General features: G+C 42.0%; 2 protein-coding genes and 1 long non-coding RNA gene across 8 annotated transcripts; 1 reads left to right on the top strand and 2 right to left on the bottom strand.

Moving 5' to 3' along the window:
- Positions 1–12,862: 12,862 nt before the first annotated feature.
- On the bottom strand, positions 12,863–32,031 carry NCEH1 (neutral cholesterol ester hydrolase 1). Its single transcript, XM_071438063.1, has 5 exons — positions 31,701–32,031; positions 23,001–23,229; positions 21,070–21,139; positions 18,961–19,132; positions 12,863–17,587 (listed from the first exon to the last, which is right to left on the bottom strand). Exons 1-5 carry the CDS (start codon positions 31,836–31,838, stop codon positions 16,970–16,972), a joined length of 1,227 nt encoding a protein of 408 aa, XP_071294164.1. The 5' UTR covers positions 31,839–32,031; the 3' UTR covers positions 12,863–16,969.
- Positions 32,032–32,163: 132 nt separating this feature from the next.
- ECT2 (epithelial cell transforming 2) lies at positions 32,164–63,252 on the top strand. 5 transcript variants are annotated; one of them, XM_071438058.1, is made up of 26 exons: positions 32,164–33,518; positions 34,962–35,133; positions 38,783–38,940; positions 39,931–40,010; positions 40,112–40,204; positions 41,102–41,284; positions 41,844–41,933; positions 42,859–42,966; positions 44,052–44,125; positions 44,249–44,379; positions 44,514–44,629; positions 44,805–44,867; positions 45,265–45,487; positions 46,975–47,111; positions 47,786–47,905; positions 48,940–49,008; positions 49,930–50,040; positions 50,988–51,084; positions 51,786–51,867; positions 52,799–52,877; positions 53,064–53,183; positions 54,448–54,586; positions 55,476–55,630; positions 57,512–57,619; positions 58,200–58,343; positions 61,383–63,252. In XM_071438058.1, exons 3-26 carry the CDS (start codon positions 38,811–38,813, stop codon positions 61,470–61,472), a joined length of 2,742 nt encoding a protein of 913 aa, XP_071294159.1. In that variant the 5' UTR covers positions 32,164–33,518; positions 34,962–35,133; positions 38,783–38,810; the 3' UTR covers positions 61,473–63,252. The 5 variants fall into 5 exon arrangements, with proteins under 5 accessions (XP_071294159.1, XP_071294158.1, XP_071294162.1 ...); XM_071438057.1 differs by having other exon boundaries at positions 34,962–36,193; XM_071438061.1 differs by lacking the exon at positions 40,112–40,204 and having other exon boundaries at positions 34,962–36,193.
- Positions 63,253–85,119: 21,867 nt separating this feature from the next.
- On the bottom strand, positions 85,120–113,030 carry LOC139594704 (uncharacterized). Of its 2 annotated transcripts, none has more exons than XR_011680738.1 (3): positions 112,774–113,030; positions 101,823–101,970; positions 85,120–87,048 (listed from the first exon to the last, which is right to left on the bottom strand). It is a non-coding gene; the product is annotated as an uncharacterized lncRNA (long non-coding RNA). The 2 variants fall into 2 exon arrangements; XR_011680737.1 differs by lacking the exon at positions 85,120–87,048 and adding an exon at positions 97,867–98,534.
- Between the last annotated feature and the right edge of the window lie 1,476 nt (positions 113,031–114,506).

The raw sequence follows: 114,506 nt of genomic DNA, 5'->3' as shown, positions 1-114,506 counted from the left end.
AGATATGTCCTGAATATTTATAGTAGTAATCTGTTTGTTTTCTTGTGCTTGCCTTGCATGGCTACACAGGCATTTATTCTCCAGGGAGCACAATAGCTGCATGGGGATAGCAGAGATTGCTGTGATAATAAGCTTGCAAATCATTAGCAGGACAAAGCACTAAAGCCCTTTGAAGATTCCCACAAAGAATCCAGCATGTCTGAGTTAACCATGTCTGGGGTCTGGGTCTGGGGGAGGGCTGTGGCAGCAGGAGATGGAAGCTGGCAAGAGGAGATTTTTTTGGTATGCAGAAATGTTGGATTATATTGGTTTTGACTTAGAGATGGGTAATTGAGAGGCATTTAAAAAACTTTTATTCTATTTTTAGTCTTATGAGAATGGTGAGACAATACAGATGTTATAATTCACACTATCACAATCAGAGGCTATTTCTTAATTACAATGCACTATAAGTGTTTCTTAATCTATCAGGTTTAGCTACACTATGTTATAAATGCTTTAAAGCTCATCATCTAAAATTACCTCTTGTGGATCCTACTGCAATGTATCTTTCATAGTTCTATTTTTCTATCTTTCATAGTCCATAAAGAAAAGCAGATGTGAACACAGGGTTTGTCCAAACTCCCTTTCCAAGCACTACTTCCAGCCTGCTGAGGAGGCACATTTTTGTTTTGAAAGAGCTGAGCCAAGCCCCAGTATTGCAGAGCTGAAGCTCCTGAGGTGGGTTTTGATGCTGCATCTGCCTAAGCTGACAGAGGAATTCCCTTCTCTCCCCAAACCAGTGCCAGCTTTCCTGCCCCACTGAGTGCTGTGTAGGAACAGGCTCTACCCAAATAGGAGCAGTGCTGGTGCCACCCAAATTCAAGTCTGAGTATGGATCAGCAATGCTCCATCTCTGAGTGTTGCTGATACGTCATATGTCCCTGAGGCTGATATGAGCATATCATATGTCATGATATGACATATGATATGCTCATATGTGCCTGAGGCTGGTCTCTGATTCCCAGCATCAAAAACATTGCAGGAAGAACAAGAGCAGGAGTTGCATGAATCAGGTTGATTCTGTTGCCTTTGGGAATTTTAATGCTGAGTCTGCCACAAGGAAAAACAGCTGGGAGAAGCTGGGTGCAACCACTCAGCAAGTTGCTTTAGATTTTAAGTTTCTTTGTGTTAAAAGTGAGTCGGGTTTCTTCAGCACTGCATCTTTTTGAAGGTTAGAGACAGTGATTCACAGAGCCATCATTGCCTTACTCAGAAAAGAAGCTGTTCCACATCAAAATAGGTTTAATAACCTCTTTCCTCCTCTTGAAGTCTCCCCTTCAATCAGAGAGAGGCAGAATTGCCAGCCAGCTGACCGCCAGGGTATGGTTCTTAAGATGCAATACAGGAAGTTCCCCAAATTTAAAAAATGTTCCAGAGGCAAGATTTGTAGGAAAAACCCAATAACTTCTGCTTCATTTGCAGTTTGCAAACCAAAGGAAGGGCCTGAAGGGTAGGCTGCATTCCTTGCTTGCAATCCTGACTTGCTGTGGGTCTGACTTAGCCTATGTGTGATCCTTGAGGTCACCTAGTGGTTTTAACTCCAGATTTTCATGTGAACAAAGCAGTTCAGTGATGCTCTATGTTTAGGCATGACTTGCAAGCACACAGCAACTGGGGAATGTGTCTGCAATGTGACCCTGCAGCTGCTGCTGCTCTCCTGCGTCCCACCAGATGGAAATTTGTGAGTTATTGGCACTACTCATGCCCCTCCTTAGAGCCAGCCCTGCTGTAACAGCCTTCATGGGCCCAGAGCTCTTCTCTTGTCACTGCTCATGATGGAGTGCATGGAAAGAGAAGAAAATTCCCTCTGACCTCATGATTTCTTGGTAAATCTGGCTGATGGCTGCACCCTCCTCAGAGCAATAGGCTGACAGGTCCCCACAGGTCTGAAGAGAAAACATCTTGTGTTCCTTACCCTTGATTTTGGGTTTTTCTGAGCTCTGAACTTCTTACTGGAGTTCTTAGGGTTGGAAACTTACCTTTGTTTTCTTTAAGAAGCAAACATTTGTGAATCTGTGCTTGATTATTCACCTGTTTCTGAGGAGGTGTTTCTGTAGCCTGCATCAAACAGGTGGAGATGTGAGCCAAGGGGAGATCTGCCAGCTCAGAGCTCCTGGGAGCTAGGCTGGGCTCTTTGCCAGGTTTCCTCTCTGACTTTAGCCACATTATTCAGCTTTTCTTCCATGCTGTGTCCCTGTCTTCAAGGCAACCATCAGGTGGAAGAAATCTCAGAACTCAGTCCCCCACAGAAGGATTGTGAAGATTTCATGCCTGAAGAGCATTTTGTAGGAATTGTCTTTTAAGAGTGAATTATTGAGGCATTGACAAACCTTTGCTTTCTTTTCACAGGGAAGGAATGTAAAGAGAAGCAGACTGGTTAAAAACACTACTAATTAGATAATCCTTGAACTTGGTGCTGCTCCAGACCTGCAGTCTCCCTGTCTCTATGGATGTAGAGGTCCATTCTATTCCATGAATGAATGCACACTCCTACCTAAACCTGCACACAGACATTTAAATGTATATGTATATTACAGATCTAATTCCTCCCAGTGTATGGTAATCCTGGTTTGGTGCATTTAGCAAAACTTTGATTTACTGTGCTTTGAATACTCTGGATGACATTCATCCCCAGATGGAGTTCTGCTATAGTTGAGACAAATATGTGTTTTGCCTGTAGGACACCTGCTATTACATTTTCTTAATGTGGAGAATGTTCATTTTTCAGGCAAATACTGTTCACTGTTTGGTAAGCATGTAGCTCTCCAAAATTCTTGTCAGGTTACTTTCCTGTTTCTGACAGCCTGGAGCAGAGGTGTGGTGTGTGTTTAATGTGTATTTACACTGACCTGGAGAATTTGCAGTTCTTGTAAAACATCTTGTATTTACCTCTTTCTTTTTCTCAGCTTTATGTCAGTAGAAGGTGTAATATCCAACCTGGCTTCCAAAGTTTCTCACCTAAATGTTTCTGCATTTTGGTGCAGTCTCAGCTGTTACAGCTGAGTGCAAAAGACTTGTAAGGGTAAGAGAAAGTGAGCAGTGTGTAAGAGTTGGGGAATCCTAGATATTTATCTAACAAGATACTCATCTTTTGAGCAGAAATGTTCATGTGCAGGAAGCTTTAGCTGAAGTAAATAGAAAGGCTTTAGGCTGTGTTCAAATTAGGACACTATTTCTTCACCCAGCAGTATCAATGCTGACAGAGCTGTGTAGCAACAGAAGGATTTGTGCTTTATCCTGACACAGGCAGCACCAGCAAAAAGGTCAGCCAGTGGTCATATCATGGAGATGAATGCTTCACAGACTGAAACTTTGTGCTCCAAGGAGCACAAAGGCTTTTAAAATATGTGGTATCTACTTTTGAACTCCAGTTTTCAAAAGGCAAAACCCCCCAACATATATAGACACCACACACACACACATATATATATATGTGTGTGTGTGTGTGTGTGTGTGTGTGTGTGTGTTTCTGAAGCATTTCTTCCTAGTCATGGCAGTTTAACCCTGCAGTGGCTCACTTCAGTGCTGTGAGTGTGCTGAGTGGAGGAAACTGAGCTTGGGCTGTGCTGCTGGCAGCTGAGATAATCCAGTCATGACTCGCTATGACTTTCTTGTTTTGAAATCACTGGTACTGGATAAACACATCTGCCTTCCCTCCCTTCTAACACCTCCTTTTTGACTGTAAATAAGGGCTTGGTGTGGCACTGACCTGAACTGAAAATTGTAAGTGTGCAGGTGATGAAGACAGACAGAGACACACACAGAGGTCTGCACTGAGACATCAGGGAGAGGAGTGATCCCTGCAGGAATCCCGGAGGCACAAATTGGTCTGGGGACTCACCCAGCTGATGGGATTACTGGGGGAAAAGTGCCCTTCAGGAATACAGTGAGGGGTCAATAGGAACAAGCTCTGCAATGTTAGGGTGCAGCCTTACCCTGCAGCAAAGCCCAGGAGGTGGCTCGTGGATGCTGCCAGGGGTCTGCTCGGTCACTCTGTCACTCTGTCACTCACTGCTTGCTGCCACTGCCTCCCAGGAAGCTGCATTCACCTGTCCTGCCCTGACCAGCCACAGAGGAAAACAAGAAATGCAAACAGCTCCACGTAAACAGAGAATCATTTCTTTTGGCAGCTTGCTCCCTGACTGGAGTTCCCCCAAATGTTTTGTTTTCACAGCTGATGGTTTTTGGTTTGAAATGTGTGTGAGTGTCTTTGGGACCTTGCACTGGATGTGGGCCTGCCCTGGTTCCAATTCACAGCAAAAGCCTCATGAACTGCAGCAGGAACAGGCTCACTGGATGGCTCACAGCCTGGAAATACTCTTCTCAGCACAGCGTGGCTTTCCAAAACTGGATGTGATCAACAGTATCACTGCAGGGTTTTGGTAGGCTAGATGGCCAAATAATCTGTGAAGAAGCCAAATACAGACATGCTTTCCTTTATAGTAAGTAAAAAAAATGCTTTAAAAAAACCAGGTGAAGAGTTGCCAAGGGTTCCTTGAGTTTTAAGTTTAATGACTATTTGCAGTTTAGAAGTTATTTACTCTGGCTGGATTTGTAGATGAATCAGGAGAAAACCTTCCTTGACTTAAAAGTCAAGGAAAAGTACTTGTCTTTTGACATATTTCACCTTTCAGCTCTGATGGACTTAAAAACAAAGCTCTGGTAATGTGTTTGTGTATTTGTCTAAGCCCATAAAGATAATCTTAGCCCTCAAGGGCTTACAGTCAAAATCATTTCTTTGCAGCTCCTTGGGTACATTAGAACAAGCTGAGCAGCACCGATGGAAGTGCTGAGATAGTTCACCTCCACTGTATTTGCAGGGCTGATGTCTTAAAAAAACCCAGCTGGGCATGGATGATTAAATCTGTTGCTGCTGTCAGGTTGGTAGGAATGCCTTTCTGTTTCAAAAGCCTTTCACCAATTGCACCTGTAATCACAGAAGAATCTCTCAGTAAAGCACCTCAGGCACTCAGGGAATGGGGACCTGCACGCAGCAGCAGGATGCTCTGTCTGACCCTATTTCTCCATAATCCCTCTGCTGACAAAGCCTTCCCACACTTGTGTGAAATGGTGATGTGGGAGGGGGATTCCCTGGTTTCCTGTCCCTCCTGACATTTTCAATGTGTTTCCCAGGCCTGTTTTTCCATCCTGCAGTGTAAAATTAATTTTGATGAAATCTTGAGTGAATTAAACTGCAACACAGCGATCTCCTTTCTCAACTCATATTTGCTGTCTGCCTTATTTATGTGGAGAAGAAGCACTTGGACATGCCAATGATCCTGTCATTTATTTGCCTTTTGCATCGTGCCTTTGGCTACTAGAATTAAACTGGAAAATACAATTAAAAGCATTAGCTGTAGCAGACCTACAAAAAATATCATTACATGCTTGACAATGTTCTCCTTTATATTGTTAATCCCTGCAGATCTACCTGTGCTATTAGATTTCATATACAGGTTTTATTTTTCTCTGAAGACTACATTAATTGGAATGAGCATTCCTGTTTGTATAAGGGAAGAAAAGGAAGATGTCACCATGCTGGAAAGCCTCACCTGACTTTTCTTGGTGAGTGTGGTCTAAACTTGAACTGAGCAAATATTATTCAGGCTTCAAAATGTTTGCAGATAGCTGTACAATATTGTTAGGTAATGTATTTGGCTTGCTGCACCATGGAAAATATTTGTGTTTAAACACAAATTGTTATGTAAACACAAACTTTGACATAAACAAAGTTGGTCTGTGGTGAAAAGCAGAGAGGGAGCTCAGATGGGATCTGGATCTTTCCTCCCTACACACCTCAGCAGGGAGCATGGGCTTGAGAGCCACACTGGTGATATCTTGAAGGACCAAAACTAAGTACTGAGAGCATCAATGTCCCTCACTCTTCATTCCCAAATTAAAATACATGACCAAAGGAAAGCAAAATTCTTACACAGAAAGTAGCTACAGCAAGTTGGAAAGCACTTCTGCTGAGCACAGCACTGAAATTTCTGTAATTCTGTGCCTGTGAAAATATTTTGGGGGAAAAAAGTTTCTGATAAGAAAACCCAAAATGGTATTAACAGTGCAAACCTAGGCTATTTGTTTTATCAGTGAAACTGAGAATCCACAAATGCCTAATACTTGTGCCTCTCAATTCACTTATGGTGAGAATATATTATTAGTCATATGAATAGTTCACAAAACACTTTAAATACATACCTCTTTAACCTCTAGGAGAAACACACCATTGCAAGACTTTATTGCAAAAACCTCACAGAAATCCCTGTCACCCTCAGTCTGAACGTCCTCTCTACCTGTGGCTGCCACGACAAAGGTATTTCCAAAGAAAACAAACGTCTAAGGAAACAAGGGCAGGAGAAATAACAGGGTGAGAAAAAGAAAGAAAGAAAGAAAGAAAAGAAAGAAAAGAAAGAAAGAAAGAAAGAAAGAAAGAAAGAAAGAAAGAAAGAAAGAAAAGACAAATCTGGACAAGTCCAACTAAGTGGTGACATGTCTGCATGACATCTCTCCAGTGAGGTGATGGAACACAGACAGGCTGGCATCTCTGCAGAGTTAAAACAGACCAGGCTGGAGAAAGGAGACCTTTTCTTTCACCCAGGGCCTGCATTTCCAGCCCTGGATCCTGTGCTGCATGCAAGCATGCTAAATACCTGAGACATTAAGTCCCAGCTACAAAACAAAGCTGAGATTACAGGCATTTAGTGGAAGAACAGGATTTTTTTTAAATGGTAGTTGCCAGGAGCAAGATACCTCCGACTGTGTGCTGTTTGCAAGGTTTTATCATTTCTTGTTAGTTCTGATAAAGGCTGTAAAAGAGTATAAACCAGGCAACCTTGCCCAGCTAGACTAGTTTCATTTAATGATTACTGCTCAACGTAGACCAGAGAGAAAACAGAACTGAAACTCTCTACACCCAGGGCAAACAAAACTTCAGATTCATGGGATACTTCAAAGCACGTTAAAGTAGTCTTTTCCTCAATTGTAAGGGCAACAAGGTTTTGCTAAAGGGCAGAACTGTCCTGATTTGCACAATTCCCAAGATTTCCCAACATTTCTCAAGATTTCTGTTCAGTGCTGCTCCCTCCTGGCTCCAGGAGGGCAGGGCTCAGTCAGTAAACAGGGGGTTTTGGCCAGGCTTCTTCCTTATTAGCTGTGAGCAGCAGATTGTTTAATATCTGAAGCACTCTACTGAAACCACACTGGCTCATTTATTTTCAAACATTTAAGGGAAAGGGAAACAAGCTGAGTGGAGGGGTGGAGTAGATAAGCAGCAGTGTTTTTCCCTCCTTGGCTAAGTATTTTCCTGATAATGTGGAAAGCACCGGCTCTGAAAGTTTTGACCTTGCCTTGTGTGTTGCAGTTTGCCTGTTCAGAAAAGCAAGGCAAATTCCCACTTATACCCCATTTGTTTGTGCCAGTCACTCTCTCCTTGCTCTGGTGTCAGGGGGTTCTTCACCAGGATATTAGATGAAGCAGCTGCAAATAAAGTGGGCAAAAGCTTTCTAATCTGAGTTAGGTGTATCCCTATTCAAACCTCACTGACACAGCTTGAGAGATGCTCACAGACCCCTCTGGCTGGGGCAGCAGCTCCTGCTGTTGGGCTCTTGGGGTTCCCTCTCTGCCAGCTGTGGTCCCAGAGCTCCTCAGGACAGTGTCAGTCTCTCTGTTGGATTCAGCAGACTATTGTTAAGGTCCTAAAATGACAATATGTCAGTCATCTCATTTCTTCCTTAATGAATAGCTGTCTCCTCAGCTGTGAGAAATGTAATATTTTCAGAGGACTCTCCATGCTCCCAAGCCTGCAGCAGCTTGGTGCTGTAGGAGCCTTGTCCAAACCTGCTCAGTTAGAGCAGGTGCCAGCCCTGGTGCCAGCCCACTGGCTGCTGCTGTGTTTGTGTTCTAAAATCCTTGCCTGAATAAACACTGCTGACACTGTGGTGAACTGCTGCATTCTGCAATGCCTTGCACAGGAGATAGAGATCCTATGGATTGTGTGCAACCCCTGTGGTTGAGTGCTGGGCTGGTGAATCCAGGACCACAGGGGCTCCCCAGCCTGCCAGCCCATTTCTGGCCAAACTCACAATCTCTTCCTGCAAGCCTCAACTAGGAAACGCCTCCATTGTTTGGCCTGGACGGTTTCTGAAGAGCTGGCCCATGTCCAGGCATTGGGGAAGTGACAGCGACACAAGGGGTGGAATTTCCCTGCCCCACCTGCACCCAACAGCCACCCCTACCCATGGGAGATCTCCTGCTCCCAGGCCTCGTGGGGCACAAAAGTTTAACCCAGCTGATCTTCAGCCCTTGCTGGCTTGGTTGCTTTTTAAACTCTCCTCTCCCCAAGCTTGATGCCCTCCTTCCCACCCAATAAAGATCCCCTGGTTCTTGAGACAGCCCTTTGGGCAAGGATGAAGTATTAACAGGAAATTCACATTCTGCTTTAACTTGTTATTCATCTGGAAAATAAATGACTTCAGCATTTCATTATGGGTCCTGGCACAGATTAGCTTTTAACGATTCCTATGCCCTGATTGATTTGGAAGGGGAAAGATACTTGGTTTTGCTCCCAGCTACAGCTCTGGGAACTGAGTCTGGGTCAAGGGGGGTTGTTGGATGTTTACAAGAGCAGTGTGGTGACTGCTCTCAGCTGGGACAAAGAGGTGCTGAGTTAACCCTGCTGCCCTTAACCCACTGCAGCTGCAGCTTAGCAAACCAGCCTGTTGAGGAAGTTTTAGGGGGAAGAGCACCCAGCTGGGTTGGCTCTCCTGCATTAACATGCAAACAGCAAACGGCTCTTGGCTCAGGAGATAATGGTGTGAGCAGGAGAGGTGACATGATAGGCTATTCAAGCTGAAGGTGCATTTCAAAGCAACACTAAAGAGTAAGTTGGAATTGGGATTTGCATTTTGGAATGAAGGTCCAAAGAGATTGCATGAGTGGCTGATGAAGTAAATGTTTGAATCTGAAGGTCAGAGCTCAGCAGACTTGTTTAGATCTTGCTTAAGCTTGGATACTCCCTTGGAAACTCAAGCGAGAAAATCACCAGCCCAAGAGGCCAAGATGATGACACTTAAAAAAATAAAAGGCTTGAGCCCAAATTCATGCCAATATCATCATTTTAGCCTGACTAAAATGACCACTGTAAATCTAGAGCCAGCTATAATCCTTAATAAAGTGGTTCTAGGTTTGTACTATGGCAATTTAAACGTGTATGTGTGTGTGTGTGTGTGTGTATATATGCACAAGTATAATTTATAGCAAGTAGTTTCAGAGAGTGTGCCGAAAAATATACCTTGGCTCAGGCTGAAAGCTCTGTTTCGCCAGCTTAACTCATGGTGAGACATGTAATTCCACAGACCTTTCTCACATTGGTACCCCTCTCTTTGAATTTTCATAATTCTACTGTGGAGTTGGCCAACACCCAGATAAATCTGTGTATGTGTCCAAAGAGGCTCCCTGCATTCCAGATGTCCTGTCTGTATTTCATGTCAACCCACTCTGGGGTTGAACATGAAATACAAATGTACAATATCTGATCTCTGATTTAACCACCTGGTATTTCAGCAGATCATGAACTAAACAACTAAAACTAAGTTGGTTCTTTGTGCTCAAATCCAGGCTGTGACTGTGAAATAACAAGGGGCATCTTCCCTCCCTTGTCTGTCCACACAGACCACCAGAACCAGGATTTGCAATGGTATGGTATTTAGAAAGGCTGGGAAGTTCTGTTGCACTTGTGCAGGGGAACTGGTGATGAAAAATAGGAATGCAAAAGGAAATTGGGAGTTTTGGAGGGGTTTTTTTGCATTTTTTTTTTCAGGGGTTTTTAGAGCCCCAGTGCTGGGTGCAGGCCCTGAGCCCTCAGGCTGAGCCTCTCCAGCTGCACAGGGAGATGAGGAGGCATGTCTGACTCCTGCCTTTGCATGCTCCTCAGCATAGGGTTTTTTTGGGGAGGAAAAAACTCCTTACAAATGGCTAGAGCCTTACTAAGTGTGCACAGCTGCTTTGCTGAGCTGTTCTGGCCGGGCAGTGCTCCCTCACCCACAGCGCATTTGTGGCACAGCTGCCATGGCTGCTGAGGCAGTGTGGAGCACGTGCATGGGCTGGGTGTGAGGAACACCAAATGTAACTCACCTGATAGCCCAATAATCCCAAATAACTCCAATAACCCACACCCAGCTGCTGGCTGTGCTGTGGAACCCTGGCTCCCACAGGCCCCAGAGCAGAGTGCTGCCAGTGGGGCTCTTGGAAAGGTCCTCTCCTCCCAGCATCAGGAGCAGGACTGTAAAAATTGCCCTTTTTCTTTCAGTGAGTTGCCTTTTGCACCATTAAAAGAGCAGAGATGCCATAGCACAAGGGCAGAAATAGCCCTACTTCTTCAGGTATTACCCTGCACTATTTTCGGGGGGACTCACAGCTCTCTGTAGGTTTTTGGAGATGCTGCTTATGCCTCCATGCAGCCCTCAGTGGCACAGACAGAGGGCTGAGCAGGCAATGGAGACAGCCCTGAAAATCCAGCTCTCCATGGGCATGGCCCTGGGCACAGAGCAGAGATTTCCCCTGGGTGCTCTCCCTCACCTTGTGGCCCTGCAGACATGCTCGGGCAGCTGCAGCCATCCCGGGTCACTGCACACACCCAGCGGGTGCCAGGGTCTGAAATAACGGCCAGGTCACCTGAAAAACACCCTCAGAGCCTGCCAAGGGCTCAGTGAATCACGCTGAGGAACCGCAGAATGTTTGGGTTAAAGCTCATCTCGTTCCACCCCCTGCCATTCCCACCCTCCACTGGATCAGGTTTCTCAAAGCCATGTCCAGCCTGGCCGGGGACACTTCCAGGGATGGGGTGTCCCTGGGATGGAATGGTTATGAGGTGCTTGTTTGTTTGGGGTTTAGGTTTTTTTGGGGGGTTGTTTTTGGTTTGTTTTTATTTTGTGGTTTGTTTGGGTGTTTTTTTTTGTTGTTGTTTTTTTTTGGGGTTTTTTTTTGTTTTTTTTTTTTTTGCAAGAACTCTCAGTAATTCATTCCCCCTTGGCGTGACTCTCCTGCCTTGTCTCTGCATGAATTCACAAGTCACGGCTGGGCTGCCCCAAACGTTCTGGTGCAGTTCCCACAACAACACTGCCCCTTTGTCAGTGTGGTTTTAGAAATTTCTGCACCAGACTTTGCTTTAAACGCTCCCTCTGCTGGCTGTACTGCAAATGATTGTCTTTGAACTAAAAACCTCAGAGTGGAATTACATTGTGGTGAAATTACTAGATTAAGAGGAAGAATTCCCTTTATTCCTTCACCACACCCCAAATCCCAGCTCTCAATAGCACTGAGTGTACTGCACCTGTCCTGACATTGGCCCAGCATTTGTGGGAGAGGGATTTTTCTATAACACTGATTATTGTTGCTGATTTAGGTCTCTTAATATAAAATTTATCCTCTCCTTTAACAAATTTTGCCTCTCCTATACCCCAAGACCGTCTTATGATGGAAGTTTTGGGGCTTGAGATTCTGCTTCAGAAATGAATAGCTGTTTTAATGGAAGTATTTAGTGTTCTCTACATTTTATAAAATCAGAAAAAGTTATTTAAAATATTCTTTCTGTAAAAGCAGCTTCAAAGTAGCCATTGCAGTGTTCCTTTCCTTGGTTTTATTTTGCCTGTGTTCCTGCTGAATAGGTGATAAACACTTTAAAATTCTGTAGAAAATAATTTGGAAAAAGTATTAGATTTACATTCAGCATGAATTCAGTCTCATATTAATGATGTGCTGCCAGCTATGCAGATGACATTTATAAAAGAAGTAAATGCCATTGGCTTAGTGCCAGAAAAACTGGAAGTAAGAGCGAGGAGAAAATGTGTGTCTCCCCTGAGGAGTAACAAAATAAAACATGGCTCAGCTCCAAAGAGGTTTCAAAGTGTGAGGCAAGGAGGAGAACCCAGGCAGGGGGGATGCAGGAGAAGGATTTTGGGACCCAGCTGTGTCAGGCACACCTGGATCAGGCACAGCCCCATGGGGCACTCACTGCTGCTCCAGCTGAGGCTGGGAGGTGGGAAATGGGGCACAGGGACAAGCAGGGGATGTGGTCACAGCCTCACTCAGCTGAGAGAGGCACTGCCTTGCCTTGCCAAGCCCTGCACAGATGTTTTATGACATCTGAGAAAACATTGCTGGAAAAAAAAAATGTTTTATGTGGCCCAGACTGTTTTTAATGCATTCAATTTCATGCAAGGAGGAGTATGACTCTTGCTAGCTTAAAAAATAGGGTTGCAAGCCCCTTGAAGCATTTTTTCCCCACCACTTTTTTTTTTTTTTCATCAGAAGAAAGGCTTTGTATTCTGTGAAAGGCACAGGAGCCTGCTGGACAAAATGGAAAACTCCCCACATTAGGATATTTCAAAAGCAATGCTGCAATGATCAATAAATGAGAGAACTGGGGCAGAAAATGGATTGCAGGTCAGCAAAAAAAGAATGTGAAAGGAAGGCAAACAGGAATAAAAAAGGAACCTGGACTTTTGCTGGTTAAACCAAATTTCAAACATACATATAACCTATAAACACATAAAAATGTGTTTATACATCAGAATGGAGAATGTGACTTCTGCTGTTTATCTTGAAGAAGAACAGCAGCAGCAGTGCAGGTTTGTCCATTCTTCAGCACCAGCAGATGTGGTCACCATTAATCATCTGGCAGAAATGAAGTACAAGGAGGTGACCCTCACAGCCCACAGACACACAGAAGTCTCCTGCCTTAAAAACAATCAAAAATCAGACTGGAAATGCTCAGAAATACAAAACCAGTGGTCCTGGGAAAAATAAAATAAATCACAGGTATATTTCACTTTATTTATTTGTTCTTCATTTTGATAGCACATCTCAAATTACACTTGGTAATGAGATCTTACAAATCTTTCCCCTGCTCTGGGACAAAAAGCAAAAACCACTCATGCATAAGGTATTGAATGCATTCACATCAAGTATGTTGTATGTTGGGCTTTTGAACATCATAAATATGAGAACATTAAACCAACTGGTATTGGAATTTTTTAACAATATCATTGTTACAGATCATAGCAGCTTAAAAGGTTTAACTCAAGTTTACCTGCTTCCAGTATTTTTATTTTAAAAGTTTCTACTACAGTTTGGTAAGAGATTAAAAAATATAGAGGCCCAAATATTACAAAATAATGTTTTAAAGAGGAAATATTTCTATTTAGTTTGTAAGTGTTAAAACTCACAAGGGCCTTTCTGCTTTGACTGGGAATGCAGTTCTGAAATTACTTAGATGAAGGTTATGAAATTCTTATTTGTGATTTTTATGCATCATGAAACCTCTTGAAAGAGGCCGGGGCTTCCAGAAATGTTGAACACCCATCCTTTAAGAGGTCCTCAGCCAAGGAGACACAATCTCCATCTATTCCTGCAAATATTAGCCAAAATACGGGGGACTCACTAATATAGTTCTCAAGTCTATGAAAGCAGGATAAGAATGAGTATAGATTCTGTTATGCAAGTTGATTTTGCTTTTTTTTTTTTAAAGCTGTCTTCTGAATGCTTTGATAGCCATCAGGAACAAGATATTTTTCCAATAAAGGAATAGGGTCGAATTGTAGAAGGGGAAGAAAAGCTACCTACAAAAGCCAAGATCATGATAAGAAAACAAATTTATTGAACATCTTCTCTGAAAAGTCTCTACCATGCACAGGTGAAATATTGCTACAAACACTTGCTCTGATCCTACATCATGTCCTAAACTGCTTTGTGAAATAACCAAGGGATGAAGGTGCAAGATGAATGCAAGGAAACACCTGGGCATGTGCGAAAACACAAGAACAAATCCAGGTGTTGTAACACGGATTAATCTTAATCCCTTGCTACCAGGGATCTGCCTTCTGTAACCCTGAGTCAGCTCCTAGGAGTTTGTAGCAACACAGCTGGAAACAACCCTAAACTTTCAATTTGGGACTTGGGGACTGCGTGCAAAGGAGACCAAAGCACAGGAGGAGGAAAGCTGGGCTGGGACTACCTCAGTTCAAGGGTTACACTGAATTTTAAAAGACAGCTCTCTGGCTTTCCAGAGCTGGAACTCAGACCTCTTTTTTTCCATGTTGTAGGATCCCTCAGGTATCTCTGCAGCTCTCAGGTATTAAACCACATGGCTGCAAGATCAAAGTAGTCCAGATGCTTTGACAGAAGTAGTTAACAGTGGGCATCACATCCACGTGGTGCTGAGATCCCGGCCATCGCACCAGGCTGCTGACGGCTTCGTAAACACGTTCACTCCAGTTATAAACTTACTTATTTCTTGTGCCAAGACTTCAGTGTGCATCAGTGCATGAAGGAAATTTACAACCCCACTCCAGGAATATATATATATGTGTGTATATATATTCCAGCTCTCCCTTTCAATTTAGTTAAAAAAAAAAACAGCAGCAATTATATTTTAGATTCGTAACAGATATGTATAACTTAGGTATAAACAAACATTGAGCTAAAGCTTTGCAGAAAACTCTCAGGAAAACTAAATATTGTAAGATTTTTAGGAATATTAACCATTTTATTCCAGTACCACAGTTATACTATGATATATAATCATAGTATATCTACATATTATAATAATGACAGTGAGCAGATATAAATTTTATCTTTTCTGACATGGATTTACTCTTTAAGCAGTAAATTCAGGAAGAAGCCTGTTATAACTCAGTACAGTGATTTTTTTTTTTTTTACTATTTTAGTCATAGTTTAAAGTCAGGTAAATGTAGTAGCTGTCTCCATATAAAGGGAAAGGACTCTGGGGCAGAGTAGTAACTTGTCTTTTGAATGGATATAACTTTGGTTGCTGTCTCTTCAAAGCACACAATCTATGAAGTTGTATTTATGGGGAAAAGGAGGAAAGGGTTTAAATCCAGATAAAAAGTTTTAATTCCTCTGCAGTGTTAATTGGGTTTCTTGATCAAAATCTATTCTGATTCAGATTGTCATTTGGTTGCTCTAATTCCACCAAGTCTTTGTAAATGCTAAATGGAAGAAGAATCTGGGCCACTGCTGAAAAAGCTTTGCCTTGTGATCTCCGTGTGAACTATGCTGAGAATGAGTTTTGGCCTGCATGACTGAGCTGACATCCAGGCCTTGTCTCGTTAATGGTTTTTCTTAAAACACACAACCACGTTAAAACCTGGTGTTTCCAGGAAGCAGTGATTCAGCAAAGCCATTCTCCTATTTAATTTAAATCCCAGTGAAAGGGGACTGCTCTGTATATGTTTTAAATGTCAGAAGGCAGTTTGATCTTTCAGAACCTGATGGGGTTTTTTGAAGATCTTTTCAGAATCCTGCTGTAAGGAATGCTTTAATGAAATAGCCTTTGTCATGATCTCCAAGGGCTAAGAAGCCTCACCTTAGGGTTCCTGAACCAGGACAGAGGGGAGCAAACTGCTCAGCAGGACCCAAGCCCAGCAGCATCCCTGATGTGGGACAGGCTGCTCTGAGCCAGCTCTGGGAGAAGGATGGAAAGTCAAAAGCCACGGGAGCTGCTGAGTGCCTGCAGTCACATTCCCATCGTGTGCTACACCTATGCTTGAGAATTCAGCTTCACAGCTCCATTGTGAGGTAGGAAATTACTGCCTCCCTTGCAGAAGTGGGGTGTAAGGAGATGACCCTGTTCTCCTGGGGATCCACAGGAAGTCTGTGGTAAAGCTGAGGATGAATTTAATCTCCCACTCTCTCCTCTGATCCTATGGGCTTTTGACACCACCTTCATTTCAGCAAGCTGTGAGCAGCCTGGACAACAGACAGTCACAAAGTAGTTTCTCTCCCCTGTCCTGCCTGTCTGAACTTTACAGACTGGCTCAAACTGCACAGACTTGCTGCCCAGTAGTGAGATCATCTTACCTAGAGCAGTCTACAAGACAGACAAAGCTCAGCTGCAAAGCTCAGAATTAAATCTTCTGTATAGACTGGAGCCCACTTGTATTTGCTTGCCTTCCTCCTTTCACGAAGCAGGAAATACAATAAAAACTATAAACACAAAAGAAAAGTTAATGAACAAAAACTTCTACTATTAATTACAAACATTAGTGCAAACCACACAGCAGACTATTTGTAGTTAGGTCAGTATTTTCTGTAAGTAGATCATACAACTGAGGCTTTAAACACAGGTGAAGTCACATTCTTCAGCCAAATAAGTAGTCAGCTTTGAAGGTCACTCACACAGGAAACCGGGATTCTGCTGCTGCACATAATATTTTATCTTATCTATTTGTGTGTATGCTATCATACTTTATATTGAAAATATCTTTAGTCCTGTACCTTTTAAAAATATATTTATTAAAAGGTAGTAAATACCAAATTCCAAAGCTGAATTACAGGTTTAGCTAAGACTCATCTAGCATTATTTTAACTGCCTAGAAGAGCTTTTTCAAAAAATATTTTTAAAAATTTAAATGAGCTGTTTGTCTATGGCAAAAAGCCAACACCTAAATCCATGCTTGTCATTCAAATTCATGGCCCTGCTGCCCAAGGCTATCACTGTGACATCAGATGCTTAACACTGCTGTAAACTAGCTCACGTTTTTTACATATTCAGAAGTAGATGTAGATCTTAGGATTTATCTCACATCACTTCAAAGCCAGGGCCTTTGTACCTAATTTAGAGTCAAAGCTTGAAAGTTGCAGCCAGGCAAAAATCTTGCAGGAATCCTGATCTCCCTTCTCAACACGTGTTCATGTTTGGCAGTAGTCATCTGGGACAAAGTGGAAAAAAGAGTGGTTTGGAAAAAAAATACTGCTCGAAATTCTTTACTGGGCAAGGCCAATGGAGCTAGAAAATGCTGCAGTTAGTGGTCTGCAGCTGAAGAGTGAAGTCAGAATTCAGGAAAGTGCACTTTTTGATTGTTTACTCTTCCGCCAGAACAGCCACCGCAGCCACGCGCCCACCCTTCACAGGTTCTCATCCAGCCACTTGATGTAGCTGTTCCTGGTCTGCACGCCGGCCGAGAAATCCGTGGGCCACACGGTGAAGATCATGCAGCCGTGGAAGCAGTCGTGGAAGTGGTCGAGGGTGACGGGCACGCCGGCGCGCTCCAGGCGCGCGGCGTACATGGCGCCGTCGTCGCGCAGCACGTCGTTCTCGCAGGTCAGCATGTAGGTGCGCGGCTGCCGCGCCAGCGTGGCGTCATCCGCCAGCAGCGGCACCGCCCGCACGTCCAGCAGCGCCGGCAGCCGCTCCACAATGGCCGCCGTGCCCATGCTCTGCACCACGGGCTTGTAGTTCTTCTTGAAGGAGGGAGGCAGCAGGGAGGTCCAGTTGAGGCGCGCGCGGAAGGACAGGGCCCGGCCCACGTTGAGCGCGGTGTGGTTGTTGATGAGCAGCTCGTGAGCCAGGTCGTAGTTGCCGTTGATGTAATCGATCCAGTAGTTGATCATGACGTAGCGAGGGAGCACGGGCATGTTCATGTTCTGCTGGTAGGAGGGCGTGTTGAAGTCAAAGGCCTGGAGGACTGGGTAAATCAAGGCCTGCAGTTTCGGTCTGACAGGCAAATCCTCATCTTTGCTAAGCTGTGCGAAAAACACAGGATGGAATTAAGGTTATGAAGAAGGTAAACATGTATCAATGTGGAACTTTAGGAGAGCAAACATTCATTTGACAGTTTTAGAGTGAATTCTGCTCTTATATAGGTAATGTGGTTGTTTTGTCTGAAGTATATTCCTGATCTTTTTCTCCTCTCGTAAGGTGGCCATTCAGGCAGATCCAGCATCCTGTTCCCACCAGAAACCAGTGACACGAGTTTATTGAAGGAGTAAGAAGAAAAAAATGTGTAAAGTGGCATTTCTCTAACACAGTGCCCAGCTGAACAGCAGGATTTCCTGAATCAAAGGAGCTACTCTTGCTTTTAAGAGCTTTTAATGGATTTTTCTTCCATGAATTGATCTAATTGTGTTTTTTTCAGCCAATGCAGATTGCTGGCATCCACAATTTCTTCTACAAAGACTCACCTGGTGCAGAAGCACCTCCCTGAGTCTGACTTCACCTGCATTTGATTTAAGTCTACCAATTACAAATTTAGTGCCTCCTGATTGCCTTACTGGAATAGTCAGCAAACTCTTTGTTTCATCTCCTACACAAGATACCCAGTGCCCCATCATGTCTCATCTGGTTTAAAAAGAATTATGCATCAGGAAATCGAATTAGGAATGCTCTTTCCAAAACGTGGTGCTATCATCTTTATCAGTCCTCAATATTGAAGTTTTTATTGTAATTGTCTCTTATTAATTTTTCCACCCTAATTCAATATTGCAAGGTTGTTATGATAATTAGTTGTCTGGACATAGTATCTGCTTTCTTATCACTAATGGTTATGGAAATATGTTAGTAATAATAATATTTCATTCAACTGTGAAAAATATTACTTGCCTCAGGTCTCCTTTAAACTCTTTACTAGATCAAATTCAGATTACATTTAAACTGCAGACACACAAAAGAAATTTCCTTAAAAGTGCAAAATGCTACAAGAAAACAATTTAACAGAAGAATTAAGCTCCATTTACTGTATATTATGTCCTTCATTTGTATTTGAAAGAAATAAAAGCATATTCCCAGAGACAATTATCTAAAAATAGGTAACTGTATTAAGAAATTATGACTACTTGGAAAAACAAGGAGTTCACCAGCAAAATAGGTTAAAAAAAGGTCATTTATCTACTTGCTCTTAAACTCTCATAACAACTTGTGACTGTAACAACACATCACAACCTATGTGATTCATACAGTGACTGAGTCACTTTACAGAAGGAAAATGAACAGATGCTGGCTTTCTACCATTCTGTTTTCAGGCGTGGCACATCACCTTGTGATGGTGCACCACAAGCACCAACAGCCTCTCTGGGCTGGACTGCAGAAGTGCAACACACAACACTCAGTGGATGTTTACCTGCTGGCACACAGCAGCTGCCAAATTCCCTCCTGCACTGTCCCCAGAGATTGCAATTCTACTGGGGTCCACTGAATACTCAGCCAAGACATCAGGCTGCAGGAAATGCTTTGTTGCACGAAGAGCATCGTGGTACTGCTCGGGGAAGCACACCTCGGGCACCAGCCTGTATCTGCACAAGGAAAGGGATGAGAAACAATTCTTACCTCTGCCTTATTGTACTGGTGTTATTGTACCTCTCCTTTAGGATTTACAGGTGATACCAGATAACCCTTACTGGAAATAAGTATTTCATTAGGACAAATAGGACAGAAGAAGTAGGAGGTGTGTAATACATATGTAAGACCTAATCTTATAATTAATGTTCTAATTTGGAAAACTTAAAATGAACCTACTAAATGTGAATAATACCAAGATAGTATAAAATTGTGCAGCACTTTCCTAGAATTTACAATGGAGGATTTCATCATGCATTGTAAAAATCAATAGTTAAGACACCCTTGGCAAGAGAGTCATTCCACCCTGCCTGGTTTTGATCCAAATTCCCACCTTAACAAGGATGAGGGTGAGTAAATCATAGATACCCAACACATTCCTGTTTGGCTGAGCCAAATGCCTAAGCACTTCTGCTTCTCAAATTTTTACTGATGTCAGGAGAGAATAAACCTTGCTATCCCTCTGTGCCATGAAATGAACAATAGCCAAGAAATTAAGCAATGCCAATTTTCTCCAGTGCAACAGATGCCATAATTCCTTTCCTGTATCAAGGAGAGGAACAGAAATACACCCATTGGGCAGGTGGGGGATGGAGGCACAGAGAGCAAACAGCTGCCAGGAAGATGCAGCAGCTGAATCCCACACATGATGCTTCCTCAGCTTCTAAATAACAGGAGAAATCTGTTTGTATTTACTGAATAATCTGATATCCAAGAGTTGTTACTGGGCCTTATGGTACAAAGCAAAGTTTTCAGCTTTTCAAACTACAGATTTTACACTTTCTCAGCAGAGCCTAGCCAACCAAAATTCAGTCTCTGACTCAAAACATCTTTAGAGTGTAAGCTAAAGAAGTTTCATATGCAGAATAAATTTTAAACTTAAGATTTCAACTTTCAAACTCCAATTTTGACCTGATGTCAGAAAGCAATCTGTATCTTGTATATACAGGAATCTGAGGGTGTCCTTTGGGAGCTTCTTGCAAAACAGTAAACTAGATTAACAGTAAAATAGATTGTGAAAGTGAGATGTGCAATCAGACCAACAAGGCATCCAATTAGACTTGGCTAATTGAATACACACCCCTTGACTGAAGGATGTAATGATTAAGGAAAAGAGGTAATAGTGACTCAGAGCAATAGACAGAATGACACCAGCATAAATCAGAAAAGGAATAATAAGAAACTTTTCAATATTGTGATTGCTGCTTGTCTGGAATAACCAACAGCTGCTTTTGTAGTTTTCCTTGTTTCTAATAACAAAAAAACAAAACAGTAAGAAAAAATAAACCCACCCCCCCAATCCTTTAAAGTACACTATAATAAGCATTAAATGAGTAACATCAACTCCATATAATTAAGTTGCAATTAGATCCCAAAGCTTGGTATGTAATGAACTGCAGGTGGGAAACTTGAGTAATTTTATCAAGTGTTTGGGTTTAAAAAAGAAAATATTGAAGCTGACAATAAAGATGGGAACAGTACCAATCAAGCTGGAGTCATCAAGGTAATGTATTTAGCTAATCAAGAGGTTTGTTTGCCTTGGAATTGTTCAACATGTTAAAAAAGCAGCCCTGCTTCTCTATTGTCTGGCAGTCTTCTGCTCTTGAAGGAAGCACAAGGCTTAAAAGAGAGGACTGGAACAGTGGGAGATTGCAAGAGCAGCAGGAAACTGCCAGACCTCACAGTGTATTCTAAAATAATTAGAAAACAAATGAATTTCTGATACTACTCCAATTTGTTTTAATTTTAAAAGAATAAAGGTATCAGGCTAGTATAGAAAATTACTGTCCAAGTTACAGCCTTATAGAGAAGCCACTACGGAAGGAGAAGCTAAAGAACTATGTTACAGATTTCTAATACCTTAAAACCACTTGATCAGTTTTAGATTACTCACTCAACAGAGACAACAACAGCATTCAGAGATTCAGCCATGATTCTGCAGAGATTGTTATAAAGGCTTGTTCCTGGAAGAGAAGGACATGGTGTTAGGGACAGTGAGTCAATAGTCACAAAGCTGTCATTAAGCTTTCTCAGAAAACAAACAGCTATCACACACCATCAGATTTTACTACCAAATTAAATGATAAATGAGATCAGCCCACAGCTGCTCAAGTACCAAATCCATACTCCTTCCAGCAGAAGGAAGGTAATTCATCACAATTTCAGAATCCTGCAGTCTAATGTCTTTCCTCATCTATTTGTTGGTGACTTCAGACACGTCATTTCACCCACCTATCACAATTTTCTCAGTTGGCCAAAACCTAAGGCACATAGTGGTCTGGGGGCATTTACATCCAGAGAGGGTTACTGCTGTGAGTCACTCTCTGGTTCATTTTATTATAGCAAGCATTGCTTTAATTCAAATGAGTTGCCCTATTAATGTCAGCTGAGCTACTCATTTAAGGGAGGATTAATCACAGCTATCCTATTTATGAGAGGACTGATTATCTTTAATTTTGTTCCTTTCTGGTTACTTAATTGTTGGTTCCCAGTACTATAAAATATACTAGGACATGAAACGTTTTCTAAAGTATCCAATCTTAGAAATTAACATTTAGGTGTAGCAATTGTGTCATTAACTTCTGCACCTTGGACTCAGGAATACATCTGACAAACCCAGCTATAATCATCCTAACAAAGTGCAGCAATTTAATATAAACTTTTGCACCACAAGAATCATATGCAAACTATTACAGAATAAATGATACAGGCAGGAGGTTAACAAATATCCTTTAGGCAGGTCTAAGAAAATCCATCTCAAAGCAGAATTCCTCTGTAGGAAGAGGAGTAAATGTTTACTGCTACAGGACAAAGAGACTGGAATTTCCAAAGGCATGTGAAGGCCACATTTTAAAGTTATTTAGGAACCTAAATCATAGTCTAAATGACTTGTACATCCAGAGCCCAAATGCAATCAGTACAGTCTGTGTTTTGTATCATTTGGTAAAAGTCCACTGATGTTCTTTGTCTGTAGAGGAAGCTGCAGAATCAGGGCTTTATGGACTACAGGATGTCATGGGAACAATGGAGAAGGAAAAGGGAGATCTGGATCTCAGAGCAGTCACAGGAGCCACAAACCCTTTGTGTCCCAAGGCTGTTTTCCTCCTGTACAACGTAGAAGCAATCAGTGGTTACCTTATCAGTGCCTATAGCTGTACCTCACTTCCCCCATCATGCTTGTGGCTTCCAGGTTAATGGAGTAAACAGCATTGTACATTTCAAGGTAATTATGCTAGTGGTGCTGTAGTCCCTATGGAAGAACCCAAAGAGGAACAAACCTCTGCCTGTTTCCCTCACACTCCTCCTGTCTGTGCTCAGCAGTGTGTATTCCCAGGTAGGTGTTATTTAAGAACCAAACATTAGCAAGGCTGTTGCATGCAGTGTAGATCAGCTCCGTCTTCTGCTAATTATTCTCTGAAAATGGGACAAACCCATGTAATTTCCTTCTATGTAGCCACTGGAACCTGATCACCAAGAACTGATTTTTGCACATTACCTCAGAAAGTGAGGGACTGGCCTAAGCAGCCCATCCAGGCATCACAGAAATTTAATCAATAAGCTATTTTTCCCTCTTAGGATGTAAAAAAATTACCCTTTTAGTCCTTTTACAGCTCACATGCAGATAAGAGATGCACTTCTGCTGTGTGTTCATGATATTTTTCTGTCTCTCTCCTTAGACTTGATCCATGAGAGTGGAGACAGTCACTACTGAATTCAGGTACATCTTAGCAAAACTGCCATTCCTGGCAGGAAAACGAGCTTGTGGCTTTTCCTGCTAGGAGAAAAGCAGACTGAAATGCTATTTAATTACTGTCAGACACCTACTTGCACTTGCCAAGGCCCAGCCCCCTCCGTGGATGTAAACAACGCTGCGCTTGAGGCTTTCATCTCCCTTGGCAGGAGGTTCAAACACTCTCACTTCCACGCCATCAAAAACTGCATCCGTGATTTTAATGTCTTCAGAGGAGACAGACTTCAGCTTGTCAAAGGTGCAAATCAAATAATTCAGAACTATCAGGTGATGGCTGAGTCTCAGATAGTGAATCAGGTGACACTAGTGGGGGGAAAAGAAGAAAGGAAATTTCTGTTACTTCAGAGCATATCATACTCTACCCACCTTGATGTGTAATACAACCACATTCAAAGGGCAGGTCCTACATGATTCTTCTACAATATTCACTGGAAAATGAAATTTTATCAAGAACTTCTAATGTTTTTAAAGCTGTATTAAAACAAAAAGCTGCCCATAGAAGATTTTCTGTGGAAAAATAAAATTAAACTATAAGCACTTCGTGGACCACAGCCATGAACAAACACTCGGATCCTCTCAAAGACACCTTGGAAGGGAACAACCCTCATGTTCCACTAGGGGGGACCTACGAAGCTCCTCAGACTGGTGCCACCAGAGGGCAATACTACACAGGCAATGCTTTTTGGTGGAAAAGTATCAAAAATGCAGATTATTTCTCTTGTTCCACTGCAAAGCATAAGTCTTTCTACTTCCAAATTAAGAAAAGTTCCCAAGGGCTGCAATGAAATTTGGAAACGGGAATCGTCTTAAAGGAATATAATGGTGTTTTTTGGCTTGTGCTGTGTTTACCTGCAGAACTGGGAAGGATCTGAAACACCAGTCAAGAACAACAGTAGGTTAATGACACCTTTTTCCAACCCCAGAGACTCAAGTGTGTTACTTTTTTACGTGACTAAAACACTATGAAATTGAAGAGTGATCTGATCTTTCTGTCTCCTTATGGTAAAAGGAGACAGATTTTATCCCCTTCAGCTATCCAGGACTTTTATTTCAGTTTATTTAAAAAATTTTGCCCTGACTCAATTAGAAACTTGTTTCTCTCAGCAAACACTACTGGGATTCAAGGCACTCCTCCACTTTGAAATGGTCATGACCTGCTCTCCACACATGACCTGCTCACTATGTGTACTGCATACCTGTTCCCATGCCCTGGATGGTGCACAGGGGTGGCAAAAGGGCAGCCAAATGACCACAGGGACTACAGTGCCCATTGAGTGACCATTTGAAAGGAAAAAGTAGTGGAGGTCTTTCCCCTCTGAGCTCAGAAACTGGATAACCAGTGAGGCCTTTTGTACAACTTTCTCAGGCAAGGCAATGGAGTTGGGAGGTAAAATTAACACATATATTTAACATATATCTGTGGGAACACTGCCACTAGGAAAACTGTCAGCTGGGACCTTTATTTTACATCCAGGTACCAAATACTTGGAACAAGAAGAGGTGTCCTGTTGTACAGGGCTTTTCTACACATGCCCACTTTGCAGTGTGAATTCTGCCAGTCCCACTAGTGCAGTGTAATCTGCTACAAAGAATTCAAGGTGCTGACACAGAGTGAGCAGGGTCACCCAGGTACTGGTTGAACCACTTTCACCTGCTGAAGAACAGATAGTTGCCAGTTTAATCTGAACAAAATCTGCACACACACCCCTCTCCAGAATAAAAGCAAGCTTTGAAGCACTCAGCATTCTCTCTTCCAAAGAAGATCTTACAGCCACAATCTCTTACATGTAATTTTTTTCTCTGTCCTAATTAGTTTGAATGTTAAAAAAATTGAAGTATTTGCTTTCATCCAGGTTCTGTACAGGAAAAGCCCTGCACAGCTCTCACTGCAGACTGCTGTAGAAAAAAAGACAAATTTGGTATTTAAACCCCTCCAAACTTTACACCAAATACAATGGGCTATTATGTGACCTGGGAGAGAAATACATTTCCAAAACAAGAATTAAAAAAAAGTACTTTATTTTCTTGCTTTAACCTGTGCTAACATCACCCTGCTGAGATGGTTTGGTAGGAATCCAAATTTTAAACTGTTTGCTGGTTTTTGGATGGGACAAATTTCTTCAAACTGCAAATCTTTTTCTCTGGGAGAAGAAACACAAAATATCCACCTGGCAGGAAGAAATGCTGAATTCTCAAGGCTATTTGCATCTCCGAGTTTCAGCCCATGTTTTTCTCCCACCATTACTTAAAATTCCCACAGGAGACCCCAGGACTAGTTTAAAATCTGAAGAGCAATACATCTATTAATAATCTGGCACACAACTTGTTTGGCTGCCACTGATGTAACCACATGAAGGTCTGATCCTCTCTGGGCCCTGTGGAAGTTCCCAGGGGAGGTAAGCACTGCGAAGCAGTCTTAAAAATACTGCTCAAGAAAAGAATGGTTTTGTAGATTTTATTTAGCCTGGCTGTGCTGCAATAGCCATCTCGTTTTTGTTTTCTCCCACTTTAGTTTGCATTCTCTGTAGACAAGATTACCACATGTTCCCTGCAGTCAGGAATGTTTTGTTTTCGAGGCTAGTTAGGGGTATTTACCAAGAAGTGTTTTGCCCAGTTCTTCAAACCACAAAGAACCCTGCCCATCTGCAGCCTACCATGCCCTTTTTCATGCCTATTGCTCCTAGAATAGACCACGCTTTCCAAGAATCCAGAAACCTGGAAGAGATGCTTTCCACATCAGCACACAGAGGCAACAGTCCTAATTATTTGTCAGGCACAGGTAGTTTTTCTGCCAAGCATTTATCAGATAGATTCTTTGTTAGTCAATCTGCCTAATCAGCCTATTGGCTGGTTATTTACAAGGCATCAGGATTGCACTTTTTGCTGGCAAAGAGCCAGTCTTGTCCAAAGTTCTCACAAATAAATTTCTTCTCATCTTCTCTCTAAATATTTAAAAAATACCTATCATATCTTAGCAATTTGTACTAATACTCCTGGCAGAAGATGTGGTTGGCCAACTCTCTTCTAGGAGTACCTTGCCACTCAAAGGACAGCCCTGCCCATCCTGATGCCCGTTCTTCCCTAGCAGCTTTCTTGTGGTGCCCCCGGAAGCCTCGGAGCATGATCTTGCTGCACCAGTTAAATACAAACACAGCAGAGCCAGAGGAACACCAAACTTCAGTCATGTCACCTTCCTGATAGCCCAAGGCAGGAAGGAGGAGCAGGAGAAAGGATGCCAGCTCTTTTGGCAGCAGCTGGATCACCCTGAATCTGGGATAAACCTGGAACAGCTTGTCTTATGTGAGCAATACTGGGTTTGATCTTTGCTGGTAGCTGTGGTTTTTACCTCCCTCCCAGTTACAACCTGCAGGGCTGCTGCAGGTTATAAAATGTAACACTTCAAAATATTTGGGGATTATGTGTATGTGTGGATGAGAAAGAGAAGAGAAGAGAAGAGAAGAGAAGAGAAGAGAAGAGAAGAGAAGAGAAGAGAAGAGAAGAGAAGAGAAGAGAATGTTCTCTGCTTGAAAGGGAGAGCAGACAGTGCTGCAATACTAAAAGCTAGCGGAAAGGAAGAGAAAGCATAAGGAAAAGGGGGAAGAGTAAAGAGACTACAGGGAAGAAAGAGGAGATAGTATAAAAATAAAAAGCCCGTGGGCAACTGGCCCAGAACTGCCATGCTAGCTACAGGCATAAGCACATTGCTCGCTCTGGGTCATAGCTGCAAGTTTTTCCACTGCAGCAAAATCTCCTTTTATTTTGCCAGGACATTCCCATGACTGAAATTTTAAGGTAAGGACCATGAAGGCACTCCCAAGGGACTGAACTGTTCAAGACTGGCACTTTCCTTCTGGTAAACTCTTTGATGTGGGGTACCAAGTACTGAAAGATTTCATTGATGTAGGAGAAATTTTTCAGTAAATCAAGAAAGGAGTCAGGGCAGAATGAACAAAGTACTGCACCAGTGAGGCACCATTACTTCACCTTTAACCACCAATATCTGTCCCTGAATTACATGGATTCTTCTACCGGCTCCTCAGCTGATAATGTAATGAAGAAACTCACATCCCTCAAGGACTTGAATTCCATTCTCATCATCTGCTCTCTATTGCAAAAAAGTAACCCAAAAGTTTTTGTTGCAAATGTCCAGTAACCTCTAACTGCACTCAGCACACTGGGACTCTCTGTCCTCAGATGACTTCCTGGGCTAAGCCTGGCTCTGCCCTTTAGCACGGAATGATTGCGACAGGTCAGGAGGCAGAAAGGCACAAAGGCACCACCCTCCAGAGGCATCAGCTGCTGCCTCCAGTGCCCTCCCAGAGGGCACAACCAAGGTCCTGCACCGACCTTTCACACTCTGGGGGCACCAGGAACTGGGCAAGCAGCTAAGGCTCTTTTCACATCCAGCACTACTTGGGAGCCAGCCAAATCTCACTCATGACTCAACTGAGTAACGATGCTGGAACTGCCAGGCTGAACTGTCTAAAACTCAACTTCCTACCTTAAAAGACACAGACACTATAGTCAGTTCTGGCATTGCTTTGAAAAGGACACTTTCTATAAACATTACAAGCCAAAGTGCCAACGAGAATGTCTGTAGTCTGTAACAAATTAGTGAAAAATAAACATGATCATTTTCACATTTAGCTGTATGTGGAACAGATTGTTTTGGGTGCATCTTGGGCAATTTAGCCTGCTTAAGGGTGATTTTACAAAAAGATTTCTCAATGCAAGTGTCTTGTTGCCCAGTAAAGAACATGTCTTTTTAATACTATTAGATAAGACAATTTTCAAAGACAAGTGCTCTTAGTTTTATGAATTTACTTTAGAAATAAAAAGAAACCAGGAAGACTGCTTTTTCAGTTTATTAATTAGAAACAAAATCTAATTATGTTTTAATGTAAGATTTTGCTCATGTACCTATTCAATCATGATGATCTGCTTTTATAGCAACATAAGTTACCTGCTCCTGCAAGCAGGACTTACAGTGTGGCTCAGTTTCTGCTCAGGTGCCAGTGCTGTGTGACCTACCTTCCATAACTAAAAACCTGTTTTACTGTAAATCAATTCTAAGACTGTTCTTCCATCCAGAACCATCAACAACTTACTGCACTGCCTACAACTATGACTTACATCTGTCCAGAAGTTACACACTCTGAAATATGTGGGTAGAGAGAAATTAAAATGTTAGAAAGAATGTCTTTACTCCTGAATGTTGATATCCCATGGTTCATTTTATTCCAGAAGTGAGTGGAGAAGAAGCACAAAGGAAACACTTGGCTGATGAGAAGTTTTCTGCCCTGTACAGCTGCCTGCCTTCTTCCATATACATCTATCTTATGGCCCCTATGCCAACCTATTTATCCTTCCAAACCTTTGCTAACAGCTGTCCCAATTCCAAAAAAATTCCTCTTTCCTTGCCATGCACCAGAATAGCAAGTGTCTTGATAGTGGTGTTCAGAAATAACTTATTTCAAAGGACTTGAATAAACATGTGCTGCTCTCTTTCCTCTTCTGAGGGAGAGTGGTTAGAGGAAGAAGTCAAAATGCCTGTTATCAATACTGCTGTTACAGCAGAATTATGAATTGTTGCTTTAGACACTTGTAAACAGTGAAAAAATGATGTTAAATCTATGGCTCAATCCTGTAATTAACTTTCTGTGCCTTCCCAAATTTCAGTGAAGCTGAGTTCTGATGTACCTGTATATATATATGTACGTATACAAGTTTTTAATTTCTAATCTCAAATTGTGTTATATCAGTTTCGTGTAAAAATGTTACCATGCTCCATTTTGAGACAGGTGATGTGCAAATTACCCTTTCTTAGGTAAGCATTTTCACATCAATTCATTAATATCATTAAAGTCTCAGTTTCTCTGTTTTCTTTCCAGAGCAGCACAGGGCATTAGAGAGGGCACAGCAACAAGGCTCTGGAAAGTCATCTCAGTTTTCAGCTCCTCCACTGGAATTTTTGTGACCTCAGATAAGCACTCCAGCTCTCCCTACCTCTGTTCCTCCCAGTTTAAGACTTAAACTGATACTTTAATAGTATCAGTTCCCTTCTGTAGTACGTTTTGAAACCTGCTTAAAGAAACTGCCCTATAAACGCTACACACGTTTTAAACCACCTGATTATGTGTGAGTGTTGGATTCTCACACTGAGCCAGGGACTGACTCAGTCCCAAGCTTGTAAAGAAATTTATAGCTGCATGGGACAAAACTCTACATGCAAATGTAAAAACCTTATCATTAGTACACTGGAAGCCAGTGACAGCCCTATTGTGTTTTATTAACAGTGATTATTAATGCACTGAGCAAATAAACACATTATCCCTAATAAGAAATGGTCACACTTAATCATCAGAATCTTAACAAATCCATTTCAAAATAAGCAAAAGACAATTAATTTATTTGAAGCACATTAAGTTTGTGAGGAAAAAATACATTTCAGAGATTTTAAAATTAGAAAGGTATTTCTGTCAGCTATCAGACCTATAAAGCAAAGTAATAAACAGCAAGCTGAAATACATTCAGAAGTGGGTGAAAGTTCAGCAGTCCCACCGAGAGAAATGTTAAACCATTTGGCCTTGAAATAGCTGATAGAGAAAGAAAGAGGAAGCTGACCTCTGGAAAAGGACATACACTTTATTTTACATATATATATATATATATATATATATATATATATATATATATATATACACAAAAGCTGCCTAACAAAGTAAATACACAAGCTTAACTTTTACAATTCTACCTTTGGTTCACAAGAGTTCCTTCCTAATGACAGTCCTTTATTCCCAACTGTGCTGCCTCAGTGTTAGAAAGGCTTCTGAACCTTTGGAAAGCACCTTCTCTTTCTCTCCAGCAACCAGCGCCCCAAGGCTCACCTGTTGTATGGCTGGGGCCCCTCTAACAACTCACCTCCTTCATGCTTCTGGGTAAAACTCACTTGTCCCTTTGTTTTTTGCAAGTGATGTTACAGGGACTGTTACTTGCTTAGTGGTTTTTCTCACTACTGAAGTTTTTATTTCTAAGGCCAGAGATGTATACAACTAAGAAATGCCCACTTTCCCCTAACAAAGTCTTCCCTGCCTCAGAGAGTGGGGCAGATGTGGGCACCTCAGTCCTGCCACTAGCCTGCTCCAGCTGGCACCCACCAGGCTTGGTCCTGCCAGCTCCTCCTGGGATTATGACCTCTAGAATATCTCAAAAAGAGATACTCCTCAGCCTCCAAGCTAGAGGCACCAGAATACATCTACAACCCAACGGACCACATAAACAAACTGAATGTATAGCTGAGGCAGCAGCAATATACATATACACAGCCACAGTCATACCATTTTCTAAAGTTAGGTCTCCTTGAGCCAGCAGTTCTGGCCTTGATTCAGGTGATCCTGGACAAACCATGACACTGTGTTTTGCAGGCACCATGGCCCTTCTGTTCCTACCTACCAATGAATTTGGGCGAGCTGAGCACCTGCAGTTCAGTCATTTGAGTTAAAACATGGAGCAAGTGAATGTCAGGCCATAGATTTTCCTGCAGAATTTAAACTATTGCATAATTTTCCTCTCATACAGGAGGACATGCAAGTGACCAGGTTTTATCTGTACAGCAAACAGGTTTTATCATTTCAACCTAGAGGCACGCCTTGATTCAGCTATACAATTGGAGCATAAGATGTCCCAGGGAATCAGATGAGTGATCCATTTAGTCCCAGGCTCTGTCTCCAAAGGTGACAACCAGAGAAGCTATTCAGACAGAATATAAAAGTTTGGACACTGTATGGGGTTCACTGTCCTCATGCTTCCCACTACTCACCATTACTGCATTAAGAATGTAGCAGGTACATTCCCACCTAGTCCATTTATGAGCCCTCTGTCCACTAACTCATTAAATCCCTTTTTGAAGGGATCATCATCTGCTCAAAATACAAGCTTTTGCACATTTCAAAACAATCCAGTAAACTGAAATTTAAATCAAAACAACTTTCAATTTTCACATACACTCTGCCTTACATCAGTCCTGTCTATAACTGATCAGTCCTTGTGAAAGACTGGATAATATTAGAAGAAAACAAACTTCAGAGATGAAGTCATTATCAGAAAATTTGCCATCTCTTTTCTGTTTCATGTCAGCACAAAAACGCTGGCAGAAAATAAGGGAGAAATCATTAAGTGACAACTGCTCTGTGACAAAAAACAAACATCCAGAGAGTTTTCTTTAGTAACAAGACTCCAATTCAAGACAGTTTAACATTTGAAAGAGCTTCCAATGTCCTCTTTCCCTAAGGCACAGGGATCAGATTAAACCCACTCATTCTTTTTTCCTGACCAAGAGCCGGCAATTCGCACACCAGTGAGGCTGTGCCGGGAGCCCCGGGCAGCGCTGGCAGCCGGCGGCTCCGAGCGGCGCTCGCCGGACGGACGGACGGACGGACGGACGGACAGAGGCGACACCCGGGGCTGTCCTGCGCGGCGCTGCCGCTGTCGCAGTCACAGAGGGACATGAGCCCGCTTCCCCTCCTGCATGCGGGATCACCCGGTGCTGCGGGACCGGCCCAGCTCCGGCCCGCCGCACACGCGATGTCACCGACCCGGGCGCTCCCCAGCCACAAGGCAGCGCGGGGGGCCGGGCCGGGAGGGCTGTGCGGGGGCCGCTCCCGCTGCGCCGATGCCCCGGGCCGGCACCGTTACCGCGCTTCCGACCGCCTCCGGTGCCGGCGCGGGGGCTGTCCGCCAGCCTCCCCAGCGCCGGGGTGCCGGGGCCGCCTTACCGTCTGCTGCACCGCCCGGAAGGTGGCATCCAGCAGCATCAGCTTCCAGGGGTCGGACACGGAGCCGGGCAGCGGCAGGTACACATAGTAGGCGGACAGGGCGGCCAGCGCCGGCAGCAGCAGCCAGGCGGCCCGCATCGCCTCCTCCGCGCCTTGTGCGGCCGCCTCGCCGCGCTCCCCGCGGGGCGCGCACCGCCCCCGGGCCGGCCTCCCCCGGAGGAAGTCCCGGCGCTTCCTCCCGGGCCGCCGGCCGTGTGCCCGGCCCGAGCCGAGCCCAGAGCCCGCCCGGCGCCGCCCCGCGGAGCCGCCGCGCCCGCCCCGCGGCCGGGCGTGCTCGGGGACCGCCGCCCCGGAGCGTCGCACCCGCCCGGGGCTGCCCGGGCCGGGCGCGGGGCCGCGGGGGAAGGGGCTGTACGGACACACGAGGCGCGGGATGACGGAGCTCCTCCATCGCGCTCTCGGCCAACAAAGGCATCCACATCTGCCGTGCTGCCTCCTGGCACCCCGTACCCACTGGTGGCACCCCGTACCCACTGCTGACACCCCACACCCGCTGCTGGCACCCCATACCCACTGGTGGCACCCCATACCCACTGCTGACACCCCACACCCACTGCTGGCACCCCGTGCCTACACCTGACCCCTGTACCCACACCCAAACGTTTTGCCCACCTCAGGCTGAGTGGTTCTGTGGGGCTGACCTGGCAGCAGCCAGCCCGACCCACAACCAAACCCCACCAGTTTCACGGAATTGCTGAATGGTTTGTGTTGCAAGGACCTTTAAGACCATCTCATTCCAAACTCCCTGCCATGGACAGGGACACTTTCCACTAGACCAAGCTGCTCCAGGGCCTGTCAGAGCTGGCCTTGATTTTCATATTTAGGGTTGCAGCAGCAGCAGGTGCATGCGGTGGCAGCTCTTTGCCAGCAGAGAACAGGAATATCAATGTTCAGGTAGGGTTGGCCCTTCTCCAATGAGCCCAGAGGCTGAAGAGGTGAGATGAAGGTTGCAACAATGAAGGTTGGATCAATTCAAGTCAGTTAGAGAGGATCTCAGATTCAAGGTGTTTCCAGAAACTCAGGGAAACCCTTATTTTACCTGAAGAAACCATACTGCTTCCCATTTAGCACATCACAAAATGATTCCAGAGATATTATTTGTTTAAGGTACGTTTATTTTGTAATTTTGTTTTGGACTGGGAGTTTGTTGGGGTTTTCATTTTTTTACCGTGGGTCAGTAACAAATTTTGGTTTAACACAGAAATATTTCTTGTGCCTAAGACAGGAAAAGAATTTAAATAGATTTTTTAAATCAGACTCTAAAGAGTTCAGCCTTTACACAAGTAATTACTTAGTCACAGTCCTATCGTCAGCAAATTAAAATATTTATTTAAATAGCCAGATTTGCGTACATGATGAATCCAATGCAGAAAAAAAAAAAAAGAATGAGCACCAAACTTAACACTGACTATAATTAAAAAGGAATTCATAATACTAAAAATCACATGGAAATATAAATAGAGTCCTGGAAAGCACAACTTTCCTTTAAAAGTTGACATGAAAACGTAATATAAAAAAATTACGTTTCTACAAATGAAAAGGTCAGTTTTTAGTCAAGCTTTCCTGGAACTGAAGTACCACCTTGCTGATTCTAAAGGTTGCAGAAGAATGTTTCTGGAATAAGCAAGAGAGTCAGCCCCTCAAGCATCTTTAACCTTTTCTAATAACAACAGCAGATGGATTTTCTGTGGTTTTCACAGTCCATTTGGGTAGACTACAGAAGGGAAGAAACAAGCTTTGCCAAGAAAGCAGCACAGGGTAAGTCCCCAAGGTTTCCAGATTTTTATACAAAGTTGTGCCTTTCTGTGTTATTTTGTGCTCACACCTTCTCCTTCACCTTGTGCCCTGCTCCCCTGCCTCCCTTGCTCTGCATACCCTGTTCCTTTGCTTTCCCTGCCCCTGCCCCTGAATCCCCCACCCAGCATCCTGATTGTAATAATTGGTACCCATCTCTTCAACAAAACTCACTGTTCCCAAACCTCCAGCAAAACTGAGCCCCACTCCTCTCTCAGCTACTTATCTCCACAAAGTAGGGATAAAAAAGGTTGGATGGGATTTTTCTGAGGTTTCTCATGCTTCCACTGATCCCCCACATACATCTGGTGCTTGATCTCTCCCCTTCCTCATGTTTTCAAAACTGCTGCTCTGGCTAAACTGAATGGCTCAGTTGATTGAAAAGAAAATTCAGTTGATTTTCACTTGATTGAAAAAAAAACAAACCAAACCAACAACAAACCACTGTGGTTTGAGACAGATTACTTTGTTTAAAAAAATGTAAAAGAGATAAATGAAACCCCAGGATGCTTGCAAGACATCTCAGGGCCAGCAGTTTACCTCTGTAAACTCACACCCTGACGCCAAGGAAGAGGTGCTGGACCCCAAATTCCTGGGAAAATAGGGCACCAAGGGGGCACCAAGGTCTCCTTGGGCCTCCTGGGGTTCCATCAGCTTTTCCAGTGTGGCCTCCTTGTCCTTTGCCACTGGTATGAGATCCCTGCTCTCACCCAGGCGGCGTGTCAGGATTTATTTAATGATTTAATCTCCTGAAACTCTCTCCCTGTGGGTGTCACTGCTTGAAGAAGGTATTTGACTATAAAATAAATGTTATGCTCCTGGATTACTGATGCCTACTTAACTGGAAGGAAGGGCAGGTTTCAGCTGCATGTTGCATTTTACAGAACACAAAATAATGGGTGTTTCTATTTCAGAGGCTTTTATAAGAAAAGCACTTTGATGTTTAAATGTCAGACAGCTGAAGAATAGTAATTATTTTGTCATCAGTCCTGTATTAATCTTTAGAGAGGATAAGTGCACTTCTTTACCAAAAACCCCACAATTTAACCATTATCACCTAAAATCTGTCTACATTCTGTTCCTGGGACTCCAGATTCACCAGAATAACCAAACTGCTTTATCAGCTTGTAATTCTGGATTTGCAAGTACATTGTAAAAATGGCTAATACAAGTCACTCCCAAATGCACAGGGACCCTCTATTTATGACTGAATGTTTGGGTATTGATTATATTATTTTTAAAACCTCTATCGGATAAGTGATGCCTCTTATTACCTCTTAATCCCCTGTCCAAATAAATATGGCTCTCCTGTCTTTGCAAGCACAACATTTTATACAGACTTTATTATTTTTTTAAGATTTTGATGTTAAGTGAAAATCAATGTGCAATCACCAATATCTTTTCCAGAAACAAGTACTATTGACTCCTGTACTGCAGAACTTGTTGCAAAGCTAGGAGAAACCTGGCCCATGGTTCCAGGTGTGGGGGAACCTGGCTGAACAGGACTTTTATTTAAGAGTGTGCAGTGGAAAATCCAATGAAAGTTGGCCTGGCCTAGAACTGCAAAACGATGGCCCAGGTGGGTACTTGAGGGTGACAAAAGGACCTCAGGTAAGGGTGGATTTTGACTGTAAGTTATCATTCAAATTAATCAATATGAAATAAAGTAATTGTAGGGCTTGTGTAATTGTGTAATAATTGGACACAAGTGTCAACATTGAAGTGACCTCCTTGTTTTCCAGGCTGTTATTCTGAAATATTTTCCTCAGGAAAATAGTCCTAATTTCTGTGTACCTCATCAACAAATCTAAATCCATATAAACAACACCCATTATCATTTTCCTATGCTTTTCCTATTTCGTTTTTCTTTCAAACCATAAAACATCAATGGGCTTTTACAGCTGCTGGATCAGTCTTGAAAAAGCCTAAACTGGAAAAAAATTGTTGCATAAAAAAAATTCGGACAATCTAAGAACTCAATTTGGCAGATATCAGAACATTCTAGAAATAGAAAATATATCTCTGTTTTTACATTGGGAGTTTATATCTGCAGTGAAACATTGTGCTAAATGAGGTTCCAGGATGCTGAGCCCCTAAGACAGAATTCCTTTCCGTACCGGTAAGCTTTAATATCAGGGAAAATTAAAAATAAAAGGACAGTTTAAACATTTGGCATAATTTATTTCGGGGCTGCTGCCGTGGAGTCAGCTACTTGATTTTCACCTTGACCAGTCGTATTTTCCCGGCAGCTCCTGTTTCTGACGAATTGATTATTCTGAAACTCACTACAAGAGACGCACACCGATATTCTTTTTTTACTTATTAGCAGCATAAATGTTTTTGCGGTAACCACAGCAGTTTTCTCCAGGTCCCCTGGGTTGCTATGGAGGGCGGCTGCACCCGGGGCCGTGAGGGCAGCGCCCCGCCCGCTCCATCCGGGTCCCTGGGCGCGGCCGTTGCGAGCGTTCAAACCCCGCGGCAGCCAATCAGCGCAGAGCATGCCCCTCCTGAGAGCCAATCAGCGCAGAGTTCCTCCCCCCGCCCACTCAGCGACCTGCGCTCGGTACCGCAACAAGCGCTGTGCGTCTGCCCAGGAAACATCTCACAGCCAATGGGAGCGCTCTCCGTCTGAGTGGCAGGTGCATTGACCAATCCGAAAGGGACAAAGGCGCAGTGCTGCCGAAAAGGAAGGGCAAGTGGGCGGGGCATCTCGCGACCGTGGCGAATGAGGGGGCGACTTACAGCGGGGCGGTGGGGTCGGCAGCCAATGGGCGGCGGTGTGGGTGCGGCGGCTCGCTTTTTGAATTGGCGGCGGCCGCTGATGGCGGATGGCGGCGGGCGGCACCGGCGGTGAGGGGGCACCGGGGCTGGGGGTACGGGCGGCTCGCCCGGTGCGGAGCCGGTGTGTCGGGCTCCTGTGGGGGCTCCGGGCCCTGGCGCTGTCCTGGGGCTCCTGAGGCCGCCGACCGCGCTCCTTGGGCAGGGCGGAGCCCCGGGCCCGGCAGCACCTGCTGGCTCGTGAGGCGGCGGCGGCCCCTCGTCCTGTCCTGTCCTGTCCTGTCCTGTCCTGGGCCACCTCCCTGCAGAGCGCTCGGGAGCCTTCCTGGGTGGTTCCTCGGGAGGGACATGGAAGCGTGGGAGGTGTTTACTGTCCTTTCCTTGCTTTACCAAACCTATTTTGGTTTGTGGGTAGTTTGTGTCCATCAGGCTTTTCACAAATTATTGGGAGGTCATTTCTGAGTGATGCTATGGGGGCATTGCCTCTGCCTGAAGCCTGTAGTGATGGTCTTCTGACTTTTGCTCTTTATGTGAGGGAAAACTGTTGTGTTTGTGTCTGTGTGTGCAGTTTGTTCTCCTCTGTATCCTGGCACTTACAGTGCATAAGTTTAGTGACAAATATTGTTGTTATTATATGGTTATTAAAACAAGGAATATTTTTAAACACACCCAGGATGGAACCTCAGAAATAAACAAATTATAAAAATCCATAAAGAAAATCAATGCCCAGACCAAAGTCTGGGCTTCTTCAGAATGAAGTTCTTAGTGAGTTCATGTACGTTTTACTTGGTATAATAATAACTGTACTGATGTCTCAGACTTCTAGGAAATAATCTCTAGGATTTAAGTTTAGTTGTGCCTCTAACTGGAGGGCTTGTTTTTCTCTGTATTTACATTGTAATTGTCCTTGTGGTAATCATTATTAACAATATGGTTTGAGTCTGCCAAGATTATACTTCCCTCCACCGCTGCCAAAGGAATTGGTAACTGTATTACAGCTCCTGGTGGTGACATTGTAACTTTCTGGTCAGGGGATTCCCCAAAGACTCTTCCTGATTGAGGTCACTCTCTCCTCTTGCTCGGAGAAAAATGAGATGGGTGACTGGGACATAGGTCTAGGAAACTCAACTCCATGGACCTGCACAGCTGTGTGTGATCTGGAAATTGAAACTAAGGTGGCAAGTCTGGGAGCTGAATATGTCTAGAATAACGATAGATTTGTGGTGTTGATTACTGCTCATCACTGCATTAGGAATTTGTGTATTATGAAGATTTGAATCCCTTCCACGAGTCCCAGTCTTTTCTGTATTGCTGGTATGACAAAAGCCCATTGCTTTTTGTCTTCTGACTTGCTTTGCTGTAATGGGATGGTCATTACCCAATTTGAAAAATAGTATGTGCTGTTCTCTAGGGGTTTTACTGCCTCAAGAGCCCTCTTTCAGACTGTGCTCTAGTGCATTATTTGAGCAGCTGCTGTTTTCAAAGGGCACATGCAGCCACAAGAACAATTTCAGTTCAAGTGCTACAAAGCATTATTATCCAACAGCAGTTCAGCTGTAGTTGCTGCTCTGGGCAACTCCTGATCTCACTGTGCAAACATTGAAACCTGGGTGTGTGATGAGTCACAGGAACTCGCCCTGCCTGCCTCATGTGTGACAGAGAATGGGCTGTGTGTTGGGCACGTGTCTGAGAACAATCTTTGTGCTGCAGGATTTGGGTAGGTAGCTCCCAGAAAATGAGAGGGTTGAAGGTTCTGCCTTTCCTGTAGGTGACAAGGCTGATGGGCAGGGAGAGCACAGATCCATGGTGTTTGAGAGGAGAGAAGGCCTCTTTATCTGAGGATGAAAGGCTACTTCTACTGTGTCATAGTTAATGCAGGACAGCAGAGCAGACCATACAGCTAGACATATATGTGCATATCAGCTTTGCAGAGACTCTCAAGCTTTTTTAATTTTTCTAAGAGTAAATAGTCCTGGCTCTACTCTCTGGGTGCTCATTTCTACCCACAGTACCTCTAGGCAGTTCACCTGAAAAGTCAGATTTTAGCAAGATGTTATGCTTACCCCAATTCTTCTGCTAATGTTTCAAATCAACAATGCTAATTTTAGTCTCAGCTGTAGCTTATAGTTTGTCACTGAAAGAAACAAGTGCTTTTAGTTGGGTGCTTTGTGGTTAAGGTTTTTTAAATAAGCACTTGAGTTTGTGCTTGCCTGTGCTCAGAGCTGACGTTCCCTCTGTGCAAATGAATTACAGAACCATTTCTGTAACAGCTTTGTTGTCAGTCTTTTCTATCAGTTGTGTTTCTCTTGATGCTCTATCAGTGTGAGTGGGAGTTCAGTAACAGCCTAAATGTTTTGTTTTCTGAAGTCACTTCTGACAGCCTTGGTCACAGGCCTCTTATGAATGAGCTCTTGGCACGTGTAACTGAGCTTGGCCCCTCCACCTTGCAGCTGTTGAAGAAAGAAACAAAGCATAATCATGGCTGACAGCAGCACTCTGGTGTCTGAAACTGGGAGGAGCCTCTTGGCTGATTCTTCTGTTCTTGATTCAAAAATTATAGAAACCTCCAAAGAGAATGTGTTCCGTGCAACTGTTCTGGATGTTGAAGGTAATGGGGGAAGTTTATTTTAAGACTGCTTGGTTTTTGCAATGACTGATTACTTTGTTGGTATTTAGTAGTTTTGAAAAACCAAAAGTACTTTGAACTCCAGAATGTACATAGGGGAGGGAAAAGGGTGTTGATCTGGAATCCTTTCATTGAGAACATTTGGAGTTACAGCCCAAATGGAATGAATTTTGTGGCTGTTGTACAGAAAGCTGTCAGTTCCATTTGATGTCTCTTCTGTGGAGTAAATCACTCCAGGTGACATTTTGACACCAGTGTTTGGAAACTGCAGCTGCTCTGTTATGTACAGGTGGACAGATTAATAGCTATAAGGTAGAGAGATGAAAAGATTAATAGTCTTAAGCCCAAAATTAATTCAAGAAGAAATCTTGAAATTAAAAAACAACCACCAGTGTTTTCCTCCAAGGTAGTAGCCAAAGTCTGCTGGTGGTCTGTTGATGTAAATGACGTGGAGGCAACACTTGTTCTTCCTCCTAATATTTTGAAGGCTTATTAATGCATGAAAGTATCAGTTTCAGTTCTGATATTCCTGGTAACTGCTCAGTCACCAAGAAAGTAATGAACTTGTCACCAGGATCACAGAAACTAGAAAAGATACCAGCTGTCTATTTTCTAGCAGATCTTGGTATCTAGTTCTGCTAGAAGCATTAAGCCTGTAATTTTTTGGGGTTTTCATTTGCTTGTTGTCTTTCCTCCTCCTTACCCCTTGATTTACGTTTTTGTTTTGACTGGTCATGAATTGCAGATTCTTGTTTCACCTCATACTTGAAAGTTTGGGCCCTAAGTCATTTGGTATGCCTTAATTAAAGAACACCCTTTTTAAAGTAACATTAATTTTCAGCATTGCTCCTGATAAGGAATTTTGAAAGGCTTCTGTCTGCCTGTATTCTTCTATACATCATTGCTTGATTTAGACATAACAGAGATTTTTCTGCTAAAATACAAATATTATCCTTGCTTCTCTCTGAGCAGAAGAAATGCCTCAAATAGAAACAAGAGTGGTTTTGGTTCAGGAAGCAGGGAAACGTGAAGAGCTTCTGAAAGCCTTGGAGGTATGTGGGCCTGAGATAAAACAGTCACTGGAAGGACATGTTATGCCTTCAGACTTGTAGTAACCAATTTGCTTCTGTACTAAAATTCTCCTCTTCCACAGACCATTAAGATAATGGAAGTACCTGTAATAAAGATAAAGGAAAGTAGCCCTGATAAATCAGAAGAAAAACTAATAAAAAGTATTATTCATATGGTATGTCATGCAATTCAGCACATGTAATTGCATGCAGCATGTTACACTTCACTGGGACTGAAATGTGCACATGCTTTAATTTGGATTAATTGGGCATAATGGTCATAATATATGCTAATGGTTCTGATGGTGTCACAGCTCATCAAATTAGCACTTTTTTTAAAATATGGAGTAATACTTGTAGCTCTTTTCTAGTGGTGTTTTCTAACAGGGGCATCATAATATCCATGGGGATAATCCAACTGCATGCTTGTGTTCAGTCACACATAAGTTTGTGCTATGAACTGGCTTTGTAATTGTCAATGGACTTCTCTTTCAATTGAAAGCTGCATTCAAACTGAAGTGCAAGAAATGCTTTTCCATTTCTTGATGTGAAAGGCATAAGAGATAAAGTTTGGAACTAGTGTTTGAAAATGGAATGGACAAATTTTTTTAACCACTTAAAAATATCAAGCAATGAACAAAACCTATTGCTGTTCTGTAGGTGTTTTGCAGTGTGGAGCTTGCTACTAAAAAGCAGCATCCCACAGTACCCTAAGCTGTTCTGACAGCCTGAAATTTCATTTATCTTTTGAGCTTAGGGTATTTTTTCTATCTAGCTCCTTCCAGTGCTACATTATCGGTGTGAACTGATACATAAACTGCTTAAGCATCCAGAATTCTGATTCTTCAAAAGCAGGAATTACTTTAACATTCAGTCTTAAAGCATGCAGCAGTTCATAGCTATTCTTATGCTAGAGACCAGTGCATTGCATTCAGCTTTCACAAATCCTAACTCTGTCTCTGAAATATGAATCACACATTTTTCTAATGGTCCAAAATAAACATCAGTTGAATTTTACACTTGTGCAAGTATGTTACCTGAGTAATGCTTTCCTTTGACCCCTGTGCATCAAGGAAATTAAAATGCCCTACATAAAGACAGACACGATGGAAGAGCTGGGAGATGCTGATTGCCCAGAGTTTGAGACGATCTTCGTTGTGTCAGACTTCCAAGCTCCCATCCTTAGCAACCTCTGCAAGGCAGACTGCAGAGTCATCGGGCCGCCGGTCGTGCTGCACTGTGCACAGAAAGGAGAGGTGGGTGCTTCCTGCTGAAATCAGATCAGTAGCTCCACACTGCACTGAGTTCTAAGAGTTCACAGTAAAATCCCTCTTGCTCTTCCAGTTATAAACGTTCCTAGAGAATTTTAAGAAAAGCAAGTTTCTGAGGCTGTGTTAGAATATCGCACGTAGTGAGAGAGTGCAGGCAGACAGGGGTAAGGCTACAACTGCTGCTGTAGTTGTGGGAGCTGTTGATCTCCAGCTGGGATTGTGCCATTGGGAAAGGCAGCATACAAATGATTCTCCAGTAATCACTTTATATTTCCAAAGTTGAAGTGTAGAGCAGATGGATTGGGGAGGAAATAAACAGGATGGAGTGCTACCTGTAGAACTTGGGGATGCTCTAGTTACTTTATCAGCAGGCCTGGAGCTAAGGTATAACTGAATACGTAGACCTGGACTAGTGTCTGATGCATTTTTAATACTAGAAATAACTAGTATTGTTATTACATACCAGTAATGTTATTAAAGGTAATGTGAAAACTTTAATGGGTGCAGCATGCTGTTGACTCATGAGCTTTCCTCTTGTTTTCAGCCTTTACCTTTCTCCTGCCGTCCACTGTACTGTACAAGTATGTTGAACTTGGTACTGTGCTTTACAGGATTCAGAAAGAAAGATGAATTAGTAAGTAATTTATTCTTCTTTGGAGTGGTAAAACCATGTTAAGTATATTTTCAAGAGACTCTTCTGTTCCATCACCCATAGGGTTTAACCACGACTCAGACTTGTATGGGAAGAATGAATTGTTTGTTCTTTTGGTTTTTTGCAAGTCCAGAGGCAGTGATATTTGAGGATGGGAACAAAATTTTGTTCAAGTCATTTTGTCTGTGTTGTTTTTGGTCGCTTTTGTGTTGAGTGACATTAAGCTGCTCTAATTCAATAAGGCTTAAGGGGTTGTAGGTTGAGGCTTCAGGTAAGATGTTTACCCAGTAGTGTCCTCTTTTTTTGTACAGGTAGTAGAATAAGCAAGTAAATCTTTGTAGCTCCGTTCAGAGCATTTGCAGGCATGTTATCTTGTCATATTGTGCTATCAGGACTTTACTCTTTGTTTGATAGTCTAGCACATGGCTTTTCCATTTCAGCAGGCAGTTGCCATCTAATTTCCCTACTGGACACCTGGGAATCGACAATATGGCTCCACATCTTCATCTGGAAAAAACCAAACCCAAACCAAAAGCCTTTGCCTGGTGTTGGGGTTAGTTAGGTTTGATCTACAATTGACTAAATCAGCAAGGAAAATGTCAAATCTAACATGTGGGAAAAGGTGAAGGCATTATGTATGATGATCATGAGAGTACTGGTAGCTTGGACAGTCTTCAGGCTACACAGCAAGGCTGTATTAAATGTTGAAATAAAAATAAATCTTAATAGCTCTTTTGATGTATAAGCTGTATCTTCTGTCAATGGGAACAAGTGGTTTTAAGAACAGATCAGAGTATTTCTATTTCTAGGCATTTAATGTAACCTTCTGTAACTTGCTTTGTAAACCACTTTTGTACTGAACTTGCTCTTCAAAAGATACTGAAAACTTTTCATCTTCATTTTTCAGGTTAAACTTGTGACCTTGGTTCATCACATGGGTGGAATTATTAGAAGGGACTTCAGCTCAAAAGTTACTCATCTGGTGGCAAACTCAACACATGGAGACAAATTCAGAGTATGTAAGCTTGAGTTGGTGTTTCATAGAAACCTTTGGAATTTGGCTTTTGTAGACTGTTTTTTATACTTCAGCTCAGAAGCTGCTGTTTTTTCCTGTACTAACAGCAATAACTTGTGATGGTGAATTCATCTCAGTCTGGTGTTTAGCTTTGGCATGATTTTGTCTCTGTGGGAGATCTAAATAACATAAATTTGAAACATACAAGTATAGTAAATAACAAGATTTGCTACCAGTAGTAAAGACAGTGATGAACAAATGCCTGCTTCTGTCTGGCCAAACAATAAACTTTGAGGTAACTAGTAAAAAACTTCATTCCTTAATTGGTGCATGTCTTCTAAAAATTATTTTAAACTTGTTATGGGTGAGGATTCAAATATACCTTTATGCATAAATAGACATGAGTGTGCTTTTTCTTTTCTGATTCTAAAAGGGAATCACTTGGGACACTTATCTTCATTCTAGAAGTAAATAACAGATTATAGATTTTTGTACTACTTAATATGATGTAGCAATGTCTATGCCCCTTGACTCTCCTTGATTTGACTTGTTGGTAGGATGTTGCTTTTTTCTTTCCTTGATTGTCTTTAATCTTGCAGTTGGAAGAGAAGTCCTACTTTCTGTTCAAACGCTCCTTTCTGCCAAATCAAAGGAGAAAATGTAGGAAAACTGTACAGTCTCTCAAACAGTCATGGCAGTTACCTTTCAAATAGTCACTTTTTCTTTGATAAAAGCAGGATGGGGTATTTTTCTTCATACAAAGTATCAAAAGCAGAAAAAAGATCCCATATTCCACTGGAACAGAGATTTGATTTTGTGTTTTTGTGAGTGATGAAGGATATCAGACTAACAAAATGGTGCACTTTTGAGGAAATGTCAAAATAGCTATTGATCTGATTTCCCAGTCAGTGAATTCGTACATTCTAACTCTGGGGAGCTGCAGTTGGATATGACTTTTGAAGGAATATATGCACTTTTTGCAGTATCTGTCTTGAAATGTAAAAGGAAGGTTACAAATTTTTCTTGATGTGGGAAAGATTTAAATGGAACTATTTGGTATAACTTATGCTTTTCCTGTTTTGTAGATTGCTGTAAGTCTTGGTATTCCTATTGTGAAAGCTGAGTGGATTTATAAGGCATGGGAGAAAAGGAATGAAATGTAGGTGTTTATTTTCCTTCAGCCTTCACTTTGCATCCTGTTCACCTGAAATGTTGTGAGCTTCTGCTTAAATATTGACATAAGTCACTTAAGTGACTTTTTTGTGCATCTTCTTTCTTTCAGTGATTTCTGTGCAGCTGATGATGATTTTAGAAACCAGTTCAAGGTTCCTCCCTTTCAGGATTGCATGTTAAGCTTCCTGGGATTCTCTGATGATGAGAAAGCTAACATGGAAGAAATGACAGAAATGCAAGGTGATTTTTTATGAAAACGTCTGGGAAGAATGGGATGGAGTTTATAATGATAGGTGCCACAGAACTGTTAAGTGATATACTAATTTCTAACAAGAATATTCTTCCTGATTATTTGCCTTTTTTTTTTTATCTAGGAGGACATTATTTACCAGTTGGTGATGAGAGGTGTACGCACTTGGTGGTTGAAGAAAGTACAGTAAAAGATCTTCCATTTGAACCTTTAAAAAAACTTTATGTTGTAAAGCAAGAGGTTAGTGCTGAAAATTCTTTAGAGAATGTGCTATATAGAACTGTGTGTTCTTATTCTGAAAAAATATCTTCCATGCCAACTGTGTAACTATTATAGGTTATTTTGAACATTTTTAACTTTGGGTGAATCTCTGTAATGTGTTTATAATGTGTGTTTTCATTTTTCCTTTTCCTAGTGGTTTTGGGGAAGTATTCAAATGGATGCCAGAGCTGGAGAGTCCATGTATTTATTTGAGAAGGTATGTTGAACACTCACACAATGCACAGCATCTTTTGGTGGTAAAATCAGCATGCAACATAGTGTGCATGGGGCCAGAGATCAGATGTTTTAAAGCAGCATTTAAGTTCTAGGTAATCCATTATAAATTTTATACATAGAGTACTAATTTGGAATATACATAGGGTACTAATTTGGAATAGAAATTTCTTTCTGCTTCCCAAAGATTTTACTTTTAGTCAAACAAAACACCACTGTGGCTTTTATTTTAGAAAGGGAAACAAAAAGCTTCACCCATTTTCCCTTGGCTTCCCTAAGAAGTTTCCTTCTGTGTTGTGTGTGGATCTCTGTGAATCTCTGCACTGAGTTGCACTGGACACAGAGGATAAAGCCCTGAATGAAGTTTTCTTTCCCTGCAGTCGGAGAGCCCCGATTTCAAGAAGTCGGTGTCGCTGCTTTCCCTGAGCACGCCCAACAGCAACCGCAAACGGCGCCGCTTGAAAGAGACTCTGGCCCAGCTGACCAGGGAAACAGACATGTCCCCCTTCCCTCCTCGGAAACGCCCCTCAGCTGAGCATTCCCTCTCCATTGGGTCCTTGCTGGATATTTCCAACACTCCAGAGTCAAGCACTGCCAATGGAGGTAGAGCTAAAACTTTCCATTCAGCCACATTTAGTGGTTAGCAGCTCTTGCATGCAAGTGGAAATGGTGGTGGTAGAGAAATCTTACAGGTTCTGCTACAGATTTGCAGTGTAATTTCAGGCTTTTCCCTTTTCAAAGTGTGGAGGAAAAAGTTGGAGTGAAGAGTTGAGACACAGGCCAAGCTGCCTCTTGTCATCACAGTAAGCATGTTAGTATCTGAAGGAATAGATGTGGAGGTGATAAATAGGGAGTACAGTTGAGTGTTAATCCACAATGCTTGAAATACTCTGCTGGAAGTCTGTAGCAAATTAGCAGCATAGTCAACAGTAAATCATCTAAAATACTCTCCATAGGATACTTGGGAGAAAGAGGACAAAGATTCTTTTCTAGAGGAGTTAAAAGGGAAAGTTCCTGCAGGGCCCACTCTTAGGTCTTTGAAATGTTCTGTTGAGGCAACACTCTTTGTGCCAGCAAACTGTCATGTCTAAAACTTCACAAGAATATAAATCATCAATTGGTTTTGAGTCAATGGACAGAGTTTTAAATATCTCTGCACATGGCTCTTGTGAAGAGAAGAACTGCAAAATTTTGGGTTAGTTAAAAGCTGATACCCCAAGTGTTTTTTAAAAGGTCTGGTTCCATCGTACAGAGGAGGTATCTGGAGCTGCTACTGCTTCAAAAAGGCAAACTCAAATCACATAAGGGCTCCCAAAGAGGCACAACCTCTAAGTGATAATTCAGAAGGAATTGAGGGAAGATCAGCCTTCTTAGGTAATGCTAGTGCTCTTGTTACCCCTGGTAGGGAATTTTCTTCTAATCCAACAGCAGCAATTAGTCTCAAAACTTGCTATTTTGGAAACAACAGATAAGGTACTTATTTTATTGTTAACTATGGTATTAGTGAGCTTTGATATAAAAAAAAAGACATAGGTCTCTGAGATCCAATACATGAGCAAATATTTAAAACTCATGAACTGTTCCAGGTCCACCTTGGCTTTAGTTTTAAGAGAAATGACTTTCTTGAACCTTTCTCCTTCCCTCTATAGGATGAAATGTAAGTGGTATGTGGAAGGGCTGATTTTAGTAAATGGTTTTGAGCTATACACTTAATGCAAGGATGGCAGGAAGTAGAAAAGCACTTTTGTACTAGTGTATAAATAAGTAATGTTCAGCACCTGATCCTTGCTTCCTGCTAAAAAAGGAACTAATAATAGGGTCAAGTCATTGACCTGCCCATGAATGGCTTATTAGTTTCAGTCTAATTTTGAGGAATAATGTGTTACTGTTTTTCCATAAGTAGGCTGTAATAAAGAGCCATTTTCTTGGAAAAGCCCTGATAACTCTAGAATATAGCCTTTAAAAAAAACCCCAAACTTATCTTCACTTAAAAATTCTGCAGTTTTTTCTTTTGTCTTTGAAGATGAGCTTTTTTTAGGGACTCTATTGTAATAAAGCTCTGTTTCCTTTTGGGAATATCTCTTCATCAGAAACACCGAAATCCTGTGCAAGACCTTCCAAAAACTCCACTCCTCTTCCTCTCAAGCAGTCTGCAAGATGGCAGGTTGCAAAAGAATTGTATCAGACAGAAAGTAACTATGTTGATATTCTGACAACAATTATTCAGGTAAGATGGCTTTAAAGCCAGTCCAGGTCAAATGTAATAAGATAGCCAATGTTTATATCAATTAATATTTTCCATCTGTGATCTCCAGGCTTTTGAGGGCTTGGGTGCATCAGAGCTTCACAGGAAAATGACAATATAAACAGTCTCATGTAATTTTACTGACATATAGAAATACTCAGGTTCAGGTTGGAAAATACAATTTCTAGTCTGGGATCTGCAGTGGTAATGCAATATATATGGAAATTGGAAGTGTCAGGAAAATAAGATCTTCTTGAGTAATATTTTAGATATTAGTGAATAAAGAGAGATGGCAGAGGGGAAAAATATTTTTTTTTTTTGTTATCCCAAGAAGAGCAGAACAGCAAACGACTTCAGGAAGAGCTTAATTTCTTGCAAGTTTATTTCTATTGCAGCTGATTATCTACTTAAAGAATGAGCCAAGATGTGTGTGAGTAGAAAGAGATGAGAGGAGGTTATGCTGTAGAGATGTATCAAACTAAGTGTTTGTATCTTCAAACCACTCTCCAAAACCCACTCTTGCTGAATGGAGACATCTCAAGACTGTGACTGCAGGAAATTATGATTCAGAAGGAAAACACTGTTGCTTTCATAGCTATTTCCAACACAATGTTGGCAGTTGGGAGGGCATTAACTTTTTTTTCTTAATTCATCAGTTGTTTCAAGTTCCTTTGGAGAAGGAAGGACAACTTGGGGGACCAATCCTTGCACAGGAAGAGATCAAGACCATATTTGGCAGCATTCCAGATATTCTTGATGTGCACACTAAGATCAAGGCAAGCTGCACCTTCTCCCCTGCAGGGGAAGCTTTTGTAGAGGCTTTGAATCTTTTCTGCATGTTTTCATTGTGCCTGCTGGATAGGTATAAACTCTTCCTGGTGCTGTTACACTCTTTCAAATAGTGGCATCTGCCTATTCCTGCAGAATTTCTCTGTAGGCTTTTAAAGTAGAGAGACTTGTAGGCTACCTTCAGCTTGGTGATTTGTTTGTACAGGTTTTGTTGTTTTTTTTCCAACCAGTGGGGTCCAGTCTGGTTAACCACACCAGCTATTGATGTGTGCCCACTGAGACAGAGATGAAAGTAGAGCTGTGTGTCCGTGTGGCAAATTGAAGTCGCTTGCAGCAGAGAGTTTCTTTGATGTAGTTGTTGTGTTTTCCTTCATCTTTGGTGTTACAAAGATATGAGCAGTGGCAGCAACAAACCAATATTAGTGATAAATCCTTTTCACTGAAGGTGAATCCTTAACCTTCAGCTGTGCCCTCCTGTCCCTCTTATTATCTGATGGTGATTGAGCTTGATCCTTATCAAGCTCATATAGGCTTAACAGGCTTGGTCTCACTTTCCTTGACACCCTGGTGTAGCAAGTAAGTGGAATCTATCCTAGTTCTATTTCAATCCTGTCTTATAGACTTAAGTCCTAGATAAGTTGTGCAGTCTTAATTAGAATTGGTTCCACTGTCTTCTGTGTATCCTTTCTCAGTATTCCTTTGGGATGTGTTGTGTGTTGTGCTGGATGCAGCAGTGTCATCTTGCTGCAGAGTTGGCTAGTCCTGACGTGCTGCCAAGCTGTCTTGCACTGATTTACAGCTATATATTCATATTCAGTAACCCAGACATCTCTTGTTTTCAGCCCTCAGTAGGCTGGAGGGGCTGAATGTGAAATTGTACAGCTTTTAGGATTGCCTGTTTTGTCAGCACAAAAACACACCTAATGATGTGTGTTTGGCAAAATAGTGATCCCATTTAATGGCTTTATGCACTTTATGCTCAAAAGCTTGTTTTCTCCCCCCATCCCTGCATGTATTCTAGGAAGACCTGGAAGATCTTATGATAAACTGGACTGAAAGCAAAAGCATTGGTGACATCATTCTCAAATATGTAAGTTCCTGTTTCTTTCTTTATGCTTACAACTCTTATCTTGCCTTATGAACAATCCACTTCTAAGATCTAGCAAACACAAACCAAGCACTGCTGAGAAAGAGCTTCAACTTGTATCATTGTCTTTTTTATTTAGACTTTTCAGTCGAGTTAGGTCATACAATCCATGTCAAGTTTTAGTGTGTCTGTCTGTTCACAGGTATGAAGGATTATAACTACAAATAGCTACAGTTTGAGAACTGTAATTTGCAATGCTACAGACATGCTTTTTATTCAGACATTAAAAGCCACTTCCCAGCCCCTTAGCCATCTGCTGCCTCTGATCAATAGTAAAGAACTAAGAAAATAACTTTTCACAAACTTATGTTCTTTCTTCAAGACTTGAAACATATAAATGAATAAGGAGTCCTGTGTAGAGCAGGAAGGCTAAGTCTGGGACTGCAAAGAATTCTAACATAAATAGGTTGCTAGGTATCTTGTGATTATTTTGCTGATCTGCTGATTTTGAGAGAAATAGTGCTTGTCATTCAAAAGTTTTCAGTCTAAGGTATTGCTTCTGGTGGTTTAAAAGGTGACTGCAGTAACTGGTGAAAGTACCTGTCTGAAATTTCCAAAATTCTCACCAAAAGCCTCTTGCTAGGTGACAACCTGCCTCCCACTTGAGCTGCTCAGCAGCTTTTAAGATTGCCATGTTTGCTTGATGCTGGTGAGAGCAGCCTGCGTTTAATCAGCAGCATCAATCTGGGGCATCTGGCATGCAAAAATGTCTTGTTCTGAGAACACGTATGGGTTTACAACACATTTTTTATTATTCTTTATTGCAATGTGCCTTTGAGCAGCTTTGTATGGCTCAGGGCATATGAACATATGTACAAGGATACGTAATATGTAAAGCAGAGCCCTAACAGTTGTTTCTTTCAGTCAAAAGACTTGTTGAAAACATACCCTCCATTTGTGAATTTCTTTGAAATGAGCAAGGAGATGATTACAAGATGTGAAAAGCAGAAACCAAGGTTTCATGCCTTCCTAAAGGTGAGTGTCTGCAGAACTAACTCTGTGAGTAGAACATGGAGGCTGTTACCATGTTCTACTGAATGCAGTAGATGGAAGAATATTAAATTTTGAAAGCTTGAAGAAATGCAAACACCTCTTGGTGAGACAGAAATAGGAAGGATTTGAACTTCAATCCCTCAAGCTCCTCATAAGACCCTTTCAGAAAAAGTCTGAGTTCCTTCTCTATTAAACAGCTTTCAAGGTGGTTTGATTATATGCATTTGTTGCTGGAAAAAAGTTCCTCCCAAATACATCTCTTCTCTTTCTGTAAAGATAACTGGAGCTGCTGCTTTGGCTGGTCCCTTCCCTGTGAGACTTGTATTTCTGAAACAGCTTTTAACTTTCCTTGGGCAGCTGTGAAGCTCCAGGGAGGTACGATTTCTCAGCATTCTTGTGTCTAATGAATAGGAGCCTAACAGTGGAGATCTAACAGGAAGGTGATCTTCAAAGAAAGTTTTCTGAAGATGAGCCTTAAGACTCTTGATCTCTTCAGATATGTGTGTACTGTTAATAGTGCAGTGTAGCTTTAACTCCTATATCAAAATAGTCAAGTGTCAAACACTGACAGTTTCAGCTTGTGTTTTCTAGGAACTAGGAATTACATCCAAGTATTGATATCTAAAAGATGGGGAACAAATAAGAGACTGAGGTCATCCTCAGTCTCACTCCACATTAGCAGCTGGAACAAGAGCTGAAGGATTGATATGGACCCTTTAAACTAGACATTCTGAGAATATAAATCACTGTGTTCTTTTGAATAGAATGTGGTTTTTAACATGCTCTTTTAATGACTGTGGTAAACAATTCTCACACTTGTATAGCAATGCTAATTTCAAGGAAGGGAATTTTTCTCTGATCTTGTGCTTCTCTTGTGTATGTGTGTAAAAAAAAAAAAAAAAAGGTAAACATAATTTCCTTTTCCCCAGATAAATCAAGCTAAACCAGAATGTGGCCGCCAAAGCCTCGCCGAGCTCCTTATCCGTCCTGTTCAAAGGCTGCCCAGCGTTGCCCTACTACTGAATGGTAACCTAGAGATGTAATTTTTAATAGTTTGTCTGTGAAAGTATTAAAACCACAAGATGATGTCTACCTTTTGTCATCATTAGAAACAGCTTTTCTCATCTAAAACAAGCCTGATTATGTGAGTTAACCATGACTCCTGGCAGTCAGTGAGACCCACTACATAAGAAAGCATAAATTCTGTCTAAATTCCACTTGTTCATACATTTGTATGCAGGATACAGATAGAGGAACAGTTTGCTCTGACAATTCTGTCTCTTCAAACAAGAATATAATTGAGATTCAAATGAAACTAACATAAACTAGAGAGCAATTCATATTGACAAGGCTCACAGTTTCATGTGTTCCACCTGGTATCAACCACTTGCTGTAATAATGCTTTTGTTAATAAAGATAATAAAAAATCCACATCACCCTTTGCTTCAGGTGGAAAAAGACTTCTGCGCTTGTCTCTGCACCTCAATTTAATTTTTTTTAATAGTTTAAGGGTTTGGTTTCTGTATTGTATGTGGTTTTTATTTCTTAATGAGATGTCTGGACAGCTTCTGTTCCCCACTCAATCAGTGCTACTTGGACTCCAGGGTAGATTTGATGTCTTCAGTCAGCTTATCTTAACTCAGTTTAAGTTTGAGTTTTTCATGTTTCTTTTCAGGCACTTGTAATATGTATGGAGTTTTTATTTCTTTATATTTTTTTAATTGTAGATATTAAGAAGCATACAGCAGAAGAGAACCCAGATAAAATAACTCTAGAGAGAGCTATTGAATCATTAAAGGAGGTGATGACGTAAGTCATGTTGATTCTATGGAACATACTGTTAAACATACTGCAGTTACATCCCTCTGTTCCTCCTAAATTGTCAGTGTTATGTTGTCACAAGGAACAGTAAGTAAACATAACTGTAGGTGTTCTTCAGCCTCCTTTTGGCTGCTGTTGTCACTTTGGTGTTCTGTGCCAGAGCTCTGAAGGAGTCTGTGACATTTCCCAGCACTTGTACCTGAACCTCTGCTGACCCCCTGCCTCAGCAGGGACTGTCCCCAGTCCTCTCTTCTGTTCCAGCTCTTATTTCTATCTTTTCCCTCTGGAATGGAAGAGATGGGTTTTTGTCTTTAAATCTTACTTCTATGCATTATATCTACTGAAAGGACAGACATTTGGTGGGAGACTAGTTTTTCTTCTGGTCCTGTATTAGCTCTTCTTGGCACTGTTCCATGAGTTAATTAGCTGAAAGCTGAAGTTGTTTAGATTGGAAGTCTCACCTCTTTTGAAGTGTAGCGTATGTCTCCAGCAACAAGAACTCCTGCATTAATTGGATAAATGTTTGTCCAGTTTTAACAACAACTTTTAAATTGTAATTATTCTTGCATCTGCTCCTTGGTGAGCTGCAGTCCTGATTTGGAGGAGACAAAATGCAGGCTGTAAAGAACTGAGTTGTCTCTGGTTCTAAATGTTGCAGGGCAGGGGAGGGGAATCATGTTTTAACTGATGGGTGTGTCAAGTGCTGGTAACGTGACAAGAATAGTGTTCTAGAGCTGGAGTTTCTGATGTGATTTCATGTGGTGTTTGGTTATTTCTTCAGGCAAATGTGGCAAGTGCTGCTGTGTAAATTCTATCCCTGAATGTTTAGCTTTATTATTTTTGTATGTCTTAAATGCAGTGCATCCATTTACTGTTGCTTGCTATTGAAGATTAATATTATATGCTTTGCTCTCCTTAGACACATAAATGAGGACAAAAGAAAAACAGAGGCACAAAGGCAGTTCTTTGATGTTGTCTATGAAGTGGATGGATGTCCAGTAAGTGATTTCTCCAAAGCTGCAGATCTCTTAAATGCCTGCAGTACTTTGTTCCCTTTGCAAAAATGTGTGAGGCTACAATGCAATGGTGCTGGTTTAAACAGATTGCCAGTGTTAAGCTGTAAGCAAGCAGTAATCCACCCCTTGAACTAAATGCTTAATGAGCTTTTTGCTTTTGTCATTTAGGCCAATCTCCTGTCCTCCCACCGCAGCTTGGTGCAGCGTCTGGAAACTGTGGCACTTGGGGATGACCTCTGTGACAGGGGAGAGCAGGTCACACTCTTTCTGTTCAATGATTGCCTAGAGGTAAGGTGGCTATACCAGCACATCTCATGAACTGAATTGTAAAAGGCTTGACACTACACATGAATATAAATAAGTGTTATTTAAGACCTTTTGAGGCAGAATTCTAAGTCACAGATTGCTGATAGGTCAACACATGCTGATATTTCTGTTCCATTAACTACTGTATAAGCCTCTCATGGCTGAGAGGTGTTAATGTAGCCTTTTATGCCTTGCAGCCAGAGTAAAAACATAAAAGCAGCTTAATATGTTAAAAAATGTTTATCTGAATAGCACTTTGAGTAGCACCAATGGATGAAAAAGTGCTGGAGTCTTTGGCTCATCAGGTTGTTTTTCCTTTTAAAGTTTAGTTGTATATAATGGGAGTGAATGGCCTTGGTAGACCTGTCTGTTCTTAGGCTACCAAAAAACCAAGGTTGTAATATATGCCTTAAACCAAGAATATGTTAGGAAGAACTAGAGGGGAAGAATAATCTGAGTTTTGGAGACTAATGTGGAAGAACTGAATTTATAAAAGACATTTTCATAAAGTACTTGTTGCTGTCTGCAGCAGTGAAGAACACCGTCTTCATAGAAGACCAACTCTAAAGTAATTCAAAATTAGTGCTGTCCTAAGCAGCACTTAGAGACAAAATCCTGTTCTTGTGACTAGTGATGAACTCTCCCTGTTGAGTTGACTCAGTTTCATCACTTCTCATAAAGGAAGGAAAGGAAAATAAAACCACTTTAATTAAAGCTTTTTGGCTTGTCTCTTGGACAAGAGACAAACAACAAGATGCATTACTTTAGCACACAAGTGCCTTACATGTTTTTATGCAGAGCCTGCTCAGTGGCTGCATGCATAAGCAACAGCAAGTGATATTTCTAGGACATAACACACCACACCTTATGTTGGATCATGCATATAGATGTTGTCTTTTCTGTTTAAATCTAGGCTACCTTGTGGTAGATTTCAAAGGACCCTTGTTTGTTATGCAGGGTAGAATTGAGATCTGTAATGCAAAACTACTTCCTCTCTAGGTATTTTTTAAAAATTTATTGTATTTTTCAGCTGAGTGTTTTGATGCCAAGTAACAAATATTGTTGAGCCACTTGGGTTCTAGGCAGTGAAGAGTGAAACAAGTGAACTCCTTTAAGATTTATGTGGTAGAGTAGCAACATTTTCTGTGTCTGGTGTAACAGGCAAAAAAGGTAAAAAATATAGAAAGGAAAGGAAATAATGTCAAGAGCTCTTCCAACTGACCCTTTCTATTCTATTTAACCACAGATTGCAAGGAAACGGCATAAAGTTATTGGAGCTTTCAAGAGTCCCCATGGCCACACAAGGCCTCCTGCATCTCTCAAGCATGTTGTTCTCATGCCTCTCTCCCAGATCAAGAAAGTCTTGGACATCAGGGAGACAGAAGGTCTGTGTGCTTTGAATGCTGTGCTAGCTAATTAAACTGTTTCAGGGTGTGACAGAGGAAGCTCTGCTGTTGTGGGATGGAATGCTAAGGTGTATTTATTGTATGGTATGTTAGGTATGTGATTTTAGTAAAAGCTTCTGTTTGAATCTCTGTATGAGCTTGAGAATTCCTTGTACTGATGCCCTTTTGGCTTTTTAAGAATTGCTGCAGGATGCTGAATTTGGCAGAACTGATGGCATTAGCATAAGCCAACCAATTGGCAGTGTGAAATAAACAGAGTTAAACACTTGACAGCTCTGGATTTACAAAATAAAACCAAACCTCAAACTTCAGCCCAGAGCATTAGACTGGCCAGAGAAAAGTGCTGTTGGTGTGAAACCAAATTTTCTTCTAACTGGTGATGGTGCTAATGCTCAGGAGAAGCTGTGCTTGGCATCTTAAAAGATGACTTAATTTCTGTCTGCTTTGCCATACTGCTCCAGCATTGATAGTGACTTATAAAGAATCTAGTCACACCAGTTTCCTCTCCTGGCAAGATTTGGTGTTTCACTGTAAGTGATGATATGCACATCATGTGTTCTGCTTTATGTACTCTGAAGCACCTGAACACAGAAACCCCATTAAGAAGAGAAATGGCAAAGAGGGTAGGTGAGGCTGACTGCTCTGCAGATTATTTGGTTGATGAGCTATTGCCTGAATAGATGATTGCAGCCTCTTGATGATGGCTGTGGACAGAACTCTGCTCTTGCAAGTGATACAAGAGCTAGTGTGTAAATAAAGACAAAATCATCACAGCAAATCATGTTGTCTCTAGTTCCCTCTGAATTATATGAAAAAATTATTATTCTTTTTATTAACTCCTTGCCTTTTTTTTTTTAACGAAATGTAGATTGTCAGAAAGCTTTTGCCTTAGTTGTGAGGCCACCTACAGAACTCAACAACAAGCTGCTCAGTTTCCAGATGACAACTGAAGACCCTTGCAAGGAGGACTGGCTGAAGATGCTGTGTCGGCACGTGGCCAACACTATTTGTAAAGCAGATGCAGTAAGTACTCTGGAACCATGCTGCTGATTGAGACTTCTCCCTCTTTTTGGCTTTAAGCACCTGAAGTAAAAGAAGTTAATAGTGGACATGCCTGAGGTAAAGTAGAGCAGAAAACATTTGTGCTAGCATGCCTGCAAGTGAGTGTTAAAAGGTAGAAAAGGAAACAGGCTGGAAGTTAGTTTGTGCAGAAGCTAAGTAGTGCTTAAAAATCAAAAATTATTTATAATTAATTTGTGATGGTAAAAGGGTATGATTCAACTCTGCACTGTAGTTCCAAGAAGAATTGGATTTAGCTTGCTTCTTTCACAGCTCTCTTTGAATTTACAATCCCAGTGTTGTTGATCATTTGTGTTGGATTTACTCTGTTAGTTTGAGTTCTTTGCTCCACACCTTACCTCCACTATAATGCAAGAGAAGTGAAGCATCTTCCTCACAGAGACAGAAATCTACAACCTTAAAACAAGGAAATAAAAAAAACAGTGAAATAAAGGAGGCACTGGCCTTGTCACATTTCTAGAAATTCAGCGTGTGGGCTTTCTATAGGCAGAAAACCACTAATCTGAGGAGTAGATCCTCTCCAATTACAGCAAGAGGCTTTCAGCTGATGTTTTAATTATGTAAAAGTCTATGCATATCAGTCATCTCAATTTGCTGAAAATACGTGCAATACATACAGCTGAAGCTACTTGGTGTAAACTGGAAATGCTTTATGTTCTGCAGTGCAATATTTGGTTGTGATTTTTAAAGGCATGCTTGTTACAGGAGAAGTAATTAAGTAATGAAAACAGCATCTTAGTTTTATTTTGTGTGTCTTGTGGTCTAGGGACTTAGGAATAAGACTTGGGCTTGGTGGTTTCCCTTCCCTTCTAGGTACTATGTATGAAAAGTGTTGATGTGGAAGTGTTAATTTTCTTTACTCTGAGTTGCCTATCTTCAGTATTTTGTATGACATATAACTTGGATTTTTAATAGAAATTAAACCTTTGTGTAATAAATGTATAGTTCCCTCTTGTCCCCAGACAATCATATACTGACAAATTGTAACCTACTTTGCTGAATCCCATTAGTTATAATTTCTGTATGAACTATATAATACTTCTTTCTTGCTTATTTAAATGTCAAATTGAGCTTCAATTTAAGCACTTTTGCCTGGTTTTATACTTCTAGAGCATCATGTGAATGGAGATAACATTGACTTTGCCACCTGGTGGCAGCAAAGGCTTTGGCTACTCTTCCTTAGGCCCTAGGAATGGCAATAAAGCTGCTGACTGGCGTCCTTCTATTTTTTTTTTTAAGTGTAAAATGTGTTTTCTCAAAATGCAGACAACAAACAGCAAGAATCATCCCAGCAACTTCCCATGTGTGCCCCCTCTATCCCCCACGTTTTGTAAGTAGGTAGCCAGAGATTGCTTTGCAATGCTGGAGTTAAAGAATGAGGCATGAGAAAACCCAAAAACTCCTGGCTATTCTGCAACATGTATTGCACTTAAGCTGAAAGGCTTTAGTCTTAATGTTTGACAGCTGGAGCTCTCAAGATTTCACTTCAGAAATGTGCTAGATGTGTCAGTGGAATAAAGCAATGTTTATCTTGGAAACTCTCTGGGGATGCCTCAGAACTACTGCCTTTAATTTGGTCAGCCCTGGACTTGAAACTGAATCAGACAAACTGAATGTGAAACTACTGATGAAGTGGTTTCACAAACTGATTGCACCAGCTGTTGATCTAACAGAATGGCTTGAAAACAAATAGCTGCTGGAATGTGTAAAGAATAAATATGAAATATGGCTATTAAACCCTCTAAATCTGACCTAATGCACTAGAAAACTATATTTTGGCAAGTGCTGATATTTGACCGCTATTAAGACTATTTTTGTCTGCAGGAAAATCTCATTTATGTTGCTGATCCTGATTCAGTTGAAGTAAACACTAAAGATATGGACAGTACTTTAAGCAGAGCATCCAGGGCAATAAAGAAAACATCAAAAAAGGTAAGATAGTGCTTTTTATCCAGAGAATTGTGCTGGGATTCCTCTTTTGGTTTGTAGTATTTACAGTAGTGACAGGAGAAACTTAATCTGAACTAAAACTCTTAAATATAATCTCCTTAAAGAAAGAAGGTGAGGGGTGTTTTAAGGTTTTGGAATATCTGTATATATAGTCTTCAGTATTACAGTCATAAGTATTATGTAGTTATTTTTCAGTCTGTTATGGAACTTAGGCTGTTTAATACTTTGAGTCTTTTAAATATAATGCAAAATTGAGAAGCAACTTAAGAAAGGAGGGGAGGCCTGACTCTGCTGGACTGAGGGATGTGGGGAGATTCTCCCTGAATCTGTGCCCTCCTCTCTCCTTCCTATGTTGTCCTCATATTTGGACAGAATGAGAAGAGCAAGGATGATGGGAAGCCTTTAAAAGTCAGATCACTTTAGGTGTGGGTGTTTGGCTGGTTGTGATCCAACCACCAACACTTGATGCACATCCCAGAGATTTTCAGAATGGTAGCCTGTATAATAGCAGTTATTACAGCCTGGTTTTAGTCAGTGTTTAACCACTTGTCACCCTCCTCAGGTCACAAGAGCCTTTTCTTTCTCCAAAACGCCCAAGCGAGCTCTGCGCAGGGCTCTGATGTCTCACAGCGCCACGGAAGGGCGGAGCCCCAGCTCCAGCGAGAGTTACCTCGGCAGCCGCCTGACCAGCACCTCCTCCCTGGCGGTGAGTGAGCCGTGCCCCCAGGGCAGGCACCTTCTCAGCATCGCCCTCCTTTCGTGCCTGCTGCTGCTGCTCTCACTTTAGCAATTCCAACATCCACAGTGGGGAAAAAATATTCTTAACTGCTTTCATAGAGATATTATTTTCAAGAGCTGTTTAATGAGAAGCCTTGCTTCTTAAAAATGCATAAAAATCTTGATGCACTAGAAACTGGGGGTTGACTTACACATTTAAGTTGAAAAATCTCACCAATCTTTTTTGCTCAGGATGGAATGTTTCCTCTTCTGAGAGAGTGAGAAAGTTTCAACACAAGTCTTATATTGGTTCATGCTTTTGATTTTGAACACTAAGTAGAAATGTGGTGTACAACCCTGAATAGTGTGGTGAATGATTTAGTCAAAGTAGTGAGAGACAGACATCCTGTGAAACAAACTGGGAAGGAAGGGTAGAGAAACATAGATGCTGCAGTCTGCAAGTTTGTAAACAACAAGGGAATTATCTCCTCGTGAATGTTTAAGAAAACTTGGTAAAATAAAATATTGTTCTACGTATTGCAACTCTTCTGCAATGCCTTGGCTGCTTGTTACAGCTTTCTCCTGCTACATTAGGCCAAACTCAATTTCCTAATACAGTCTAGTAAAGCAGACTAGATTTGGAGGAATCTTTTTATCATCTTTGCTTTTTATTATAGTGTATTAGTAAATTTGTTGAGTGAACACTTACTGTCTAGTCTGTAGTATGTGGGACAGAAGGCCAAGAAAAGGGAATCCTTTTCATCTTTCTATTACTGACTGATGTGTCAGTACTTCAATATTGAGGTAATTCACTATGTTTGAGTGGCCATTAAATTGTACAACATAAAGATATAGCCCTGCTCTCCCACATGAGAAAATATGAAGCAGTAAGGGAGGAAGTATCACAGCAGACTCCCTTGCTTTAGAGGAGATAAAAAAAAATCTACCAATGGGGCTCTAGCCTAATTTCCTGCAGAGGGACTTTCTTCCTTCTCTTATGATTATGGCAACAATTGTTTTTGCATTCTAATTTGTCTTCATTTTGATACAGCACTGTATCTCATTTCTCATGAACTTGCAAGTTATGTACTTTTCATTTTGTGCATATCTACCCCAGACAAAAATACATGTTTTCCACAAAATCTTAGAAACTTGCAAAACCGTGTTCCTGTTCCAGATTCTTCCCAGACCTCTTGCACCTGTGGTAATAAGCTGCAGCTTGGCAGCAGATGATGTGTTGTGATTTTTTAACCAATGCCACACACCACTGAACTTGAATAAAACTTTTTTGGTTCAATTGTAAGGTTGAGGGGAAAAGAGGTTTGGATTCCAGCCCCTCAAGTTGGAATACCAGTGTAGTTGTTGATAGGAAACTAAAACTGCAGGAAACCTGTCTGAGTCCATTAAGAGTCAAAGCTGTTATTGTTGTAGTTAAATTAAATCTTGGCCTACACTTATGTAGGAATTTCTGGTGCAGAAAAAAACCATAGAGTAAAAATATCAATAAAGCTTGGATACTTGAGGGTTTTTTCCTTGTTTGAACTAACTCTTAAATCCCTCCTAATTGTAGATTGCTCGTTCCTCTTCTATGTGCAGCCTAAGTGGATCTGCCAAATGTGCTGTTAATGTCCATCACTCCAGTTCTGTTGATTGGAGTTCTCAAAGCTCCAAGCCTCGACCTGTGCTGTGTCCTGGCTCTCCAAATACTCATCTTCCAAATGCTCTAGAAGCAAAAGCCTCTTCCAACTTGGAAAGCTTAAATGGTCATGCCTTGGACAGACCATGTGCTTTCCCTGTTGTTACTGCCACTTGTGCTGATGCTGGAGCTGATAACCAGCGTGGTGCTGGGAAATTCTGTGCATCAGATCCTGACTGAAGTGAGCAAGAAATCCTGAGTGCTGTAAGCTAAGAGAGCATGGTACAGCTCTAATGCACAAAGGGCTTCAAGTGGTGTTGGGCTCTTCTTAACATCCTCTAATGCACAGGGTTGTTTTTTAACATCCTGTAATGCACAGCACTCACATGTGGTTCTGTTTTACCTGTGGGTTTAGTTTTTTATTCTCTATCTGTAAATAAAAAAAAAAAAATCTGGTATAAAATACTGAAGCCTAATAAGAGCTGCTCTATGAAGAGGAGTTTAGGATTAAATTTTCAGATATTGCCAATGACTGCAAATGGAGGACATGCCATAAACAGGCATAGGGCTTGTTCATAGTGAAGTGTGTATTCCCTTACTTGCCCAAAATATCCCTATTTAAAAGATTCTTGAAGCATGCAGGTGCATCAGCTGCCCAACTACCATGACCTGTTGATGTGCTGAGAAGCTTGGCTGGCTGTTTAAGAGCAACAGAGGATTGCTTGTGCAAGTATCTTGAGGTCTAATGTGAAAAGAATATAAAATCTCAGCTAATCCAAAGAGGTTTACTTTTAGTGCTACATATTGATGTGTTGGTTTCACAGTAATTAAGTCTCAGAAGCAGCTTATTCTCCAAGCATCAGAAAAGTCAGCTTCTTGCCTAGTGTGTGCCCATCCAGGCACAGCTAAAGCAAGCTCTGACAAATCATTGGGATGTCTGTTGCCTCCTGCAGCCAAGGAGACATGTGTTCAGCATCTCATTTGGGGCTCAGAGCTGATGATTATACAGAAAGTTGCAGGATTGGAGGGGGAGCTCTGTTTCTCTAAGAGATTATTGTAGTGTATCTTGCCTTCATTTTGGAGGGAGATTACTGCAAAAAGTGATGCAGGATGTATACTAATACTTGTTAACAGCCACTGTTCAAAAACATGTTCTTGCATTCCAAATCTCTCAAGGCTGGTAACAAGGAAAAAAAAAATCTATCTTCTGTAGTTTTTAAAATGTGTTAAGTTCAAACTCTAGAAATGCTGAATCATTAATTTCAACAGCTGCCAGTCTTTGAGATCTGCACTCATGCATTCCTTGTATGATATGTGAAGGCTGAGAAATGTCTGCTGAACTATTGAGATTGGCTCATATATGATCAATAACATTTTTTTTTTGTCCAACAGGGTGTTCCTTCTCCTTCCTTGGTCAGCCTTCCCTCGATCTTTGAGAAGAGGAGTCACACATTAAGCCGATCCACAACCCACTTGGTGTGAGGCAGGTGGGGCAGACTCTGCTCTGTGGCAGTGACTGACAGGCAGGAGGCTGGGCAGTGACTCTGACTGACATTTATGGTACCTTAGTCATTAGCACTTAGCCATGATTAGCAAAATGTTAGATGACACTAAGTTAATCACAAGGGGGGTTTAGTTGTGTTGAAGCAGACCAGCCAATCAGTGGAATAAGTGACTTGGCCTTCATTTGAACACAGCATTCCCTTGTACAGATTTATTTCCTTACCAGCATAACTAAAACATTTTCTTCTATGGAAATTGTCCCCTCCAGGCAATAAACTGGTTTGTCAGATCTTGAAATGAAGAGGATGATCACATAATTTACTGCTAGTTTGGATGACTCTTATGCTTGCCTTACTTCATCTACTGGCAGAGCATTTTAATGTTTGAATTGTGGATTTCTTAAATGGAGATACATTATGAAGTACCTGACCCGTCAAGTATGACAGTTAACCTGTTGTACAGCTGCTTATTCCTGATATTTTATAAATGTAGTTGTTTATAATTAAATAGAATTGAGTTTTGTGATTATGATCTCCTGCAGCCTCACTGTAAACACAGTGGTATGAGGAGCTTTGACCACCAAAAATGATCAATTGAATTCTTTGTCTTGCTTTGAAGTGAAAGTCTGAGGAAAAGAATTACACTCCTCTTTAGCAGGGTTGTTAAAAAAACCAAACCCCCACACATTCCCCATACTTGGTTAACAAATCATTATTTAATGCATAGGATTATTGGTGTGACATTGGAACTTCAGGGTCCAATTTTGGCATGTCAAATTTTGGTGTACAACTCCTAAGGCTTTTAGGTTTTCTCATGTATTTATGTCTTCCTTTAAAACTATGTTCACTTCTGTCATCTCTGAACAGTTTGTACCCTGCAATGCACTCTCACAAACTATCTGAATATGTAAATTTCTGCATTTCATTAACAGTTCAACTGTTGGTATTAGCAGGAGTTCACAACTTCTGGTTTCTTTTTAACCACCTGTGTTTTGTCTTGTATCTATATGTAACTAGTGATGCATTTGAATGTGTCAGACTGCACTGTTTTTTATATCTCTTTGTGTCAATCTGAGCAATGTAAATAAACTGTTTAAAATAACACTGCTTCTGGCTTTGCTAAACACGCTTTTATGAAAGTTTACTTTTTTATGTGGGAAAAAAGGGCATTTTTGGGCTCCAGCCTACAACTGTACTCTGATTATCCATGTAGTTATTCCTAATAAAGTATATCACTTGATAGGCCTGAATCTTTTTTTGTTTCATCTTAATATATTCATGAATCTCCCCTGGATCTATGTATCCAGTCCATGGTTTGGGTTTTCTTTTTTTTTTTTTTTTGGTCCTTGTCCATTCAGAATAACCATCTGAGCTGAATGTGCACAGACAATTCTATCAAAAAGTGGCTCTAGAAAATAAACTATTCAATAAATACTATGCCAAAAATCCAACAACAGTTCTTGTTTCTGTTTCTTTTGTTATTTTTGGAAGGGCATCTTCAGCCTGCTAACTTCTGTACAAACTTGGAGCACTGTCAGCCTGTCACAGTGCTCAGTCCTGCTCTTCAGTTGTTGCAGGTTGTAATGGAGGGAGCAGTTCTGCCCAGACCTGCTAACTCCTGGAGCTTTGGCTGTGACTTTATCCACTCCTACATTGTGGATGCATTATCTTAACCTCTTATGTCAAGTTTCAGCAAGAGCTGCTTCTACTTTTATGAAAAAATAAGTGTACTGTTAACAAATGTTGGCGTCTGCTCAGTATTTCTCTTGATGGGAGAGTGTTTTGCAGCTGAAACAGCGGCAAAATCTTGAGTAAGAGGACAGAACAGGCTGGGAGGTGGAAATGAACTTGCAGAGTTAAAAAGGTAATCCAGAGTAACAGAAACAAGCCAAAATATGGAATTTTTACAAATGAGAAATTTGCCCCACCTTTTCCATTTCCAGTGTTACATGTACTTGTAGCATTGGAATGAGTACATAATTTTGGAGGCTATTTTGGCTGGTGTTCTTTGAAATCTGAAGTGAGACTGCTTCCCCAAACCAGAATTTTAAACAATATTACTTTGACCATCTCATGCCATGGGATGTGACTTATTGGGTAGCAGTAAGCATCTGGTTTTTTAAAACACCTAGCTTCAGTCATGATACAGACAATTCACATCTGAATAATTTTTTAAACTTCAAATTTGGACAGTTTAGTAGAATTCAGTACAATTTCCTCAGTCCTTTTGTTGAGATTTCTGAATTGTAAGACTGTAAGATCTGTTCTGCAACTCTTTTAAGGAAAATAAACTGGGATAAAAAGGACATTTCTTTCTAATATCTCTGTGCTACAGTGTCAGCCAACAGATGTTCAACATACAGAATTTTGTCATTTAGAAAAACTGGAATTCTGAAGAGGATGTCAAAAGATGGCTTTTGTTTAAAACACAACCTTTTTTGTGGGCTGTACAAAAACAGTTTAATGAGCTGCTCTCAATGCTGCAAGAATCCTCTTAACCATTGCTCTAAATTGGTAATTGAAGGACAGCTGCCAAAGGAAAAGGTCGTCTTTTGGGTGGGTGTTTGGTGGCATGATGTTAAAGGAAGCAAGAGCTTGTTTGCTTGCTTAAAAAAATTAGAAGAGCCCCAAGAAGAGACTGGAGGAAGTCTGGAGCCTAGAATTCATAAATGTGCACTCACAAACTATTAAAGCATTAATGGTTAATCCTTTTATAGGTTCTTGTTCAAAGGGAAAAGGTGGAGATCTCACAGCAGCTCGAGAGCATCTGTTTGCAAATTTGTTGTAGATTCAACAGGACAGCTTGACCTGTGCTTTGCAGAGAAGTAGTTGCTGTTTCAAACGCAGAGCTGCAAACTCCTCTGCGAGATGGATGTTTACAGCTCTGAAAGCCAGCCCTCAGAGACAAAGAGGGGCAGCTAGAATGTACTTTAAAACACAAAAGCTTTTGAAAGCTGAAAATGCTGGCTGGGGTGAAGGCAAACTGGTGCCACGTTCTTTGCCTTGGGACCGGTTTTGAGCACAGAGCCAGAAACCCGCCCGCTCGCAGCAGTGAGGAGAGCTGAAATGGAAACGGGAACACCACGAAAACAAACTAATTAAACATGTAGCGAAATAGATGTCACTCTGTCAGATGTTAGGCAAACAACAGCAATGTTTTGTTAAGAACATTACCACTACTGAGGGCAGAATTTTCAGCTGGCACAGAGTATTCTGTCAGCCTCTATAGAAGTGCAACCAGGCCTTTGTCTACTTAATTTAGGCAGTTAGAAGTGTAATTACCACCCTACCTGCAAACTGTAATTAGTTTAAGCTGTGTTGATGCCTTTATCAGCTGATCCATACACTGACAGTGACTTCAAGAACAGAGCCTGACTATTGTGGGAGCTATCCTCTGTTTAGTAAGTTATTACATATAAATATAAAAATATAAATAAATATATATTTTATATATATTTATATATAAAAATATATATTTATATAAATATATTAAATATATATATAAATATATATATATATGTTTGTGTATTTAGATGAACAAAAGATTCCTACAAAGATATATGAAGCAGCCTTTTATTTTTACCCCCTGTAGGGAGGCCTAAAGCATGTACTTTATATGAGTGAAATTAAGGAATTAATGTTCTGATATTTATACTAACATGGGTAAAAAGAGGAGAAGCTCTATACCTCATTCCTCCTCTTCCCCCAGCTCCTCAATTTCTTTAAGGGCTGAAGAAAAAGAGGCTCTTGGCCTAATGCTGGAGTGCTCAGTTTTGCTGCTCAGTCTCAGGAGTGCCAAAGAGCCCATCCTGGCTTGGGGGAAGTAAAATCTTGCACCGACCAAAGCCCATGAGCAGGTTGTGTTCTGCTGCTCCCGCTCAGGTTTCTCTGGCAGCAGCTCTGAAGATCAGTTAAAAGAGGATTTTTACACTTCTCTCACCTCCTTCTCCATCCAAAATGCAACAACCTGGTAAGTACACTATCAAATTTTTAATGGATTCTTTAAAATGGAATTGAGTGGAATATAGAAAGTACTGCTTGAGCTCTTGGAGATTTTGAGTTGTGCACAGTTAACAAAGTTAATGCTTGTTAATGTTTATTTGTCAGTGTCTGGATATGCCAACTGCCTCTTGTCAATATGCAACTTGTGTCTTCACCCAAACCATTAGTGGTGCAGTGGTTGTGTTGGATTGTGAACTCCTACACACTTTTCAGTGGTTTCTCCAGTGTTTCAGCCTGGAGGGAATGTAAATATAAGCATAAATGGTTTTGAAAGTGTGCCTTTTTTCTGTGTTTCAATGGCTCATGCATAAGAGTTGGTATGGCCGACAAATCAGCACTGATTGCTAATTAAAAAGTGGAATATATTAAAGGAGTTGCACACTTCCACTTCTGCCTCCAATTGAAACCCTGGCTGTATGAGTGTGTGCTAGGGAAGCTCTAATGGATACAGTCTAATTACTTGCCATTTTTGCTTTGACTTAACAGTTCATGAATTACAGTAACTCTGACTAACAGATCACTGCTGATTACTAATTAAATGGCAGAATTTGGTTTTATGCACTTCCAGCTATTACGCCCACAAAAAGTGACATTCCCCATCTTAACAAAAAAGCTTTTTCTCTGCTTGTTTGTTGATGTGTAAAAGCTGATATTATTGTCCCTTTGGAAAAGAAAAGTTCTTTGGGCACATTTAACAATAGCAGTTGATAAATACATTTCAAAAGTAAAGTTGCTGCTATGCTGCTATAAATGAGGCTTTGGGGGAAAGTGTTCAAGGCAGCTGTGCTGTTTTTGGCTGGGGCAGGGTTAATTCTTTTCACAGTGGCTGATGTGTGGCTGTGCTTTGGATTTGTGCTGGGAGCACTGTGGATAACTCAGGGATGTTTTGGTTATGGCTGAGCAGGGCTTACACAGAGCCCGCAGAGCTGAGGCCTTTTCTGCTCCTGGCCTCAACCCCACCAGCCGGGGGGATGCACAAGGATTTGGGAGGAGACAGAGCCAGGCTAGCTGGCCCCAATGACCCAAGGGATATTTCAGACTGTGATGCCGTGCTCAGCATAAAACTGGGGAAGAAGAAGGAGTGGCAATGTTCAGAGCAATGGCTTTTGCCTTCCCAAGTCACTGCTGTGTGTGATGGGAAGTCACTGTTATGGCTTTCCCAGGGATGGCTGAACACCTGCCCACCCATGGGAAGTGGGGATTGAATTCCTTGTCTGGCTTTGCTTGTGTGCATGGCTTTTCCTTCCCTTATTAAAGCGTCTTCATCTCAGCCCACAAGTTTTCTCACTTTTTCTTGTCTGATTTGCTCTCCCTCCCACCTGGGAGGGTGAGCGGCTGATGGGGCTGAGTTCAACCATGACAGCAGCACCAGGACTCCGTGGTTCCTGCCACTCCCATCCCTTATGGATCACCTCAGCCCTCCTTAAATGAGCCCACAGAACAGAGTTTTAATCCTTTAGCTACAGGAGGGGATAATTCATTCCTTGCCACAGGGACTCTCCAGGTCACTCAGACAGTTGAACAAATGGATTGACTTCCTTTCTCTTTATTTGCCTTTTCTATTCAACATACCCAGAATTTAATCTGATTCCTGACAAGATCAGTACTCTCCTAATTTGTGATATGTTTTAATTTGTGATAGTGATCTGTAGAGATCAGCTGTTGAGGCTGGCAATTCTTCTCATGATGGTGTCTGCCTGCTGCTGAATGGCAGTGGGTAGAGTAATGGAGAGCCTGTGAATGGCATAACTGCTATAACCCTTGCTGAATGCAGGGAATATTGAACTTGCAGAAATATTCAGTTTTATCCCAGGCAGAGAATTAGACCTCGTTAAAATTGCCACCAATCTTTTCAAATCAAAGACATGGAAGCCTGATAAACTTTTCTTTATGCTGGTTTCACCTTTTACAGAAACACAGCAAAACTTTTATCCTAAAAAAAAAAAAAAAAAAAGACTGCTCTTCTGAAAAGAAATTATGCTTCTCTAATATCTTTCAGTTTGTGAGCAGGCCCCTAAGCATGTGAATATTTCAATATGCAGTTTATAAAAATCCATCAGAGATAGTGCTCAAGAGCAAGGGTCAAAAGAAATGGTATGATACTTGAGATCCCATATATCAAAAAGCTCAGTGTAAGAATCCTTGGCATATAGGTGATCTTAATGGTCCCTTCTGGACTTAAAATGTATTACAGAGAGAAACTATCAAGTCATTTTTATAATTTAAAGTTTTATCTTTTCCTTGTTAGTAATTCTTCTTGTCTGAATATCATTGTTCACCTTAAGCAAAATAGAGAATATATTATTAGTGGAAGGTAATAAAAAGGACTCAGTGTTATTGCGGTCACTACCCGTAATAAATGTAAAATTTGGTGTTCCAAAGGGTGTCAAAAAGGTCCTTTTCTCTTTGTTTCCATCTAAAGTATTTCTTAGCATTGCTAGCAATAGTAACTCAGAGCAACACATTTCTACAAAGACAAGAATATGGTAGTGTCTGAAAAAACAAACTATCCCAGGTCATCATAAACGAACCACTGGAGTGATGGTTAGAAAATCTTTATGAGCAAGAGAAGCCCATGTGAAATTGTGAAATTAGGACTTTTGACTACAAGGCCTCAGAAAACAGTTTCTGATACTTACCTGTAACTCTGTGTTGTTCATAATGGTTTTATCTTTAAAAAAAAAAAAAAAAAAAAGAGATTGGGAGATTTTAAAATGTGTAGCTATCCAGAGAGATGGGGCAGTTGCTTTCAACAGGCATTTTCACTGAGACCTACTGTGCCTCACGTTCTCCATGTGCCTGAACATGTGAGCTCTGCCTGTCCTTGTAGTCTTGGTGAGTACTGAGATGAAGTTTTCTGCTGCTGACAGCCCACAGGATGTAAAAATTCCAGCATTTGCTCTCTTTGAGTAGGAAATCACTGGAATGACTCAGCTTGAGTAGTTAGCGTAGCAAGAGTGACCTTTGGAAGAAGGCTGTCATATGGATCTACTCTGCCACTACTCTCCCCAGTTTGCCTTTACTCAAGAATGGCCAGCTTCAGAGAAAAGGTTCACTACTTTAATTGAATATTCTCCATATTGAGAGGAGTAAAAATAAACATTCTTCTGGGTTTATTCACGCGTACACTGGAATCATCCGAGTGCAACATCTGAGAGGAGCTACATGATTATGATCTGAAACGAGAACAAAGTCCATCTTGTGCGAATTCTTGTTTCTTCCCTGCAGACTTTGAAAGAGGAAAGAGATTGCAGAATCCTAATACCCATTGAAGCTCAAGAGAGCCAAGGCTGTGAGCTCCTGCATTAACCTTTTTAGCATTCTGCTGGCTAATTGTCTGTCCGCTGCACCTTTTCGTCCCAGGTTAATGGGGTGGTTAACAGGGGAGGACAGGAACAGTTGGCCAATCACACCACAAAGCAAACTGAAAAGGTCAAAGCCATGTGCTGTATTATTCATGGACTATGCCTTGCTGAGGTATCTCAGATCTCACGTCTTCTCATGATGAATTACAAGGAGAACAAGAAATGGCCCAATGTGAAATTGGCTCTTGTTACAATAATTGTAGTTCAAATGGAGAAATGTAAAACCGTGGCCTGCTGCTGTTCTGGTTTTTGAGATTGAGGGGTGTGATCACATCTAGCCACTGAGTGAGCAGCAGGTTACATTTGTATGGCCTCTCAGATGGGTTATAAATTTAATACTGGTTCTTCTGATTTCAGCCATCGACTTTGTTGTAGAAATACTGCACCTAATATTCCTCCTATATCTTCTGTGTCTCTAAACTCATGACTAGCTTATAGATATCTTAATATCAGACTCTTTTTCTGTTATGTAGTATTTTGTTTTGAAGTATTAATATGCTAACTGCCAAGAGGCCCTCAGGAGTGGACCATTAGCCAGTCCTTATTCTCAAGAATTTGCCATCTGTAGAGTCAAATTTGAAGCATAGCTTTGTGTAACCATTATATTTTCCTTCATCTTGGATGTGAAACAGAAGGAGATGTGCCTGAGGTGCTTCAAATTGAGTGCAGTCCCTCTCAGTGACCCCACAGAGCTCAGCCACAAGCAGAGCACTGCTTTAATCCCTGCCAGTGGATCTCTTTACTGCATGTCCTTGTTTAGTTCCTACAATTGGATGCCACGAGTTCACCTCATCTTGTTCCTCTGCTGATGTGTTTCATGCAATACTTTAGATGTAGACCCATTTTGAACCATAACCTTGTATTTTTAAAGTGTTTTTACCATACCCCTTTGACAGGAGAGATGTCACAAATATTTTCAAGAGCAACCACTGCCTGGTCTACCTTCTCCAGGTTGTAATTAGTGTGTCACCCAAGAATATACCACACTTAGCACCTGTAGGAGTTGATTTTCCTTGTGTCTCTTGCAGGAAAGACTTTCAAGGCAGTCTTAGAGGAAAGGATATATTCCTTATACCTTTTCTTTTCCTACCCTTTCTTAAAACTGGAAATAGTGTTCTTTGCTTTTCATTGAGTGGTTTCAACTGCCATCAGTTGCCTGGGGGCAGTGAACCTGGCTGTCAACAGATAAATCATTTCTGTGACAAAAAAATTTCTGTGATGGAGGGAAACAAGCCCCCATCATTCATGTGGGAACAGGTCTTTGAAAGAGAAGTGACCTGAAAGTGGAGCTCGTGGGGAGTGGTCTCAGATGTGTCCTTGTGCATGGGACTAAAATAGCCACAGGAACCGTGGGCCAGGCTTTTTAATGTGCCCTTAGCAAAAAAATGAGGATGAGGAATCAAGTCCAGCTTGTAATAATATTTCCTGAATGAGAGAAACTGTGGTTCATGACTTCACCCCATTGAAATTGCCAGCTAGGTGGCCAGAGGATTGTTACAACCCCCTTTATTAAAAAGGAAGTTTATCTACTTCCCCCTCCGCCAACTTCCTCATTGTCCAACCAAAATGTAGTATATCCATGGAATAAATAATTGCCTTTTTTTTTTTTCACAACGTGAATAGTCCTGAGTAAAATCCTATGCACACTGGGGCCTGGGGATTCTGTGCATTACAGATGGGTATTTTTGGAAAACAGCATTGCCCTTCTCCATGACAAGAGGCTTCTTTCATGTTTGTTTGGTGTTGTTTCCTGGCTGACCTCATCTCCTGACAACTACTTTTGTCTGAGGCTCTCAGGGGGCTAAAGGGCACAGCAGCCAGGTGTCGGCCTAGATGTTTGTGACACCTTGCAGATTGATTTGGGCTATGGCCTCTCTCTCCCTCTCTAAGTGATGTATTGATCTGCTGTGTAGGACAGGTTTTCCGCCCTCCTTGATATCTGAAAAGTGAAATGTCACATCTTGCCTGGGATCTGGGTCTCTCACAAAGCTCTGCCATGAGACTGGAACGTTTCTCTCACTGTGCTCGGGTCCCCTTGCTCACGTTGCACACACAACTGTTTTTTCTTGGCAGTGCTGCTTTTTTCTTCCCAAGGATCACCTGCTTTCTGTGCACCTTATTTTTTTTTTTTTTTCAACATTCCGGGTAAAAATACCCGACTTTCATTAAATATCGCAGAATTCTGAGCCAGCTTGAAACACATTAAGAGTATTTATTTAAGAGCCTCATGATTTACCAAAGTGTGTGCTGTGACTCGGTGATCCGTGGAGAGCAGTCTCTCTGATTTAGTGCATGTCTGCTCATCAAAGATGGATGATTGCCACTATGTGTCATAAAACTTCATCTGACAAAACCAACTCCATGGCAAAATAATGCCATCTCCAAAGGGCAATAACTCTTCCTTTCTCTGTCCTACATATTTAAGGAGCTCTGATTTTTCTCAAAAAGATTTCTTTATTCTGTTAACAATGAACAAAGGACCATCAAAGCTTTTGCCAGTGTTTCTTATTTTTCAGAAATCTTTTTTGAGAGCCTGGGAAGGTGATCTCTAGCAGCTAAAAACTTGTAGACCTTAGACTGCTGTCTGTGATAAAGATAATGGGAATTAAATGGCTAAATACCTTTTGAGGTCATAGATTTTTAATTAAATCTGGGGCTGGAGGGCTGGATTTTTCCTTTCTTTCTATGCTTGTTTTAAAATCACCCTTGCATAAGAAAAAGCAGTGAGCTGAATGCTGGTTTTATAAAGGTGAGGTTATTTTCTTATGGAGTACACACAGTGCACTGCCAGCCTTAGCAGAGCCTGTCAACTTCACCTGGGCAAGCATCACCTGCTCAGGTGACCTCTGGTCTGTTGCTGGCTGAGGATCTCTGTTTTCCATGCTGCTTGGGTGAGAAGCCAGCAGGGGTTTATAGTTTGGATGCAGAATATTCTGACAGCAGGAAATTTTTGGCTGGGTGTTACTTACAATTTAAAATGCAATACAATTGAAATTTAATAAAAATTAATGCAATTTAAATTTTAATTAATACAACTTAAAGTTAATTCAATTTAAAATAAGCCTTTCACAGACAGCTCAGAAGTACAGGATAAAATCTTGCTAAAGATAATCTATAGAAAGGGGAAGGATCATTAAGTAGAAAGATGACTTTCGCTGGACTATCTACTCAATACCTATAAAATCTATAAATCTTCTCTTTGGATCTGTGACTAAATATTAGGAACAGAAATGGACAGGTTTGGAGTCAAATTCATGTTTTCCATCTCAGCTGTTCTCATCCTTTTGTTTCTGAAGAAATTATCTTCTGCTGTGTTTAAGTAGTTTTCAATTAGTCCAATATGTAATTACAAAGAAGAATGTCCCTTTCCCTCTATAAAAAAATCTTAAAAACTTTTGTGATGAGTTTATTTCAAAACTAATTGTCATTAGAAAGCAAAACACATTAGGGCAACTCTCGTACACTTGGCTGCTGTAGCAGTACCCAACTTCAAAATTTTATTTTTTTTTCTCTCTTTCTATTTGGATTCAATGACTTTACTGCTGTGGAATAGACTCTTTCATTGAAATCTGTTCATTGAAACCAGGAATTTATCACAACTCTGCCTTTAAATGGCATTGAAAAACAGCCACTTTAAAAGGAAAGGATGATGAGGAAATTAATCTCAGGCAAGTTTTTCTTGATAAAGAAAGAGAACAGAAGCTTCTGGCATTTATATGCCAAAAATCAACACATGGAGAAAAATGAGTATTCCACATTGCTGTGGCAAGAACCATTTTTCTATTAGATCAAAATGAAGTTCTGAATAAATATGTTTTCCTATGAATGTAATTCACTGGAGAATACAGTAAAAGAATAATGACCACAGTATCCCCCCCAAATAAAACAGTAATTAACCTAATAAAGAGCATATTCAGGTATTCATCTTCCTTGCAGGGGTGACTTCCAAAAAGAAAAGAGAGGAACAATAGTACTGTGTACAGATATTCTGTAAATACCAAGCATTCATAATTTTCTCTCTCCCCCTCCCTTACCTTTATCCATTCCCTTTTCCAGCTTTGGCAGCACACAGTATTTCTGGAAGGCAAAGATGAGAATCATCTCCCTTCACACTGAGTTATCCTCTAGACCCAGACCCTATATAATGTGAGGATCTAAAGAATCAATCTTCCAATTGCATTTTAAGCTGAAATAATCTTGAAAACAAACAAACAAAAAAGTCTGAATCCATCATCCTGACAGAGGTCCAGTGGAGCGTTGTTTCTGTAGGCACAACCCAGAGCAACTGACTGGGAATTGATCCCAGTGTGGTTTCCCATTGTGGCTGTTCGTGTGTTGAGTTATTCCCATTGTGTTCGTGTGTTGAGTTATTCCCATTGTGTTCATGTGTTGAGTTATTCCCATTGTGTTCATGTGTTGAGCTATTCCCATTGTGTTCGTGTGTTGAGTTATTCCCATTGTGTTCGTGTGTTGAGTTATTCCCATTGTGTTCGTGTGTTGAGTTATTCCCATTGTGTTCGTGTGTTGAGTTATTCCCATTGTGGTTGTTCATGTGTTGAGTTATTCCCATTGTGGTTGTTCATGTGTTGAGTTATTCCCATTGTGGTTGTTCATGTGTTGAGTTATTCCCATTGTGGTTGTTCATGTGTTGAGTTATTCCCATTGTGGTTGTTCATGTGTTGAGTTATTCCCATTGTGGTTGTTCATGTGTTGAGTTATTCCCATTGTGTTCGTGTGTTGAGTTATTCCCATTGTGTTCGTGTGTTGAGTTATTCCCATTGTGGTTGTTCGTGTGTTGAGTTATTCCCATTGTGGTTGTTCGTGTGTTGAGTTATTCCCATTGTGGTTGTTCGTGTGTTGAGTTATTCCCATTGTGTTCGTGTGTTGAGTTATTCCCATTGTGTTCGTGTGTTGAGTTATTCCCATTGTGTTCGTGTGTTGAGTTATTCCCATTGTGGTTGTTCGTGTGTTGAGTTATTCCCATTGTGGTTGTTCGTGTGTTGAGTTATTCCCATTGTGGTTGTTCATGTGTTGAGTTATTCCCATTGTGGTTGTTCATGTGTTGAGTTATTCCCATTGTGGTTGTTCATGTGTTGAGTTATTCCCATTGTGGTTGTTCATGTGTTGAGTTATTCCCATTGTGGTTGTTCATGTGTTGAGTTATTCCCATTGTGTTCGTGTGTTGAGTTATTCCCATTGTGTTCGTGTGTTGAGTTATTCCCATTGTGTTCGTGTGTTGAGTTATTCCCATTGTGGTTGTTCGTGTGTTGAGTTATTCCCATTGTGGTTGTTCGTGTGTTGAGTTATTCCCATTGTGGTTGTTCGTGTGTTGAGTTATTCCCATTGTGTTCGTGTGTTGAGTTATTCCCATTGTGTTCGTGTGTTGAGTTATTCCCATTGTGGTTGTTCGTGTGTTGAGTTATTCCCATTGTGGTTGTTCATGTGTTGAGTTATTCCCATTGTGGTTGTTCATGTGTTGAGTTATTCCCATTGTGGTTGTTCATGTGTTGAGTTATTCCCATTGTGGTTGTTCATGTGTTGAGTTATTCCCATTGTGGTTGTTCATGTGTTGAGTTATTCCCATTGTGGCTGTTCATGTTGAGCTGTGACCAAAGGGCTCCTCAGCCTGAGCTTGGAGCTGTGCCTGTGCTCTGGCCATGCTTGGTGCTGCTGAGGCTGTGGGTGTGTGAGACAGAGGTCAAGACCAGCAGGAATGTTCATAGATTATTCCTCCTGTCCCCTGGGCTGCTGAGGGCACAAGGAATGCTCTGGGAGAGGAGCTCTGCCTGCTCCATGGAGCATTTCCAGCTGTGCTCAGCACCAAGCATGATGCTAAAGAAAAGAGCTTCTGTTGTGCTGGTGAATCTTGCTGGGCACTTGTGCCTGGGCTTCTGCTCCCTGGTTGCCAACAGATCCATTGGAACAGGAGCACAGAGAGGTTGGGGTTCTCTGAGGAGCCTCAGGGCTGGCTCTGCTGGGGTATGCTCACTGTATAATGGTGTGGAGGATTAGAGGAAGGAATCATTATGCCAGCCTCATTTTTAAGAAGCTGGAAATAAAAGCTTAGGAAATCACTGATCTGGCTGAAAGCACATGGGAAGGCTCAGAAGGACTGACCACTTAGTGCTGGGCTTCAGTCCAGGGGCTCAGCCATATTATAAACAACCACTAAACCCCCAAGGCTCCTCTCCAACAGACCAAATGAAAATATCTGCCTAACTTTCTTCTGCAGCTAAAAGTCACTGCTTCTATTTTGGGGGCAGTTTCTGCATTTGGGTGAGCACAAAGAGTGGAAACAAAACAGGTCCTTAGTGATGGGCAGGGTGTGGGGTGAGGGCAGTGGTGGCACCAGAACAGCAACAGGCTTTACAGCAGCTCCTTTAGGACCATCCATGAGCTCTGGCACTGCTGGTGATGTCACCAGAAGGTCCCAGGGGAATGATGCTCCTACCTGGAGCTGTAGCTCGGCTGCTGTTGTGTGCTTTTCATATTGATAGAATACCTGTCAGCTCCAGCCCCCCAAAATAAGTTCTACTATGGCATATCAGAGGTGGAAATAATAGTGGCTTACATAATTGCAATGTTACTGGCACAGCTGATGAGCTGATGATGTTATTTGCACAGCAGTGATGACATTCAAACCCTTGCCGACTCACAATTACCTGGTGTGTGCTGAGCCCGAGCAGGATTTAAATTACCAGGGGAACACAATGAAAATACAGTCTCTTGACAAGATAAAGGAGGGGGCAGCGGTGGAGAATGGCTTAAAAATCTCTTTTTGGTGGCTGTGGTGTTCGCTAGTGCTAATTCATGGCTTTTTACCTTGCACATTTCATTTTAAGAAAGTAAATTGGAAGCATTACGTTCTGCCTTTTTGCCTTGATTTAAAACCTGCCTGTGCCTGCTCCTCTGCTTCCTGGCTGTGGTGAGGCACCTTTGGGGCTCTCCCTGGGAAATGCAAATTTCTTGAATCAATAGCTTCACTTTTTTCTTTTCTATTTTTCTTCCCCCCTCCCAGTAGAAGTTTAAATAAGAATACATGTGGGTGGGAGTAGGTAGGACACCGTTTGTAGCCAGCCCAAACATGATGAGTGTTAGAACAACAGCTGAAGGAAAGTGGATTTTGGAGAAGATTTATTCCCAGGCAGAGCAATAACTGGCAACAAGACAGGTGCTGAGACAGAATCCCAGGGATCTCTGGCTGAATCCTGCAGCTGCCTTCAGGCCAAAGCAGCACTGAACCCCAGGTGAGGAGCTCTGCTGGGCTTGGCTCACAGCACAGCACTCACTGCTGGTGTTAGCAGTGATGCACATGAGGCTCATTGTGGGCACGATCCCAACCCACACTGAAATCAATAGCACCAGGTCAGCCCTTTGCAGGGTTTGGGTTTGGGTTATGGTGCTCACCAGGTCAGCCCTTTGCAGGGTTTGGGTTTGGGTTATGGTTCTCACCAGGTCAGCCCTTTGCAGGGTTTGGGTTATGGTGCTCACCAGGTCAGCCCTTTGCAGGGTTTGGGTTTGGGTTATGGTGCTCACCAGGTCAGTCCTTTGCAGAGTTTGGGTTATGGTGCTCACCAGGTCAGCCCTTTGCAGGGTTTGGGTTTGGATTGTGGTGCTCACCTGTCCTGCCTCGATCCCCAGGAGTGCCCAGGTGTGCCAAGGCAGTGCTGGGCAGGTGGGCAGAGGATTCACAGCCCATTGCAGGGCTGTGCTCAGCTCCTGTAGCTGAACGTGCTGCCTGACTTCCTCAGAGTGAAGCCCCTTCAATCCTTTCCTCAATGTACAAAAACACACTTTTCCCATCTGCTTTTCCATGGCTTTATGGTATTTTCCTCAAGTGCCTGGTGACCTGAGAACTTCTGAAGACAAACTGGGCTTCACCCATTTTTAATCCTCTTTAATCTTTATTTCAAGATATTCTGAGTATTCCCTCCACCCCAGTTACTCTCAGCATTTCTGCTTTGGATCAGTGTCTGCAGCTGGGGTCCACCTGGAGGCTCCTCAGTGCACAACTGCTCCATCCACTCAAGTTCCTCACATTTCTTCCTCACTAGCTCCTGATTTCAGGCTGCTCCTGTCCCTATTTCTCTCACTGGATTTTTCTCTCTGTCTGTAGTCTGGCTTCTGTGTTCAGCTGGAGGGAGCAGGAAAAGGAAATGAACAGAATGAAGATGAAATGGAAAAAGGGAATAGAGAAATAAAAATAAAAGTTGTCTTTTCAGCTAATTACATGTTTGGTCCACAGCACATCCCGTAGGTGCTTTGGGATCAAGGCAAGCAGAGGAATGTAGGGTTTTGGGGACAGAAATCTGAAAATGAACCAGGTCCTCAGGGTTTATTTTGTGCTCTTTATGTTAATATTGTATTTATTTTACTTTGCCCCCAAATTATTTGTGTTTCAAATTCTTGCCCCAATCCTGTGTCATGGAAGATATCAACGTTGGAAATTGTTGCTTTGGGGAGAGGCAGAACAAAAAGCAAGGGAATTAAAAATCAAAGCACCTGGGCCTTTGCAAGAGCACACATAGATGGTGTTGATGTTTTCAACTCCCTGCCTTCAGCTTAGACCCATGAGTGATCCAGGGGCCCAAGGCTTAGGGGAATTAGGAGAGACAGATCTCCAGGCTGGTGGCTGGGTGAAAATGTGAAACAGGACAAGAAAAGCCAACTTGTCTGGCTCACCTGAAGGAAATTACATTAGGAATTTTTTATGCCAGAGGAAAGCATGGGAAGGACAAGGCCTCTGTGGGTGCCCTTGGAGCCAGCAGCAGTGGCACAGCCATCAGCACAGACCTGCAGCACCGACAAGTTGTGTCTCAAAGGTGTTTCTGCTCTTTTATTCTTGGGGAAAATTGGCTGGATGAGCAAGGTTGTGTCTGCCTCTCCTCAGTGCCACACATCAAGGCGTTTCTATTCTGACATGGAGTGAGAAGGTGAAAAGCATAATTAGTGCACCAGGAGTAGCTGGATGGACTGTAAGTCAATTAGTCTGCTCTGAATCTCACTTCTGAGTTTGCTGAGAGGAGAAAATTATCTGTGTGAATACTGAGCTGATCAGCTCATTCTTTACTGAAATGGTTTTCCATTGGTCTCTAAGGCTGGGCACAATCTGTAAATTCTTCTGGTGTTGGTAGATGTCTAATGCAGTTTCTGTCTGCAGTGAAAACACCAGGGCCCTTTGGGTAGCAGGCACTGCAACAGGATTAGCTGGAGGGATGAACTGCAGAGGGTCTTATCAGGTGAGACAAAATGTGGTGTCCCTTTGGCTTAGGGTTTGATTTGAACCTGCAGGAGTTCTTGAAAATGACATCCTATAGATTCCCACACAGATAGGGATCACACAGGCCTTGTTTGGAGCATATAAAAATCTTTCTGATCCTGCCCTTTTGTAGCTGCTGGCCAGTGATGGATAAAGGGGAGTGCCTGGCTGCTGGGAGTGCTGAGCCCTGCTCTCTGGATGCCATCCTGATTGATTTGCTTGTGCCGTGCAGGGAGGTGGAAGCTGCACTTGCTGGCTGCAGCTGAATTACAATCATGGCAAGCTTTCACTGTAAGGGACTCTGGAGGTCACCTGGACCAGCCTCCTCTCCAAAGCAGGGCTTCATTCTCCATTTCTGAAAAACTCACTGCATTTCTGGTGATGCCTCTATCTGAAATTTTGTGGGTGCTCGTGGTTGTGCCCTGAAACACCCCAGTGCCAGAGCATCCTTCCCTCTTCCTGGGCACTCCTTGGGATAAGACATCATCCCACAGATGGTTGCTAACCCTTGACAGGCACTGACTTGAGCAGGGCAATGCTGTGGGACCATCCATCATCCCACTGCCTTTGTCCAAGTCCTGATGGGCCACAGATGTCACAGAACTTGTCAACCCTGGCTGTGAGGGGCCCTTCCAAGGAACAGATGTCTGTGTTACTGACTGTCCAAAGGAAGCTTTCATCCAAAAATGAGGGAGCTGTTCTCTTCACAAGCTGGCTTGAAAGCACATACAACTTTTAACAGACCAACGTGAATTTATTTGAGTACAAATGCATAATATCAGTTATAGAGTCTGCTAAAGAGTTTGGAATAAAATGAGAAAGAGGCAGAATCCAATAAGGAAGAACTCCTCTAGGGAAATAACTTCATTTAGAACAAAATTTACTTGGATAAGCAGCAAGCAGACCCTGTAAATTGTTATATCATTAAAACGTGTCTCGCATGGCTGCGTGTGAATGCATCCTCTGTGGTGTGGTGCCTGAACATCCAAACTTCCCAAGTCCCAATGCAGCTCTGAGGAGTCATGCTCAAGGAAGAGACAGGTGTTTTTGGAGGTGTCTGCAGGAGCTATAAATAACAGGTAATGGCAAAAAGGATCTCCTGGCATACAGACTCTGTTTTTATTGCTTGGGAGCTTTAAGTAATAGAAGGCAACTGAGCTGCCTTCAAACATGAAACTGCCCTCAGTGTTTTCCTTTGTCTCCCATAGGAACTTGCTGAAGCACTCCTTGGAGTGGCTGTAACCAAAGGAGCAGTACTTGAAGGGTCCATGAGTAAGAAGGGATGGCTGTACAGGGTGTGGAGGGACAGCTTGAGAAAAGCTACTGATCTTTTAATAAAGATTAAATCCCAATCCATACCTTCCATTAAAGTCAATTAGAACAGAGGTTGCTAGGTGTGGGGAGGGAAATAAACTCCTGATTTTCCTGTTTGTGTGCTAAGTGAAGCACATTTGTTCTGTTTTGCAAGGGAGGAGTTCTGGGCAGGGCAAAGCCTCTTCCCTGCCTTTTTGTGAGCACCCAGCTCTCACCTTGGGCCTGCTGCTGGAAGTGCTCATACTCAGATGCAGATGATGCAGATCCCAATCTGCTGTCCCTCTGTCACTCTAGGACACGAAACAACATGAGTGCACACTGCTGCTCTCAAGGTGAAGGAAAAGGGGAAATTTATTTTCTGACTCTAACACTTACAGTTTTCCAAAAGTGACAGTGGATTGGAGGGTGACAGTGCCACCTCTCCAATGACACTGGACAAACCAACAGTCCATCAAATCTCCTCTATAAAAGAATGCAAAACAATAAGTTATTTACAGAAAGCGTGTGAGAAAGTTTGCTACGAGAATGTAAACATCAGAAAGCTTAGAAAACCTTAAAAAATCAGAGTGCCATCCCTCCATTGCTGGTACTCCTTTCCTGTCCTTCCCCACTCCTCGTTTGCATGCACAGCCTTGCTCTGAAGGGGGAATTCTGACAGACAGCTCCAGTGTGCCTTCCCACTGAGCAGGGATGAGCTCAGTGAAACATGGAAACCAGAGTTTGCCTGGAGCTCCTCAGCACAGCAGCAAAGCCCCAGTGCTAAAAGCAGATGGTGGAAAGAGTCTTTGTTGATGAGGAAAGGGAAAAAAGTAACATTGATGCCGCTAATGAATTATGTTTAATAACTAATGACAATCCTTCAGTGCTTCACAAGCTCTCCTGAAACCCCTGTCCAGCACAGTGTTTACTATCAGCAGCCCTGTTGGGTCATACCATTTTTCAGAGCAGTAGCAATTCCTGCTAACAGGAGTTTATAGGGCTGAGACCTTGTGTGGTTGAGGGCAGCAGGTGAGCACGCTGCCGTTTATATCTGACAGCACCATTAGCAAGGGCTGGGGAAATGTTTACCTAAATCCTCGTGTTGGGTCTGGCAATGCCCAGAACTGCCTGTGATTTAACTGCCTGGCAGACACAAGCACCTACATTATTCCAATTTTAGGACACTTACTGCTTAGTTGTCAGATTTGCTGCTATTTAAAATTATTCCGGTGACTTATCACACCTGATAGCTTGGTGGAATGGGCCAAAGGCCTTCTCAGCACAAAACTCCTTCCTGACAGCATTAGCAGTGTTCTGTTGGAGCTGTCATGGCCCTATTATGGATATAGATGATATCTGTTATAGACTGATTGATTTAGCTGGAAAACCCTCTGCTTTTATGTACAGAAATTTCATTTCTTTCTGGTGTGGAGCAGAAAACTTAAAACTTGCCATGTCTCCTTCAGACCTGGATAAAATCTTGTGTGCTCCAAAGGTCCCTGTTAGTAGCTGATGCTCTTACATGGCAGTGCTGGTCTGTCATGAGGCAGAGATGTTTGGTGTCTGACCACTCAAAAGCTCACCTCTATGGGACACTGGTGTCAGGAGGGTGGGAAATGGGCAGGATGCTTCTCTTCTTCCAGAGTAGCCAAAGGCCATGTAGGCATCTTGCTGGGGTCCCTTTTCTTCTCTTGCATGCAAGGCATAAAGAACCAGAGCCTCACTGGGGCAGAAATTGATTTTGGGAACAGGAGTATGGATAGCAGCTGAAATCCCACTGTCACCTCTCTCTTACTCAAGAAGTTCTGTGAATGCTGTTGTGCTTTAATTGTCCCTGTGCTGTGCTGGGGCTGAATTTATTGATAGGACTCTTTGGCTGCCTACAATTCTTTTATATCACCTTAGATTCTATGGGGAAAATCTCATTTTCTGCTCATGAGAACAGAATCCCCACTCCCTCTGCTTGATCTAAAGACTTCACTCAGCATGAGGTTAGAACCTCTGCCACAGTTATTCTCTCTTGAGGCTGTTGCTGATTCAGAGTTAATCCTTTCCAGAATGTCTCAATGTTTTCTGTAATCTTGATATGAAGCCACTCTTCAGTCAACTCCAAGGAAAATCCTTGCATTTTTTACCTGGTTTTCTCTGCTCTTCAGGTTTCCTTCATTCTTATTCTACCTGAACTGGTGCCATTAACATTGTTTTTCTTTTGCATTTGCACTTTTCTGACTTCTATTCCTGTTTCAAAAAATTATCCTTTTCCTACCCTTTCCCACCCTTTGCTTTCCCTTTTCACAGTGAATTCACACATTCATAAAACACACAGCCCCAAAAAGGGAATAAACCAGGAACTGGTTTCCTTCTCTAAATTTGGGAATAGCCAAGTTTGAGCCAAGCAATTTCACTAGAACTCAGTGACTTTTGCAGCCTTTGTGCAGCTCCCAGTGGCTGTGGCCTGGGCTTGGGTGACTTTATCAGGTGTTGCAATGTCACATCCATCAAAAGCTGCTGGAGGAGCCAGCAAATCCTATTCAGCAGCATGGGCACTTCCCATCATCAGCATCCCATGAATCTCCCTCCTTGCTCCTTTGGCTGACTGAGAGCCCAGCAAGGCTGGGGCCCTTTTCCATGGCTTGATTTTCAATTAAGAGATAATGTCAGTGGAAGAGCACAGTTCATCAGGCATTGTTGTTGCAGAAGGCAGAGATGTGGTGAGCAGAGGTCAACTGCTCAAAATCTACGTGCCTGGCTAAAATATTGTGTGATATGTTAGGCTAATTTTACTTCATTTTATATTCACATATATTAGTGCAGCTTTTGTTATATTCTTATCCTTATGTAAGTTACATCTGTTCTTTTATTCACTCACCCATGTTTGCTCTGCTTTCAGATTTATGAAACAGGCATTCCACTGAGCTCAGCAAATGATGGGCATAATAACTTATCTAAATTGCAAAGTATGTGATGCCCTTGAGGTAAACTCAGTTGTGAAGGTTTTATGAAGTGTCTCACATGTGGAAGTGGAGGAAAGTGTTTATTTGCCAACTCCTGTCTCTCCTTTGGCTGCTCAAATGATGTTAAGAGGATCCTGTGAAACTGCTACAAAAGCCTAGGGGCTAAATGGAGGGGAGAAGTAGAGCTGCATTATTATCCTGGTAGAGAAAGCAGAGCCATCCTGGCACTTCCACTTACACAGCTCTTCCCTCTTTGGATGTCAAAAGTTTCTGCTTGGCAGGCTCTGAAGTATCTATTTATTTAATGAAATGCCTCTCACTGTAACAATATTGTGAGGCTTTATTAATGAATTTATGGTTATGAGATAGGAAAGTAATCTCTTTTTTCTTTCTTTCTTTCTTTTTTTTTCTCTTACAGAGGGGCAAAGGCTCTGTAGAGGAAAGGGGGGCTGTTTTATTTACCTGAGATACTCCAACCCCCTCTGCCTGCCTGTGGCTGCTGTAAAGTCCTTCATTGACCATGCAGAGTCCTGATTCCTTGAGTTATTCAGGGCCAAGCTTTACTGCCAGTCCCAGCACTGATGTGCACATCAGATCTCACCAAAGGAGCTCACCAATAATAGCCCCCTCTGCTTAATTCTGTCTCTGGAGTTTTGTGGCACAGAGCTGAGTTAACATCCTAATTTCCCTCAAAATCTCTTGGAGTTTCCTGTTCATTACTGCTGAGCCTCGTGCATCAGAGATCATTGCTTAAACCACTGGGCTAAATAAGTCTTGCTAAAATAATAAATTTAAATATAATTTGAATTAAAAAGAGAATTTACACTTTAAAATCCAGTAAGCAAAACTACATTTCTACCTGTCTGCTGGTGAAGACTTAAGCACCTTTTAGAAAGAGGGTTTGATTCTCTTTTCCTTAATGTTTCCTATTGAAAACTTGAGGTGGGATTCTCATGCATAAAGGGGAGTTTCAGAGAGGTTAATTCTCATGCAGTGCTGAAGTTGTGATTTTTTAATAACTTCAAGGCTCAATTTATAACACATTTTGGACAGAGCCAGTAACCAAAAAAATAGTCCTAAGCCTTGGTATGTTGCCTCAAATCCTCTGTGAGCCCAGTGGTCTGGCCACAAGCAAGCTGAGTTTGGGAATTTCTGACAACTCTAAAAAGAAGGAAGTTGGTAAGTTTTTCTTAGGAATGTCCATATTCCTGGAGTAGAGTTTAACTCAGTCCCTCCATTCACTGCTGGAAAGCTTTGAGGGTGTCTGTTTCCCCAATTGCTGGGGAAATTTTACCCAGGGGCCTGTGAGTAAAAGTGTCAGTAAAACCCTGCAGAATAGGGATGTTGGGAGGCTGAGCAGACCCATCTTCCCTGCCTCTGAGGCACTCCTCAGGGACACCAAGAGGTGGGGAAAGGCTCTGTGGGAGGATGTTTCTCACTCTCCCAAGGCAATCTGGGCTTTCCTGGGCCAGCTCCCCCCGTGGCTGCAGGCACTGCCTGCTGATACTGAGAGAAGCACCTCCCGTGCTCTGATGTTCTATATTTTCCCAGCTAATTATGAAGTAATTTTTCATTTCTTGGTGTTTAAACTCACAAAATAATTAGCCCATTTGATAAATTAGTTGGCTTAAAAACGTAAATCTGTCAGTGAATTGGAGGAGCAGTGCAGCACCCAACCCGCTTGCAGCTACAGATCTATTGGTACTTTGTCAGTCCTGTAAATTCAAAATTGTTCAGATTAATTCCAAACTAATTTCATAAACCCTCCACTATGACAAGAGGAGAAGTGTTTGGGTGTCAGGCTTTGTGCCCTTTGATGTCAGATTTCAGCCTGAGTGAATTTTTTATGGCTGACTCTGGAATATAAAACCCTGAAAACAATGGTTTGTAATGGCAATTCTGACAGACCCTTTAACCATTTGGAAAATAGGCACTGCTATAACCCTGCTGCATTAGAGAAAACTGTTGAGTGCTTTCATTAGGTGCAACAGCTGTTTCTATTGCAAAAGCCAAACTTCACTGGTGGGAGCATAGCTGTCAGCTTTCCAGAGCTTTGCATTTATAGCTGATTGTACAAACTCCTTTATGTTCTGTTTTTTGCTTTCCAATATATGTAAATTAATTCAACAGCAAAAATACAAAGAACTACCTTGAAACTAAATATGTGTGAAGGTTCTTTGTAGGCTCCTACAATCAGTGTCATGTGATGAGTGAGCTGAGAAATTCAGAACTTTTGGGAATGGTTCTAGCTCAAGTGATGTGGTAATCCACACCACAGAAAATTTTAATCGGATTTAATCCTCCTCCTTGGTAATGTGTTCGAGACCTTTAACCTAATGTAAAATTCTTAATTAGAGCTGATTTAAAAAACAACAACCACAAACCACCAAAAAAATCCAACAAACCCCTCTCCTCCGAGCTCCCTGAGTGTTCTCCTGTCTCTTCTGTTTAAACAGAATTTTTTCCTAAGAACATGCTGAATGTGCTGAAATGCATATTTTTTTTTGAAAAAAGTAAAGTTGATGATGCTTTTCATTTCTTTGTTCTGACATAATGCAGAAAAATATTTTAGTGTTATGAAACAAACAGTGAGTTCTGCCTGGAACAAGATGCTTCAAATCAAATAGTTATGTGAGTTGTCAGAAATTAAATGCAAACATATGCTCAGAATGCAAACGAATTTTGAAGCACCAAATTTTGTAATGGCAGGGAGCAGGTTTTAATGCATTCAGTAAATTTCAATCCCAAATATTGAGTTATGCACAGATTTATGTGGCATAATATGAGATACCAGTCCGTTTGTAGACGTAAGCTTGATTTTTGTTAAAATTATACAGAAAGCAAAATTATCCAGAGGTATATAAAGGATGCACATACAGACAAATACACCAAAGAAAATACTTTGTTTTACTAAATTTGCAGTGAGATATTAGTCACTCTGTGTTAAAAAATATAGGAATAAACAAAATTTTGAGGAACCTTTAATAAATATTTAGCTATTTCTGTTCTATCCATTCCCAACAACCTGTGGTCATTCAGAGTTGTGAAAATCAGGCTGGTTATTCAAACACCTCACTGTGGGTTAAAATGCTGACTTTGGGAAAAACTTTGAAAATCTGTCTTTGATATTTAAGTCTACTGTGTAAAATGGGAAGGTTAAGTAATAGAGAAGTACAGGGAATAGGCAATTTGTAGCTATGTCATTTACACTTATCTAGCTAACAGTTTATTATGTAAGGCAGGAAAATATATGTAATTGTATAAGTATATATAATTTATGTCATGCAGCATTTGTGTTGCAAAAGGTTCTCATGATCTGTAGGCAGGTGGGAGAAATTTAGAGACTATCCTGGTGCAATGTCAAAAAAATAGGAATATTTGTCCTTTGTTTTGCCTCACAAGCTTTTGAAAGAGATGGAACCCAGTCTGTCTATAATTTGGGGCATTTAAGATTTGATTAGTTTCTGAAAACATTCTGTTCTTGTAAAACTTTATTAAAAGCCACTGATCTGACAGCTGACTGAGGCAATACACACCTACTCAGGCTTTCTCTAAGGAGAGATAGATGCCTTCTGAAATTGTAATTCAAATAACTTAGGAATAGAATGAATATAATCACATTGAAAACACCTTGACCCTCCATCCCTGTGGTGTCTTTCAGACATCTCTGTCTCGTTTGCTCATCCTGGGTACAGAGGCTGTGCAGGCAGGGTTTGGGGTTCTCAGTGCCTTACCTGAGATCTGTCTGCAAACCCCAAGCCCAAGGAAGGGCAGTCCCAAGTCCTGCCAGTGCAGACATCCAAACCCACATCCATTCCCCAGCCTGTCACTGCATCCACAATGCAGAGTGACCGTGCATCCCTCTGGGGCCCGAGGGAGCTGCAAGAACCATTAATAACATTTTCCCTCTCTGGTGACACGTTCTGTCCTTTTCCTCACAAGGGGCTGAGTGTCTGCGGTGCTCAATGTCGAGCTGCGATTTGCTCTGCTTTGAGAGACTTTGTAGAAATGTAAAACACTCCTCTTACACCCCAGCCCGACCTATTGTTCATTCTGCCGGGTCAGACTCGTCTGTGCTGAGAGGCAGCACAAGGCTCCCTGCATTTTACAAATCCTTTCAGAATTAAATTGACCAGTTGCTGTGCAGGGGCTCCAGAAAGCATTTACATGTCTTTTACCTCTCACATCACCAAAGCCTCATTTGAGCTCCACTAAGAGACCTAATTTGTTGGGCTGAATTTCATTCCCTAACAACTTCCCCCCCACATCCAATTAGCACAGTACCACTTGTGACAAAGATAGAAGAGAATTCTAATTATCAGCCAAAAAGAAGCTATTCAGGTTGGGTTTTTTGTCTTTTTTGTTTTCTTGAGTTAGACAATCCCATGAGACCATTAGCATGGACAAAGTTCAAGCATAGGGGCTAAATCAAGCAATAAACTTGTGTTTGTGGCCAGTGCCTGAGCACTAGCAGAGTTCAGGGGGTGCAGTCAGGTTTCAAATAGCACTTAGATTTTTTTTAATCTTTCAAATAGATACGACTCAGGTGGAATTTTACTCCCCAAGGAGTAATATAGTCTCCTGCCCTTTGCTGCTGCTTTTTACCTTCTCAATTTTAGTCCACACATGTTCTTCACTTCTTCCTTCAAGGATGTCCATGGCATCAGCCATTAGTGACTGCAGCTGTGGTACCGAGATAAAAATTATCAGTGTGGAATTCACACAGAAATAACTTCTCTAAATACACAGATTAAAACCTAATTAAAAAATCATTTGTACGCTGATGATTTTATTACTCATCTTTCACACAATGAGCACTGCCACCTCATCTTTGCTTCAGCCATTACACTGTATTATTGTGGATATAACATACTTCACAATGGGAAAAAAATCCTCTGGAAAATTTGTTCTTAAGCCTATACATTTTAATGCAGTAAATGTTTATATTTAGTAAAGGAAGGCTTGGGTTGTAAAGAATAAAGGCTCCATATTTTATTCTTTAGCTGTCTGAGATATTCCGTGTCATACGTGAATGCTTTTTAGTATTTTCTCCCAAGGCTAATGTATCATCATTTAAAGCAGCATGTAAAACCTTACAAGAGGACAACAATAAAGCTGAGATGCTTTTACTGTAGCTGGAAGTATCTAGCTCATTTTCCCTGCTTTTACTATCCTTTTCCTTTGGCAAACCCTTCCTTCTCCCCATCATTCAGCATAAGAGAGCATAAAACCAAGGCTGACAATTTCTAGTGTAAACTATAAAAAGAAGCTGAGGGAAAATACTTGGTAATCTGTCCTTAGTGTTAGAAGGGAGGCTAAAATTCTAAAATTCCAGGTAGCTGCAGCAGTGCCTCACTGTGGTACCCTGCCAGGTTAGTCACAGCATTGCCTCGCCCTGCCCCTTCCCCAAACACCTGGAAATGTTTCAGCAGCTCTTAGTGCAGTAAGAGAGACACAAAGCTCGGATCCTTGAGCAGACTCCTGTGAGCAGCATCACTATTTAAGGACAAACTGGGAGAAACTGGTATTTAATTCCTGTCACATTGCTGTGCTCTGGTAGGTCTATTCCAAAGCGTTCAGCTGCTTAAAGAGAATGCAAACCACAGTTTTTGGAACCTCTTCCCAAATCCATTGCTCATTACAAGGAATTGGACAATATAAGCATTAGAATTTATGGAGCAGTTGTCTTTTCCCTCAAGAAATTGTCTCTTCCATCTGTACCCAGACAGGCAGCAGTCTAATATGAGAACATAGGTGGTAAAACTTAAAACATCAGCATTTAGGCTCAGCTGTACAAGAGAAAAAGATGCTGCCCTGAGATTCAAGAAGCAGATCTGCATTTCCTCAAGTTACCCTACACATTCAGGTATTTGAAGTTAAAATTATTTATCTGTATCCCAGCACTAGATAAAGGATACAGGAATCTTCTTTTGAATCTCTAAAGAAATTTGTTATGCTCAATCCCAGCCTGTTTTCCCTGTGCTTGTGCAACCATTAAGTTGAATATTGTTGGTCCAAACTTTTTATGAAATCTTTTGGGTATTTTTAAGTTGTGCATCAGCATTGATAAAAAAAAAAAAACAAAAAACCAAAAAAACCAAAACCAAAAGAAACCTATAAATTTCTGCTCTGACTTCAAGAGTTAACCTGTCAGAAATTTTCTATCACCATAATTTATGACACATAATCTCCTTCTATGAATCCAGAATAGACAGAGCCCAGAGATTAAGGGTATTAAGGGCAGAATGGGCAAAGCACAGATCCTGCATCAAACCAGGCAGCAGAGGGACTGGTCAGGAAGGGGAGGATGTTCCCAGTGCTTCCATGGAGTAATTCTCCTGGAGAACTGGCTGGGCAGCACCCACTGGGACAGGGACCAGGACATTGGCCTGTCACCCCTAAGGGGCTGCTCTGGCAGCCCAACCAGGCTGCAAATTTCACTGCTTTGGGCAATAAGTTAAAACAAGAAGTCTTTCCAATTAGTTTCACTGATATTGGTACATGCCAGTGAAAAGTGCCCATTGTGTGGTGTGGTTTTAATTTTTATCACCCGAAGTGTTTCACCAGCTCTGTTGGCAGATGAAATGTGCAGCTACAAAAGTGGGCAGTTGGCAAACCATAGTAATTCTCCCAAAGCTGATCTTTTGTGGAAAATCCCCCCTAAAGAGAAATGTGGCTTTAAAAAAAAAAAAAAAACAAATCCTAATTTGATTTTAAATGAAAATAGATTTTTTATTTTTTACAGCCTTTCATCTTGATTTATGATGTACAAATATGGTGACATTGAAATCATAAACCTTGGAAAGATTTTCTTCAGGGTTTTTTCTCCACCTATATTAATTGTTCAGGCTAACTGAAATCACAGCATCTTTGTTTTCCCAGGTTCTGTGAAAAAATACTGACTTAAAAAGGCTTCAGTTGAGGTTCCCTGTGCCATATCTTAGGACTTTATTTATTTAGTTACAGGAGGACATTTACACAGAAGAGTTTATAACTGAAATGTCTTTGGGATCCTTGTGAGTTGTACTATTATAAATTCAGTGTCTTTTAAACTTTATACAACTTATTCAGTATGTGATAATAAACATTTGGCATCTTTAGCCCTTTCTAACTCACACAGTTTAAATGCCTCCCTTGCTCATAAAGTCTTATCTCAGTTTTTCCAGTGTAAAGTCAGAATGACCTCAGAGGAATTATTTTAAATTTTTATTTGTCCAATGCTCGATTAGAACTTGGCCAGCTCAGTTTCCTTCAAGGAAAAGAAACGAGATCTCTCTCAGAAATGTTGGTGAGGAGTGAGAATTACATGGGGCCAGCCTGGGTGCTGTGGCTCTGACCCCAGGGACACGGGGCTGTGTTAGGGCGTTCACAGGGGTCTCAGGATGAGGGAAGAGATGAGGATTTGACTCCATGTTTCAGAAGGCTTGATTCATTATTTTATGATATATATTACATTAAAACTATACTAAAAGAATAGAAGAAAGGATTTCTTCAGAAGGCTAGCTAAGAATAGAATAGGAAGGAATGATAACAAAGGCTCTGTCTCGGACTCTCTGTCCGAGCCAGCTGGGCTGTGATTGGCCATTAATTAGAAACAACCAACATGGGCCAATCACAGATCCACCTGTTGCATTCCACAGCAGCAGATAATCAATGTTTACATTTTGTTCTTGAGGCCTCAGCTTCTCAAGAGGAAAAATCCTAAGGAAAGGATTTTTCATAAAAGATGTCTGCAACAGGGCTGCCTCTGGAGCGGCCACTGAGAGCTGCTGGATCTCAGCAGGACAGGCCAGTCCTGCAGAGGGTTCATCCTCTGTGGACCCCAGTGAGGTGAGGAGGGGGCAGGAGGATGAGGAGGCGAGGATCTCCCTCTGCCCCTTTCCCTGGATGACTCAGGAGTGCAGCCCCAGCCATGGGCAGCGATGCTCTGTGCTCGATGCAGCTGGGATGTGAGAGGAACCAGCCCCTACTGGCATAGGAGAAGCCTGTGCCATGTGGGCTGGTGTCACCAGGAAAGATAAAGCCCATTAATCACTCCCTGGTGAAGTTATTCTGCAAGTTCTTGCCTGCAGTCTTGTGCCTTCACACTGTGGTGCCTTAACTTTACTGAAATATTCCAGTTTTAAGGCAAACGAGCCTCCATTTGCACACAGAGAATAAAGATATATTTACAGCTGGGTGGCAGAACAAAGAAAAATAGATGAATTCTGAATTAATGCAGTGTAGCTGGTAGAGATTTTCTGTCTTTATGCTTGTAAAAAAGCATTTTTACCTTGTGCTCAATAAACAAAAAATACGTGTTTCATTGAGAGATTTAAAGCTTGTCACTTAAATGCCCCAGCAGGGACCTTTGTCCTGCCCAGTTCTACCCTTAAGAGACTGAAAACCTGTCTTGGGTGGCCTGAAGCCTCTCCAAAAAGCTTTCCAGGGAGGTCAGGTTTATGATTACTGCCTGACAAGATACAGACAAGAGAGTGAGAGCCTGCGCCCGACGTGCGATGTACTGAAAATATTGTGCCCTGGAGAAAAACCTATCACTGAAATATGTACCAATAACTCAAGACCCTTTAGTCAGCCTTGAAATGTGGGCCTGCTGAAGTTTAATACCAGAGAACTTGAATCAAAAGGAGAATGTCTTTTAATAACACAGTTTCTTTGCAATGTCGTTTCCCCTTATCTCCAGCCCAGACTTCAAAGTCTGGCAGCCACCTCCTGCAGTTGCAGGCTGCTGCTTCTCTTCCCTAAAGCAAGCTGCTGTGAAGCTTTAATTCTGCAGAGCTTAGGAGCTTTGCAGGACTGCAAACAAATGGCAAGGGACTGGCTTTGGGAAAACCAAGAGTTTTTAGTTGGATCATCAAAATTGGACTGTATTTAAATGCAAGGGCTGTGGAGGGACTTTTTTTTTCCCCCTAGAATGAAATGCTTAAAATTTACATGCACCTGAGCTCCCTCTTTCCCCCTTCATAAAACCTGACAGCCTCGAGGAAGAATAATCATATGGTACTTTCTGATTGCAGCTTATTGATGTGCTATCAGGCCTTTAATGACTCCAGTCCCAGCCCTGCTGGCATCACTGCCCTCCTCTCACAAAGGGAAAGCAAAGCATGGGTTATTCAGAGACAAGGAGCAAGTCATGGATGGAAGCAGGAAAGGAAACCTTTCCTTCCCTCCTCTGCCCAGCTGTAGCTGGATTGGGCCTGTTTTGCAGCAGGTGGCTTCTGAGGTTAGATAACTTAAAGTAGCACAATCTGAATAATTGCAATCATTTTCCCAGACTGATTTGGGGAGGTTTGGGGGAAAAGAAGAGGTTTTAAAAATATGCCCACAGATGAGTCATGCTGGTTCTATAAAAGTCATCCTTGCAGGTGATCAGCACCTCCTCTGATAAAGCACTGAAGGACGATTTAAAAACTACTTCAGGGCTGCACATTGGAAAAATGAGTTACAGAGCACATTACAGTGCAGAGCTCTGGCCCAGCCCTTCCTTCCCTGGCTCCCTTCTTCTAAAGGCCAAAATAGGTGTTAGAAATAAAACCTGACCAGGTCTGCACCCTCCCAAGAGGCTTCCTGCAGGCAGGGATGGTCACCAGCTCAGCCATCACTTGATTCATCACTTGGGGCTGCTCCTCCTCCCTCTGCCAGAGGCCAAGGAGGTTGGTGAAATGGAACCTCTCCATCACACTGGACACGAGCTGTGCTTGCCCTGTTTTCCCAGCAAAAGCAGGGAAAGGTTAGAGGACAGTTACAGGAAAAAAAATCTTGTCCTTTAAGTCCTGCACCTGGAGGCTTATCAACCCCTATATTTGTGCTATTTTATAAGCAATGTGATATCCAGCACCTTAAAGATAATGCTGCTGACAGTATCTGAAGGGGGGAACAAAAAAAGATGGATTTTCTTGCCACACTCTCTCTAGTAGTAGTAGTAGAAAAATAAATATGCAGTCATAACATATGTGAAGGGGGGACAGCAGATAACAAACTTGAATGCAATTTTATCATTTGGAAATGGCTTTTCCATAATCCCCTGTATTCAATATTTCCTAACTTATATGGAGTGCTTTGAAAGTTTCAGTGAAGAGGTGGAGGAATGTGTGCAGTGTGTCAGCTTATGGTTTGTTTGCAGACTAGGCAAATCCAGAGTTTTCAAATATATAACCTTGAGGGCCCAAAACCTGCAGAGGTGGTCTCTGATCCTCCAGGCAGCCAGGCACATGGTAAATTTTAAGTGTGTGAATACAGAAACTCAGCCAAGTGCTTGCATAAAATCTCAGCACCTGCTGAAGTGTTTGATGGATGGCAGCCTTGCCACCATATTTTCAGAAGTATTCTGATGCCAAAAATGCAAATAAGCACCCTACTGAGATTTTCAAAAGCAATTTGGCCTAGATTCCCGACGAGATGGAGCCATTGCATATCTGAATGCTCAGCCCTTCAGAGTGAAATTTCCATTCATCTAATCAGGGTTTTGAATGCACTTAAGTGCCTGAAATTCCAAGAATTGGCATCAATTTTCAAAACCACTTCCAGTATTTTTAGCAGACCTTTGTTCTGGCAGCTCCATATGGTGGCACCCTGATGCTGCCATTTCCATGCACTTCAGGTAGGTGATTCTAGGTCCAATCATGAATTGAACACAGTGAAAGGAAAGTTTGGAATGACATTTATTTTTTTCAACAAACTCTGTCCTGTTTTTAAATTGAACCTCTCTTCACAAAGAATCTTCCTCATTTGATTTAGTCTTCATCTTGGTTTTGCAGAAATTTGCACTGGGCAACCATCAAGTGTGAACATTGTTCTTTTATCAAGGCTAAGAATTTAATAACAACTCTGATCTTGCTTTCTATACCTCTTACAGGAACAGTAATGGAAAAAAACCTCGGTTTTCTTTAATTTTAAAAAACCACAAATAATCCTGGTACAGTTAATTTTACACCTTTTAATCTAACACCTAAGATAATTGTGAAACAGTGTGAAATAAAAGACTATGGTGCTGGAGACCAGCAGAGTAATGGAGCTGTAATCTGGGAGCTCCAGATGTGAGAGCAACTGGAAAAGAAAGAGCTGAGGCAGTGGACTGGTATTTCCATTAGCTGAAGGAGAGAATCAGGCAGTGCACAGGGAAAAGCAGCTCTGGTCAGCAGTTCTCTGGAGGATTGCTGATAGCTCCACTGATAGCTGTGTTTGGAGAGGTTAATTGAAACCCAGGCATCACAGAGCAGAGAAGCCAGCACGGTAGGAGATACCTCTTTTGAGAGAAGTGTGCTTTGATTAGTCTATTAATGAAAATGCCAAGAGCTTATTATTCTTCTCAATAAACATAATGCAGGGCTGAATTCCAAAGAGAGCAAACAACTGAAAAGGAAAGGAGAGATAAAAGACAATGATAGCAGAAGGACCATTATGTAAAAATAGGTACCAACCAGATAGTTAAGCTTGTGATAATTCAGGTGGAAGGTCTGCAGTGTGTTTCACTCAGAGCAGAAAAGACAGAAAGCCTGACTAGTTCTAAGATGGATTTTACTGGATGTATGAGTGAGATATTTGGTGAAACAAAGGTGTACAACAGCACATGACTTGAGGATGCTGGAGGGTCCTTCCAAACCCATCTTCTCATGAACTGTTATCCCAACTCTCAGAGGGGAGACTGGCACAACCTCCTTACAAACTACATTTATCACTTGAAGAGTCCTTTTCTGAGGACCTGACCTAGCATTACTAGGAGATAACCAGCAAGAAAAGAGTTTCCTGTGCTCTCTGATATGTGAAATTATAACTCTGACCCTACCTAGTTAACATGGTGCTGAAGCAAGGAAGAAAATGGAGCTTGGTCTCCACCCAATCCTGGTTCTCTGAAAGCCCCAGGCAGAGCTGTGTGCATTAAAGGAAGGAGAAGCAATCAGTTAATGAGGAAGAAAGAGAGCTCTTATCAACACCAAATAGTCTCACGACATTTGAGATGCAGCAAATGGTTTTCCCTGCTATTCTTGAAATCCGCCCAAACCCTTTTTGTTCCAGCACTAAGAAATGAGAGTGTTGAGTCATCAGCTCAGAAAGCAGGTAACAATCTTCTCTCATCATGCTGTGTCTGTTGGGGGCTTCTCCAGTGATTAAGAAAGTGAAGGCTAAAAGAAAACAATTTTTTCTCTGCTTGACTCTTCAGAAAAATATAAGGGCAGGTCACGTAGCTCCTGGAAACAAATTTGGCATCTGAGCCAGCACTCACTCTGTGGACACAGCAATGCTGTTTAAATTTAGAGTAGGTTGGAAATAAATAAATAAATGACTGACAAGTAGGGCTTTTTTGTTTTTTTTTTTTTTTTAAGGGATTAGAGGAGGTTGAACATTGTCAGAGGTGGTGTTTCAGTGACGATGAGAAATGCAGAAAGAGAAAGTAAATAACTGCTGCTGGCAGGAAGAAAATTTCCACAGGGAGCTGATCCGCATGATGAGAATTACATGAACTGTAGCAGAATTCAAGGGGCTACTAAGCTGCAGTAAAAAACATGATAAAGTGACCTGGCAATCAGATGAAAGTGAAACCAGCCCAGGTAGCCACAGTGAAGGTCAAGCAAGCAGCAAACTTAAATGGAGACTCAGGGGAAAAGAGGAATTAGGTAGCAAAGGAACCCAAAATGCAGTACATAGAGTAAGAGCTGTATTCTGGTTAGAATACAGACTTCAGTAACATATTCAGATAAGAAACAGGTAAATGATGATGCTGTTACTTTCTGGATGTATCTCGCCCCTGTTGACTAGTATTTCAAGGAGAATTTAAAAGAGAAGGTAAAAATAAGCAATTGATGGATTTTCTGTTGAGGACAGAAATGGGCAGCCTCACAAGAGGGAGCATTCCCTGGAAAACTTTTTGCTGCACAAATTCCCTTTAAACTAAAACCAAAAAAGGAATTTATTCCTGGAGGCTTCTTTGAAGACCTTCCTCTCTGGGAAGAAAGGACAGAATAAGGTCCTGCTGCCCGAGGATCAGCCCTGTGACATCCTCCTTCCTCTGACCTTGGGAATGAAAAAGCACCCACACAAAGCAGATCAGGCTCTGCTGGATGGAGCTTACCTTGGCTCCTGCTAAACTCCCAGCACTAACAGCCAGAACAAAGCTTTCCTTGCAGAAAGGAGCTGCAGAGCATGTGAGAGGAGTGAATCATGTGTCCTTTCATCTATTGAGAACTTCAGCGTGATACCCCCACCTTTTCCTTTTCTCTAGATGCAGGAAAGGAGTCATCCCTTCTGCTACTTCTATTTATAAATAAAGTTAAATTGCTGACTGCTAAAAAAAATATATATTAAAAAAAAAAAATCAAAAGGAAAGCGAAGTTTGGTCAGCCTGGATTTTAAGCAGGATGTGTCATACCCAACACTCAGGGCATGTTTGAGTATCAGCTTAAAGAGCACCACTTTGCAAAAGTCTGGAATGTCCCCCAGGAGTTCTTGTCTATTGTGAAGCCCTTTCAACTGTTTCTCAGCTCAAAAATCTCAATGAAGTTATGCCTTGCAAGCAGCTCTGTAGTGCATTGCAATAACAAGCAGGAAAAAGCCATCATCATGTTTCTTTAATGCCCCTGGTATCCTTCAGGATGTGTTTGTGCTGAAACCTGTCTGTAGTAAATACTTTCCCTCCACTTAAAAAACAGACAACAAAAGAGTGAGATCTGTAAATGCAAGCATCATGCTGTGAATCATGTGGTAGGTTTTGCTCACCTTTCTGGTATTGAGGAGTCTAATAAACCCCTCTGGCCACACTTTCTCCTCTTAAGCAGCATCATGTGCCATCAGCATGGGACTACAGCAAGAGAAAGGCAAACTTGGTGTGCATAAAGCAGCAGAAATTACCCCAGTGAAATCACTGAATAGAAGAACTGCCTGTCAGTGCTGGCAGTCTGGGCTGGGGTCTGAGTAGCTGCAGGTCTGACCAGCAGACATCTTTAAGGCAAATGAAATAACCCTTGTGCCAGGGTACTTCTGGGTAGATGAGGTTTATGGCATTTCCCAGATGAGGGGCAGACTGTGACATTCTTTCTCAAATTGCTTTAAAATACCCAAATGTCCCCTTGATTTAAATGGAACTGGCTGTTCTTTATGAGGAAGGGGGCGGGGCAAGAGAAAATTCTCTGGTTTTTAAACCTCTAACTTCACATCATACCAACACTGGTGTGTGTGTGCATAAAGCACATAATTAACTCCAGGTTGTGTGGCTGCACAACTGAGGTGGCACAATTGCCTTGAATATTAAGTGCTGCCATGGCTTAGTAAGATCTTCTTTAGCCCTGAAATGTTTTTGTCAAAAAAAATCTCATCAGGACAAGAATTTGGATTGCACATTTGCATCCTCAAATGAAAAAGAAGACAGAAAGGAGTGTTGTTGCTATTAAAAAAAACAAAGATATTCTTTTATCTTCTTAAAGTAAATTGTAAAGCTTAAGTGTGCAGCTGAAGTTTGTCTTGCAGAAGTTTTTAATTTAGTTTGCGTGTGACAGAAGTAAGATGGAGTCATATTTCTAGCTTAAAGAAAATTTTGGAATACTTTTAAAGAAGCAAAATTGGCCAAGCCTCTCAGCACCATAGAGATGCTATCCTCAGCAGCAGAGCAGCTCTGGCTCTGTGTCTCTGTAATTCCCTTTGTCTTTTGCTCTTTGGTCTGCTTGAACCACGTGGTCCCGTTCCTCCAAATTCATTTACAGAGTAGGGTAATTTTGGAAAATACAAAAGATACCCTATTTCAAAGTTTCTTCTCTTCCTGATACTCTTTAGAGATGTACAACTGTGACAGAAGAACCTTACCTCTAAAAGCTCTGTGTCATACCCAAAGAGAGAATTGTGGACTCAATTATTCTTTCCAAATTGCACTTTCACTAGGGCTTTTAGAAAGGCCAGGGGTTTATTCTGTAGCCAGTGCCCAACCCCACTGTCTGTTTGCACTTGTAGCTCCCTGAAGTGCCCTGAAGTGCAGTGCCCACAGCAGTAGCAGATATTTCACTTTCCCAGGGATGCCACTGCTATCAGCCCACACATCAATAACTCAGGCTTTTGGTCATCCAAAGCCAACAGCACAAGGCTTCAGGAGAGAAGCAGCTGTGCTTCCCTGGGGATGTCTGACCCTTCTCCTGCCTCCCAGCCATGCAGACACTTTGTGAGCTCCCATTTTGGGAAAGCACTGAGCACCTTCACCTCCCACCAGCCCCGCGGGTTCAGGCGCTCAGCGTTGTTGCAGCAGCTGCTCTCTGGAGCTGAAGGAGATAGAGCTTCCTCAAATATCCAGCTAATGTTTCTTCCTTGCTAGGGGTTGCTAAGTAGCAGTTTTTGTCAACCTCCAATCTAAGAATATAAATCCTGTGATTTGCTAAGACACTCCTGACGAGAAAATGGCTCCGATCCCCTGAGCACAGAGAACTCCAACCCGGTTATTGCTGGGGAAAAAGCATTAACATTAGCATGCACAATCTGGGCAGGAGGAGAGGCTTCTTCCTCATATTTTCAGGAGAATAATTTAGGAATTGCATTAAAACAGTCTAGTCTACATGCAAATTTGATTTTTGACCTTTTGTGCTAATCAACAGCCATGCTGCTAAAAAGCTGTGTACATTATTGCAGAAAGTATGGAGTGGAATTAACTAATATACATTGGATGTGGCTGTGGCAGATTTGAAGGTTATTTCACATACATCCTTACACAGGGATCAGCATCTGAATCATCAGAAATGCTTCAAGGAGCAATTATTAGCTCTTGATGGAGATCCTGGTGGAATGTGTAGTATACTATGGATATTAAATATAGTGGGTAGTTTTGTGGTTATATGGACAAGGGATATGATACATTAGGCCATAAATATTTGAGAAAATTGCATGTTAAATGATTTAAAATTAACTGGGTACTGTTTAATTAGGAATACTTTAAAAAAGTATCTAAACCCCATTTGATCTCAGCTTCTGTCACAGCTCATGGGGTGTTTCTGGACATGGGAGGAGCAGCATGAAGTACCCACCTAAAAGCACAGCATCATTCCCACACAGAGGATTCTGCCACCACACATCACACACCAAAAAGAGGTTTTTATAATGGTGCTTCTTATAAAATCCATGACAATATTTTTTCCCGGTTCTGTCCCCAGATTGTTTTGTTTCTTCTTCCATGGTAGGACTGAGACGTGCCTTCTGGTCTAGGAAATGAAATAAACATACCATAGACTGTGGTTTTTTTCATATTCATTTTCTGTAGAGGAAGGTCAGGTTAGGATAAACTGGAGGAGTGAGGAGGATGGGGAGACTTCTCTGGCCAAAGAGAAAAGGGCCCTGAGAAACTCCCCAACCCTCCTGTTCCAGCAAGGATTGTGGAGATCCCCCTTGAGCTATCCCAGCCTCTAAGCAAGTTCTGCACCTGAAAATATTGGCAGTTTTCTAGTTACAGACCTTTCCAAGTTTTTTTTGTTTCTGAAACCCACAGTCAGTGAGCACTGCTGGGCAGGCAGGCAGAGATTCAGCCATCTCTGGCCATGTGTAAATTCCATGAGGATCTGGAATAGCAAAATGAAGATAATTTCTAGTGTCACATTTCAGATGGAAGAGAAGCTACTTGGTTCTGGGGCAAAAAAATAGGGACTGAAATGGGTTCCAGAAATCTTGCCAGAACTAAAGAGACCAAACCAACCCACCCAGCTCTAACAGAGTTTTGGAAATCCAGACTTTGCAACCTTTTGTATCAACAGCTTAAGGTTTGCTGATGCATAGTATAAAACCTGTTCTTCCCATCCATGCACTTTTCAGTGCTGATCATCCAAAGCATTAAGAACTCCACCCTTCAGAACACGTCATCCAGATCTTCTAGCTGCAAAAGGAGCTGGTGTGTTGTCCCCTGAATTCTTGAGGTTTAATTTCCCACAGATTTGTGCTTTTGCCATCAGCAGCACCAGCACAGCCCCAGGTTTCCTGCTTGTCCTGTCTGATCTGCACGTGCCAGCTGTGTCCAGCTGTGTCCAGCTGTGTCCAGAGCGTGTGAGTGCTGCTGTCACCCCCTGTGTGTCCCTGGCTGGGTCTGCCCCCACCTCAGCAAGGACAGATGCTCAGAGCACTTGCACAAAGCCCCTTTGTGTCGGGAGCTGGACCAGCTCTGCCCTCCCTTCCCTTCCCCTGCAGAAAATAAACCTAGATTGAATGTCAGTGTCACTTCTCACAAAGGAGTGCTCTGTTTGCAGGGAGCTCTGCTTTTAAGATGCCAGGCTGTGTGGTCACAGTGACAAATGGAGAACCCCACTCAGTGCTCTCCAGACTTACCCTGACATAAATCAAAGCAAGTGGACCTGATATTTCCCTTGCAGCATATTCTGCTGCTGATGGATTCCCAATTTCGTGACAAACTGCATTGTACACTTGGATTTCTATGGGTATCTGCTCCTTTTCCTTGGCAATAGGAAAACTTTGAAACCATTTCAGGCCTTACACTCCAGCAGAACTTGGACTAAAATTGGACAGATATTTGTTGCAGAATAGGAAGGGTATTTAAAAGAACATGTTCGTGAGATGCCTGGTATTTCACACCCACTGATAGAATAGGATTTAACTCCTATTTTTAATTTCACCTATGAGAGATTCAGACACTGACAAAGAACTGAACATGTGGCTTGTGATTTTTTTTTTTTTTTAAGTGGGCACTATGATTTTAGATTTTAGATTTTTATCAGATCTGAATAGATAAGTTGAGTAAACACTACAGACTTGCCTGACTTCACCTAATACTGTTCTGACTTAGCATCAAGTGAAGGACAAGGAGCCATATCTGCTCTGCCTGAGAGGGTTCTCAGGACAGCCCTGATATGTTTACATATGTTCTTTCCTTTGCCTTTGGTACCATTTAAATCCCAGAAATTTCAGTGATCCCAGAACCTTCACTCTGAAAAAAAATAAAATTGAAGTAATTCTTTTAACTGATAGATTTTTGTAAAAAAAATATTTGAAAGAAGAACTGGCTCTAGTCTGCCTGCTTTAGAATTGACTAAACCTCTATAAGACTGGGATCTTTAATCCCCCCTTTTTTTTACCTTCTTCCTTTTTGTTCCTGGAAAAGGAGGAGTAAGAAAGTAACTGGTGACACTTTCAGAATCATTCAGTGATTTATGAACACAAACTGAGTTTCAGTGCAACACTTGCACACTTTTGCTGCTTATGTGCTCCTCAAAGTCTCACCCTTGCTGTAAATTGAGGGAGTTTTATTTTATGCTCCTTTTAATGCCAGTACTTTTGTCCCAGGAAATTCTCCACAGTCCCATCAGTAAGTAAATGGAAGCCAGGGATTTTACAACTTTCATGACAGATAAGCCCTCATTTTCTCTCTTTGAACAAGCCCAAAGCTCCTGCCAGAAATCCAACACATGGGTGGCCTGCAACTTACAAAACATGATCTAGATTTGTACTGGTTTGCTAAAGCTAAACAAGAATGAGCAAAACAGGTTGGCTTGTGTTACCTACTTGCACAGTTTAATGGTGAGCACTAGGTTTCCTAATTCCCGTTTGTGTTTTAGAAGATTTTATTTTCTTCTTTTCTCCAAAGATGCAGCCTGTCTCCTTTTGGAAGCTGGGCAGGGTTAGGGCCATCTGACCTGGGGCTTGCAGGAATTGGGCAGCTCCTCAGCCTTTTGGATGATTGTGTTGGAGGTGGCATGGAGAGGTCAGCTACACTCAGTTTGTCTGGCAAACTTTGTAGAGGCTTTCCACAATCTGACCTGGAAAATGTACTTTCCCCTTCATGTTTCTCAATCACCAGCTCAGAGCCAAGCCTTATCAGGGACAGCTCTGCTCCAGGTCAGCAGGTTAATGACAAGAAGAAATGTCTTTTATCCCCTTGCCAAAATGTCATGCCCATTCCTCTTGAAACAAGGCCACGGTCACCAGAACCTGGGCCTCTGTTTACCCCAGGAGAGGCTGCTGGAGTTCACTGGGATGGGAGGTGACAACGAGAGAAAGCCCTTGCTGACCCTGGCTGAAGGAAGCCTGGCTCTCTGTTCCCATCCCTGCAGCTGAGGTGTCTCAGAGCTGCTGCCAGCCCAGCAGAGCTCTCAGAAGGGAAAGGTGAAGGCTCTGCTGAAGGGGTGACCATCAGTGGTCACAGAAATCCATGGGGCTGGAGTGAGCTTGGGTCTCCCTGCCACCACAGCACACTGCAAACCTGCCTTTGAACAAAAGATTGGTTGCAATAATGAAATTCAATAACACAAATGTGGCCCTTCGTGGGTAAAAAATGTATTTATGGGGACTTGCAGTGTGAAGTTTGTGCTTTGCCTCAGAATTCATTTGATTACCTAAAATCATGGACAATCACAGAGCAAATCTCATATGACAGTTTTCCCCCCAGAAGTATAGAAATGTCTGAAGCTCAAGCCTCAGACTCTCTCAGCCTCCTTTTAAGACACAATCACAAACAAAGAGTACACAGTGCTCAAGACATCTGCTGTTACCTGTGAATAGGTGCTGCATGTAATCAGGGTGCTCTTTAGCAAAGTTTTTATTTGCCTCCTTTATTTTGTCAGCCTTGTCTCCTTTCACAAATGGTGTGTACATAACTGAAAAAGATACTTCTCTCTTGAAGGCTTCTTGAGCTGCAGCCTAAAAAAGACAAAGAAATGATACATTTCTCATTGGGTAATGGCTAGTTAAAAAAAACACCAAAAAACCCCTTCATTCTCTGATGATATTTTCCCTTTAATAATTGCACAGTCATGCAAAGATAACATATTTTGGTTCTGAATATTAATTAGAGAGGAATTTAAATTAGTTCCAGAAAACACTGCCTATCTATACTCAGAAAATCAATTTAATGGGGAAAGAACATTTGTAAACAGTTTTCAGTGCAGCGAGCCTCTGTCTTCAATGAGGAGAAAAGTATTAGCTAAATTATCTCCTAGATGAAAAGAAAGAGTGATTCCATGCTCTTTGAAGGTCACAGCTTTCATCTGAGGGTTTTATTCAGTCCTTGGGAGCTGGTTAAAAAACACTAAGCATTCATATTACCCCTTGGGTTGGCACGAATCAGACACTGTGCCTGTACGGAATATTAGTCTTAAAATATTGCATTTAAGCACCGTTTGCATTAAGAGTAAAATTCACTCCTATGCAGAGGGCAACACGAAGCTTATGAACCTTTTCATCCCTGAGAAATGACTCAAATGATGCATTGTGCTGGGCTGGTGCAGAGAGGTGGATTTCACACTTGGTGGACCCCAGTGGTGCTGGAGCTGCCAGGAGGAGCTGCCAGCCTGGGAACAGCCTTGCTTGGCATTTTTATCCACCAGAGCAAGGGAGGCTGAGCTGCAGCTCCTCCTGGGCTGGGGTTTGGGTCAGAGCACGTTCAGCTCTGCCTTGGCTGCATCTCCTGCTGTCTTAGGTTGGAAATTGTGTGAATTCTATTCCCATCTGCTAGAGGTGGGGCCTGCTGTTCATTAGGAGTTTTCTTTATCTCTCCCACAACCAATCCTCCCTCCAGGAGATCTCTTCTGTCCATGGGTCATTAATTATAAATTATCTTCTGTTCATGGCCAGTGAGTGCCCCTGCAGGGCTGATCCAATTCCATCATCCCATGGGGAGATGCTCCGCCCAGGGGAGGAGCCAAGCATTCCTACCTGGGTACAATCTGAGGTTTGGGACAGCATAGCAGCCTTTGCCCATTGCATTCCCAGAGGAGCAGGTTCCTGCTGCCCTGCATTCCCAGAGGAGCAGCTTCCTGCTGCCCTGCATTGCCAGAGGAGCAGCTTCCTGCTGCCCTGCATTGCCAGAGGAGCAGCTTCTGCTGCCCTGCATTGCCAGAGGAGCAGCTTCTGCTGCCCTGCATTGCCAGAGGAGCAGCTTCTGCTGCCCTGCATTGCCAGAGGGAGCCCAGGCCCATCTCCAGCAGCCCTGGAGCTGCAGAGGAAAACTCCCCCCTTGTGCAGGATCCCTGCTCCAGCAGAGCCACAGCTGGCACTGCAGGAGGGCTGAGCCCCCATGGGATGCCTCAGCCACCCTGACACACAGGGGTCAGGGACTGCTCTCTCAGTGGTTTCTTTTCTTGTCTGTACTATTGCATTTGTGTTTCAAAGTTTCCTAGTAAGGAACTGTTATTCCTATTCCCATATCTCAGCACTATCACAGAGTTAACAGGGATGGTCAGACAGGCATGGGAGGAACGGATATCTGCATTTCAATGGGGGGTATGAATCTCCCAGGTCCCCTGGGGTGATTCACAGAGGGTGTCACCGTGGGACCAGCTCTCTGTGTTATTGACAAGCCTTCATTTTTGCTCTCCAGTCTATCCCCAACCTGGGTAAAATTATCCAAGGCACAGTGTGGCTCCGTGAGTCATCCCTTCAGCTGATGACTGCTCCCACCACCCCAGGATGGGAGGCTGAGAGTGCCAATTAGTTAAGTTTCCATGTCCTTCTCTCTAATGGCTTTAGACAACAGGACTCTTGATAAGGTTTTATGCCAGTTTATTTCCATCCTGTTGATTGATATGGGGCATGCAGAAGTGCTGTTACAGTTGGTTTGAGTAGATTTTAGGATAGGCTGCCACACGTGCACCCTGAGTGCTCTTACACTGATTACTCTGCCTGGATCTTGAGGGTATCACTGGGGATTTGTTTATATTTTGGATTTCTATATTTAGCCAGCACATTATCCTGCGTTTATTGGGATGGAAACAGTCTGGAGTGGCCAGTTTAGCCCTGGAGAATTAACAAGCCTCAATGTGTGTAATAGTATTATGGCCACCCGGGGCAATAATAACATTCCACCCAGGTGAGGAGAACATCCAGCTTTCCGTGGGCAGAACCATGTTATCCATGGTTAATGCCACAGATCTGGAGGTATCAGACCAGAAAATAACAAGTGTGTCCTCTTGCCAAGAGCTTGGGGCACACACAAGGGGATCTGTTCCCATTCCTTCCTGTGGAAAACTTACCAGTCTGCACTGATTGACAAGAAAGTGATTTTAGCTTTTCTTATTTCTGTGGCTGTAATTATCTTGTTGTTCAGGGCCTTTAGAGGATCATGTAGCAAACAATGCCACCAATCTAACTTTCTAAAGATACATTTAAAAATAAACTTTTCCAAGTTTTTCTGAATTTCACGTGTAAATATAGACATGGAATTAGGTCAGCCTAATTTTGTGTGAGAAGTTGGGTATTCTGTTTATTCTATGTAGGTTGGCAGCCCTCTCCTAATCCAGATTGATGTGAGCATGTGAGTGTGGGTTTGGGTGTATCCACACACTTCAGGTTTAAAATAGGTGGAGAGAGGGAGCGAGGTGGGGAAGCGAGTGGCTGGACCAGGCAAGCTCTGCAGTCTGCAAAGTTCATTTTTGGGTTTAGAACCCTCAAGATCACTTCAAAGTCACACTTTGGGATCTCTGCATTGCCTGGTACAGCAAATAGTGAGTAGTTATTTGGGCAATAATAGTGAAATGTCAGCCAATGAGGAAAAAAGCAGATTGATCATTTCTGGTCAATACTGTTACTGAAGGTATTATTATTATTATTACCCAAGAGCATTTTCCCCCAGGCTACTGACTCTGGACATAGACACTATTTGTTTTACTATCTTCTTGGATTTTTATGGGGGTAAAGTCTTTAAAGATATAAAAACTTCAGCCCATAAAAACTTTGGAGGAGAAAACTTTATATGAGGAAATCCCAGAGGATTTTTCTGCTCACGCCTTTATGTACTGAAATCTGTCACTGTGGATGAATATCTGGCAGCATGTCCAGGAAGCAGAGATGCCTCCAGAACATTTGTTGTGCTGTGCACATGTCACTCAAGATACAGACACACCAAAAAGAGGATTGGAAGGGCTCAATGGACTTCCAGGAATTCCTTGCAGAGAGGGTTGGGCAGCTGGTTTTTCCCTGTTTTCACGTGTTTTGATGTCCTTGCATCAGAGCAGGCCTTTGTACAATGTCCTGTCAGGTGCAAGAAGGAGGATGTTGCTTTTCTGGCCTCAGAGTGAAGGAGTGTGAGGCTCTCGTGAGTGTGGGGGCAGCTGCTAAGCTGACAAAATGATAAAGAAAGATTTTTTTTTTTTTTTTTTTTGCATATCTTGCAACTGAGCTCTGCAGCAAGTCTCATCACGTGGAGCTACACTCCAGCCCTTAATTCCAGAAAAGTTAGAAAACATGGAGTCCTTGAGGTGATTTTAAAATATAAGGGAGAGCTCCTCTAGCAAGGTACAATAATGAATGTAAGGGCTGTGACTGACACGAGGCCACTGAATGTGCTTTACTTCAGCAGTGGACAGAATCTATTTCTCCAGCAAAGATGCGAAAACTTGCTTTAAAAGAGTCTGCAGAATAAGCTGGTGATGTGGAAGATTTCTTTTTGTAGTTATGGGACTGACTCATGCTCTGCTGTGTCAGGAGGTTTATATCCCTGTTTTGGAAGTGTGGGGAATCAGAGAAGTTCTGCAGAGAAACCATATGGAGACAAAGTGTCTCAAGGGGTATTTATATTGTCAGCACCTCTATTAAAATACCAATTAATTCCTTCACGAAGCACAAGCTTGAGGGATGCCTCACTTACAGGTTTGAGGCATGTACTTTGCTATAGTGAAAAATAAGAAGCCAAAAGATATTCTTAAGAAACAAACTTTGTTTTGATCGAGTTTTTAAACCCATATTTGACCCAAAACTGTCTCATACTCTTCTCTGAGCCTCTGGGCTCTGCAATATCCAAGGTTTTCTTCCCTGTGAGGGTTGTGAGGTCCTGGCACAGGTTGCCCAGAGAAGCTGTGGCTGCTCCATCTCTGGAATTGTCCAAGGCCAGGTTGGACAGGGCTTGGAGCAGCCTGGGATAGTGGAAGGGGGTGAAATGGGATTGGATTTAAGGTCCTTTCCAACCCAAACCAGTCTATAATTCTGTGACTCAACACTCACTAAAATTCTGTTAAGAACTCATAAAATGAATAGGTAGATGCACGAGAAAGGAACCTTCCCTGTGTCAGCTTCTGATGGCAAATGATGTAACTGCTTCAATATTTTTATGAAGCTCTTGCCATTTTGCATTAGAGCAGACATAGAAGAAAAATGGCACTCTAGTGAAAAAGTCTTCATAACAGTGAGAGTAGCTTTCCCTGCCACAGTTCCTAACCTTAATCCTCTTTAACTACAGAAAGGTTTAATTTGGAAAATCCAATTATCTTGACATCTAGAATTAGCCAAAAATTTAGATATCTTTCTAGTGCCTTATCTTGCAGCTGCAGTGCACACTCAGTCCCTGTCTCATTTACAGTACAGCAGGAACTGATGCTTTTATTGATGATTTTTATTAATGCAATGGTATCAGACAGGGTAAAGCCATTAGCCTCTTCTATGAACTCCTTCCACTCCTAGGCTGGTAGTTAGAATTATGGGTGCACTGCAGTGCAACCTATGTGCTTTTCTCTATATCTTTCCAACCATACAAAAGTCTCTGGCAGTCCTGCCACTAAGTCTGGGGCTGTTGTGATACGAATATCTTCTCAACAGCACGATCCTCTTACATAATTTTTATTTTATATTTTTTTTCTGTGGGGAAAAAATAAGCAGACAGAATGCCAGAGCACATCCCTTTCTCAATATGTTTATGGTATGAATAAATCATGTATTGCACAATAGATGAGAACTTTCTGCTTATCTGCCTTGTAATGCCTCCCCATTAATGTAGGTCACATCAAATATCAGCTTATTTGGGGTTTTAAGTTATTAAGGTATTTAAGTCTCTGCGAGTTAGTTTGGATGCAGCGTATTTTGAAAGGGGATTTGAGGAGCAGATCCGTGTCTTCCCAAAGGCAGAGGTGCTGCAGATGGGTTACCTAAGGCTTCAAGGCCTGCTTGATACTCTAATAAAGGATCTCTTTATGTTTGGGAAGAAAGAAAATCCATGCTTTATATCCTTTCAAAGAGTCATTAAAGAATAATCCTGAACGCGCAGCATATGGGAAGGCTGAAGGCTGCTCTGGAAACTCCTTGCCTGTGGTGTCTGTGAACAGGCCAATTATCCTCTACATGAAGCCAGTGTCAAAACCAGAGTTTTTAACCAGTTTTGTTAACAATGTCCCCTTTTAAAATATATTTTTGTAGTGAGGAATACCCCAATTCCAGTGAAACAATTCCCGGTGGCTGCTCTGGGCTCCCCTCCAGTGCTGGGAGAAGCCTTTTGCCATCCCAAGTCCTCAGCAGGTGTTGGGACAGCTCTGCAGGGCTCCTGCTAGGGCAGGAACAGGTCACAGCTTAAACAGCACGTTGTTTTTGTGGATAAGAAATAAATTATAAACTGTGCTCAGCTGAACAGCTTTGGCAGCCTGGGCTCAGATATCTGAACTCAGGCAGAGCCAAAGGTTGAGCACCACTGAGTGATTTAGGGAGATACAGTCAGAATCCCTTGGCCAACATCTGGATGCTGCATCCATCAGGAGGTTCAGGGAGAGACAGGGAGTGAGCCTGGCAAGAGAATACTCCTGGGAGAAAAATGGGATATTTGCTGTAAGGGGTTTTCAGGGCTTTTAGCCTGAGGAGGAGAAAAAAAGAGAGAAAAGAAGAAAAGGAAGCTAGAATACAGAAACTGACTGAAGGAGATGTCGGTGCTTCCCAGCACAGAGCTCAATGTCTTTTGGGAACTTAAATGTGAAGAGATGAATCAGACAGCCTGAGATGGTGACTGATGTGGTTAGCCTGTCAAATGGACAGCACTGCTCAGAGGGTCAGTGGAAAATCATGCCTGAGTCATTGCAATAGCAAACTACTTCATGTGCCTGAATGGCTGGTAATTTAGTAGAAGCCGAGTTGACTGTGTATAGAGATGTTTCTGAAAAGTGACTCTGTCTATTTTTGCATGGTGTGCTCTGCAGTTCCTCAGAGCAGGTGTGCAGGCAGAGCCACATCACCAGTAATGATCCCAGGAGCAGCACACATTCCTGCTGCAGCTTCGTTTCCCAGAGAAAGGAGCAGGTACACAAAGAAAGGGAAGGGGATAATGGATGTGCAACTTCTTAAGGACCTTTGCAATTCAAGGGAACAATGAGGGCCTGAGAACAGCACAAAATGGGTGGGGTTTTGCACTGGTTTTTCAGCTTTCCTTTGTAATGCTTAAAGCTCTGCTTTGCAACCAGTAAAAAAGAGAATTAATGGAAAATTCTGCTTTTCAAATATGTACATTACTTTTGAGCTGCCCTGTGGGTTTTTTAAATGGTCTAGAGTTTTGCTGACCAGGTTGTTCCCGTTGAGCATCCTTAAGACATGATTTATAGGTCCCTGTTAACAATTACAATCCTAATTGGGTTGATAATTTGTTTAATATTGGGATTTCAACAGCTAACAACTACAGCAAGGTATGTGTTGCCTATTTCATTTAGCAAGTGTTAAATAAATCCATCTCTCCTCAAATCAGAGACAATTAATCCATCTGCTCTAATAGTTGTGACATTTAAACTAATACCTTCTCTTAGCATTATGATTCAAGCAGTATTTATTCTATCATTACTGACTTAATACCAGAAAAATAGAAGTCGGGAGAAAGTATGTGGAAGTGGATATTATTAAAGAAAGGATGCAAGAAAACTGTTAAATTCCTTGGTTTTGTACATGTAGAATTGTTTCTGAAATAGAAATATTAGCAGTAACAGTAGCAGTGAAAAGCTCCCAAATCAGTATCAATATGATAGAAACTCTGTTATGTTATTTTATTTGCCTTCTCAATCCAGTTTTCAATTACTCCATATTTTTACTACCGTACCTGAGAGCAGAATGATGCTGATTTTCTGCAGCTGAGAGTTATGTCTTACAAAGAGTGTATTCCAAAGGCAGACTGGTCTGAATCCCTGAAATGGCACACACTGGGGGAATGGGCCCACACAATGGGAAGGGGCCCATTCTGTCCTGACAAAATGTTGTTAATTTTAATTTTAACAAGTTGCTTCAGTCATGATGCAGTGGGAGGTAGGAAATCCACAGACTGGTCAGAAGCTGCACTGAGATCATCTGGACACCAGTGAGATGTCTTAAGAACAAACTGATCTTCCTGCTTAAGGGAAAAAAAAATCTTTTTGGTCCAATGACCAGGAAAAGGAATATACTTATGTCCAAATTTTCCACCAGGAAATTGAAAGCTCAGTGCTTCAAGGCAAGAGTTGGCCTTCAATATGACCATGGATACAGAAGGGGGAGGATTACCTGTTGGTGTGTGTGAGGAGCTATAAGGGAAATGTTATCTCTTTTCTGGCATGAGAAGATTCAAAATGAATTCTTAAAGCAGCAAGAAGCTCAACAGACCTCTTGGACAATACAGACCCAGGCACACCAGACAGGCACCAACTTCTGCCAGTGCACCCAAGAGCCGTTGACCGTACACAGATTTCCCCCCGATTTGATTAAAGAAGGGACTTTCCTGCAGTGAAGAGTGGCACAGCATGAGCTGCTGAAATAGCTTCAAGAATTAATGAGAAATACGTTTTCTCAGTGATATGATGGCCAGGCTGCCCAGAGAGGCTGCCTGTCAGCTCCTATCAGTCATTCCATTAGGAGGATTGCAAAACATCCCTGCTGCTGCTGCTGCTGCCAGCTTGGAAACGGAAACCTCCTGCTCCATGGCAGGGCAGGGTCGAGTGTGAGCACCCAGCTCTGCTGACAGGCCTGGGCACCAGCTGGGGCTGCACAGGAGGCTCTGGCTACCAGGAGCTTTTCCCTCTGAACTTCCTTGCCTGGGATGTTCACCCCTGAAGGTGTGAGATGAGGCTGAGCTCTACAGGAGCTGACAGGTGCTTGGCTGCCTTCAGGGCTGGGCTTTATTTGCTTTTTTGGGTGCTTTTTTTGCTTTTTTGGGTGCTTTTTTGGCTGCCTGCCGCAGCCCAGGATTTTGGGGTGGAAGCACCTGGTGTTCACAACAGTGACCAGAGTGCAAAGCAAAGGTCTGAAGGCACCCAGACCTCTACGTGCTGCTGGAAGCTTTCTCTGTGGTGCTGAGTTTAGCTGACAGAAATATTCAAGTTGCATTTTCTGCGTGCTAAGAGCAGCTCTGTGGTGGCTGCAGTCTTGCCCAGAACACTGGGTTGAGCAGGAATTAAAGCTAAAAGCCCAGTTTACTCCAATGCAAATTAAAGGCCTCCACTTGAGCTGCGGCAAATACTTGTTGGCTACATCCTGGAATTAAGTTTTTAATACAGATGGCTGTGGAAGCGCGCAGATATGAACACACAAGCTTTGAAATGCTTTCCTGGGGTTCTGTTAGTTTCTGCAACATATGCCTGGCTGGTGCAATGGCATTTAGTGTAAGACTTTGCCTAGGTGGGATTGACTTTGGATCTAAGTGCACAGTGGATGACAGAGCTCAGCTTTTAGCATAAAATAGGCCACATGGTTTGCACAATGGAATAATGAAAATAATTAGATTTGTAATGTGCTAATGAGTTAAGACTGAGATATTTATAAATGAGGTAATAATTTACACTAAAATGGGAATGCCAGATGTTGGTCAGGCTGTGACTTTCAAGGTTTCAACCCTGTTTGACAACATTGGGCTTTTTTGACATTGTCTGAATGTATGAGTGTGGTATATTTTCATTCACAGAATGAAACATCCAGCTTATATTGCACAGTTTTTAGCCAGTGAAATTCTTTGCCAAGGTGTGAGTAAAACTGGACAGTTTGGAGAGGGATTCTTTCTGTGGGATAAAATATCACAAGCCTACTGTTTGTTTTGTTGTTACCAGCTGAGAAATTGCATTGCAGACAAGAAATGCTGGGGAGCTTACATGACTATAGTAATAAGTAAGTTTAAACTTTGTCTTGCTGCTACCACTCTGAAGATATTTACTATAATACATTTAGTTTTTCCATTATTATTTTTTGCAGTGAACTCTATTTAATTAATCTATTTTTAATCTAACAGCCAATAGACAAATCATCCAGTGCATATCTCTAGTGGGTTATGAAAAGAAACCCATTCATTTGATGATATGTCAACTTGGAATGTATATTTTTCAATCCACAGAATAAAATATTTGAACAGAGAAAAAGGCCCATCTTACTGAATAATATTATCCATTGCCAATTACTTTTCCACCACTCATTGGCATTATACCTTTGTCTCAGAGTAGAATGGAAGTTGGGTATTAATATTCAAACCCAACACAGGGCATTAGGTATTACATATCACTGTACAGAAGATCCAGAAATAGATGATTTACTTTAAAGGGGACAATCAAAGAAAGCTAATCAAAAAGCTAATCAGAAAGAATATTTAAAGTTGCCTTGATCATGATCCGTAGGTACATATACAGGGAGAAGCTAGGATGTGCTAAAGGATCTTTAAGCTTTCAGAAATTAATGCATAATATAAATTGATGGAAATTTGGATTGAATGAGTAAGGTCCCAGTTCGTAAATTGGGGCAACACTGGGTAAAAAACCTGTAACAAATAATCTATTAGATGGTCAATGGTAAATATTCTGTTCCTCAACTGTTTAAATGGGCGTTGGGTAACTTTCTCAAAACCAGTCTCTGATTTCCTTTTGTGGCACCAATGCAGGAAAGCAGGGGTGCAATTCTGTGGTGTCTTTATGCAGAAAGTCAGATAATTTATTTAGTGTGAGTCCATGTGGCCTTAAAAATTTAGCAGAACAAACCTTGCAATGTGCCTAAGAGGAGCTACACAGTCACATGGAACAGGTTAGTGCCAAAGAAGAAGAAATATATAAAAGTTGATAATGAAGGGAGCAATTTGAATGTTTTTAGAATGGTTTAAAGAAAGAGGACTCCTGGCAGTTGATGTCAGGGATAGGAGAAGTTCAAAGGAAAGGATAAACCCTGTATCAGGAGAAGAAAACCAGAGGAGATACAAGATAAAGACTGCTCTGAGCATGAGGAATAGATCAGGAGAGAAAACACATTGATTTAGAAGTAGGATAAATATTAAAGAGCTTTGCAGTTGAGAATTAAGGTCGTGAATTTTTTGCAGTAAAGACGTCAACTGAAGGATTCAAATGGTCTGTACAGTATTTTGAAGTCATGACAGAAGCAGACAGAAGTAGACTTTTCCAGCAGTTAAAAGAATCATGATATGACGAAACAAAAGTAGTCAATGCCATGCCAGAAGGTTTTATACCTGACCCACTGATCAAAGCAAAGAGTGACGTACTTAATCTACAAATCTTTCTTCACAGAAGGAAAAAACAAACCATCCTGTCTCCCATCTATTCCCTTTTCCTTGGAAAATGTTGCTCATGGTTGTGAGCCAGTGCTGGGGCAGAGGAGTAGTTAGCACGAAGCATGTGCATCAATAGCTGTTGCTTTGGTTACAAAGGCACATGAGCATGTATAGTTGTGACAAGTTATTTTCAGCTTTTACACCATGAAATAGAGAGAATATTAATAAAAAAAAAAAAAAAAAAGAAAAAAAGATTATGCTACCTCTGCTCAGTCTCTCTGTGGTGGAAAGTCCCAGTGTGGTGTCACACGCTGCATCATCCTGATAATTGCTGCTGTGTGCTCTGATGACATTGAAGTCAGCCCTGGTGCTGAGTGCACAGAACTTGGTGCACTGGGAGGGGAAAGGTTGCTGCTGGGAGGGGAAATGTTGCTGCTGGTGCTGGGGATGTGTCTGCAGGAGCTGTTTGTTGAGTGGGAGCAGCACTGGGCCCCCAGCTGCCTCTCCTGCGTGTGTCAGCATCTCGGTGAATCCCTCGCGTAGCCCACGCTCAGGCACGCGCACAAAAGGCACAAAATCTCAGAGCAATCTCTGCCTCCTGGTGAAAACCCAGTGCAGCAGGGGATCAAACAAATGGTTTGATCTCTGCTGACATTTCAAAGCTTCTGCAGTCAGAGATGGGAGCGACTTGGGAGAAAGGCAAGGAGTGGGAGTGGGGCACGAACACCAAGGTGGTGCTTCTGGTGCCGCAGGGGTCTGGCCAGGCCCACACAGGAGCTTTCTGCTAGGAAGAGAAATGAGCTGTGAGCTCTGGAGTAAAGTATTCATGAGCCAGAGTCCTACCACTGCCCTTTGGCCCTTCTGTTTAGCAGATGGTGATAATGGCTGGAAGCAGTTCAGCTCCCCCTTTACTTCTGGTTCATTCCCACCTTAGCCCAACCACAGCTTCTGGTTTAGACTCTGCATGGAGGCACTGGGGTGAATCTTGTCCTTCACACCACTTTTCCAGCCCTGCTGCGTAGCAGGATGGCCTGAACCCCTGGGGGAGAGGACAGCTATGACAGCTTCTCCTTTAAAGGGTTATTCTTTGAAGCTTCATATCCATGACATCAAGAAGGGAAGTCAATGGATACCAGTGTAAAGAGACAAAAAAAGACATTCCATTTGAAGAAATGACCCCTTCACAAAATGTGTTTGTGAACTCAGGATTTTAAATGAGTCTGACCCAGTGGGAAAAAAAAATCAAACTGTTCTGTACAGAAGAAATTCTCTGCTGGAAAGTATATACAAAAGTTCACAGGCACTGCAAACACTAGCCCAGTGGGTAATTCTCTGAATGAGATGCACTTTGCACTCACAGCAGTACTGAAATTCCGCAGCTCCTGAGACTCAGATTTATTCCATTTTTACCAATAAGAATGTAACTAATAATAGTTTAAAAAAGGAAGAATTTGCCATGTGAGGGAAGATTTAAAAAAATCACATTCTGATCTTTATTACTCTGGCTTATGTCAGACATATTTTGCACCACTTCACATGAAGTAGAGATGTAACAGGTGTTCTCACAGAATAAGCCAAAATAAATGGGATCAGAATCAAACCCTGCAATTTTGTTGCATGGGACATATGCTGTTCCTGGAATCCTTAAATTCTTTGTATGGAAAAAGACACCCTGAGGACCAGGTCCATTTTGGGAGGCAGGAGGGTTTTCCACCACCTGAGGCCCAAATGCTGCATTCCCTCTGGGGATGGAGGCCGGTTCTTCACTGGTGGTGCCAAACTCCTGTAGAAATGAGCCTTTCCAAATAAAAGATATTACCACAAAATTTGCTCCTCGGGAAGGAGTAGAAACTCAAGTAGAAGGAAGTACCCTTCAACTTCAATTTGTGCTGATGGGGCTGAACAGCCATTTTAAGTAAGTATCACTCAAGACACGAGTCGCATTAAAGTCAATGGTCTACTCCTCACATCAGTAATCTTGGTAGCGTGGGGTCTT

The sequence above is a fragment of the Agelaius tricolor genome, unplaced genomic scaffold (genome assembly GCF_023055355.1).
Source record: "Agelaius tricolor isolate 1412-34295 unplaced genomic scaffold, bAgeTri1.0.p SCAF_12, whole genome shotgun sequence".
Lineage (NCBI taxonomy): Eukaryota > Metazoa > Chordata > Aves > Passeriformes > Icteridae > Agelaius > Agelaius tricolor.
Note: the sequence above shows the minus strand (reverse complement) of the source record. Positions and strands in the feature narration are given on the sequence as shown.

Excerpts from the sequence above, each read along its gene's own strand:
- NCEH1 (XM_071438063.1), bottom strand. The coding sequence starts at position 31,838 with ATGCGGGCCGCCTGGCTGCTGCTGCCGGCGCTGGCCGCCCTGTCCGCC. Across the intron at positions 19,133-21,069 it reads GCTGTTGTTGTCTCTGTTGA|ATACAGGCTGGTGCCCGAGG; the intron begins GTGAGTAATCTA and ends TTCCTTGTGCAG. Across the intron at positions 17,588-18,960 it reads CAGCTGCTGTGTGCCAGCAG|CTTAGCAAAGATGAGGATTT; the intron begins GTAAACATCCAC and ends TTTTTCGCACAG.
- ECT2 (XM_071438058.1), top strand. The coding sequence starts at position 38,811 with ATGGCTGACAGCAGCACTCTGGTGTCTGAAACTGGGAGGAGCCTCTTG. Across the intron at positions 41,934-42,858 it reads TCAGAAAGAAAGATGAATTA|GTTAAACTTGTGACCTTGGT; the intron begins GTAAGTAATTTA and ends TTCATTTTTCAG. Across the intron at positions 49,009-49,929 it reads GTGACATCATTCTCAAATAT|TCAAAAGACTTGTTGAAAAC; the intron begins GTAAGTTCCTGT and ends TGTTTCTTTCAG.